Raw genomic sequence first — 122,869 nt, 5'->3', positions numbered from 1 at the left:
CTTTAATCACAGCCATCGTGAAGGGGCACCTGGGTGGCTCCATCGGTTAAGCGTCCGACTTCGGCCCATGATCTCATGGTTCTTGAGTTTTGTGCTGACAGCTCGGAGCCGGGAGCCTGCTTCAGGTCTGTGTCTCCCTCTGTCTGTGCCCCTCCCCGGCTCATGCTCTCTCTCTCTCTCTCTCAAAAATAAATAAGCATTAAAAAAAATTTAAAGTGGACGATAAAATGAAAGTTTTACTTGTATTAGGACCCCACTCACCATTCTCAAATGTCTGAAGAATTTGGAGGTCAATATATATTTTTCCCCAGCAGCCAAGAAGTAATGTGATTAATTTGAGTAATGGAGTTAGGTGGGCAAGGGTCCAGGTTGAATTTTGTCAGGCTACGAAAACTTTCAGGGTTTTGAGTCATTCATTTTAAACACGTCAGCTAAAAGCTCAATGTGGCTTACTTTTGACCTAGTTTTGAAATAAATGGCCAAATGCCTTCGTCTCTCACTTATGACAACACTCACCCGCACCCACGAGTTCCAAGGAGCCGGTCCTGGGTAGGAATGAACAGCTCGCTGACAGGTTAAGGCCCTGAGCGGCTGGGCACCTGGCTGGCGTTCCCGATGGAGACATTCCGCAGGGGCAATTAGAATAGGCCGATATTACGAGCGGAGCACACTTCACACTCATGTTTTAATTGAGCACCTGATGCCATTGTAATGTCGCCTAATTCCCAGCTCTGGGCAGAGCGTAGAGAGAGTACTTGAAGCTGGGATTTCAAGCGGGCCCCCTGAGCCCCCAGCCGCAGGCGCGCTCGCCGTGTGGCGCAGGGCCGCGTGGGCCCGGCAGGTGGCGCTGTTGCCCCTCCATCCCGACGGGGACTCGGCGTCCCGGTGTCGTATCCGGTTCTCCACCTCCTGTCCTATTTCAAGTGTAAGCTTGGGTGGTTGATTTATCAGTTCGTTACTCTCGGTCACACACACAAACACCCCACGGGGACTGTACCCCGAGCTTGTGAACGCTTGGCACAGACAGCGCCTTCTGCATTTTCTCAGCAAGCTGGGGACCTGTCCTGGTTCAAGTCGTGTGCTTAAGGGTTTATTGAGATAGGGACCTGTTCAAATGCGGTTATACATTCCCCTTAAAGGAATATGACAAATCTCCAATTTCGATGGCAAGTGCCCTTAACTTGGAAGTCCGCATTCGTGAGATATCCAGCAAATGTCTTTCTTTTTATTTATTTAAATCCAAGTTATTTAACATACAGTGTAATAATGATTTCAGGAGTAGAATCCAGCTGACTCCTTGCTCACATATAACACCCAGTGCTCGTCCCAACAAGTGCCCTCCTTAGTGTCCATCACCCATTCAGACCTTCCCCCCCCCCCCACCTCCCCTCCAGCAACCCTGTTTGTTCTCTATATTTGAGTCTCTTATGCTTTGCCTTCCTCTCCGTTTTTATCTTATTTTATTTTTCCTTCCCCTGTGTTCATCTGTTTTCCTTAAACTCCACATAGGAGTGAATCCTATGTTACTTCTCTTTCTCTGACTTCTTTCCCTTAGCATATAATACACTCTAGTTCCATCCACGTTGTTGCAAATGGCAGGATTTCATCCTTTTTGATCGTCGAGTAGCATCCCGTCGTATGTATGCACCACATCTTCTTCATCCATTCGTCTGTCGATGGATATTTGGGCTCTTTCCATACTTTGGTTATTGTCGATAGTGCTGCTATAAACACTGGGGTGCATGTGCCCCCTGAATCAGCACACCTGTATCCTTTGGATAAATACCTAGAAGTGCAATTTCCCGCAAGTGCTTTATTCATGGAGCTAAGCATGATGGTCCTTGAGACTGGACTGTATACATAATAGCTAGTTCGCACTTCAGATGACAGGCCCACATGGGCTGCTTTTTATCATGGGGACCTATGGGTCAGGATCCCATCGCAATTGCCATTCAGGGGGAAAAAATTATTTTCTGTGTCTCTTTAGGGACAGTGGATCCTGGATGTGCCAACAGTTCTGTGCTGGGTCTGGCTCCGACACTCAGGACAAATTCCATGGATCTAGGGAGTGCTTTTCATTTCTATGAGATGAAAATTATGCTCTCCTTAGACAACGGACTAATACTCAGCACTGAAGGGAAATGACCTATCAAGCCGTGACCAGACAAGGAGGAACCTTAAGCGCAAATCACTAAGTGAAAGCAGCCAATCTGAAAAGGCTATGTACTGAATGATTCCAACTATATGACCTTCTAGAAAAGGCGAAAGAACGGAGACAGTAAGAGCAGTGGTTGCCAGGGGCTGGGTGGGGAAGCGTTAGAAGGCAGAGCACAGAGAACTGGTAGGGCAGTGGAACTATTCTGAATGATACCGTCTGGTGCATGCATGTCCTTCTACAGTTGTCGAGCCCCACGGAATGCACACCACCAAGAGTGAGCCCTGGCATGAACTATGGACTCTGGGTGATGATGGTGGATCCGTGCAGGTTCATCAGCCATAACCGGTGCAGGGGTGAGGGAGCACTCTGTACTGTCCCCTCAATGTTACTGTGAATCTAAAACTGCTCTAACAAGCAGCCTATTTTTTTTTAAAAGCCTGTTAATTATGCTCTCTTCTCAGTGATGGACCAAAACTTAATTCTTATCAAAAGATTTAATCAAGCACCTCTACGCACCAGGGGCTGGAAACATAAGGTCTGACTCTTGGATATTGGAATCCGGTGGGAGGAAGGGGCAGAGGCTTGCTCTGAAGATCAGATGTGGCCCCTCCATGGGAAGTTCAGCACACTTTGTAACTCGTTCCTGGTGCTTTGCCAGTGGGAGCTTGGAACCTGTGGATTGTTTGAGGAGAATCCTGGATGAGTAGGGTGCAATCTTGAAAGGTCCTCAAGACCTACACCACCCTCCCTGGGGGGAAGGGGGCAAATCCCTCAAAGTCTAGTCTGGTTGTTAGTATATCGGCATTCAGTCGGTCTCCCTGGGTTTGAATCCCTGCTCCCTTCCTCGTGAGGTCCGTGACATCAGCAGCTTCCCCTTTCTGTGCAAAGCATCCCTCTCTCTAAAACAAGGGTGCCAGTAACAGCCTACATATTAGGACTGTGTGTAGAATCAAGTAGGATAAGACCCAGAGAGCTTTCAGCCAAGTATTTGGCCCAGATTAAAAACACAGCATTTAGCGTACATTATTTTTCCGGGTGAAGAGAAGTGAGTAAGCCATGAACTCATTATCTTCGTGACTATGTGTAGTTACACATCTTTTCTCTGACATATTTGAAGTCCCTCAAAACTTGCAATACCCACTTGGCAACTTTTGTGTGCCCCGTGCAGGGACCAGGACCACACCAAGCCTCCATTCTGTGTCTTGTGGGGGCTCACTGTCAACCATCTGGCAGGCGTGTTCAGAGTTTCCTAAGACAAATGTGAAAATCCTACGGGGTCTTTGTGGACCAAAGGTAAAGTCAAGGAGCAGATCTCATAGAACTTTCTCCTGGAAAAAAAAAAAAAAAAAAGGTTACAGTGCTGTGGGTTTTTTTTCTTTTTTTCTGGTTCAGAGAGTTCCTGACATGGTTCTTCTTGTTTTTCTTCATACTTTGGGAGCAGCAGAAATGACACACAGCCCCTCCACAATCACGGGGCGCTATCCACTGGACCGTGATATATTTACTGAGAAATTTTTAATAAATAAACCACAGCCGTGAACCCATGTGCCCTTATAAACTAGCCGTTTCTCATGGGGAGAGTTCAGGAGTTTTTATGGAGCAATACCACATTCTCATGAGAATTTTATTAGAAATCAGAGACTTGAAATCCATCAAGCAGGAAATTTATGAGGTTACATGGGAACCATCCTTGCATTGTGTCATTCTGGGTTAATTTACTTCTTCATATTATGTTGATTTACTTTGTAAATTTCAGCCATGAACGTTGTTCTGAATTCCTCAGCAAATTCAAGCCAGCTAATTGATTTCTTGAACTTTTCACTTTCCATTTTTGTCCTTAAAACAAGATGGATAATTATTGACCGTCTACATAAGAAAACCCCCAAATCTGTGGGAAATGCATACTTCTGGTCAGAAACGTGTCCAAGCAGGTCTTTTCAAATGCCAAGGAATAAACAGAGCTTAGTGGAAAACATTTTTATAGCCACATGCAATTCTTTACGTCTCTAACTTTTCCGCTCAATAGTTTCTTCAAATAACTTTTTTTTAAATTGTGTTTTGCAAAGTACCCAGTTAAAATTGCACTTACCAAAAAAAAATAATAATAATAATAAATAATTAATTAATTAAAGTAAAACAACTTGTTTATCATCATGTAACCCACGTTGGAAAATAGCCCAAACCCAGAATAGATGTTTGTGCCGGTGAAGTGGAGAGGAAGTGTTCTAAACAAGTGTTTCGTCTGGGCCCTGTTCCAGTATTTCATTAATTGTCGTGTTAATGGTGTGAGGAAGGAGGCCAGGCCAGCACTGACCTTGAGCGGAGTCGCGAAAATGACTGAGTGGCATAGAGACCAGTCTTCCGTTAACCAGCTGACCCCTTTGCTGACATTTGAGCCTGACTCCTGGGTGACATCCCAAAACTAGCTAATTCCTCTTAATCTCTAAATTTAATTCTTAAATCGTAACTGTGTTTTCCCAGCAGACACTTGCTTGGGGACTTAAAGTTTACTGAGCTGTCTCCATGGCATGGTTGTTTTGTTTTAACCTTTTCTACCTATCCATTACCCAAAAGCTCCTAGGCACCCATTTTAGAAAAAATATCCATAAGAAAACAATGCAAGAAACCACTCTGCTTGCTTGGCTTCATGTTTCTTCGTGTCAGAGAATACCAGCTGGTCTGTCCCAGCTCAGGCCTTCTTTGGACTAATGGAACGTCGCCGTGCTTCCGAAAAGCAATTAATCATTGTTGACAGCTAATCTTTCCTGAGCGTTGCCCGTGTGAGAGGCTCTGAGCTACATTGTATGTATTAGCACATTTACCGCTGGAAACTCTCTCAAAGTAGGTCCTATTCATCTCCCATTTCCCAGATGAAGAGCTTGAGGCTCAGGTTGGTGAAGCAGTCTCTCCGTGATCCCACAGAGGTATGGCTCTTACTTACCCCACTGGGCCCACTGTAGCAGACAGGACAGACGTGCTCTGCCTGCGGGAAGCGCTCATCCTCATTTCAGAAATAAGGAACTCGGGAACGAGGCCCATACTCCGTTCTGGTGGTGGCTGTCGTGTGTCTGTCATTGCGTGGGGGAAAAGATGCCCTGATGGCCAATGAGCACAGGACAAGACCCTCCACATCGTCTGTCATCAGGGAAATGCCAATCAAAACAAGGACACCCCACTGCACACCTGTGAGAACGGCCAGAATCTGGAAGCACTGAGAACACCAAATGCTGGGGGCGACGTGGAGAAACACGAACTCTCGCTCACTGCCGGTGGGGATGCAAACTGTGCAGCCCCTTTGGAAGACAGTTTGGCAATTTCTTACACATTAAACATGCTCTTACCATGTGACCCGGCAATGGGTATTTACCCAAAGGACTTAAAAACTTAGGGGCGCCTGGGTGGCTCGGTCGGTTAAGCAGCCGACTTCGGCTCAGGTCATGATCTCACGGTCCGTGGGTTCGAGCCCCGCGTCGGGCTCTGTGCTGACAGCTCAGAGCCTGGAACCTGCATTAGATTCTGTGTCTCCCTCTCTCTCTGTCCCTCCCCTGTTCATGCTCTGTCGTTCTCGGTCTCAAAAATAAATAAACGTTAAAAAAATTAAAAAAAAAAAAAACTTATGTCCACGCATACCTCTGCACATGGAGGTGGACAGGAGCCTTATAACTGCCAAAACTTGGATGCAATCAAGATACCCCTTAGTAGGTGATGGATAAATAAATAGGTCCATCCAGACAACGAAAGAGCATTAAGTGCTGAAAAGAAACGAGCTCCCAAAGCATGAGAACACGGAGGAAACTTAAAGACGTGTTACTAAGTGAAAGAAGCCAATGTGAAAAGGCTACACACTGTATCATTCCAACTATCTGACATTCTAGAAAAGGCAAAACTATGGAGACAGTAAGAAGATTTGCAGCTGGGGGAAGGGAGGCATAGACGAGCACAGAGGGCTTTTTAGGGCAGTGAAAAGACTCTGTGTGATATCACAATGGTGTATACGTGTCGTTAGGCACTTGTGCAAACCCACAGAATGCACAACACCAAGAATGAATGCTGATATGGACTACGGATTCTGGGTGATAATGACGCGCCAATCAATGGAAGTTCATAGATCACAACAACTGTACCACTGTGGTTCAGGATGTGGATATTGGGGGGAGGCCGAGTGAGGGGGACAGGGGCTAAGTGGGAAATCTCTCCACCTTCCATTCAATTTTGCTATGATTGAATGGAATCAAGCAATGTCTCATTGCTCTAAAAAAAATGAACTCCATTAAAAAAAATAAAACAAGGAAACAAAAATGTCCTGATGGCTCAGGAGCAGGGCACTTTGAAGCAGGGTTGCACCATACGAAGAAACATAAAAACAAATCAAAATGACAATGATATGGAGGTCATGTCCAACGGGGTAATAAAGAGAGCGGGTAATACAATGGAGAACAGCAGGGAGACTTCCTGGTGGAGGAGGCCCCGAGGGGCAGGAGGGTGTGTCGGACTCAGGGCCAAGCACGGAGGCAAAGGGAGTGCCTGGACCAGAGCCTCTCACTCCGCCTGTGGTCCTTGCCTTAAGGGTTTTGCCTCTAGATTCTTCTCCCTTCCCTCCTCTGGCCTCATTTTATGACAATTGTTAACAAATTGGTTTGCTCCACCTCCGGGAAAGCCGTGTTTGGCGAAGGACCAAGGAAAACACCCACCGAATAGAAACCGGTGTCTCACTGAGGGCGCCCAGGAAAGTGCCACGGGTGACCATTTGTCTTCAGCAAGCGCCCACAGAAGCAGACTCCCCGGGCCCTCCCAGGGGTCGGAGGCCCCGGGGACATTGTGATGCAGGTGGCCCGCAGAGGCGGGCCGCAAGAAGGACTAACAGGTCTCGGCTGGGCCTGCTTCCCTTTCGCCTCGTTTGGGACCCGGGACGTTTTCAGCGTCACACAGGCACACCGAGGGAAGTCTTCCAGCCCCGGGAGAAACGTCAGCCCCGGGAGGAGCTCCAGGGGGCACACCCCCCAGATTAGAGGCAGTCCAGGGCGGGCGCTGCAGGGGGGCCAGGGGGCAGCGTGGTGTATCCCCGGGGCCCTGACTGCTGCCCCAGCCTCCTCCACATCCTCACCCCCAGCCGGGCAGACCGCTGCTCCGGCCGAGACCTGGATGCTCGCGTTACACCTCAGACCCAGACAGGCTCCCCACGGGTACCCTCACTGCAGACGGCCCCCCACGGGCCCCGTTACCACGTGCACTGGGAAGGTGACCCCATTTCCACGGACTCCTGCTTTCAACCAACTGTCCTGTTGGGGACTGCCCTGGTGAGGGCTGCGGGCGCATTCTTTCTGCCTAGAGAGAGTTCTGGAACATTTGAAAAGGCTCTGGCTCAACAAGCGGCAAAAGGTTACAGGGGTTGAGCACCGGTCTTGCAGTGTCTTCAGCAACAGGTGCTGACTCAGCATAGGTTGGCTGGTTTCTCCCACACAGCAATGACCCCACCCGTCTCTGCCCTTTCCATCCAGAAGGCTGAGCTGAAGGCAGGACATGGGTCAAAGCCACTGCACGGACCAATTCGGATCACACAGAAAGCAGCTTCCTCACTGAGCGGGGGCAGAAACACTGGCCAGAGGCCAGCGGTGATGACACGCTCCCGACTGAAAATTAAGCGAACTTCTTAAATGCGTTTCTGCTCCGCGAGGGACCCCTGTTGCGCACTCAGAGGAGCGGGGTTTCGGAAGCATCCACAGGGGAACCCGGGCGGGCGGCTCAGTCGGTTAGGCATCCGACTCTTGATTTTGGCTCAGGTCATGATCTCAAGGTCTGTGAGACGAGCCCGCATGGGGCTCTGCACTGACAGCACCCGCTTCTAATCCCCAGGGCTTAGAACCATGCCTGGAATACCCTAGGTGCTCAATACATGTTTCCTAAACAGATTGACTTTTTTAGTGCCTTCGACTCTGCAGTGAAATGGTGATGAGACCTAGGCTATTCCTCTTTTTCATGATGAACCCAAAATGAGGGAGGCCTCCAGACCCTGGGGAGAAAGCCCCTGACACTGACTGCAGGTCCCCGTGGCTTGAGGGAGTGTGCACCTGCTGCCGAGGGCACCGGGCCCCTCCCTCCTCATCCGGCCATCACAGCCCGCTGACACTGACTGGGAAGTGCCGGACAGGGAATGGCAACTGTGAACCTTATCCTGGAGCCCTGGGAACCATCCTCTAGGCTCCTGGAGAAAAGCAGCAGAGCAGGCAACCAACTTCACTATAAATTCACCCTCTTGATTCCAAGTGAGGATCTTTGTGCTTTCTTGAAAATGCTGGACTCCCCGCCCCTCAGTCCCTGTGACGCTGGCCACGCCATTTACCCCAACACCTTCCTCTGGAGGGAACACAGAACGTCCGTGTGAGGAACCCCCTTGAGTCCCAGGTCTTCCCACTATAAAGGGTTTGAATTGTCCCTCCTCCTTACAAAAACCCATCGCCCCCTCTGGTGCTTCACTCCTTCCTGCTTCCTCCTGCCCTTCCTCCACAAGTGACCCTGCTTCCCTCTCTCTAGATGCCTCCTCCCCTAAGGTCCCAAGCGCATCTGAGTGTTCTCCACTAAGAAGGACTGCCCTACACCCTTCTCTCGCCCCACTCCCTCCTCGACTCCCCCCTTCTCCACCCCCATGCCTCACCCCCTGCGGCTCAACCCCAGCCTCTGCATCCATTGCCAGCGCTCTCCCAGACTGTGGCAGCCGCCACCGGCACGCAGGCTGTGTCTGATCTAGACGAGATCTCAGCTCTCCTTGCTAGGCTGAAGGGTGAGTACAGGTGACACTCTCCTCCCAGAGTCACAGGAGTGAAGGCGGGCTCGGGATCAGAGCCCTGAACTACTTTCCCATTCAGAGCTCCCCTCTCCCACGCCCCTCCCCACCCCAGGACCACCTAACAATGCGCTCTCTCCCTCACCCACAGCTCAGCTGGTCCCCCTCCTTCCGCTCCCACTTGGGCTGATTTTCTGCACCGGCCCCAGGGCTGCCCTGCGAGCTGGGACACTTCTTCACTCCCCACAAGCCGCTCTGGGTCAGTGCCTCCCGCCCCTACACTTCATCCCTGGACGTGACGCCCTGGCCCCTTCTCTTCCACAATGCAATGAAGGGCACAGGCTCCCTGCTTCCACTCTGGGGGCTTGCTTTTGAAATGCAGAGTCCTTCCTGCAGGAATCGTGAAAGCAGTGCACACAGACCTCCCCGGTGTGTCTCCAACAGCGCGGAAAAGGGCTGAGGCAAAAGACATTTTGAAGTAACTTAGTATCCAATCATTGGTTTGTTCATATTCATAGCGTTCTTTAAACAGCATACAGTTTTCCTTCGGGAGGGCCGGTCAGTACGCCTATCAATTCCATCGTTCTGGCTCCCTTCTAAAGTTAAAGAGGCCCTATAGGTTTGTCCCGTAGAAAAGGTAACAGATGCACTAGAATCCAGTTGACAGTTAGGGTCAAGATTCCTCCAGAAGCAGGGCGCCTGGGCGGCTCGGTCGGTTAAGCGTCAGACTCTTGACTTCAGCTCAGGTCACGATCTTGCAATTTGTGAGTTCAAGCCCTGCACTGGGCTCTGCACTAGCAGTGTGGAACCTGCTTGGGATTCTCCCTCCCTCCCTCTCTTTTTCCCCCACCCCTCTAAAATAAATAAATAAACTTTTAAAAAGGTAAAAAAAAAAAAAAAGATTCTTCCAGAAGCAATTACTCTGGTCCTTACCACCTTTTCATTCATTCACTCATTCACTCTTCATTTTTCCTTTAGTTATTTAACCAATTCTCCTTCAGTGAGGTTGATTCCTGTCTGGATGCAGCACAGACACCCACGCAGACACCTTGGATAGCCTCTGTCTGGAGAGCTAGTCAGAGAAGTCGTTTCTTCCTTTCCTTTCCCACCCATCTCTGGGTCAGTCCTTAGGCAGTAAAAGGAAACGCCAGTTCTAGGACATGTTTACAGCATCCTAATAAAAGAAACCACAACACTTTGTGCCACACCGTATAATGAGGCTCTTTGCAATACTGTCTCTGGGACATGTAGCAATTTTCAAGATACTCTCTTTATGCTTTTCCCATCCCACAGAAAGATGCTATTTTTATTTGAAAATTGATGTAATGTCTACTACAAAGGTGGGGAGGAAAATAAAATACATCATTGATCGGGAGGCCTCCATGTGGGGGTGGGGAGGAGCAGACAAATGCAAACCAAAGTTCTTAGCTCTCGACTCAAGCCATCCTGCTGATGGCTGTGGCCAGGTTACCGACCTGGGGCCTCAGTCTCCTCATCCATCGAGTGGGTCTAACCTAACAGCTGCTGTGCAGGGACATCATGCAAGTAAAGTGCCTACCGTGGTGTTTGGCATTTTAGACTCATAATAAATGCCAGTGACAAAAACAAAACAACGCAAAGGACAAAAGAAAGAAACTCGGTTGAACTACTGTGGCAGTGAACCTCGTGCTGGACATCAGCTTCTCCCCTTCCACGGCCCCCTGCCCCCACAGCATGGCGGGCTCCAGTTCCAGCCACCACCAGCCCTCATGGCCCCCCTCATACAGGTCAAGAAAGGGCTCCCCGATCTGGGTTGGGTTGGACTCCCTCTTTCCCAGATGCCTGCTGCGAAATACCACTCACACAGCCGTGCCCGGTGACCCTCCCACCACAGCCCCGCTTTGTCACACACAAGACCGGTGTCCATGCCTCCTCAGTGCCCTTGATGGATCTGGATACTCAGTTCTCCCATCAACCGGTCTCACTCTGGGCAGGTGGAGCCCCATTTTCCTCCACGCCCCAGTTTAAAAGCCCCTGTGGGGCCCGGAACCTCAGCCAGACATCCACACACATGCACCTTGGACTCCTTCTCACAAAATCCAAGGCAGACATGCCCCTGGCAGAGGCGTGGGCTTCCGCTGGAACAGGCTGGCTGGGAGGGAGCACCTCAGGAAGAACGGTATCAGCTGGGAGCCCTGGAGGAGAGGCTGTCGCGGAGCTCGCCCAAAGCAGGTGGCGGGAGCGGCCAGGAAGCAATTACTCTGAGCTCCACGGACGCAGGAGGCATCTCAAGTAAGTGTTACTGCAGGTGTGGACCCTTTCCTCGCGCCTTTCCAACAGCCCCTCAATGTGCATCCTGCCCTGTGGCCACCAAAGCTCTTAGGTGTAGCGCTGTGTGGCCGCTCTTTTCGCAGTGTCTTGGGAGTTCTTGTCAATTCATCTTGGCCCGGAAAATGGAAAGCTGGAGCAGTGGAACCCCATCACATGGCCCCTGGTGGGGCATGGGGCTGGTGTACAAGGAAAAACTTCGCATGGCCAAGATGGGGGTGGTTCTTGGCTTGAACTCAAGGGGAGCGTTCATGAATCTCCCTGGGGGACGGGAAGAGGAGACTAGAGCAATCAGAACTTCTGAGTTATGGGGTCTTTTGGGAGGCGGTGGGGGTGTGGCAGAGGGCTACCTTATACAGGCTATAGGGACTAGAGCCACCTAGAATCAGGTCGTGGCTGTCTGTGACATTAAATCATAATCGTAGCTATAGTTTACTGACCCAAGCACTGTGCTAAGCACATACATGCCTCGTCTCAATTTACTTCAGTTTGTCATAGTGTCCTCATTTTCTAGATAATGAAACTGCTGTTTAGGGAAAACAAGGGTCCTAAGCTGGTAGTTGTCAGAGTCACAAACAGAACCTACCTCCGTCTGACCATTTGCCCCTCTTTCCTCACCAACCCCACGCACCTCCTCATGGCCCCCTGTCACCCCATTTTCCCCAGACACACGCACGGCCCTCTGCAAAGCCTCATCACCCACTGATGATGCATACATTCACTTCCCTGCACAAGGTCCCAGATGGCCTGCACCTCCTCTTGGCTTTACTTATCATGCCGTACTGATTCTTTAAAACACTCTGAGGGATCCTGCCAGCCCCGGCTGAAGCCGCCTGGTGCCCACAAATGGACCAGCTCACCTGCAAGCATTGGCTTCCGATGATGCTGCTTACACTGGGAAAGAGCGTTAGACCCAGCCTGTCACAAGGCTATGCTTCAAACAAAGGCTGTATTAGATGTGTAAATATTTGGGCAATTGGAAAGTTGAGATTTTAGACAAAGATTCGGTTATCTGCATCCCCCAAAAATGCGTATATACAAAATGGTTTTAATGCAATCTATTCTCCTTATGATAGTTATTAGGGCTTTGTACAAATGTTCTGGTTCTCCTCTCCTTTCGGTCACATGGAACTATGTCCCTTTTGACGTAAAGCATGGCCATGTACGTGCTCTGCCCCGTGAAATGCGAAAGCATCTGATGTGTGTCACTTCTAGGTGGGAGTTTCAAGTTGCCGTGTCTCCATCTACTTTCCCTTTCCTGGTGCAGCGATCATGGGAACACGTGTTCCAATGGGGCCCCCATAAGTCTAGACCTCTCAGGAATTTCCAAAAGCAGGGACACCTGCCAGTCCGGCCAGACAGGCAGACTGAGCAAGAAAAAACTTTTAGTCCTAAGTTCTGAGAGTTTTTGTCTTTCGTTGTTTGTCTGTTACCATAATAACCTAGTGCACCTAATACCATCCTATCAGTGCTTTTCATAAAAGAAGGAGCCAGGAAGTGGGATGGCAGAGAGGAGGAGGAAAGAGGGGGGACAGGAGGTAGAGAGGGCACCTTGAGAGGAGGAGGGCACTCCTGACATCACACGTCATGTTCTCTGTTGTAAATGATTCAGTAAAACATAAGAGCTACTTGGGGTATTAAAACAAAGGATCCAGGGGCACCTGGGTGGCTCAGTCGTTTAAGTGTCCAACTCTTGATTTCTGCTCAGTTCATGATCTCAGCGTTCGTGAGTTCAATCCCTACGTTGGGCTCTGTGCTAACAACATGGAGCCTACTTGGGATTCCCTCTCTCCCTCTCTCTGCTCCTCCCCAGCTCCCACACACCCTCTCTCTCAAAATAAATAAATAAACTTTAAAAACATAAAAAGTAAAATAATATTAAAGATCCATTTCATTTGGTCCGTAATGACACCTCAATGTAGCACTGGGCAGCAGAGCTTTTCACAGGTTATTTCTTGATCAAATTTATGTCAGTTAAGAAACTTAAGCTGTACAGATTTTCAATTCTGGATGATGAAAAACTTCCGGAGAGGGCTATCAAGCCATGGGAAGACCTCAGGGAATCTTAAATGCATATCACCAAGGGAAAGAAGTCAATCTGGGAAGACTACATACTGAATGATTCCAACTATATAACATTCTGGAAAAAGCAAAACTATGGACAGAGTGAGAAGGTCAGAGGTTTCCAGGGGTGGAAGGAGGAATGAATAGGTGCAACACAGGGGAGATTTAGACCAGTAAAAACACCCTGTATGATATTATAATGATGGATACATATCATTATGCCCTTGTCCAAACCCATAAAGTGTGCAACGGCCAGAGTGAACTCTAACGTAAACTGTGGACTCGCCGTGATTGGGACATGTCACTGTAGGTCCATCAGTTGTAGCCAGTGCCCCACTCTGGTGGGGGGTGATGGTAATGGGGGAGGCAGTGCACGTGGCAGGGCAGAGGGTACATGGGAATTTAGTGCCCTCCGCTCAATTTTGCTGTGAACCTAAAACTACTCTAAAACATAATGTCTATTTAAAAGGGGAAAACAAGTTCTATTTAAAAGGGGAAAATAGTGATGTTGACACAGAATGTATTTAATGCCGCGGAACTACATGGTTAGACGTGGTCTAAAGGGAACTCATGCAACTCAATAGCAAAGAAAAAATCTGATTTAAACATGGGCAGGGGCACCTGGGCAGCTCAGTCGGTTAAGCGCCTGACTCTTGATTTTGGCTCAGGTCATGATCTCACAGTGTGTAAGACCAAGCCCCATGTCAGGCTCATGCTGTCAGCACAGAGACTGCTTGTGATTCTCTCTCTCCCTCTCTCTCTCTCTGCCCCTCCTGTGTGTGCACTGTCTCTCTTTCAAAATAAATCAACTTTAAAAAGTTAAATAAAAATGGGCAGAGATCTGAATAGACATTTTTTCCAAAGAAGACATATAGATGGCCAACAAGCACGTGAAAAGACGCTCAACAGCCCTCATCATCAGGGAAATGCAAATCCAAACCATATGAACTACCACCCCACAGCAGTCAGAATGGCTAGGATCAAAAAGATAAGAAATCGCAAGTATTGGTGAGGATATGGAGAAAAGAGAACCCGTGTGCCCTGCTGGTGGGAATGCAAACTGGTGTAGCCACCCTGGAACACAGTCTGGAGGTTCCTCAAAACATTAAAAATAGAACTACCCTATGATTCAGTAATCCACTTCTGGGTATTTATCCAAATATTAATCAGCCATACAACAAAAGAGATCCTGCCGTTTGCAACACAAGGATATAATGCTAAATACATAAATACAAATGATCAGCCAAGAGAACTGTATCCTACACTCTACACACATAATACATGGTTAAGATTTAAAGAAAGGCGCACACCTAAGTATTCATTGACATCACCTGTCTCTGCATCAAACCTCCATCTGGTTTCCCAGTGTCGTGTTTATTACGCATCTCAGTGGGGACGGAGGGGAGCCATTTGAATGTACTGACAGCACGTTCAGAGGACACAACACAACAAGAAAACGGATCTGGGCCGCCTTCAGGGCACATTTGAGGAGTATGACCAAGACCTCGAGGAGGATAGTCACCATACAATGCAGTTTCCTGCAGCCAAGCGCAAGTTGCATTGACTCAGGACCTTGACTTTGCCAAGAGGGACAAAGCAGAGTGTGACAGGGGAGCTGGAGATGCCTGGGAGGCAGCCACGCAGTGATCAATGGTGCATCTCTGCTGGGTGGTGGGGAGGAGAGCGAGGAAAGGCACTCCAGGGAAGGACTGCAGGTCCCCAGGTCCCCAGTGTCAAGAGATGGCAGGAATGGGGGCACTGGAGCAAGCAAGCCCCAGAGCAAGAACGTGACGGCTGAAATGTGCAGTAGTGGGCATTGAGATTCTGGAGGGATGGCTCTGAGGGTGTGGCCGGCATGAATGTCTGAGCTGGAAGGCAGACACCATTGAGAAGAAAGAGGTGAGGGGCCGGGAGTTCTCCTTGAGGAGCACTCACTACAGTGGGTAACAGTGTAGTCATTCATCTGTGGACTCCGACTCCTATACTCGTGTATAACTAGACTGTTAGCCCCTCCAGGGCGGAGAAAGGCTGTCTGACTGGTAGTAAACTAGGTCGGCTTCTGAGATGTAGGAGGAGTTGGCTAAGTTGTCGACTGAGCTCAGTTAAACAAAAAGCCAGATGGCGGGCAGGCACTGGCTTCGCATGGTTGTTCCAGAGCGAACTACCCATGCGTGGTGCTTCTCCCATTGCAGAGCCATAAGAATAGTTATTTCATGCTGGGGGTGAGTTAAGACATCGGGAGGAAGGGTGCCTTTAGAAATCTGTCTGCTGGACAAGATGGCTCCCAGCTGGCTGGGCCACACCACTCTTCTCCCTGGCTTTCCGCGGCCTGGTCAGGGGCAGGTGAACAGACAGAAACACAGAGGGGAGTGTGTGTCATGGAGGGAGAGAGCAGGGAAGCGCAGATCCCTGTGGGGTGTAAGTGTGAGCTGGTGTGAGAGAGGGAGCTCGTGTGAGTGCGCATGGATGTGTTCAGGTGTGAGTGCGTGTGTTTGAGCGTTAGTTGTGTGCTGGGGCATGTGTGTTCAAGCGTGAACACGTGTGTTCGGGTGTGAACACGTGTTTGAGTTGTTAGGATTGTGAGCGTGCTCAGTTGTAAGCGCGTGTGTTTGAGTGCGAGTGTGTTCGGGTGCGAGCGCACGCGTTTGCCTGTGTTGGTTGTGTGTTGGGGGTGTGAATGTGTTTGGGTGTGAGCGTGTGTTTGCTGGTTGTGTCGGTATGAGTGTGTTCGGGGGTGCGAGCGCGCGCGTGTGAGTGTGTGTTGTGGTGTGAACGTGCGCCACAGGGACAGGTCAAAGGGCAGCGGTGGTGAGGGAGGAGGGACTGATGGAGGAAGAAAGGCAGGGCCAGCCCAAGTGCGGAATGTCACTAGAGCGGACGGACAAGAGGGAAGGGAATGCCCTCACGGCCCACAAACATCCAAGAGGCATCAACAGCAGGAAAGGAACTGACTTTGCCAGCAGGTGGAGAGGGAGGCGCGAGTAGGGGGTGTGATTAAGGAAGAGGAAACGCAGTGGCCTGTCGGGAAGACTTCCCGGTGGCATCACACTGTGGACTCGGGGTACCGCGGCTGGTCTAGAGCTGCCCTCCTGGGGCCCCGCGAGGTGGGAAGGGCCAGAGCCCCGGGGGGGTGGGGGGACATGGTGGGCACGGCCCAGATGCCAGAGGGGGGGCAACGCCAGGCAGGTGCTCAGGGCGGTGGTCACCTGCCAGTGTGCGGACAGAGGGTGACCCCGGGGTCCCCACCTGCACCCTGAACCTGGAAGGGGAGTCCCCGTGGCCCGCCCTGCTCACCTCCCGCCTGCCAGCAAGCACCGGGTGGGTGGCTCTTGACCTCTTGAAAAAAAACAGGGTCATTTCCTGAAACAAAACCAGGTGAACTGAGCCAAGTCAGCCGGTAATTCCTACCCCTTGCAGCTGGCCTCAGTGCCAGTGTGGAAAACTACTAGGCTGCAGAAAACTTTCCCGTAGTGAAGCTTTCAGATTTGATATATAAAACTGGACAGGGGATGCCGGAGAGGCTGGTCACCCCATGCACCTGCACCCAGCTGCCATCTCCCGGACAGAGAACTCTGCTTACGACGGCCATGGTGATCCTGCCTGTGTTTTTTGTCCTTTTTCGGTCCCATGAGCCAAAGTAAGTTTTAGGGGAAAAGGCATGATTTATAAATGGCAACTCTAGAGTAGTAACCACACATGACGATGAATGACAAGGAGGAAGTGCCCTAGGGCACGCGGGCGTGGGGAAGAGTGAGGTCTTAGGACAGATAAAGACAGCCAAGAGGTAGAAACCACCCAAGGCGGTGCGGGGAATGTGGTGCGGCCATACCCCATACCAGGGAATATCAATGTGTCTCCAAACAAGGAATGGGATCCTGACACCGCCAACAGCACAGATAAGTCCTGGGGACGTTATGCGAGGTGAACCGAGCCAGTCACTTAAGGGTAAAAGCCGCGTGACCTGACTGCACTCACGTGAGGCCCCTAGAGGAGCCAAACTGATAGAGACAGAAAATAGAGCGGAGGCTTCCAGGGCCTGGGGAGTTAGGATTTCACTGGGACAGAGTTTCAGTCTGGGAAGATGAGAAAGTTCTGGAGGCTGGATGGCTGACTAACAATGGGAATGCGTTTAATGCCACTGAACTGTACCCTTACAAATGGTTAGGATGGTAAATTTGTGTATTTTTTACCATAATTTTGACAAGTCAATAAGGAAAAAAAGAGAGGTAGGCTGTTGTTAGCAGTCTTTTGGGGAGGCCAACATTCCCAGAGCATTTACGACGGGGAGCAGGCCAGTGCCAGGCTCAACGCAGGGTCCACCGCCCAGGTTCAACACGCCCCACTCCCTGGATGGCCTCCTCCAGGGGTGTGCAGACCATATGGTCCTCGGCTCGAAACCCCCCAACCCAGGTAACAGAGCAAAGAGGAGGGCACTGGAAGCTTTATTATTATTAACTATATATTATATATTATTTATAATTTATTAGTAGTAGTCTTTTTTATTAGTAGTATTATTAGTATCACCAAGGGGCACCTGGGTGGCTCAGTTAGCTAAGGGTCTGACTTCAGCTCAGGTCATGATCTCACAGTTCATGAATTTGGGCCCCACATCAGGCTCTGTGCCGACAGCTCAGAGCCTGGAGCCTGCTTCGCATTCTGTGTCTCCCTCTCTCTCTGCCCCTCCCCTGCTCACACTCTGTCTCTCTCTCTGTCCAAAATAAATAAACATTAAAAAAAAAAAAAAGAGTATCAGCAAGATGTTGACTGGCAGTTATTATAATAAAAGCCACCGCCACTGAGGGCCTACTCTGTGTCAGGTGCTTTATACACATGTTTAGTATTCAAAGCAAGCCAGTGAAGTAGGTATTCTTAGCTCCCATATTAGGTTATAGGCTGAACCGTTTCCCTGAAATACATATGTCAAAGTCCAACTTCTAGTCCCTCAGAATGTGACCTGATTTGGCGATAGAGCCTTCACAGAGGTGATCAAGTTAAAATGAGGTCATTGGAGCAGGCCCTGATTGATACGACCGGTTAAACTGCTTCCTAGGACTGCTGTACCAAAATACCACGGCAGAGGCTGGGGGCTTAAACAACGAAAATGTATTCCTCGCAGTTCTGGAAGCTGCAAGTGCAAGATCAAGGTTCTGGCTGATTCGGTTTCTAGTAAGGCTGTCTTCCTGGCTTGCAGAGAGCTGCCTTCTTGCTGTGTGCTCACACGGCCTTTCTCTGCGTGGGTGTGTGCGTGCATGTGTGTTTGTGTGTGGAGAGGCAGAGAGAAAGAGAAAGTGTGCTCTCTCATGTCCCTTCTTACAAGGACACCACTCCTACTTGTTTTCTGAGACCAGGGAGCACAGCCAGACACTTGCAGAAGTGGTGCAGAGATTCCCCACAATCTGGAATACAGCCTAAGTCAAGTGCACCTGCTTCTCAGGGTTCACCCTCATGTTATAGGAATCCACAAAGAGGATTCGATGGGGTTGTTTGCTCCCATTCGACATGGCGGACCCGTATCAGGTGGAAACTCACACCAAGCCCAATGGGACTCAATTGGTCTTCTTCTAGGTTTGTGCCATGGTGTGGTTGTCACTGGCCTCGTCCCTTAGTCCCTTACCCCTGGTGTCCCTGGTATCCCTGTGGGTCTTCTATTACTCCCAACACACACAGTACAATCCACAACAGCTCTGTAGGGGGAAACCTATTGCCATCACCATTCTTAAAAAGCAACAGGCATGTAAGGTTTTTTGAGACTTTTCCAGAAGTCTTTAGGAAACAGACTAATTCCTCCTGTACCCACACTGATGTATTTGCCGGATCTCTCCTTCAGATAAGTGGGAGCATTTGACATATATTCACCAACATACTGAAAATTTTTTCTCACAGTTTCCACAAACCTTTTGCAATCCTAACCTTACCAACATACCAGCCCTTCCCCTACTACATACTCATACATACATGAGTGAATATGTAAATACTATTCACTTAGTATTTACACATCCAGCGTTGTATAACAAACCTTCATATTCCGGGGTTTTATTCCTCACACGCTAACCCTGTTAGCTTCTATTGCCTCATTTTACAGATGAATACCCAGAAACTGGAAAGGAAGAATATCTCAAGACCATACAGTTGGTAAATACCCTTGAGGGCAGCATGGTGTCCGTGCAAAGGCTAATTCCTACTCATCCTCTGAGCAGGGGCCCTGGTACGGACGAGGAACACCCACACTACCAGTGCATTCCAACTTGAGTCGAATGGCTGTGGTCGGGGAAAATTCTAGTCATGTCAGACGGACTTCCACGTTTAAAACAGGGTCAGTGCTCCTGGTGGTCAGACTCTAGGGAAATGGACTAGGAAATGCTTCTGACATCATGAGACGCAAACTACTCCGGGACTCTGATCTCTCCCAGTAGATGGAGTTTTTCCATGTGGAAAGAAAGCAGTCACCTCAGATTGGTCAGTGGCCAGTGGGAACCATCCCCAGAGCACGGTAGACGTCACACATGGAAAATCGGCCTGCATCGTTTTGTCCAGTCGCGGGAAGGGCATCCTTGAATAACTCCGCGGGCCAGAGGTATGGAGCAATGGGCTTCTACCCGGTCCCAAGGGGGGGCCTTGCAATTTAATGACAACCCACAATTGTAAATTTCCTTTAGTTCATTTGCTTGTTTACGTTTAGGAAGAATTTTTTTTAATGGAAAACCCAGCCAAAAAGGAAAATACAACTTGGGGTTTTTTTGTTTGGTTTTAGCCTAAAGACGATGGTTTTCCATTCATAGGAAAACATACCAGCTTAACATTTGCACTGATTTCTTTGGACTTCTTTCAACGAGTTATACTGTTTTCAGGTAGCAAATATTTATCAAGCACTTGTTACACGTGTCAGACATAATGCAGTGTTTCACCTGATCCCTCCAACAACCCAGCAGGGAGGGAACTGTTTACCTCTTCCCCATGCTGCTGATGAGGCCAGCAAAACTTGGAGACACTCTTGCCCAGAGCCGGAGGTCCACGCTTACGTCACCACAGGACACGGGAGCGAAACTCCACACCTCATAACTTTCCTGTCTATGCCAGCTTCATTCAACCTGGAAATAAGCACATTTTAATAGCAACCCTAAGAATTATGATCTGTTGCAGATTATATGTGGGCCCCTAACCCTGTTTTAGTTATAGTCCATAATGCTTTTCTTCCCAAGACCTTCTTCAGACCTCACCGTGTGCTTTCTGGGGCATGATTCTCCACTGTTCTGTGAAAACAAAGGCACGACTGCAAGGGGGATGGCTGAGGCTTGTCTCCTCCGAGTCCCCTGCCTCTGAAAACCCCATCCATCACAGGACTCAAAGGCCAGGCTCTCTGTGATTCTCCTCTTTGCAGCTGTCTGAAACTGTCCCTTTGCTTTGTATTTCCAGCGAATATCTTACCCCTGGTGTCCAAACAGAAAGCAGAAATACCTATTTCTAGGTATCTTGCACAGTCCACCACATGTCAGCAGGACCCAAACCGGTTGTCCTTGCAACAACCAGTCTCCTCCTGAGAGATGAAAGCCTGTGCCACCCCAAGGCGGCCACTGTATCCTCAGAGGAAGAGCTGGCCCAGGTCACTGGTGCACGAGATTATGAACGTGGGTGGCTGTGGCAGAAAATGTGGGGTGGCCACACACAGGCCAACTCCTGCTTACCACTGGGAGCCATTGCCCCTTGTCCACACAGCCTGGCTCAGATTCACCTGGCAGGTGTTTAAGGCAGAGAGTTTCTGGGATCCTCTCAGACCTACTGACCCGGCCTCTGGAGGATGGACCTGGGAGATTTAGTGACCAGACCATCAGGGACGCTAACCCCATCGTCTCCCCGCAGTGTGCGGGGCTCTGCGCAGAGCTAGGCCGATGGAAAACTCTGGCTCTGTTCTGACAGCAGCTGGGAGGCAGGAGGGAACCCGGAGGGATGTGGGATGCGGGCAGACACAAATCCCCGCAGGTCAAGCCCGGGCCTTGCATCCACAGCTTCTCTGTAAAGTAGGTCCCAAGGCAGAACCGAAGACCCGGGCCCACTGGGTCTACAGTGCTGTCCCCACCCAAGTGGGGGGCTGAGGCAGGACCAGTTTGCGTTAACACAGACCCCTGCCCGTAACTTCGATTTGCTCTGTGTATCTTTGGATTTGAACTCCTGGCTGAGGGACGTGGATAAACGTCTACTTTATCTAATTCCCAGCTCATATGCAGCCTCAAGCGGCCGATAGCCACAGGGACGCCTCTCTGCGCCGCACCAGCTGGGGCCCGACCCGGGGGAGTGTGTGACCGCCCCCCTCCCCCTTCCCGGGAGGGCCGCGGGAGAGAAGACAGAAGGGCCATCAAATCTAGAAAAGATTTGCAGAAAACGCGCCAAATACAAACGCACCAAATCTGGAGGCCAGTCTGGGAAACAATATGGCGCCGAAATAATGCGTGGGACACCGGAAGTGGAATGTTCTCGGTGAAAATCAGCACAGCCCCACCCCCACCCCGCAAAGTGCACGAGAACTCGGGCGCTCCCAAGAGGGGCCCTTGAGACCCGCAGCTTTCTGTCCCAGGGCGGCATCGGAAGTCGCTACTGGGTCTTGTTTTGCACCCGGGCATTTCGGGCCGCAGCGCCCCCCGCAGGAAGCCCCGGGCTGCTTGTGCCTCTGGGGTCCCTGGAGGGCTCGGGCGCGGTGTTTACGAGGCTAGCTGTAAATCCCTCAGAGCCGGAGCCTGCCCGGGGTCGCCACCTTCCTCGTGCAAACCGTGCAGACCTTGCAGACCGTCCTTCCGGGCGCGCTGCTGTGACTTTCCACGGGGGGCCGCGCTGAGCGGCGGCGGGGCTCCAGCGGGCTGTGCCCCTAACAAGCTCCGCCCACCGGGAAAACCAGCAAGGCCTGGAGACCAGGATCAAGAAAGCACGGTTCAGCTGCTCTGCACTTCACTTTGATGGCCTTTTGATAGCGGTTTTCTTATCACATAAAGGATAGAGGCTTTTCCTCGCCCCCTAAAATACCACCGGTTTGTTCCGGGCTGCCTCCGGAGTAGGACGTTCCGAAACCATCACACCCTAAGGTTAAGCAACAACCTGCGAGGTGCTTGGGGCCTGCGGGGTGGTTGGATCCCTGACGTGGCAGCTCATTCATTCGCCTCCTCATTGGGGGGCATCCTCCTATGCGCAGAGCTGTGCCCAGATGCTTCCAGAGAGCGGCGCCAAAGCCCCGCTCCCCTCCAGGCGTCCCCACCCCACCTGGAAGCCACACAGACCGTGTCTCCGTCCGCCCACTCTGCTGCTGTAACAAAATGCTTCAGACTGGAGGCCTGAACAGCAGACGTGTTTCTCAGCTGTGGAGGCTGCAAGTCTGAGGTCAAGGTGCCAGCAGGTCAGGTGTCTGGGGAAGTCCTGCAGCCTGGTTCACAGGCAGTGTCTTCTTGCTGTGTCCTCACATGATGGAGAAAGCCCGCTCTGGTCTCTTCCTCTGTTTACCAGGTTGCCAATTCCATCCCTTGACCCCATCCTCATGACTTCTTCTAACCTAATCACCTTTCAAGGGGACCACCTCCAAATGCCATCACATTGGGGGTTAGGGTGTTAACATATTAAATTTAGGGGGGACACATTCAGTCCATAGCAAACTGGCCATAGGGTTTAACAAGGAGTGATAGTGTTAAAGAGGGGCTAGTCAGCTCAGCTTAGGGAAGACAAACCCCTGAGTTGGGTTTTGAGAGATGTGTAGGAGTCTGTCAAGGATGAAGTAAGTAGCAGACCAAGGGAAAGGGAATCCCAGCCAAGGATTTAGGCGGTAGGAATTTTTCTTAATTGTTCAAGGAGTAAAACAATGGACAAATCCATCCAATAAATTACTCCTCCACAAAGCATTTAACTCACTCAAAGGGGTGTCCCTCGTGAACAGCATTGAGAAGTGAGTCCGTATAGAATCTCCAGAGCGACCATTCCACTGTAATGGACCTTAAGAGATCTCCAGACGGATGGACAAGTATTGAGTTACTTTCAGAACGTCAACAATAAGAGGTATTTAGATCTCAGTGATTTGGGATGGCAGGGAGATATAAAAGCCTCAGTCAAGGCCATCTCAACTTGCCTCTGTCTGGTGCAGGTTCAGTGTATACGGGATGTGCCTGGAGAGCTACCCTGAACTGGTAATTAAATACAGGTGTGGAGGGGGACACCGGAGAGGCAGGCCAATCAGAGGGAAAGCATGCTGCTTTTCTTTTCTCTTCTTTTTTTTTTTTTAAATGTTTTTATTTACTATTGAGAGAGAAAGAGAGAGAGAATGTGAGCAGGGGAGAGGCAGACAGAGGGGGGAGAGAGCTGACAGCACAGAGGCCGAGGTGGGGCTTGAACTCATGAACTGCGAGATCATGACCTGAGCTGAAGACAGTTGCTTAACCGACTGAGCCACCCAGGTGCCCTAATGTTCCTTTTCTGCTACAACACATACATTGTAGGTGTGAGCGCCACCTGTAGACAGTGAGGCCTCCGAGGTGGAGAGGATCTCTGTATCCTCTGTTGAACTCTGTATCAGTCAGCTCCGGCTGCCGTAACAAAGATCACTGACTGGAGGCTTAACCAACAGGAATTTACTTGCTCACAGTCCTGAAAGCTGGTGTGTAGATGCCATCTTCTTGCTGTGTCCTCACATGGTCCCCCCTCTGTGCACACACACATCCCTGGGCTCTCTTTCAATTCTTTTTTTTTTTTTTAATTTTTAAAATGTTTATTTTTGAGAGAGAAAGCCAGAGCATGAGTGGGGGAGGGGCAGAAAGAGAGGGAGACACAGAATCTGAAGCAGCTCCAGGCTCTGAGCTGTCCTCAGAGAGCCCGACTCGGGGGGTCGAACCCACAAACCGTGAGATCATGACCTGAGCCGAAGTCGGACGCTTAACCGACTGAGCCACCCAGGCGCCCCTCTCTTTCAATTCTTATAAGGACCCCGGTCAGATGGGATTAAGGCCCAATTCTAACGACCTCATTTTACCTCGCTCATCTCTTTCAAGACCGTATCTCCAAACACAGTCACACTCTGAGGTCCTGGGGTCAAGACTTCAACATACGGCTTTGGGAGGACACAGTTCAGTCCGTAACAGCTCCATGATTCCAGACCCACCTGGCACGTTGCAGAGGGGAGTGTTGACACATATTCATTCACTCAACCCAACATCCTTTTGTGTCCACGGGACTCCCGTCGGCCCTAGAAAAATGGGCTAACTTGTCAACGGTGGATTTACATAGACTAAACATCAACAGGTACTTCGAGGGCAGAAAAGGATCCATGAACTGGGCTGGGCTGGGCATTTGAGCGTGTCCGAGTGCTCCGGAAGGAGGTGGTCAGGAGCTCCTCTGCGCACAGCTCCCTCCTGGGGAAATGCCTGTCTGGTGTCCCACCTGCTGCTCATCCCCTGGGTTTCACCCTGACCGTCCGCACAGAATAACACCCCCCTGCAGACAGATGCCCCAGCCAGAGTGGATAGGGACAGACTCACTGTCTCCCCCTGCCATCGCCACCAATCAATCTTGGCCCTGGTGCCACCGGTGGCAAAAACAGACAGAGCCAACTGCTTGCTCACTGACCGCACTTGCTTTCTTCGTCGTCCATGCAACACCCCCACTGCAGGAGCCTGCCTGAAGGGACCGAAGCCATGAAAAGCAGAGAGGCACCGAAAGACAATGTGGACGGCACAGCCCATCCTTTCTGGTTGAGTTGGGACAGCAAGGTCGTGCTTGTCCAAGCCACAACTCCCCCGAAGGAAGATGTTGTGCAAGCAGAAGAACAAGTAGAAAGCAGGAAGAACCGGCACCAGGAAGCATCAGCTGTTCTCCGGGGCCAAGTTCAGTCCTGCCCGGCAGGTGCACTCTGCGGGCAGGAGAAGGTGGGCCCGTGTTTCTCCGCCAGCTGCATACGGGTTATAATGCAGATCACCTCGCCCGCTCCTGCTCTGCGGGCAGAGTACAAACCCACATGTGCAAACAGCTTCTCAGTTAGCTGTCGGTAGTTCCGTAGCTGAGAGCGAGCTTGTGGATTAACTGTACTTTTGCACAGACGCGGGAAATGACCCAGCGCAGCAGATGCCTTGCCCGGCTGCATGAAGATGGGGGCAGGCCTGCCTCTCCTCACTTCCAGGCGGTGGTGTTTCTTGAGGCCCCCTCTGAGGCCCTGGGGAGTGTGGGGAAAGCCCTGGTTGTGGGGTCCGGGCCCAGCTGCTCGCTCTTCCAGCAACTTTGGATGCATTATGTAGCCTGTGGCTTCGTTCACCTCAGTGGTGGAAGCGGGATGAACTTCCGTGTCCTAAGGGTTTTGTGAGGAGCGAGCAGGATGAGACCCCCAAATGCCAGCCCAGGGCTGGCAGGTGTGGGCGTGGTCTGGTGTGGAGTCATCTCCTTATGTTTTCTCTGTCCTGTTCTTCAGGCGGCCCTCCCCTCCCCACGCCCCTGCTGGTGTTATTGTCCCGTGCATGTTCTGTCCATTCACAGATGCCAAGCCTTTCCTCACGTACTCTGCTTGCCTGAACCCCCCCCCCCCCGCCCCCCTGCTTATCTGCCCTCTAAGGCTCGTGGGGTCAAGTGTCAGCAGCTCTTTGTGACAGTTCTGTGGCGAAGGGCATGTCTTCTCCCAACTCCGAGGCCTCCTTGGCTGTTGAGTGGCAACCACAAGGCCCACTTTATAAAACTGTGAGGAGGCAGAAAACGTGTAAAACACCTACCGTGCAGGGGCGCCTGGGTGGCTCAGTTGGTAAAGCGCCTGGCTCTTGGTTTTGGCTCAGGTCACCATCTCAAAGTTTCACGAGTTCGAGCCCCGCGTCGGGCTCTGCGCTGACAGCGGGGAGCCTGCTTGGGATTCTCTCTCTCCCCCATCTCCCTGCCCCTCCTCCACCCATGCTCTCTGTCTCTTTCAAATCATAAAAATAAATAAACTTAAAAATAAAACACCTGTGCAGTGGGCGCCCGAGATACGATAACTGACATTTGGTGGTATTACTACTCAAGTGCAGCTCAGGGTCCATCTGTTCCACGAACCCTGATTTCCCCCTGGAAATTAGAAGCCATTAGACGCACTTGGACCCTTAGCAGGTGTCCGGTCATTTCCTGCGCTGGTCATGCCCCCCCCCCCCCCACCCCACTGGGCTGTGCTCTAGGTGCAGAGATGGTGCCCAGCCGGTACAGGTGGCCGCACTTTGGAAGCGGGAGGACACTGCTCCTCTGGGTCACGGCAGGCAGGATTCACGACAGCGCTCGGAGGCTGGGCTGTCACTTGTCACGGCAGCCAGAGCGGCGCCCGATGAAGCGTCGCTACCCTTTCCAGTGGCTTACAATCTGGTGAGGACACATCAGCGCGGTTCGTCCTGTGACTCGGAAAGATGCCAGACACTCACCTTCAAACTGGCAGGAGTCTGGCTGAGGTTGTCCCTCGGGGAGGGACAGGGACAAGGCCCAAAGCTCCAGATGTCAAGGATTAAGCATAGCATGGTAATGTCCCTGTGCCTTCCTCTCAAGGTTAACACAAATATCCACATAGGCCCTGAGGGAAACCAGCCTGGAGGTGGGGAGGGCAGCTGTGGCCGTGCCCACGAGGCCTGGGGCCTGCACAGACTGGTGCCCTCTGCAGCCCGCCTTCCGGAACATTCCTGCTGGCACTCGGCCGCTGGGAGCCCTCTAGCTCCAAGCTAGAGTCCGAGCTTCGGTCGCCAAGGTCAGGGTCCCCGCTGCTCCGGGGATGGCAGACACCCTGTCATGTGGGACTAACAGAGGACCCTGGTCCCGTCCCCTCAGAGGAGGTGACTCTCCACTCTGGCCTCAGCCTCCTCATCTCAATGTCACTGCCCAGCTCCCAGATGTGGGGCTCCGGCCTCTGGAGCAGGGCCTGCCTGCCGTGTGGGCGCAGCCGGGTGGTGGGCAGGGAAGAACGGGTTTTCCAGGCCCGCAGGAACGCCCAGTGGCCTGTCTGCCCTGCTTGCGTGCAACGGCCTTGGGGTGGCAGCCTCAACCGAGTGGGGGACTGAGAGCCCATCTGATCAAGGCACCGATCCAGAGCCCCTCTTGCCGGTTCACTGACCCGTCGGAGCCACTTAGGACATTGCTGATGCTGTTCCCAAGGGCTCCGAGGGTCCCCGAGGCCTCGTGACCTCGAAGAGAACGCAGCCCGAGAGGGGGAGATGGGCCAGACAAGAGTGGGCGGGCCCGGTGCTGGGTAGACGCTGTGGGTTTGCACTTGGCCTGCAGGACAGCACAGCCTGCCCCGTGGGCTCCTTTTCTGGCACGCGTGGCCGTGGAAGAGGCTGAGATGAGGTCCTTCAGGTTGGGAGCAGGGAGAGAAGATGCCAGCGACACTCCCTGTGGCTTCCCTGTCTTTGGGCCGTGCAGGATGTGAGGCTGTCCACCTAGCGAGCGTGACTTCTCCCCAGAGGTCTTTGTCCCCCTTCCTGAAGCACTTTGCTGCCATTAGGTGGCCACCAGGGGGTGGCAGACAATTGTGGCAAAGACTTGGATACAAAGTGAGAATCAGCTCGGCTCAGTGCCCTGTTCCCACACCTGACTTGAGTCCCAGGTCCGTGAATGCACAGCGACCACACCACTCCCCACGCGGCCGGTCGAGAGAGGCTTTGAAGTGTGAAAACCCACAGTGTGTTTGATCCCGTCTATTAACCAGGCGTCCTCGGCGTTTGTGTGTTCATTGCGTCAAAGGTTTATGGTTTCAGTGGCAGCTTTCTCTTTATAGTTCTACGGGGGAGACCTTGTCCCGTCCCCAGCCTCAGCAGACATGTGTCGTGTTCTAGAGCAAATGTCAGGCATCTCTTAGGACTCAGCTCTGCTTTGGGATGATATTTTTATTTACTTATTTTTTTAAGTTTATTTATTTGTTTGTTTGTTTTTTTTATTAGAGAGAGAGAGAGAGAGAGAGAGAGAGAGAGAGAGAGAATCCCAAGCAGGCTTCACACTGTCAGCACAGAGCCCAATGTGGGGGCCTGAACTCGCAAACCGTGAGCTCATGACCTGAGCCAAAACCGAGAATCAGATGCTTAACCCACTGAGCCACCCAGGTGCCCCGGGATGATAGTTTTAAAACGAAATAGGTAAGTCCCTGCAGGACACTTGGGGACACTTCTCTATGTCACAAGGTTATCAAGGAAAAGAATATGTGAAGCGGTTTGCACCCTGCCCATTAGATGGTAAGTGATCCAGGATGGCTGTTCTGTTACGATGGACCATCCGTCTGAATTTGGGTATGGCTGATGCTTTGAGAATCTGTCAACTGCAAAACTTGACATTATTCGGTGGGGACAGATGAACATGGCATGATTATGCATATAAAGGTAATCCGTTTTAGAAAGTGAAGATTTCCACCAGGTGCTAAGAGACATGGTCATTGGGCGTGTTCCTTAGTGGACACTAAGGAACACACGGATAAGTCACTTATGTCTAAGTCGGCTGTCTGCAAACTGACTGAGGCTTCAAGGCGGAGATGGGCTAAAGCCTTCACTGTGCCCTTGAACAGCAAGCTGCTTGCTCACCTACGAAGCGTGGAGGGACTCTTCCGAGGTCGCCTACACCCTGAATTAACCATCAAAAATGAGAAGACAGGCGACTCAGCAGCCTGGAAAATCCTTATCATCGGTGGGAAATGTGTTCCATACATATGTGTATGTGTGTATGTATATACACACATACACATATGTATTTCGTATATATGAAAGTAGATTTGCATATCATATATGTTCTTTTGTACGTTATTATATTCCTTATAATAAAGTCACATCAATACTTGGTGATTACGGTTCAAACAGGCGAAGGCCAGGAAGACCAGGCTCTCATTCCATCTCTACCACTCGCTCCCTCTGCCTGGGAGATCTTAATCAGGTCCCCGCATTCCCTTGTGTCCGGACGGTCGGTTCTGTATCCGGAAAGTGAGACAGTGGGCTTGATTCCTCCTCTACGTTTGCTCCCACAACTCTCAGGTTTCCCAACGGCATCACTGCACTGAGCTATTTAGAAATCGATCTTATAGGTAACCATCAGCCTTAACCTACAGTGCCCACATTATTTACTAGATAAAAAGAACATTCTTTCAGCAATGCAAGCGGAATCCTCTGGTTTCCTACACACCTCTCAGGGTTATTAGCTGCTGCCTTGTGAAAACTCATTCTTCTGCTGTTGCCATTTTTAATGTGTCTTCTGAGGCCACTGTAGACACTGGTTTTCAACACAATTCATGCCAACTAAGTTCCTGTGGGAAGAGTAAAAGAAATAGAAGTAACAAGATTTTAGTTCTTTATTATAAGCAGATGCACCAGTAAAGAAATACTTCCATTAATTACTTGGCATCGTAGTACCAGGTACCGTTAACTGATTACATTCATTTAGATACATTTAGACTCTTCACTTACTGGCAGATTATGAGAGTTTACTGATGCCCTGCACACTTGGACTAGTGATCAACGAAAAGTGGTGACTTCTTTAGTGATGACGATATGATATGGAATCATCCTCACATAACACGGCTTAAACAAAACAACCTATGTGCCTATATTTAACATTTTTAAAATTTGGTAACATTTAAAGATAGAAAAAAAACCCCACCAAGAATAGGATGATACAGTACCCACTGTAAGCCCAAGAATGACACAGTTCCGTGTTGCCATATTTCTTCAGATTTTGTTTCTTGGTTGTGCTTTATTATCCCAAACGCCGAGAATTCCTTGCTGATCCTTCCAAATCGTAACTTCCGTATCACTTATGAAGTATCTGTTGAGTGTGCCACTTACTTTTAAAAGCAATCTGTTGGCCTCAGACTGTAGAAACATGACTGCTTTAGAAAAGCTTCAACTTGTCGTCATCTGACAATGCAATTGATCGAATCGCAAAATGTCTGGCCTCAGATTTCTATCTACTGAATAGACAAACCGTGCTCAGTGCCTAATAAAAGCTGACAATTGTGGTAGACTCTCAGGATAGAAAAATCTAGCAAGGAATCCAATGTCAGACATACACACAATTCCTAATTTTCCAGTAGCCACATTTAAAAACAACGGGTGAAATTTTAATGGATTTTACTGAACACAATATATCCAATGTTATTACAATATGTAATCAATATAAATACTACTGAACTTCATTTCTTTTTTTTAACTAATTACAAGCAATCTAATTATAAGCAAGTGCATTCTACACTTACAGCACATCTCGCACACTTTGGGGCTCTGTGGCACAGGGGATCAGGGTCACCACACAGGCAAGTGCAGGTGTGGCTCCCGCATTCCGAGAGGGAAGTTGGGAAACCGTACTGGCCAGGGGGTTTGCTGGGTAAGGGGCTGTGGAGGGTTGGGGGGTGAGGGAAGGGGAAGCCGCTGGAAGCAGAAGAAACCATCCAGTGGATTTGCCTGAGGACACAGGTGGGAGGTGCCCCCGCGTGAGGCCCGTGGGCCGGGAGGCCACTCGTGCAGGAGGGAATGACAGATGGGAAGGTCAAAGTCTCCAGCAACGAGACTCTGTCCGTGTCACAGAACACGCGGCCGTCCAGATGGACGTGACCCACCGCAGACGAACATTTCTGTGCACTGCACCACCTTGAAGCCAACCTCAGTTTGGGCCTTTGCTGCTTTATGTTTTACTGGAGCTTGGGGTCAGTAATACAATAGCAACATGTTAGGGCAGGTTAGAAAGCCGGCAGACGACCAGGAATTAGAGCCTGGTGAAGACAACCAGAGCCAGGAACTACCAGAGAGCAAGACACGTGGCGGGATGCTCTGTAGTGGATTTATTTCTCAGCCCAAATGCACCTCCCCTCCTTTTTTTTTAAATCTCAACTTCTAGAAACAGAGAGAGGGGAGGAAATACGGAGACAAAAACAAAGACATTAGCACACGAGAGCAGAGGATACCTTGTTTGGGCTGTTTTTAATATACTTTATTTCACGTCACAAGGTCAAGTCTGTGTTTGTCACACGCCGAAGCGGACCAACGTATCGATAACCTAAAAGGAAAATGTTGCGAGTTCTAGTATACGGCAGAACCCACTTGCAGACAGACGTAAATGTGGACAGAGTATTTGAGGGGGTTTCAGCAGAAGGCACAAGGATAACAGAATTTGCAGTTCACTACCCAGCACTGGGACGTCGGGCAGGGGGGTCGGTGCCATCACTGGGACACAGAGCTGGCCGAGAACCAGTGCTATCCAGAGTATGCGACAAAAACGAATGCAGGTACTTTAAGGAGGTGACGGCATTTAGTCCTCACGCCCGCCTAGGGGGCAGGTCCCAGCATCAGAGTCTCTAGCATACAATGAAGGCATCAGAGACCGGGAAGGAGATCAAGTTCCCACAGCGAGCGAGGGGCAGGTCTGGGATTCAAGCCCCGGTGTCCTGGCCCCGGAACCCGTGCTCCCCCCCGCCACTCCTCCCCCAATCTCCTTCACAAAGAGATGTTAAAAGATAAAATGAATTCTAAAGACCCTTGTTTCCACCACGTGAACAACAGAAAGCCACGATTTTGAGAGACGCACGAATGTGTAACCGTCGGCGGGGTCCAGGTTGAGTCAGGGGTGCCCTCGCCCTCCGGCTCGCCCGGAGCACAGCAGCACCCTCCCTGGGTTCAGGGGAGCCACCTCCTAGGAAGGAGGACCCCCGCGGACAGCCTGCTGATGGTCAGACTGCAGGGAGGGCCGAGTCCAGTGTGCGGAGCGACTGGGCCTTCCTGTCGCCCCGAGTCCGCGGACTCGGCTGGAGAGCAGCGCTCCGGTTGGACCGGGGTCTGCGAACCACGACCCTGGTGTGGTGACAACACTGTGGGGACAGGAGGGGGCACAACATGTAGCCTCATGCTGCTCTGGCTTGGTGGGGGGGGGGGAGGATGGGGGGAGATGAGGGCTGTGATGCTCACAGTTCTGCCTGGCTTTCTACTCAAAGGCCAAACTTCAACTCCCACCATTTGGAATAAAATCAAACCAGCTGAAGCAAGCACACACCCCCTGCAGGTGTTCTCCAGGCGGACAAGCTCTCCTCTCCCGCGGCCCTACGCCCTGACTCCCCATGTCCTCCTCGGTTCCAAGTCTGTTCCATGCACACTTTGTTCTAAGCGCTCTTCCTTCCAAACCACCTTCTCGCTCCATCCTTGTCTCCACTGCACGGACGAGAACTCACCTCCCACGGCGGCCGCGACAAAACACTGGGACGGGGCGTCCACGGGGAGAACAGATCTCTGTCATCTCCCCTCCACACCCTTCCAGGGGCCTTACACAAGGAGGGCACTGGGGAGGGAGAAGACCCAGGGGTCACGTGCAATGAACTGTCCGTACATTGTAAAGAGGGGCGCCTGGGTGGCTCAGTCCGTCAGGCGTCCGACTTCGGCTCAGGTCGTGATCTCACAGTTCGTGGGTTCAAGCCCCATGTCGGACTCTGGGCTGACAGCTCAGAGCCCGGAGCCTGCTTCGGATTCTGTGTCTCCCTGTCCCTCTGCCCCTCCTCTGCTTGTGCTCTCTCTCAAAAATAAACATTAAAAAAATAAAAAGAAATTATAAAGAAACTGACCTGACCCAAATAGACAATAACTCAAGTGTGCATGGACAGACCACTGAATGACTGAAAACATTTCAAAATAACAAGTGCTAACAATCATGTGTTTGAATTCCAAAATGCATCAGAGAAGAATGGACTTATTCACACACTGTAGAAAGTAAAGCCGAAATGACTTAGGAAGAATTACAATAACGTCTCACATTTATGTTGAACTTTATAGAAGAATGCATTTTTACTATTATCTCCTTTGACTCACAGTAAACTCCAGGAGGCAAATAAGCAATCTCCTTATTTTATTGATAGAGCCCGGAGCCTGCTTGGGATTCTGGGCCTCCCTCTCTCTGCCCCTCCCCCATTCACACTTTGTCTCTCTCTCTCAAAAAAAAAAAAACAAAAAACAAAAAAACAAAAAAACAAAAAACAAAACAAAAAAAAAACCAACAAGGGCTCAAACAGGGAAGGTAGTTTGTTTAAGGTTATATACATGTAGTGATGCAACACAGACCATTTTGTAGTTTGGGATTTCCCATAGTGAATGACCTTCAGGGGAACAACTTCAAATATTACTGTTCTCTGTGCCACTATCAGGAAAGATCTTTGAATCTATTTGCCATTTCGTATCATCTTTTGTCATCGTGAGGGCTGTACTACCAATACAGGGGACAGGCAACAACCCCCCACCCCCAGCCCAGCCCTCAAGCCCAACATGGAGTTGGTTTGGAGACCATGAAATTTTCTCATGAAAGATAGAGAATCTTTCCTTTTGTAATCTCTGTATTGTTTGATTTAGACTTTAAGCAAAATATCTTTAAGTGACTAAGATTACAGTTATGACCATCTACTTTTTAAATTTTATTTTTAGAGAGAGAGGGAGAGCACAAGCAGGGGAGAGAGAGACACAGAGAGAGAGAATCTTAAGCAGGCTCCGTGCTCAGCACAGACCCTGACGCGGGGCTTGATCCCATGACTCTGGAACCATGACCTGAGCCAAAATTAAGAGTTGGACACTCAACCGACTGAGCCACCCAGGTGTCCCATGACTATCTACTTCTAAAGGCATTTAGGTGGTATGAAATACATCTTTGTTAAGCAGGAAAGAGTGGGAAGACATTTTTCTACTAGAAATATTAGTGTGACTTTGGGTATTTTATTCAAACTCCAAGTCCCCGTTTTCTCAGCTGTAAAACTGGGAGCAAGAGAAGTTGGAGGACAAGATTTAATTAGCACCTGCCACATTTCATGCCCTACCTACATCCAGAGGTTTGGTAACTTACTGCATCATCAGCAACCCTTTGAGGTAAATATATTAATTATTATCACTATTGACAGAAGAGAAAATTGGGAAACTTTCAACAGAAACATGAAGTGGAAACCGAAACATTAACCTGTCCGAGGTTGAATCCCAAGTGGTCGAAGCAGGACCCAAAACTGGTCTTCGGCCTGTACCTGTTACCCTCAAGGCTGAGCCGGCCTGCGGCCTGGGGTCCACGTGTGTGGAGGGAGAGAGCCTCAGAGGAGGTTAGCGCCCTGCCCGGCAGACGGCGAGCACTCAACACATCTTGGCAAGTATCAAAACAAAGTAAAATCTTAAAATAGTGTATTCTGTAGCTATTGTTTGGCAGTAAAACATATATGTATATAAAACATACATATTATCACATATACATGAAATGACTATCATGAAATAGATGTATTGTGTATCACCATGTAACTTCTGAGATTTAGATTTTCCTTTTTCTTTTCTGGATTAATGAAGCACCAATAAACTCGAGAACAGAAATCACAATTTATTCCGAACACATCATAAGGAGCCAAGACTGTTAGTCAAATATTCCCTCCTGCTGAACACACAGAGAATATCAGTAGCATTTTTTTTTTTTTTAGGACATAATGATTTATAAAAATAAAATTGCAGAACAGGTCTTTCTTACATATTCACATACAAAATCATAAGCCATTCCTAATTTGGATGGAGTAACGGACCATCAAACAACATTCACTGCGAGTTTGTATCATCTACAGGATCCTACTTTCCTTTAACAACAGAAATAACTCAAGCTTTCCATCTGGAGTGGCTTTCTGAAAAATAACTTTGTGTTTTTTTCCTGCTCAGGATAAGGTATTTGTCTCTTTGACCTCATGCACGACTACACCAAGAATGAGTCCCCGGTTGGTAAAAGTAATGGATTTACTTCATTGCCCACAAATTGGAAAATGTGTCAAATGAAATCTTGGGGATAATGTTGTGCCATAACTACTCTCAACTAAGTCAGTAACTGTAGATCTACCACTTAAAGATATCTGAAGGAAATTTTAAGTTTGATTACATGGTTATTTTACCTATATAATATCAAATATCTGAACGTTTCCAAATTAACAATTTGTATAATGCCAAGCATACTAACTGATAAGGCAACATTCTAAGTGAGCCCGTCTTTAATCTGAAGGTATGTGTAACTCACAATAAAAACTGGTCTAACCCCTCCCTCTGCCCCCCAAAACCTACTTATAAAGATATGTAACTTACTACACGGTGGTATCTGGAGGGTCGGCCATCTTGTCTTCCATCTAATACGTCAAGAACAAACACTGCTATGGTTAAAATCTATTTGTACTATACATTTACAATTGTGCACACGAAATAGCACCGTGACAGACATTTCTCAAGCTTCTTAAATTAGTCAGATATGTATCTGGCAGTTCCTTTGTATCTCTTCCTGATGGCACATTTTGGGAGAGGACAAATTTCGTATAGACTGTATTTTTATAATGGCCCATCTATTTAAAAGATCACTTTACTGACAAAGATTCATGCAGTGAATGTAAAAACAAACCACACAGCATTACAAAAGAAAAATAAAGCTTACATAATCTGGATATAAAGGAAAGTTGGTATGACTATAAATGAAAAAAAAATCCCACGGAAATGAAATAAATGGAAGAAGTCATCAGTATGTACGATGTAAGGACCAGTCAGATGGCCCTTTCCCTACCAACCTGGAAGAAGGCAGCAGTATGTGTGATGTAAGGATCAGTCAGATCGTTACTCTCCCTACCAACCCGGCTAAATTTAGGCATTGGACAAGTCTCAGTGAGATACCCTAATGATTACAGAATTCTCAAGCAATTAGTACTTGCTATATTCATTATATAAAATATGAGTTTATATAACAAAACTAATATATTGCTTCACAATTTTGAGTACTGTATTTTTTATACTTGTTCAACATTTAAGAAAAAATATTATAATTTTATAAATTCAGAATGCAAGACCAGCCACGAAGCCTATTCAACGTAACAGAAGACCAATGGGGAATTTCTGGGTCGCAAAATGTTAAATAGCACAGACATTAGAGACAGTGAAAGATTTTATTTTTTCTTTTACTTTCATCCAAACACACCCTTTTCTGGAAAACATAAAAGCATGCACATTGATGGCATTCTTATAAAGAAAAACTAAGTAATAAGTAAGCTGCAAATCAACAATAATAACAGAAACACAGGCTTAAAAGATATGTGAAAAGATTTACAGGGAGATACAGGGCTCCTAATTTTAGAAAGTAAGAATTCAAGTCATATCAACACATGTTAAAAAGAAGCTTCTAATTTCCAAATATTTTAATACAAAATTTTTAAACTAACAAATATATCTTATAGAACTCTTGTGAGAATATAAGTATGGTCATAAGAGACATGATGTTCAAAGTGATCTTATGCAGTTCACTGTAACTTCTTATGATCAGTTATAATCAACATAATTCCAATGATATTTCTTCTTAAAGTTTAAATTTAGAGCATATCCATGATATTCAAAGTAAGTTACGCAACTTACATTTACTTTGAATAAATTGGAAATCGGTTCAATCTTTAGGACTGTTTAAAAAAAGTATTAACAAAGACGGTGAGACTGATTTAAATCTCACTTTACAGGTAAGAGAAAATCACAATTTGGCATGGGAACACTTTTCAAAAGTTTTACCTACACCCCCATGCATAAGAAGACCAACCATATCCTGCAGGCACATGTCCACCCCCACACACACACACACACACAGACACAGACACAGACACACAGAAACACACACACACACACACGTGCGTACACAAACCAGTTCAGACTACCCAGAGCTTCAAAGGTGCTGTCTCACACTGCCTGCTCTCTGGGTCTGGAGAGTCAGTCACACAAAATTTCCCTTACTTATTATTTTCATTTTGCTCATCATGGTTCAGTTGGTGTGTTTCATCTGGGGGCAATGGCACGAGTTTACAACAAAAATCCATTAGGCAGAAAGGTTACCTTAAGGGACTAGTAGGCAACAATCCAGTTTAAGTCAGCCACAGGCCATAGTTACTACTTCCTGACTGAAAACGGCTCTTGTTCTGAGGGGGCACGGATGAACTGTGTGGGGACTCCCACTAAAACTAGTGGGGACTCCACGAGTTCATCCGGGCCTCGTGGGCTGAGCCTGTGGTTCACTGGCTTGAGGAGGGAGACAGACGAGCGTCTTAGCTGCAGCCACTGGGGCGGGCTCAAGAGAGCCTCACCGACCAAGTTCAACCCGCAGCAGGACCGAGGCCGGCTCCATGCTTTTCCCCTGCGCCCGTCCTGTGCCAGGCACCGAGCAGCACGCTGCCAGGAATCCAGAGGAAAAGAATTCAAACACAGTGGAAATCGACCATGATGACAGGAAAAGAAAAGACTTCCGCCGAACCCAAGAGTAATAATAGGCAAAAGGCACATGCTCGGAAATCCAGGCGGACGTTTGAAGGCTCCCATCACCTCAAGCATCTGTGGACTCAGGTCCCACCAAGGTTCACACTGATTGTTTTGATGTAAAAATAACAGGAAGCCTGAAGGCTTTTAAGCAATTCTGGCACAGACACTGGGACGTACTGAGGGCTCCGCTTTGCTCTTCAGAACGCTGGGCAGCGTCAAGTGCCGCGACAGCGGGCCAGGGTCACGCCTCCAACCGAAACTCAACGCTCACATTTGACACATTATCCTTTTGTGTACAATGCAGGGCGTGCAAATTAAGCTGCTTCAATAAATATTAGACATGTTAATTACTCTGCAAAGAGAAAATAAAATCAGCTAATAATACACTACAATCAAAGCATGCGCAAACCACAGCTTCTTCCCCGCAGACATTTCTTGCCCTTTTCCTTGCATCCTTCTTGATACATAAATACAAGTTCCTTCATCCACTTGGAGACATTAAGCAAAAGGCAAAATAGTACACAGCTGCAAGATACTAAATACTTCGGTGATGAGAGTTGGGACTAGTCAAGTTGTAAAAAACTAAAAATAACGAATATGGTGAAATACGCTGCAAATTAACGTTCATGAACGCAGCTGAGTCACGAACCGATACCAAAGCATACAAGCCTAACCATCTTCTGAAGATGACACTAGATCACGGAAACACCAAGGGTGGCACAGAGGTTAGCTTTCCCCTTCCAGCAGCTTGTTCTAAAGTTGCAAAACCACGTATGTTTGCCCAAGACCACCTGCAGGTCGGCTTTAGTCAGAAATTCTATTTTATCCAATGTTCAATCAACAAGGCTTTATTTACACTTCTTATTAAATTCAGGCAACAATCTGATGTCCCGTGTGGCTGCCAACAGTAAACCGTGTAGCACATTCCACTGCCTGGACACAGCTACTTGTTTATGCTTTAATACTAACCCACAAGCAGCCGATTAAGGTTCCATAAACCCACGTTTTCACATAGAGTTTCCTTCCAGCCTCGGTCATAAGCATACCAGCAGTCAAGCCACTTAGGATCAGTAATGATGGTAAAGTCTTCTTGAGACTTAATTTAGAATTAACACTTTCCCCGGGAAACTTGTTTCTTCTTTCTGGATCCAGTGAATCATAAAATTCTATAAGCAACCTAGGGTCAGAATGGAAAAAAAGAAATGTAAAGTTTCAGGTTTAGTCATTTAAGATTTTAATTTAACAGATAGCTACTAGGTGATAATTACATGCTGGAGAAGTTACAGGTCCTTGGGAACTAAAGATGAATAAGGAAAATACCCAGGGACTTAATTGGAGTTTCCAGACCTGAAAAATATATTTAATATGCTCATGATTAGTGTAGATGAATTATATTATATGTACATTTTTTAAAAAGATGGCTTTAAGTAAATTTATGGGGATGATTTTGGTCTTTTAACTTTAAGTTTTTAATAATATTTCACACATGGTAATAACCCATCTCGCTTCCCGAATCCTTCCTCCTTCCTCCTAAACCTCCCATTCTACCAGAAAGTCAAGGAAAAGATCAGCAGTTCTGATAACATATATGGAGTTTCCCCCAAAACACCTTATTTGCATGGAATTAGAAAAACAGCATAGTTAACTCATGTTCCTATCTTACTTAAAAAATATAAACTTACAGAACAGACTCAGCCTAAAACTCTCAAACACAAATAAAAAAACGGAAAGTGCTTCTTTTACCAGAACACATTCCCTAAAGTAACCACCGTTTCAAAATGTCCAGACTCAGTCTAAGTATACATAAGCATCGATACCACAAAATACATTGGATATTAAACATATTGTTCAGGCTTTTTATCTGAGAACTGATTTTCATGTCAAAACACTTGTATTTCACTTTTCGACATTTCTTCCACAACCAAATTGTGGGTGGCATCGACGGTTGGCTGAATCAATTCTGTCACATGCAAGTGACAGTCAACGGAACACAGGCATCCAGCTACTTGTCTATAAGCTTCACGAAGTTTCATTTTCAATGCAGCACACTTTCAGTAATTTTCACTTCTTAGAGTTAACATAGAAGGACTAATGAGGAGATAATTTTACTGTAAAACAACAAGAAAGGGGGCACGAAGCAATCTGCTGAGAAGAGTGTCAGGAGAAGGAAATAAGTAAAATTTCTCAACATAATTTTGGAAGTCTTACTTCTGAGTCTGTAAGAACTCCACACGTCTCAATGTGGTTTTAGTAAATGATGCATCCTGTAACTAGTGGACCCATTTTTTTCAAAAGGAGGATAAAAAATAGAGATGTTTAAAACGACCTTTCAAAAAACAGGGTATGTATCAGAAAGGATAAAAACCTCCACTGACAGCAAACAAACAGTAAATAAATAATATATCCTAAAATTTTCCCCCAAGAAAATTCAATTTTTAAGTATTAAATAAAAACCGAGATGCACTTTTTATCTTCCTAAAAACAGAAGAAAATTCTAAAATTTTTTCCTTTAGAAATCTGTATGAGGGGCGCCTGGGTGGCTCAGTCGGTTAAGAGGCCGACTTTGCTCAGGTTATGATCTCGAGCCCCGCACCGGGCTCTGTGCTGACAGCTCGGAGCCTAGAGCCTGCTTCAGATTTGTGTCTCCCTCTCTCTCTCTCAAAAATAAATAAACATTAAAAAAAAAAAAAAGAAATTTATATTGAATCCAGAGGGCTCTGACATACTCTATTCCCCGGGGCACCTGTTTCTTCCAGGCACGTCACATCCCCTCCCTCAGCCTGACGCTAAGCTGTGCCTCACCCAACAGGTATCTAAACACACCTGTACTTTCCTTACAGGTAACGCTCAGCAAGGGTCAACACTGTTTGCTCCAAGTGATGTTATTAGCATGGACAAACACAAGGTCAAGCCTGAAACCATTTAGGCCCCAAATACTAACAGCAAAAAGACATTTTGGTCAGAAACATGTCACCCGCCCCTTCCTCTTCCAACCAGTACACCCACGTCATTTCCACACGTACATCAGACTAACGCCTCTATCCCACAGCCTCGCTTCCCGGGAACGTGGGCAGTCCAGCTAGCCCTCAACCACAACATCGCTTCGTCTGACCTGGGACTGCAGGGGTGTGTGTGTGTGTGTGTGTGTGTGTGTGTGTGTGTGTGTGTGTGTGTGTGTGTGTGTGAGAGAGAGAGAGAGAGAGAGAGAGAGAGAGAGGGACAGAGAGAGAGAGATCTAATCTCATATCCCCCCACAGAACAGTGTCTAGGAAATACCATGAATGGAAACAGAGGCCTCCTGTAATAAGTTCATGGGACTTTGTAACAGTGAGGCTTAAAACATGGACAGATTGGACTTGAGTTTATAAAAAAGCATTCTTAAGATAAAAAGACTGTATTATAGTGAAATTTAGCCGAACCCAAGGTTTCCAAGCGCAAGAACTGGTGTTACTCACTTATCTTTTATTTCAAAGCGCTCGTGAAGCCACCTTCTCATACGTGCTTGTTCTTCCGGAACATCTTTTCTGTCTATACGGTCAATGTGAATGTGAATTTTCGGACATTCTTTGCAGAGAAATTCTAACAAGAAACAAAAATATTTCATTTTTTATTGTTTTAGAACTCATGGTTATAGAAGACAATTGAAAAATGAGGTAAGAAAATTTAAATGATGAAAAACCAGATTCTTTCCTTAGCAAAAAAAAAGTTAAAAGAATTACAGACTGATGGTTTTAGGTTTCAAGCTAAAGTAGAAGAACCTGTTATAATTTCTGAGTCTACCGCAATTACCTGAAGTCATTAAGTTACATCAATAGTACCAAATGTTACCTTCCAAAAAAATTTTTTTTAATGTTTACTATCAAGAGACAGAGACAGAGCATGAGCATGGGAGAGGCAGAGAGAGGGGGAGACATAGAATCTGAAGCAGGCTCCAGGCTCTGAGCTGTCAGCACAGAGCCCGACGTAGACTCACAAACTGCAAGATCATGGCCTGAGACGAAGTCGGACTCTTAACGGACTGAGCCACCCAAGCGCCCCCCAAATGTTACTTTTCATACAATAACCTCTAGTTCTACAGATGGCCTAGGAATAGGAAGCTGGACTCAGCTGGAAGTTCGTACCCACCCTCTGGAGGGACCCCTAAATGTCAACCACCTCCAGACTCACTAATCTGCAGGAAACCACCAGTCTGCTGTTCCCAAGCTTCTCACGCACCACACATGGTCACTGCTGCTCCCACTAGACTGAGACCCAGAAGGACAGAGATAGGTCTGTCAGGTTCACTCTGCCAAAGCATCGGGGGCACGGAGGCACGGAACCCCCTGAATCCCTAGTGCCTTCCCGGGCATGTGAGCCTGTCCTCACCATCGCACTCCCACTATGGACATGGCAGAGAGATCTCTGTCCCTCTGTGACTTGCTATTGGTTTCTATTCACTGGTACCCACTGCTCTTCTTGCCTTTGCCGTATTTTCACATATTATATTCAGCTTAGGAACCAACATTCGTTTTGTGGAATAGCTATGAGCTCTTAACTGCAATTCCTAAAACATGCTCCTTTGAACAAAGCAGACAGTCTTTTTTCAGGCCTGGTTGCACAAGGGAGGAGGCCAGAATTTATTTAAAGACAAAATAGAACTCTGAGCTGGGAAATTCCCTTTTTTGTAGGTGGCTTTTGGTGAAGAGGTGAGATTATTAACATATTTAAATTCCTTGGAGAACAAGGAAACATTCCTAAGAGATCCAAGAGGAGGCTACATTCCCGCATTCCCTCGGTGGGTATGCAAGAAGGGGGCGGAGACCCTGTTATCTCAAGTTAAATATGTTCAAAGACCATGTTCTAAAAGGTGATTCGTATATTTTACAGTCTGAAGAAGACTTTAAGCTTAAGGAAGTCTCTATTCTTTTGACTCCACACACATCTCTGTTTTGTTAAGTATTCTCTACAGTTGTTTTTTGTTTTTCTTTTTTTTTTACCACTGCTATCCTTAATAACACGCAGCATTTCTGTCATCAAAATGATCTCACGGTCATATACGTTAGGAGTGAACTGGCTTTGATGATAAATGCGCAAAAAGCACTGCTATAGGGAAGATTTTACTGTTCAATATTTTTGTCTTCATTTTCCTCAAGTTCCATTTTCATGTATATCATCCAAGAACTGCTTAAGAGGTATTTTAGAGCAGACCTGTGCAGTGGTTAAGAGCACGGCCAGGGAGGCAGGCAGCCAGGGTTTCGATCCCTGGTCAGCCCTGAACACATGTGTTAGCTCTCTGGGCCTGTTCCCCAGTCTGCAAAACAGAGACCCCGGGACAGCAGCTGCCTGACAGAATCACGGTGAGAAGAGCTGGGGCCCGGGGAGCAGTGCCTAGCGCCTGGGATGCTCGATGTGTTTGTGACAAGGACTTCTCAGCCGGCCTTCGTCTTTGCATTTCTGGTACATAAAAATGCAGACCCTGACACCAATTTTCCTACCTCCATTTAATGATTCCCCCCCCCCCCCCCCCCAATATCTCCATAATTAAATAGCAGTGCAAGGGACCTGGATTTCTCCTTCACACTGCACACACTGGGGCAGAGCCACAGAGCCACAGGCCGTAAAGAAAAAGTGAGCATACCTCCCAAGTCAGAAATGGATGCTTGTAACCACAGTGCCTGGGAAGTGATGTCTTTCATGAGACATCAGCTGAGAAGAGAAAAGGCATCGCCTCCCGCATTCATACGGGTGCTTTTAGGGTCCCCCTCCCCTAAAATTTACATGGTACTTTCATGTGCCTGATTTCATCTGACGTCCACGAGGCTTCGCAGGCAAGAACTATTACCCCTGTAGGGCCAAAGGAGGATAAGGCCCCGAGCGACAGCAGTGGAGCCCGATCAGTCCAGGGTCTGTCGTGAGGACCCAAACGTAGACCACAAGACAATCATCAGATAAACACTAAATGACTTTCAGCAGACAAGGAAGTGGCGTAGATCTTTTCCTCAATGTCTAATAAAGCTCGTGTATCTATACTTGTAATATCTATTTCAGTTGGAGCTTATTTCATATCGCATGAGCAAAAATTGCCCCATAATATTTAGGATATGTAGGGAAAAAGTATTCTAATTAAGGTATAATTTTTTCCTAATTAGAACTTTCCTAGTAGAGCCTAGAGTGTAGTGATCTGCTAGAGTAATACAAAAGTCTTCCTGTATTCACACAGGTCACAGGGTCTGGTCTCGGGAGAAACTGAGTCCCATGCGCATTGGGCCTGGGGAGCCAGGCAAGGCGGAGACAGAAGAGAAAAGCAGACCTCAGGGAGCAGGGCAGAAAATGCCCATGTGGCCCTGGACCCCAACTGGCCCCCACACCGCTGGCTCACGGGCTTATTACCTGCCCCCATTCCCTCTGGGGGAAAAAAATGACCTAAATCCAAGAGTAGCGAACTGGGTAGATAAACTGTGGCATAGTCACATCAATGTCCACATCAATGGACATTATGTAGCATTTTTAAAAAATTACAGAAGTACATATACTGACATGTAAAGATGTTTATGATACCCTATTAAGCAAATAAAAGCAGGATATAAAGAAAACAATATACACAAATGATCTCATTTAAAAAAATATCCAGAGGCACAAACATACTCCAACATATGGACACCATGAAAAGGAAGATTTTGAGGAAAACATCCAAACTGTTAACTGGGGTTCCATCTGCACAGGTGAGCCTGTGGAGTTTTTTTCCTTCTTCTTTTGGGTTACCTGTAAGTTTTATTTTCATATAAGAAAATACTAATAGAAAAAAGTTACCCAGAACCATATTAAATGGTTAAACAGAGCATCAAATGTTATCCTTAACTTCATTAATTCATTACAGTATACCACCCACTTGTAGAAACAGGATTTTAAACAAGCCCATTATACTCAGACGGGCCTGGCTCACCTCTGGCCAATGACGCCAGAGAAAGGGAAGACTGACTCTGACTCTGACAAGACCAGATGAATCACAAATGCAAGCCCACTCACCGTGTAATGAAACACACCACACAATGGGATGGACAAGGGACACCACCTGCTGCCTAGCTCTCGTGACGCCTCCTTCAGGCCCGAATCGTGACACTAGTGATCCCGAGAGTTCATCGACACTGCAGTCTACCCTTGTCTGCGGCCAGCCTGGGTCGGGGCGGGAGGGGGGGGTCTAGGGTGGTGTCTAGGGTCTAGACACGGCCAGCAACCATCCCAGACGGTTCTGATGGAGTTCTAATGCTCCTAAAGTGCCCGAAATGACTGGCATACAGCTTATACGTGAACAATCTAGCAACTACGGAAATGTTTTTTAAGTGGGCTACAAAATACAACTATTAAATGACAGCCCACCATGTGTGGGGATTATGCTTAATATTAAACTCAACCACCCAGACGCAGAATGTACAATATTCCGGAATTTTATATCTAATTAAGGAATTTTTCTATCCAATCCAATTTACATCATAAATTGAAGGTGCATCTTAATCTATACTAGATTATAAGTAGAGCAGAGTATCAATCAATTTACATAATAATGAGAGATGGGTTTTTCAAGCTACAGATCCCAACTCATAATTAAAATCAGCAGGTAACACGGAAAACCATCTTGCGCGGACAGGTATACTGGTAGAATGATTTCTCAGCAGCACATTTATAAATCTGATAGACATTGCCAGGAAACTTTTGGGGGGGCTAAACTGCACTGCACTCCTAACAGCAAAGTAGGAAAGTATTTTCCCCACAGGGCCTGTTAGAAAACCTGATACTGGGATTTTTGCTAATGATAGCAAAACATGGTATCTCACTGTAAATTTCAAACTGCATTTTTAGTATAATGAGACTGAACTTTTTTTTTCCTGTGAACTACTACTGACTTATTGATCACCTTCTTATCAATTTGTAGAAGGACTTTATACATTAAGGAAATCAGGCCTTTTTTCTGTGATCTAAATTGCAAATATTTTTCCCAGTTTGTCTTCAGTCTTTTGATTTTACTCTGGTATACTTTTCCTTGCAGAAATATTCACGCTTAATTGACTGAAATGACAGATTTATTTGCCACATGGCTTCTGGGTGTGATAGAAAAGCCAGCTTTCTCAAGAAGAGATGATCTGTAAGGAAAACACAGAACCTCTGTCAGCTAATGTGTAGGAGACAGAGGAATTGGGACAGAAGCGGGACAGGGCTGGGATCCAGACAAGGCAACTCTGAGCTGGTTGGCTTCCTCAGGGCCTTCTCCTCTGGTCTAGAGGAGGAAAAGAACTGCCACATGCTGAGCACTCCCCGTGGGGCAGGATGGGGCAGGAGGGCAGGAGCGCTAAAGCAGGAGAAAGCTAGTGGGCCCCTGGAAGACCAATGTGGGGGCAGAGTGGGGGTGGCTGCAAGGGGAGGGGCTTCCCTTGGAAAGGAGGCGTGGCCTACACAGGGCAAGGCGGGTGGGGGGAAGAGAGGCTGGACAGTGAGGGTGCATGGTCCAAGACGGCAGGCTAATGAGGGGGTGCCGGGGCACATGAGCCTGGCCCAAGGAGCTCTTATGGTCCGGACGGCGACACAATGGAAGCATGTTGCAGAGGTCATTACGGGAATTATATGTTTCTTAGAAACTTATAATAAAAACATGTTTAATAAATCTCATTATTTAAATGGTGATAAACTGGTGACAATATCGTTGAACAACTAAATTCATGTGTTTCCAAATGTAAAAATAGGTCAATGACTCCTTTGATGGTTAAAAAACAGAGAAAAATATTAATATACTGCCTTTTTCATAAGAAGGACTCATGAAGGAGGGACTGGAGAGTAAGAATGCAGACTTAAATTTGCACATATGACACATAAGAAATTAAGAAAAGTGGTCGCTTCTGAGCAGGGGAAGGTGGACCCTGAGTGGGAAGGGGACATAGCAGAAAGCAAGCTGTTTCACTGTGAACTTTATTAAGTTTTGGTTTTTAAACTGTTTGATGTACAATATATTCCAAAAAACTCCAAATATATTCCAAAAAATTAAAGTGAAGAAAATCTTCAGCTTCCTACATAACAACTGCTCTGTGTCAAAGGCAACTGTGACAGCAATCGCGGTCACTACTTCGCATCTGTATTTCCTCCCACCGCGACCGATGCCCACACCACTCAGCCCCCCGTGCCTCGCCCGTCCGTCCTCCCTCCAGGTCGCTGTCTCCGGGACACACTGGGGACATCGGGCTTCACAAGGACCCACTGACACACTCTTCCAGGCCCGGGACTTCGACCTTCAACAGCCACCAACGTGAAATCAAAAGCCCGGTGTTCTACCTCGGGCTCAGAGCTCAGGCAGCAGCTTCACAGGCTTCCCTGCATGCTTACTTATTCCCATATTTCAGTTTCTCTAACAGGCAAGAGTGTCTCTGTTTATGTTTAACTACAACATTCCACTCACTTAAAATTCTATTTTTTCTTGTCATATCTGATAGGACACATAGACAGTAGCTAAAAGGTCTTTAAAACCTAGCACAGGTTTGAAAAACGGAGCCACATTTAACTGTTTTTCTTCTTGCCAATGATACTGAGTTTCCTAAGTATTCTATAAAAGTACATACAAAGATGAATGCTAACCATCGATGCACACCTCTGGGTGGCTAGGTTAGCACTCTACTCCTCATTCCCCCCTTCGACTTATGCAGCCTTCCATTTTTATGTGTGAAACTTTGGGTAGAAAGAGGCTGAGTTAGTGATAACGGGCCAGTCCAAAGGACTCCTATGGCAACCAGGAGACACCAAACTTAGCAGGACTCGGGAAATTCAAACTGTTACGGATTAATAAAAAGTACTTGAAAAACACATCAAGTATATCCTCGGAAAATATTTCGAGTAAATGTTACAAAGCACATTTACTTACCCGTTAAAAAGAATAATGACACATTCACAAATATAGGACTCCACTGAAAATATAAACTCACCAGCCATGGACGGTGCTTCTTTCCGCTGCCCTTTATCGTCAATAGTCCCTTCGAAAGCCACTGTCACGTCATAAATTGCATCTAAATAATTCTTCAAAGAATCAAAAGCAACATGAGTTGCCTTTATTCTTGGTGTCAGCACATGTTTTAATACTGCAAGGCCTAAAAAAGAAGTCGATTCAGTGTGGCCATAAGTTAGTTACGAAACACCTCAGGAGTAGAATATCCAAATTGTTTTCACATTTCCAGGAATAGACAGACCAGAATATATTAAAGCCATATTCTCATTCATAGGTACAGGGCTTGACGTTTTAGAAAGTACTCTCATGACTTGATTTCTTTAAATCAAACATTCATTTAATATGTATTTATGAAATATCTACATGTATGAGATACTTTGGAAAGCTGTCAGAAAACCAGAAACCCTTCAATCTGGTAAACGCTGACAAGGGTAAGTATTATCATCCTCGTTTCTGGCAACAGAATTAAAGGTGAGAACATCCATGGTCACTTAAGATTCAGGAATACAGTTCATACTTTCTAACTCCTAGTCCATGATTTAATTTTATTTCTATTCAAACAGGGATGTGGGAGTGTGGAATCACCAAATGAGCCCTGCTGCATATGATACCCAAAGTGATATATATTATGTGGAAAACCAGGCTTGATACTTGGAATGCTTTATTATTATTATTATTATTATTATTATTATTAAATTGTGGTATAATTTACATGCCGTAAAATTAATCATTTTAAATTGTACAATTCAGTGGTGTTTAGAATACTCGCAAAGCTGGGCAACCATCATCACTGTCAAATTCCAGACCACTTTCCTCTTTCCAAAAAGACACCCTGTACCTTTTGCAGACACTGCACATTCTGGATTTGCCCGTGACGGACATTTCGCATAAACGGAATCACACATTGTGGACTTCTGTGTGCCTGACTGCTTTCACTTAGCATTCTGTTTCCGAGGCTTCTCCATGTTGAGGTAAGTATCAGGGCTCCGTTACTTTTTATGGCTGAATAATACTCCACTGTATGGATATACCACATTTTATCGACAATCAGTTGATGGACACTTGGGTTGTTTTCAACCTTTGGCTGTTATAAATAATCCTGCCATGAACATTGATATAAACTGAATGCTAAGTAAGTTTCTGTATAGACGCAGGATTTCAATGCTCTCGGGCACATTTGCATTATATATGTACACACACATATATATGAAGTTTCTGTAACGGAGAAAACACTGCAATTCCTATAGAAGAATTCATCATATCTGTGAGTGCTCTACCTGTATTACGAATTTGTTCTTTCCCCTTCCTATATCCCACTGCCTCCTTTTTTCTTAATGAGAATATGTACTGACCATTTAACAGAAAATAGTGGCTCTCTGAAGTGACACGAACCTAGACTAGACAAAATTTGATTTGGATTTTCTCCCGACTCTCCAGGGAAAACAGGCAGCATAAAGACGAACAGCTATAGTATGTTGGGATCTTCCTGCAGAAGAATTTTTAAAATGCAAAGCAGTGTGGGAAAGAAAGAGATTCCCACAACCACATATCTGACTTAAGTCCCTAGGGCAGAAGCAGCTTAATTTATTCACGAACTTATAACAAAAATCTGAATAGTATACCAGGCTGGGAAACATCTATTTGTCAATTAAATTAGTTAATACTTCCTTCTTCACTACTGGAGCTCATCCAATATTAAGTCCAAAGTTCCACAGAATCACCCTGTGGTATTTATTCAGTGAGAACAATTACAAAACTCCAGTAAGTCAGTAAGAAGATAGGAAGACAGAAAAATAGTATTAAAAAAAAAAAAAAAAAGTTATAGGAAGGCCTGAAAATAGCTTTGTGACAGATGAGTAAGAAATGCCCAATTACTACTGTGTGTAAAAAAAAAAAAAAAAAAAAGAAAAAAAAAGACTAAGGAAAATAACCTTCTTACTGAGGAATGCACTAGACACATTTTCTAGTCCAGTCTACATCCTGAATATTCCAGCTTTTATCTTCCAGCTCTTAAGACAGAACAGCCAACGAGGAAGGAGAACAAGGAGACTGGGCTGACACAGGGGCCCTGAGAAGAGAACATCTCCAGAAGGCCACCGAGACATCTGGAATGGAGAAGGGGCTGTGTGGCCAAACAAAGGCTATGTGTTATGGGACTAGCACTTTCTGTGGAGCGGCAGGAACGGAAGCTCCAAGAGTGGGTGAAGTGAGGTAAGGACACAGCAGCTGCCAATTCTCCCGCACGGACTTACTAACTAACACACAGTCGACAGACTTTCTAAGGCTTAGAATTAGACGGACGCCCTTACCACAACAAATAGACAGCGGCCCTTCTCTGAAGATCAGAAGTCACTTCACAATCGTAAGTCCGAGCCCATGACCCTCTCCGGTCCACGCAGGGAATGGTCTACAACCTCTAGATGATATATATCTCACCATCTGACTTGACTCCCGGAAATTAATTTAACTAAGGCTCAGAGAGGTAAAGTGACTTGCTCAAAGTCACATAGCTAGCTAACAAGACCTTACACTGTCCTGTTTAGTACTTTTTCTATTTTGTGTCTATTACCAAGATACTAATCTAATACTCTAAGCATGTAGGCTAAAGATTAATGAGCCAATAAAATAAACATAAGTAGCTATAACGTGGTAGAATGTCCTAGAAGAGGTACAAAATATTCCCAGAATACAAAAATGTTCCTCATACTAAAGATTTTTTTCAATCAGTCATATCTGACTGGTGAAAGTTTCAGGCTAAAGAGGAGCCTGGAGAGAGGCCAAGAGGGAGGCATGGGGCATACGAAGCGGGGAGAGGCAGACCTATGAACAAGGTAAGAAGTCAGGGTCCGGAAGGCCTGGGGAGCACAGGTACCCAGCGTGTGAGCGGCAGGACTGAGGAGGGCACTGGCATCCCATGAGAAGAGCTGCACAGCGACAGGCTGGTACTGTGGGACTCCACAGATCTTAGGCCAAAGGAGAGATGTAATCTAGGTGCCAAGAGAACCATTAGGTTTCCGAGATACTTTAGGGCATAAGTCACAGGCAACAAGGCACTGAGTTAGGACCGAACCTAAACTGGACCGGGAAAATGCAGTCAAGTGATGTTACAAGAACCAAACACACATTGATCCAGCAGCTTATCAAACATGGTAAAAAAGGAAAAGGAATAAAACATAACCAGACTTCTGCCCCTGAAGACACGAGGCTGTACCATAAACACATGGAGCGCGGCCAGGCAGGAGAGCTGGGGGTGTGCGTGTGCACACGCACGCACGCACACGTGTGCGGACGCCCATCGTCTGAGAGCACAGGTGAGGGCGGGAGGCAGCCAAAGAAAGAAAACGTGTGTTCAACTTAGGCACTGTTGGCTGGAACACTCCAGAAGTGGTGAGAACCAGGGTCTGTAAAGTGGCAACCAGCAGCCACAAACACTTGGGATCACCTGCACAGACAGGACGGCTGAGGTACTGGCTGTACTGGCCGCCCTGAGAAAGTCGGACAGTGGGGGATGAGGCAGCCCAGGCACTGCCAGAAGCCCCGACAGACAGGAGGACCGATAAAAGGAAGCTTCTCTGGCGACTGGGGTCACTAACAGGTCACCGGTGAGCTGGCAGTGGGATATGCTTCTGGAGACTGGACGGAGTCAGACGGGAGAAGGCGAGGGGCCCGAACTCCTCCGTTAGCGGGAAGAGAGCAGGAGAAGAAAAGAGCAAAGCCACAGGGGGGCCATATGGGGCCATATGAACACACAGATTCCTTTGTATGAGAACCAGACTGTGCTCGTAAACCGGGGGGAACCCAGCAGACAGGAGCGTGGCGGTGAGGTACGCAAAAGGAAATTATTGGAGCAATCACATAAAAAGTTTGAAGTAAAGAAGGGAAGGCGTGACTGCCTGATGCAGAAGTCAGAGAAAACTTCTCCAATTCAGGCAAAGGCACTCTGAGATGCGAGGAGAAAAAGTCCGAAAACTGGAAGACATGGTCCACAAGGAAAAAGAGAAGCGCCAAACACAACACTAGCGGGCTCTGAGACCAGACGGTACAGACTGGCGATCGGCACACACTTTCACTTCCCCAGCCGGAAAGAAGGGAGCAGACAAAGCAGGTTCCCCATGGCTGAGAACCGCTGAGAATGGGGGAGGCCGCAACACACACACACACACACACACACACACACACACACACACACACACGTTGAGTGACAACCGCAGGGTGGGGCCGCGGGGCAGGGGGCAGACCAGGACCACTCCAGGCCTGGAAAGCCTGGGGGCCAGGGAAAAAGAGGTCAGAATTAAGCCAAAAGCCAGGCTCAGGGGAAGAAAGAGCGAGGAAGAGGTCAAAGCAGAACCGTCGTGGACATCATGTGTACAACCCAGTGCAAGCAATCTTAAGACCGCGAAAGCAGAGCATTCTACGAAGCAGGGATCCTGGGCAAGAGAACGGGTTCTCCCCACCTCCAAAAGTAGCACAGCCCTCCCCACACACGACTTCAGCCCCGTGAGACCCGTGTCAGACCTCCCGCCTCCTGAAGTGTGAAAGAACACATCTGCATTGTCTTAAGACACCACGTCTCTTAACGGGCTGCAGCCACAGGGAGCAAACGTGCCATCTTGGCTCCCGCATGAAGAAGTGCGTCTGTTCCACAAAAGCTGGGCCAACACGGGACAGTAACTTCCTTTTTTAATGTTTGCCAGGTTCATGTGCGTGGGTCAGTCATACCTCTTGAATTTCCCATTCATGTGCTTTTCCCAGTTTTCTAGTTCATGTCTTTTTCTTAACTAGCAAGAGATTTTTATATGAAGTTTATTAATAAGCCATCTATTACAATTATCATTAGCTTGTCATTTGCCACCTAAATTTGTTAATATGGCATCACAGATATAACAATAATTTTTATTAAGTCTACAAAGGAGAAAAAACCTTTTGTTTTTATATTTTAAAAGGACAATTAAGCCTACATAATAGCCAGTGTTATTCACATAGTAAAAGCCAAATTCCATAAATTCTAAAGAGTTTTAAAACTACAAGGATCTTTTTACTTGCTCAATAATATGAAAATTTGAGTTATTTGGTTTGCCATTACAGATGTGTTGCTAAATTCCTCTCTTCTATTACAAGGACAATTAAGTCTAAATATATAAGTTGCTAGCTGCTATAGTAAAAGAAAGCCACCATGGGGCTCATGTTAATAGGTTCAGGAAGAAGATTAAGATACATCAGCTTCCAAATCCCTCAGTAACCAATGAAAAGCAAAATATCTAAAATGACTCTAAGGAAACTTAGTTGAAATGAAAGACTTCACGTAAGTGACAGGGGCGTAAGTTATTCCACCAGTGCCTGGATGTTTACGTGGAGCCTCCCTGCCCGCCTCCAAGGCCCCTACACCGGGTGGGTAACTGCTACCAAACTTCCCTGTCTCTGAATGAAACCTAAGTACAAAATGAAGGCTCACCAATAAATATAAGATCTGCATGTTCTGGAAAACACAAAAGTCTGACCCCACTAACCTGCGGAGCAACATGACTAATCTCATTGAAACGAGCGGTTCTCAAACTTTAGGGGGTGTGAGAATGGCGCGGAAGGCAGAACTCTACCCTGGAACAGCCGATGGAGGGGGTCTGAGTGGTACGGACAAGCTGCGTGACAGGCAACCTTCAGGGCTGCGCTGCGGCCGCTGGTTCAGGCACCGCTTCCCGCACCACTGACTCAGAACTGAGACTGCGGCTTGAGCAGATCAACGGGCAGCTGAAGCAGTGGAAAGGCTGGAGGAATAAGGGGTAATATTTGTTTTGGTAAAAAATTGTAAGTCAGTGGTATGGAAATGGCCTCAAAGAGGGAAAACCGAACTCTCCGAGCCACTGGAACATTCGCCATGTCCCAAGTCACACCTGAGAGCGTTATGGTGGTGACTTGGTCCCCCCTCAGAACACGCGGGGTTACCGGCAACGCTCCCTGCTGCTGTCACCCCTAAGGCTGTGACCTGACCCAGGCGCCAGTTGGAACCATGCTATAGAAACAGGGAAGGAGAGTAGGGCCAAAGGCTAAGAATGAAATACAGTTGCAATTCAGACCCCGAAGGAGAAGCTGTTACACAAAGTGAAATCTGTTGATGGGGAAGTTGATATGCAAAGGGAAACCTGCTGATTCATTTTGAGGATCACTATAAATTTGAAAGCTGTCTCACTCCCTTTACTCATCCCTACTTTTTCAAAAATGCCTAGCATCTAAGAATAAATAATTCTACACTGGGAATGCAAGTCCCAGTGTGGTCTTCTTGAGTGTGGTTTTCCAGTGTGCTTCTTTTCTGTTTTTTATCTCCTGAGCCATCTATGATCCTTCATTCAATAGTAATCGAGGCCCCTGACATTCATTTTGTGGCCCTTCTGGGAGCAGGCAGCATTCTGCACCCACAAATCACCACAAAGATGAACGAATGGAGAGCTGACCACACAACACAACGATAAGAGCTGAAACCTGCCGCAGAAATGAGCTAGCTGGGGAGGTCAGAGGAAGAGGTCACTCCGTGACCAGTTTGTTGGACTTATATTCATCTAATCACTTAGCAAAACATCTTACTAACATATAGGATGATCATTTTTACCTATCATACCATTTCACTTATATTTATAATACAATTACATAATACTGTCTTATTGACATGTTGAAGCTTTTCTTACTAAATGTTTCACCACTGATTTGTTAAATGACAAGTTCCATGTTAGCCATTCTGAAAATAAAATTCTCTTTTCCCTAACTTACTGTTACAAAATTGAGCAGCCCTCAATATATACCTCGCTTACTTGACGTTTAGTAGTTGCCTGGAGACTCTACCTATATTTCAGACCTCTCCAGATCTCAATTTTTGTCTTGGAGAGACTGTAACTAAAAACAAAATCTTGGCTAATTTATTTAAAAATATGAATCAGTCTGCTTTAAAGAAATAACTAACATTCAGTTTTCAGTGAGAAATTTAGAAAGCATTATCATGACAAACTGTGAAGTAAACATGAAGAATTCATGACACTGTAACACAGACATCATCTTCAGTAACACCCCTGATATCGAATGGACAGAGTGTGTGGCAAACACATTTTTGAAGGAAAACACTTATAGGAAATAGCAATAACCAGAACCTTCAAATATTTAGAGTTAAGACAGACAGACAAACCATACCCATCACCCATACTTTTTAGGCCAGTCAATGTAACTGCTGACAGAAAACTGAAGAGGAAAATAAGGTATAATTATTTAAACACGTTTAAAAATCCAAATTAAAAAGGTTGGCTTTGGTTTTTCTATTTATTTTTTGTCATGTTCAAAGGAAGTTACTTTCGGAATAATAATAATGTTTTAAATATTATACACTGACAAGTGCTACTAAGATTCATCTTTCTTGAAGAAAAATTAGCTTAACAGATAAACAAGTTGTTTCATTTTTTAAAAATTAATTAGGGGCGCCTGGGTGGCTCAGTCGGTTGGGCGGCCGACTTCAGCTCAGGTCATGATCTCACAGTCCGTGAGTTCGAGCCCCGCGTCGGGCTCTGTGCTGACAGCTCAGAGCCTGGAGCCTGTTTCAGATTCTGTGTCTCCCTCTCTCTGCCCCTCCCCTGTTCATGCTCTGTCTCTCTCTGTCTCAAAAATAAATAAACGTTAAAAAAAAAATTTAAAAAAAAAATTAATTTATTTATTTACTGAGAGCACGAACAGGGAAGGGCAGAGAGAGAGGGAAAGACAGAATCCCAAGCAGACTCTGTGCTATCAGCACGTAGTGTGGAGTGGGGCTTGAACCCGTGAACTGTGAGATCACGACCTGAGCCAAAATCAAGAGCTAGATGCTCAACCTACCGAGCCACCCAGGCGCCCCTCATTTTTATTTTTAAGTAATCTCAATTAGTTGTGACCTAAGAGGAAAGAAAACAGGAAGTGGTTTCCTCTTCTCTTTCCTTTAGATATACAGTTCACAAATCAATTTCTTTTGTATACGGTGGGAAATAATTACCTTTACAGTCACAAGAAAATATAGTTCTGATAGATACCGAGTTTTCCCAGTTGAAGAATTTAAAGAAAGAACAGTCAGCAATGAAAAATTATTATCTACAGGACAAATTATTCATTTCCCCCCTTTTGGAAACTTTGAGAAAGATCTACAACTCAGGGAAAAATGACAGACCAATAATTGATCGATTATAGGTGAGTGGGGGTGTTATCAGATTAAAGAGTGTATGTCATTATTATGCCATTTTGAGAATTACTTAAAAACACTTGATCTGGCATTACAAAATTAGTGTGGATTTTTAAGAGATAAGTAACTTCTGGGAGCTATATTAAACAGTCATCTCAGTAAGATTGTAAGACATAAGGTAAATATCCATCTTAACTTGTTTTAAAAATACTAAGAAACATTAGTATTAAATATAATTCCACAGAGAAAGATAAGTGAAGACCCTGTGTGTGTCTCAGCCACTCCCCGCCCCCAACGTGACTGTAGTTGGACACGGGGCCTTAAGGAGGTAATTAAGGTGAAATGAGGTCCTAAGTGTGGGGCCCAGATCCGACAGGACCAGTCTCCTCACAGAAAGAGACCTCTGTGTGTGAGCACACGCAAAGCAGGCCGCGTGAAGGCACGGCCAGAAGGAGACCAAGCTACGAGGTAGGAAGGGAAGTCTCAGCAAAACCAACCCTGTGGGCACCTTGATCTTGAACTTTCCGGCTTCAGGGCTGTGAGAAAATCAGTGTCTGTTTAAGCCCCCAGCGTGCTGTCTTGTCACGGCGGCCAAGGGGACTAGCACAGGCCTGAAAACCCGGACTGAGATTACAACTCTGAATAATGATTACACAGCAAATAAATCTATTTCCACATAAACATTTGTTTTGCCCAACTGAAAGCAGTATGGCAATATTCAAATAGGAACACACACACACACACACTCAGGTAAATTTTACAAAAGAAGTCAGAAGTCCTTGAATACTAAAACACACAAGAAGTCTACATTACTTTTCACACAAACACAGTAATCCCAGATTATACTCATTCTGTCATGCAAACTTATCTGCCCAGCGACAAGGTATAATAAAATGTCTGTGCTAACATATTTAAAATGAATGAAGCAGTGCATCACACATTCCAAGAGGCAAAACTGCTGCAAAACGGCACGCTGGGGTTTTCGGAAAGTGGATCACCGCTCCATCAGCTGGACTTCTCCTGCAGAGTCCGGGGCAGGACCTCCCACGTAACCAAGAATACTCCAGCTTCTCGCTCGTCCGCCCTCTCCCCGTACTCACTGCTCTTTCAAGAGGACGGCTCTCACGGTTCCCCTTCTCCGCCTCTCACCCATTCCTTCCCACGGAAAGGCAGCCCTTCCTCACCTCCACCTGCTGACTGTGACTTCTGTCTTGCTCACCCTACTCTATGCTCTCATCGTCCCACTACGTCCTCCACGGTCCCTCCCCACCCCTCTCTGCTCTGGTGATCGAGGGGAGTGAGTGGTCATGTCCTGAAGAGCTCAGTGGAGAGACCCGAGTGGCACGAAACGGCCAGTGAGGACCTGAGGCCTGTCGACAGCCATGTGAGAGGGCGTTTACCAGATCCTCCCTGGGGGGGCCCTGAAATGACTGCAGCCAGTGACAGTCCCGGAGCAAGAAGCCACCAGCTAAACCACACCGGGACTCCTGGCCCACATCAACTGGGAGATAACACATGTTTACTGTTTGAGGCCACGCGAGGGCTTGGGATAATTTGTTACACGTCAACAGATGATGAATACAACTCTGTTTCATTTCTGCTATTTAATTATAACCTCCTAGAAAACATCAGAGTTAGTTCTACCACCTTAGTGGAACGTTTTACATATTCAAAATTTAATAAAGATTTAATATTTAAAGGTAGAATACTGTACTGTTTTAAAAACAAAATCAGCAGACTCTGAGCATCTAATGCACTCCAGGAAACTTCTCTCAAGGCCAACTCTGTTAAACTCATAAAAAACACAAGTGTTTCAAGATGACATCGATCATACAGTAACAACGAAATGTGTCAAATTTTACAATACACGTGAAAAGCAGCAAGAAAAAAAAATCCCCACATGTTTATTACTTCCCTTTCACCTTATCTAATCCAAAACTATAATTCTGGAACAGAATTAACATGGCTACACGAGACGACACATAAGAGTAGTTGAAAATTTATATAGTGTAAGGTCTATATTCAAGTTTATCAAGAATCCCCCCCCCCACCCCACACACAAAAAGAATCCCACAACTGACTCATCTATAAGCTATTTTAACTTTCAGAGTAAAATATACATTTTGTTGAAGTCAGAACTCAGCCATCTAGAATCTAATTTAGAGAAGGAATAATCTTAGAGACAGAATTTTCTGCAACTCTAAACATTTACCCCACAAAAATTCCAAACTTTAGTAATTTTAGATCACTGTTTCCTTTCTAAAATATGAAAATTAGAGGGGTGCCTGGGTGGCTTGGTCGGTTAAGCATCTGACTTCGGCTCAGGTCATGATCTCAACGGCCCGTGAGTTCGAGCCCCGCGTTGGGCTCTGTGCTGACAGCTCAGAGCCTGGAGCCTGTTTCAGATTCTGTGTCTTCCTCTCTCTCTGCCCCTCCCCTGTTCATGCTCTGTCTCTGTCTCAAAAATAAATAAACGTTAAAAAAAATTTTTTTTTAAATATGAAAATTAGAGAGCAGCTCAATAGGGACACCTGGGTGGTTCAGTCGGTTGTTTGTCCGACTTCAGCTCAGGTCACGATCTGGTGTTTCATGGGTTCGAGCCCCGCATCAGGCTCTGTGCTGACCGCTCAGCCTGCTTTGGATTCTGGGTCTTCCTCTCTCTGCCCCTCCACCACTCATGCTCGCTCACGCTCTCTTTCTCAAAAATAAACAAACATTAAAAAAACCCCAGCTCAATACACAAAATCAGACATCTTTACAATAGCACTTTTCTGAGACTAATACATAAATGCGAACTGTACCTCCCCAAGGGAAGGATAGAAAATGCAACATTCTCTAACACTTTTGGACATAAACCCCTTTTTTAAAAAAGCCATGTATCTGTGACTTCTGTTGTAAGATATGCTTTTATTATTTTTTTGATTTTTAACTTTTAGTTCTCCCTTGAGATAGGTTATTTTTAGGTTTTTAATTTCAGTAGGTTAACACGCAGTGTTATATTAATTTCAGGTGTATATTATAGTGATTCTACATTTCCACACCTCACCTGGTGCTCATTATGACAAGCGTACTCCGTTATCTCCATCATCTCTTTAACCCACCCCCCTGCCCACCTCCCTCTGTACCATCAATTTGTTCTCTATAGCTAAGAGTCTGTTTCTTGGTTTGTCTCTCTTTTTCCCCCACCGTGTTCATTTGTTTTGTTTCTTAAATTCCACATATAAGTGAAACCACATGACGCAGGTCTTTCTCTGACTGATTTTGCTTAGCATTATAGTCTCTGGCTCTACCCATATCATTGAAAAAGGCAAGATTTCATTCTTTTTGATGGCTGAGTGTGTATTTATTTATGTATTTATATGCACACATATACCACATCTTTATCCAATCATCAGTCAATGGACATTTGGGCTCTTTCCATACTTTGGCTGTTGTTGATAGTGCTGCTATGAACATTGGGGTGCATGTGTCCCTCTGAGTCAGTATTTTTGTATCCTTTGGGTAAATACCTAGTAGTGCAATTGCTGGACCACAGGGTAGTTCTAGTTCTATTTTTAAATTTTGAGGAATCTCCACACTGTTCTCCAGAGCGGCTGCACCAACCTGCATTCCCACCAGCAGTGCACGAGGGTTCCCCCTTCTCCACATCCTCACCAAAGACATCCTGCTGTTTCCTGTGTTGTTGATTTTAGCCATTCTGACAATTGTGAGGTGATGTTTCCTTGTGGTTTTGGTTTGTGTTTCCCTGACAAGTGATGCTGAGCATCACTGGCCTTTGGGCTGATTGAGGGAGGTTGTCTATTGGGCAACCAAACCTCTAGGTCTAAAGTCAGAGATATGGATGGGAGAAAGGTTTTTGTGAGTCATCAGCAACCAAATCAATGGAGGCCAACGCTATGGATGTGGATGAAGCCCACAGGGAAACACGAAAATGCAATGAATGGGAGACCAGCCAACAACAGACACAACATATGAAACGGGAGAGAGTGAAGCAGAAGAGGCGGCTGGAAAGGAGACTGAGCAGGAATCACCCGACAGGGAGAAGGAAATGGAGACAAGCCCTACAGAAGCCTAGGGAAAGGATTTCAATAAGGAAAAGTATCAAGAATTCTGTTTCAGATCACAATGAATTAATTAAAATTAACGAAGTTAGCTGGAATGAGCACTGGGTGTTGTATGGAAACCAATTTGACAATAAATTTCATATTAAAAAAAATTTAACAAAATTAAAACTTCATTTCCCCTGAAACACCACCTCATGTGGGCAGGAGCTACCACGCTGGGGAGAGCAGACAGAGAAAACACTACCATTGCTGCAGCCAATCCTTCCAGACAGCACTGCACAGACCCTGGCAGAACGCCATCAACAAGACATCTGCTCAGGGAGTGTCTGGTGATCCATGTACGGAGATCGTACACTAACTCAATCTTCAAGGACAACTTTGAAAACACGGCATGGCCACTGTTTTCTGTTGACGTCCCAGTTTGGTTAAAGTGAATAGCTTATAGGTGTATTAGTTGTCCGACATTCTAAAATAAGGACACTGGAAACATTCCTGTCTTGGGGGACATTAATAATTTCCAAGTACTTTGTGTAACATGCTCCAACAGGGACTTCACATATCTTCTAGCTTCATTCTTACACCCAGTTAGGTATACCTATGAGGTACGTGTTTCTTAAGAGACGTGAAAACAAGGTCTGTAACATGAGGCAACTTGCAGCCACATAGCTAGCAGACGTCAGAGTCTGGATTCCAACCCAGGTCTGTGAGCCCACAGAACACAAATCCTTTCCACCACACAGGAGCCACAACGAAGAAAAAGGCTCCATCTGCACAGTCAGGTACCTAGACAGATTTTAAAAAAACCCATGGCACTGAAATATGTATTTAGCAAGCACTTGAATTTAATCTTTCAGACATCTATAATAACACGCATATGAATAATCGAGAAACTTCATTTCCTAAGAGGTAATTAATACATGCACTCACCAAAGAAATGAATCAGTGAATTCATTTCCATTGTTGTAAAACATAAATAAATATCTTCTCCAGGAAGAAAAACTGCAAAGGTTCTTTAAAAAATATTTTTTCAAATAGTGTCAAAGTTTTACTTACCTTCTTTAGCAGCAAATGTTTGACTAGCTGAAATAACTTTTGTTAGTTCTGGATTATACCTCGTTCCTTCTGGAAAAATCACAAGATACATCTGTGAAGCAGAAAGAAATATGGTTTGTTTCGTGTGAGCTTTTTTTGTGGTTCTTGTTAACTTAATGCCAATGCGAAGGGAGTAGATTCTATGGTGGGAAAAATGTATATTCATTTTACACATGATTCATTTCCAGCAGAGTAACCGAAATGCAAAAAAAAAAAATGCAATTAAGTCTTAAAACGGATTATATTTAAAATACAGTCCTACATACACTGGTAGGTCAATCATTAAGAATCTAACAATGTTTCTAATTACACACTAATATTCCTTAATTAAAAATTTGCCCATGAAATGCTGACTCATAAAGAGCTTTTTTGCCCTAAGATTCTGAAAAACGACTTTTTTAAAAGTTGCAAATGTCACACATCAGTGTCCCTAAGTATCGATAAGAAAAGCACATCTCATTTGAGGCAATATCTAAATTTCCACAGTATAAAATATTAAGTATTCATATTGTAAAAGATTCCCACAGTGTTCTTATTTTACGGAGCTCCCTTACTGCATTTTAAATAATTCAATTTATTAGCAGTTTCATAAACTGAAATAATGCATGTATAAGTAAAAAAGGAAGGTGAATGTTTACTAAGTAATCAATTCATCTGAGCTTTTACTTCTATCTGCTTGGAAAAATACAGACAGAAACCATAAAAATATACAATGAGAAACTCCTAACTTGATTTTTTCTTTCTTTTCAAAATTTTTTAAAAAATTCTAATTAGTTAACATATAATACAACATTGGGAGAAACTCCTAACTTTACAACTGAGTTACCAAAACTACACCAACATGGTTAAGTGACAGCCAAAAGACAAAAGTAAGGCATTCATATCAAATCTTTTCCAGTACAAACAGAATACAGGAAACAAAAGGATAGTGGGAGAGAAGGAAAGAAAATTCTGTTCATTTAATCCACCCTCATCAGATCGCAGGTAATGCTGTCTGTCTAGATGTCTAGCACAGAAGCATTCCCTTATCTGAATGATTTCTGATTGTAAAACTCCTACCTAATGAACCTTTGTGACAGTTCAAGTTTTTTCATTAGACAAGCTTATGATTACTCTCTTTCAATCTTCTAGGTGAAAAACTTGAATTAATGGTGGCTCTACAATTCTGCATTTTCAGCTTCCAGATTAACTTTTTATTTATCTATATAAATTGTCTTTGGAGCCCACTATTTTTGCCAAACATAGAAATTAATAGATTTCTATGTACCTTAATATTGGATAATAAGATTAACCAGAGCTACCAAGAAAATGTAGAAAAATGGGTAAAATTAAGAAAAAAAGTTAAGAATTCCTTATTATATTCCAGTAAGTAGAAGGAAAAACAGGAAACAAAAATTAAAATTAGTTCCAAAAACCACAAATTCACTATCAGGAGAATACATTTTAAATAAGTGAAGTTTGTATTCAACGCCATGAAAGCAATTACTGATGGATTTTAGCTTTTAGTTCAAGCATTCAAAAATAAAATGATTCAGGGCACCTGGGTGGCTCAGTTGGTAAAGCATCCGACTTCTGCTCAGGTCATAATCTTGTGGTTTGTGAGTTCGAGCCCCGTGTCGGGGCTCAGAGCCTGGAGCCTGCTTCAGATTCTGTGTCTCCCCCTCTCTCTGCCCCTCCCATGCTCATGCTCTGTCTCTCTCTGTCTCTCAATAATAAATAAAGGTTAAAAAAATTTTTTTTTAATAAAAATGATTCATGATTTGAATGATTAATAATTCAAGTGGTTATTATTTTCTGTCTCTTTACATGTTTAATTAAAAAGAGAACTGATGGTCAGCAAGAAGGCAAGAATGAACAGTTCATTCAGGATTCATTCAAGAAATATTTCTTATACACCTATTATTATGTGCCAGGTACTATAGAGGGTAATGAAATACATATGGTTTTGGAGACAAGTGAGAAAAAAGTACATTAAACAAATAAGTTTTAAAAATATAATTACACAGGAGTGCCTGGGTGGCTCAGTTGGTTAAGTGTCTGACACTTGGTTTCGGCTCAGGTCATGATCTCAGTTCGTGAGTTTGAGCCCCACATCAGGCTCTGTGCTGGGAGCCTGCTTGGGTTTCTCTTTCTCCCTCTCTCTCTGCCCCTCCCCAACTTGCACTGTCTCTGTCTCACAGAAGAGACAAACTTAACGAAACTTAACGCAACTTGTCTCACAGAAGAGACAAACTTAACGAAATAAACAAACTTAAACGAAATACAAATAAAAATGTAATTACACTTATATGACAGTGTAGAAAAAGAGCAAGATGTTATGAAGGAGAGTAACAAGAGGGTGACTGAATGCATGGTGGGTCTAAGACCTAAGGAATGGGGAAAGAATGAGTGCTTTTGCCACAGATGTAGAACAAGGCAAGAACGCCCACTCTCACCAGTTCTGGTCAAAGCTAGACTAGAGGTTCTGGCCAGGGCACTCCAGGCAAGACAAAAAAAAACAAAAGGCATCCAGATTAAAAGAAAGGAATAAAACTGTACTTATACACAAATGACATGACTCTCCATGTAGGAAATCCTAAGAAACGTTACTATTTTTAGATGTTACTAGATAATAAATAAGTTTAGCAAGGTTACAGAAGAAAATATCAATATACAAAAATCAACCGTATGTTTACATGCTATCAGCATGTAATAAAATTTTTAAAAATGCCATCTACAATAGCGTCAAAAAACAGGAAACTAAGAATTTATTTTGGCAAATGTGGTTAACTTTTGCAAAATGTGTGTAAATTTGTATGCTCTGAAACCATGAAACACTGCTGAGAGACATTAAAGAAGACCTAAATACTGCGCTTTTGGACCCAAACATTCACTATCATTGTGATATCACTCTTCCCAGATGGATCTATAGATTCAATGCAATTGAAGTAAAAAACCAGCAAGCTTTTACGCAGAAATTGACAACTGATTTCAGAATTTATATGGAAATGCCAAGGACCGAAAACAGCCAAGCACCTTTGAAAAAGAACAAATTTAGAAGACTTAACTACACCAGATTTCAAAACTTACTGTAATGCAAGGGTAATCAAGACAGTGTAGTGCGGGCATGGGGATACACGTATAGATCAGTGCCAACAGAATAAATGGTTCACAAACGGACCTGTATATATGAAATCAATTTATTTCAAACAATGGGGAAAAGAATAACCTTGTCAATAAGTGGTGATGGATATCCGTATTTAGACACAGGAGCCTTGGCCTTACACCAGATATAAAAGTTAACTCGAAACGGGCCAGAGACCTAAATGCATGCTGAAACTATAAACCTTCTAAAAGCAAACAAAGGAGAAAATCTTAGTATCACTGAGTTTGGCAAAGCCTTCTAAAATAGGACAGAAAAGGCAAAAATTTTAGGAGAGAAAAATCAATAAACTGCACTTAGGCAAAAATCTTAAAACTTTTTTGAAGACTCTGTTAGGATATGAAAGGGCAAGCCACAGATGCAAATTCTTAGCAGTTACATTTTAATGCCCAAACCCGCCCGTTACTCCACAAAGCGGGCGATCTTCCATAGGAAATCATATCTACAAAGACCGTAACCAAAGCACACAGAACACAACAGTCTGGATGCTCAGTTTCACATCCCAGACTCCACTCGCAGGCCCCGATCCCCGGGATGACCTCCTCATCCCCTCTGTGCCTTAAGCTTCCCTGTCTACAAGATGAAATGACAGTTTACATACTGTAATGACAAAAGGTGATAACTTGTGTAATCTACGTTAACACAGTGCTTGGCACAAAATAACAGTGCGATTTGCTGTTATTAAAAGTAAAACACATCTGCTTTAGAAACGTGAGATGGCAGGGAGAGGACGTATGTGGTTCGAAGAAAGGCACATGACAGGAGCAGCTGGGAGCGCGACCCCAGATGCAGCTCAGCGCCTCATTCTCGAGAACAACTGCCCCTAGAGGCTGTGCGACCAAGGCAGGTCTGGCTCTCTCCAGCACCAGTGGACTGTGGCACACAGCAGACGTACAGTCAAGACCGCCAAGTCAAACTTCCTTCCTCCTTCCGCGGTTCGCATCTGATGACCTCCTCAGCACTGCGTTCACACTGCTAACAAAAAAGGCAGCTGTCTTCTTTAGTTCCCATGGAAACGGAGAAGGTGGCAACAGAGGACAGGAAGGACTAAACATGGAGCATCAGGGCAAGAAAAAACTACCACAAAGCAGTGTGACATTTCTGGACCCACTTCTCAGTTAAGGAAAATTCCCGCTCAAGGACAGGGAAGCCCCAGGAATGACAGAGAACTGACAGTTCCAAACAAACCAAATCATGTAGATTACTGCTACTGTGCACAGAAATCTTTTATTCTGCTAAAGTTTCATTTGGAAGAAACCAGAGATTCTGTTTCCTTTAACAGGGACTGACTTTGCACAGAAGATCTATATTCAAGATGCGATGAACCATTCTAAGCACAGATGCTTCAGCGTCTAATGGAAACCAGTGAGCAATTCCATATTAAAATTCCATTCAAAAAGAAAAGAGCTTCTTAAGAGTTTAAAATATACTCATATTCAACCAGTTATGGAACTGATGACTTTCTATTAAAAATAGCCTTTCCTCCATGCATTGGGTAAGTTAATTTACTTTTAATTGAGTTTCAGTTTCATTCCCAAATGAAGACTCAGGATAGCTATGAGATAAAAGGAAACACGTAAGAATTTTTAAAATTTTTTTTTAACGTTTATTTATTTTTGAGAGCGACAGAGACAGAATGCGAGTGGGTTGGGGCAGAGAGGGAGGGAGGGGCAGAATCCGAAGCAGGCTGCAGGCTCTGAGCTGTCAGCACAGAGCCTGACACGGGGCTCGAACTCACGGACCGCGAGATCATGACCTGAGCTGAAGTCAGACACTCAACCGACTGAGCCACCCAGGCGCCCCTACACATGAGAATATTAAGCACCACATGGCAGGCTCTTTATATTGTTTCCTTCCCCTCTGGTTTTTAAAATTCTAGGGGCGCCTGGGTGGCTCAGTCGGTTGAGCGTCCGACTTCGCTCGGGTCACGATCTCACGGTCCGTGAGTTCGAGCCCCGCATCAGGCTCTGTGCTGACGGCTCAGAGCCTGGAGCCTGCTTCCGATTCTGTGTCTCCCTCTCTCTCTGGCCCTCCCCCCGTTCATGCTCTGTCTCTCTCTGTCTCAAAAATAAATAAAAATGTTAAAAAAAAAAAAATAAATAAATAAATAAATAAAATTCTATCTAGTTCACTAAGTATTTTCAAAGCAGACATATTTATATGGGAATAGTATCTCAGAACTTAACAAACTTTGATTAGCTAGACATCTTTTAGTTACTTCTCTCTCTTTAAATGAAAAGCCATTTCGGATTGAGATGTGCAGAATATAAACAAGATGGTTCATCTCTGCTTTCCTCCCCCAAAATTAATACAGTCTGGCAAACCACAACTTTTAAAAAAGGTTTTTCTAAAATAACGACCAGACACATTCAACTCATTACATTTACAGAGAAAAAAATGCAAAAAAGCAGCAGGATACAAAGTAACAATCTCTCAAAGAGCTTATAATTTAAGCATGAAAGTGCTACATGTATGATTAGAAAAAAAACTACAAAGTCATGTAAATGCATACATGCATGTGGCGGGCAGAATAATGTCCCCTCCCCAAAACGCCCACATCCTCACCCTCAGAATCTGCGGACATTATGGAACGTGGCAGGGGTCTCAGAGCTGCTGACTGTGGACTGCACAACAATGAGGTTAGCCTAGAATGTCCCGGTGTGCCCCGTGTTAACAATGAGCATTCTTAAACAGGAAAGAAGGAGACCACAGAGTCAAAACCAGAATGCTGGCAAAAAAAGACCAGCCCGGCCACTGTTGGCTCTGAAGACAGAAGAAGTCACGAGGTAAGGAATGAGGGCAAACTCCAGAATCCAAAAAAGGCAAGAATATGGATTCTCCCTTAGAGTCTCCAGAGGACCTCAGCCTCAAAGACACTGTGATGCTGTCCAGTGAGACCCAGTTTGCGCTGCTCATCTCTGGAATGGTGAAGAGAATGTTGTCACTTTTTCTAGCTTTCCTGGAGTATGACTGACAATAAAAATTGTATACATTTAAGGTGCACAATGTGATGTTTTAATGCACATAGACACTGTGAAATGATTACCACAAAGTAATTAAGATATCCACCACGTGGCATAGTTACCATATTTTGTGTGTGTGCTTAAAATCTGCTCTGTTAACAAATTTCAAGTATACAATACGGCATTACTAACTATGGTCACCATGCTGTACCTTACGTGTCCAGAACTTACTCCTCTTAAAACCGAAAGTTTGTACCCTTTGACTAACATATTCCCCATCCCCCCGAACCCCAACCCCCAAGCCACCGTTCTATGAATTCAACTTTTTAAAATCCCACCTATAGTGAGACCATGCGGTATTTGTCGCTCTGTGTCCAGTTTATTTCACTTAGTGTAATGCCCTCACGGTTCATCTCTGCTGTCGTAAGCGACAGGACTTCCTTCTTTTTTACACTGAAAGATGTTCCGTTGTGTATACATACTATATACTATTTATTCACTCATTTGTTGATACACATTTAGGTTGTTTCCATACCTTGGCTACTGTGAATAATGCTGCAGTGAACAAGAGAGCAGGAAATACTGTTTCCTCTGGATATACACCCAGAAGTTGATTGCTACATATGATATTTCTATTTTTAAACTTCTCAGGAAACCCCATTCCGTTTTTCCTAACGGCTGTACCAATATATAGCCCCACCAGAAACGTCTAATGGTTCTCTTTTTTCTAAATCCCTTCCGACCCTGATCTTCTGACCTTAGCGGACAGTCATGCTAACAGGTGTTAGGTGTTAACATCCGTGTGCTGGGACTGGCATTGCCCTGACAATGAGTGAGGTGGAACACCTTTTCATACACCTGTCGGCCATTTGTAGGCCTTCTTTGGATGAACATCTATTCAAGTTCTTCGCCCATTTTTTTCATTGGGTTATTGGCTTTTTTGCTAGTGAATTACAGGTTAACTTTGGAAATTAACAACAGATACGCAGTTTGCAAGTATTTTCTCCCATTCTGTAGGTTTTTTCCTTTTGTGAATTACTTCCTTTGTTGCACAGAAACTTCTTAGTCTGGTGTGGTGTGGTCCTACTTGTGTACTTTTGCTCCTGCTGCCACAGCCAAAATTTGTGTGACTTAAGCCAGTGAGCTTGTGGTCATTTGTTATAGCTGCAATAGTAAACTAATACGATAAGCATCGTTTTCAAACATGTTACTTAATCCCAGCTACCAAATTAAGTAATTATGAATAGATGGAACATATAAGGAAAACAAGCTTAGAAAAGTTAAGTGACTTGTGCAAAGTACCAAAGTTTAAATGGCAGATCTGAGAGTCAACAAATGTGATTTCGAAGCCAACACTCCTATCCCTGAGGCTGCCTCCGTTTTAAGAAGGAACCTGAGTAAAAGTTGGAAAACCAGGGGCTCAGTCAGTTGAGCATCCGACTCTTGATCTCAGCTCAGGTCATGATCTCACAGTTTGTAGGTTCAACCCCTGTGTCAGGCTCTGTGCTGACAGTGTGGAGCCTGCTTGGGATTCTCTCTCTCCATCTGTCTCTGCCCCTCCCCCATTGCGCGGTCTCTCAAAATAAATAAATTTTAAAAATTTTAAAATTTGAAAAACAACAATAAGGTGTAAGACTCTAATATTCGTGTCATGAATTGTACTAGCTCAAATGTTGACTCTATGACTTCTAGAGATGAAGTAGTGATTTTTACAAATGTTTCATTTGCACCCACAACTGGTAAGTACCATATGAAAATATTGTCCCAGCTGTAATTACTGAGTAGATATATTTCTTAGTAATTTATAATGCAGATATATTTTTTGGAAACAAAATTCTGCAGTCTCTCAAATTATACTAATACTGAATGATAAAAGCTGATTTAATCGGGAAATAGATTCCTATGAGGATATTTAGCCCTATGCAAGTGGACTTATTTCATACGTTATACCATGTCAGTTACTTGATTAACTTCCAGAAACAACAGATTAAATAACAAAGAAAGTCTGTTTCACGGTGCTTAAATATGAAAAGCTGACGCAATTGTACAGATTCTAAGAATCCACACCTTAGACCATAGTGGCCTCAAAGCGACAACCACTCACGGCACTGCCAGTCTATTGTTCAACACTGTTGCATGAACATCAGAAAGCTAGTCTTTTGCCCTTGAAAAACAGACAGGTTCCCAAAGTAAAAAACTAGGTTATGTGAACAGGACTTCCCACTGAAAATTTAAAAAGCTGGATGTAACATCATTTTAAAACTATCAGAGAGCTGACAAAATAAGACCAAAATTAACACAAACACAGTAAAGCAGAAGTAAGCATACCACACAACTTTTGCTTTAACAGACTGAAAAGTGAGGGGAATAAAAATCAAAGCCCACGGACCTTCTATTAAGAGGGAAAAGAAGTGAAGGGAACATCAGAGGCTACACTCTCAGGGCAAAAATAAACCAGACATCAAAATCAGTCTCACGTGGATTTGCAATCTTGGTCCAGTTAACCTCAAGTTCGCAATCTAATTTGGATGGGCTCAGACTAGAGAAGCCTTAAGGGGGCCAGCTGAAACAAATGCAAATATTCTCTGGAGGAAGGCACTTTCTAAGCTTTGAGCTGACTTCCACAAATAATTTTCCAAATACAATCAGCAGCAAATAAAGATAACCAAGCACACAGGGAAAGAAAGTACCATGAGCAGGAACTGGGAGAAAATGACAAGGCTTCACATACTGAGATCACTAAACACATATTTACTCAATACATCTCTTAAATGATGCCTTCAACATTTAAAGAAACAAAGTTTGACGATTAGAACAAAAATGGCAGATTTGATAGTAACTGCATAGTACAGCACGCCATGAAAAGTAGAGTCAACTTAAAGCATAGGTGTTAAACGGATCTGGGGTACAGTGGACTCATCTTGGAACAAAAGAAAGGACTAACCAGTGGAAAGAGCGGAGAAACTGAATAGTCCAATTAACAGGATGACACCAACGTTTCTTAGTTTTGACAAATGTACCATGGTTAGGAAAGATTTTAATATTAAACGTTAACATTAAAACTGGGCCAAGAATAAATGGGAACTCTGTACTATCTATCCAACACTTCTGTAAATCTAAGATTATTCCAAGTTTTAGAACACATTAACGAAAAAGAGGAGGCTTAGGACAAAGACTGTTAAAAGGAGAACGACAAAACACTGGACAATCTGCAAAGTGAACCCTCCGGAGAGTTGAGGTTGCACAGCGACCAACCCGCCTGGAGATCTAAGGGAAGAAGCAATTCGAAAGAGAGACGAGATCGTGCACTCGTTGACTTGGGCAAATGCCAACAGATGCCAATAAAAAGATTCGGTTAACATTCTAACAAATTGCAAAAGGCTGAATGTGAGCTAGTTCTCCAGAAGAACCCCTGGGGGCTGCAGACACAGGAGGATTTACCACAACTCACAAGGTCTACTCCACAGACCACACTGTACACACACACACACACACACACACACACCCCAAAAAGAAAAGAGAAAGAAAACCTGGGTCAGGGCAACATCTGGCAACATCACCCTGAATGAAGATGATGAGGCAGGCTTGAGGGGACCCGAAGCAGCAGCTGGGGCTCAGGAAGCACACAGCCCGGCACCCAGCACGGAGCCCTCGCCTCTCTCTCTCTCTCTCCCGTGGGACGACATTCTTAAATTCTCAAAGTGCTGAAAATCCCCTGCAGCTGGGGAAAATGAACAGAAAGGAAAAACTCTCCACAGAGGATGGGCAGGAACCCATCCTAGGCACAGACTTAGAGCTGGGAGCAAGGCAGGATCGGAGAAGGCTCCACCCCTAAGACCCTCTCTCTGCCCTCTCCCCCTCACCCTCCACCCCTGCCAAACTAGGAAGATTTCTGTTGGGGCAGACGCAGAAAGGACACCAACTCTACGTGTAGTGCAAAAAAGCGAAGGAAAAATCTCCAGCAAAACACCTCCCACCCTAAACACAGAGTAACGAATGCTACAGTAATTGAAGTCTGTGAAAAACATTACTGCAATAGTAAAACCCAAATCCAGGAAAACTGACTAAATGGACTCCAGCCCTCCATGAAGTCCTAGCAAAAAAGAAAAGTGTACCTATTCTCGGGTACCAAAACTACTTCTATCTTGACTGTCCTACTCAAGAGGCCCAACTTTCCACAAAATCGCAGAAGGTATAAAAAAGCAAAGGCAAGGTAAAGCACAGTCTGAAGAAACCAAGCAATCAAAAATTTCAGATTCAGGGAGAGTCGAGATGCTGTAATTACCAGAAGGGGGATTTAAAGTAACTACTAGCAACACGACCAAGGGCCCAGTAGATGGGGTGGGCGAGCCTCATGGTCAGATGGATACTTTAGCAGGGACCCAGACATGGTGACACAGCAGCAAAGGGAAACACTGGGAATGAGGAGCAGGAACAGACGTGAAGAATGCCTTGCACTGGCTCATCAGCAGATGGGGCCAAGCCAAGGGGACAGTCCATGAACATGACAACAGGTCAACAGAGATGACCTAAGCTGAACACAACAGGGAAAAAGAGAGTGAAGAAAAACAGACAAACAAACACACACACAGCATGCAAGGACTGTGGAACAGAGGGCCCAAAGCACGTGTAACTGGAGAAGATAGAACAGGGCAGGAGTAACATTTAATGAACTAAGAGCTCGTAATGTTCCAAAATTAGTGACAGTCCCCCAGCCACAAATGCCAGTTCAGAGAGGACGAACCGGGATACACGGTCGAAACAACCAGACATGTCTACGGGCAAAAACTGTGAATGTCAGGGCCTCCGTCAGCTGACTGTGGAAACTCGTCTTTAAATACGAGCTCTGGCCTGCCACCCACGAGCCCTGCCGAGGAAGGAAGGCGGAGAGAACACGAGACCTGACGGGGGACACGTGCTAGGCTCCCAAGTGCCCGGGACTACAGGTCAAGGTGTCACCGGGCCGCAAGTAGCATTCTTCGAGGAGAATATGGAGATTCCTTTTTTAGGGAGCAAAGGTTTCCCAAATTGCATTTACACTGAATGATTCTTCACTTGCAGCTCTTCACACCCTTTGGACTTTTCAAATAACTCACTACGCACAAGCAATCACTGTTTACGCGCACGCACAGGAAAGCTGCTTCCTCCGCGACCACACGCGATACTGACGACGAGGAGTGAGCAGCCCAAAGGCAAGGTCCCGCGTGCGGCCCGGGCTTCCGCTCACGGCCCAGACACCCGCGCTCCTGCCGCGCCTCGGAGCCGGGACCCACGGCCTCCCGCAAGCACCGACTCGTCTGCCGCCTCTTCGCCTCGGCCCGCCAAGATCTCACCTGTATCCCGAGGCTTCTTACTGCCTAAACAAAGCTCAGTGGTTTATGACCGGCGGACTAAACAATTCTTAACTTGTAATTTAGTTCTTAAATTAAACACTGGACTTGGAAAGGAAAAGAGAAACGAGTATCATCTTACTGGAGTCTCTGCGTTCATGTACCTCCGCAGCTTCTTTCTCATCTCCGTTTCGTTAAACTTGGCGCTGCGCTTTACGTAGATCCCTCCATGCTGCCACGTGGAAAAAAACGGGGGTATTTACTATTAAAATATCCAGCAGCCAGTCATCCAAAACGTAACTTGACTCCCCAAAAGTAAAGAATAAAATTACATCCTAGGAGTTGAACTGTTCCTAATACACTGAAATATTACCATCTAACGAACATTTAGCTGAAATTTCCCCCAGGTTTCAACATAATTGAAATAAAAACTGTGTGCTACACAGTCCCAGAAAATACAGGAACATACAGTTTTGTTGACAGTTAAAACAAAAATACTTTCTTTCTCAAAAATATATTTTTAAAATAAAAAACTCGATCAGTAACATAATTCTTAGCTTTCAATTTTTCCAATGATGCAGAATCACTCAAAGTGTCCATAAAATGTCAATACTCATGATCTTTAGGGATTTTTTAATAAATGTCCATTTATCTTTAAGAGAGAGAGAGAGAGAGAGAGAGAGAGAGAGAGAGATACAGAGAGAGAGAAAGACAGAGCATGAGCAGGGGAGGGGCAGAGAAAGAGGGAGACACAGAATCTGAGCTGTCAGCATAGAGCCTGATGCGGGGCTCAAACTAGCAAACCACGAGATCATGACCTGAGCCAAAGTCGACTGAGCCACCCAGGCACCCGGATCTTTAGGGATTTTTAAAACCGACCCAGCTACAGATGTTTATGTAACACTGTTATGAACGCAAATTGTGTTCCTCCAAAACTTGTATGTTGAAGCCCTAACCCCCAAAGTGACGGTCTATGGAGATGGGGCATTTAAGAAGGTTAAATGAGGTCCTAAGGGTAGGCCCCAATCCAGTAGGGCTGTGGCTTATAGGGAGAGATTAGGACACCAACAGGTACGTGCACAGGTAGGACACAGAGCAGCCAACTGCAAGCAAAGAAGAGACACGGAGGAAAAAGGGATCCTGATGACACATGCACCTGGAACCCCCAGCCTCTAGAACTGTGGGGCGATAAATGTCTGTCATTTGAGACAGTCTGTGGTACTTTGTCAGGGCAGCCCTGGCTGACTAACACAGGCACTTTCATGCACATGAAGGCATCCTTATTTAAACTTCGTGAGTGTACTTCATCAAAACTTTGCATCAGGTCACCATATTACCTGTACCTGCTTGTGCTAATTCGAACTTGTCTGTAAAATAAACCAGCTGGCTGAATTTGACTTTGTCTTAAGCAAAAATAAGAGGAAACACACAGAAAGAAGCAAGGAGGCGGTGATCTCAAGATGGGCAGAGGTGGAGTGGCCTTCCAGCTTGCTTGTGGTTCCCTCCAAAGAGAAACTGGCTTGCCTGGGTGCACAGGAAAAACTCTAGGTGCTCTACACAATGCATGTCATTATCATTATTCACCCAGAGAGGACTGTGAAGAAGAAACTCCTTCTTCACCAACTCGTTAGAATTAAAAGCCACGGGATGCGTAGACCACGAGTAAAATTTCCCCGAGTTGGGAGAGACCTTATGTCTATTCTTTACATACTATTTCTCTCCTGTTGTTTAACTTGCTTATTACAGTCTATTTTATTTCAAAAACATCTGGGTTCTTTCCCAGGTATATGGAAGCTACAAAGGTGAAAAACAGGTATATTTCCTTAAGGAACTTAAAAAATCATTGGTGCAGTAAAATACATATGCAAGAATGATAACGGGAGAATCTGAGGAGTGTAATAATAAAGACAGCCTAAGATAAAAGCAGGGAGGAGGAAACTTCCAGGCACAGGAAGGGTTTCATAATAGCATCTAAACTGGGCCTTGGAGGCAGAGGAGAGCCTATTAGCTTGAACTAAAGGGACAGCCTGAAGAAGGATAGGGAGGGAGAAACCAATCCAGGCTTGAAAAAGGAAAGTGGGTTCCAGGGAGATAGGTCACGGTGGACCGTGAATGCCTGCATAGCAACTAGGACCTAATGCAGCTGAGAAACACACATTTTTGAGCAGACAAGTGGCTTGACCAAATTTATGGCTTGAGAAGTAAATAAAAGGCATTTTGGAAAATTTCATTTATTAAATATTAATCATGTGTCTGACACTCATGCTAAGCACTTCACATATACAGCTCCCTGTTTTTTAGTGTGTTACTGATCATGATTAGTTTTTACTATTAGCTTCTTAAGGTAGTCGTCCTTCAAATTCTATGCCTTTAATTTTTCCTAGTTGTTTGATTTTTGTACATTTGTATTTATGCTATGTACCCACCTAGGTGATCAGATATGTATATAGATACCCACCATTTAAAATGCCAAATGAAATGACTTCCATTTGGAGTAAGTTATTGAACCTAAAAAATAAACAAAACAACCTATACATTTTTTTTAAGTGCATGTTAGCTTTCTAAATCTAAAATTTTTATAAGGTACAGATATATGAAAAAGTATGGAAAAAGTTACCTGAGAAAAATAACACCCATACAGCGGAAGCCACTTTAACCCATCTTTCAGCACGTAACGTACATGTCCAAGAGCATTCTGCCTGATGGCCAAAATATCCGCAATAATCCAGTCAACTGCAAAGACATAAATTAATGCATGAACGATCCATATGTAAACTCCAGCATTCCCTTCACAGAGACAGAAAAAGCCTCTTCCCAAGATTATACTAGGAATGTACTTGGAAAGTATGATTAGAATTTTAAAATTACTTTGTAACAAATGCAGACTTTTAAAAATTACAAATTCCATTTTTTAATTTTTTTTTGTTGGTGTTTTTTTTCCCCGCATTACTTGAGAGGCTTTTTATTTCAGAGATAAAATACAAAAAAGTCACAAACCACTACAAGTGACACAAAAGTGGTGTGAACAAGGAATAAAGCTCCTCTAATTCTTAGTCTAAAAAACAGGACGAAATTATCAGCAAAAAGTGGTTCAGTGAAACGGTGAGGTACAACTAAATATTGTGTATGTACTAACACGCACAACAGAAGGCAAGGACACTGTGTCCTGACTGAAGAATTTCGCGACACGATCCTAGGCTATAATGTCAGAATGAACACCCGCTTGAAGTTCACAGCTGTGCTGGGCAGGTGAGTGGTCCTTACAGAACCACAGGACACGGACCCAGGCTGCTAGTAAGTGTCATTACACAGGTACCTTACTACTAAGGGGTCACAAAAATAAAAATAAGAAGACATGAGTGTGTTAATAATAACACAACTTCTAGGAAGAGAGAAGAAATTCCCAGTAGAAGGACCAGCCCTGGCCGAAGCAAAGAATCAGAACCGGGCAAGCGTGTGCACAAGGTGGTAAACTGAGGACACGGTGCAAAGAGTCAGAGGAAATGACACAAAGGGGGCAAACAGTAGGAAGTCTTGAAGCCCAGAGATTCTGCTTGGAAAGCCAAGGGCTACGAACTACCCCATCTCTTCAAGAAGAATGAAAACTGAAGCAGAGAATGGGCTATGTGGAAAAACAAATCAGTAAGAATCTCTCAAAAATATACAGTCCTACTACCACAGGTGTATCCAGGGCCTGAGAAGCCGGAACAAAAGGACTGAATTAGAGAAAAAATGTTAAAATCTGGGGCAAATAAAAGCCTGGGAATTAAAGGAGCTAGTGTTAGTTTAAACCAAAAAGGACAGCCCTTCGCAGAGTCACGGCTGTGCGAATCCTTTGGGCAACACATCATACCAGGGAGAATACCCTGAAGACTTAGCCACTGGAACTCCAAAAATTATTCTTGGGGAAAAACATTCCATCGTTGTAAATCTCTTTTTAATCTTTTTTCTCATTCACAAGTTCTTTCTCAAGGATCTAAGTTAAAATTACACGCATGAATTCTATTAAGGCTCTCCTTGGACAGAGAGAGTGATGCAGACGCTCCCCTCCGAGCAGGGACCCTAGGAGCCACGTGGGCTGGACGTCCCTATGCTAAAGACCATCAACTACCACCTTACTCTCCAGCACGTAACTTCCTATGGAGGCCAACGGCCAACCCCCTTCCTTCCAATTAAAATCACCTAAACAATACTGATAAACACCTCTCTTTCTGATTATGTCCCGGAAACCAAATGAACCAGCTTGTTATAATGGTACCTAATGTAAATAAATTCTGAGAACTAAATGCATGGTTCCAAGGCTGTAATACATCCAGGGACATATTTGGGATTCTAAATCAAAGGCTAAAAACAAGACAGGGTATCTTTTCCTGGAACAATTTCTTTTTAAAGTTTGGAGAGGTTTTCGTGACACATTTTTACATTGAAATAAGCATGGTATACAGGGCCAAGAAAGCATCTCCCGAGGACTCCGAAGACGAAGTGTGAAATCCGTCGCGTCGGTATTAACTCTCCTAGGCTAGGACTTTAAACTTTTGCAAATTTTAGTGGAAAAGCTTTAGTAGTCAAAACACACACACTTTGTGCCATCAATTTTTGCTACTCGATGACCTTTACTTCTCCTGCCTGTTCTCAACTAGGTTTCTGATAGGGTTTCTAGACTACAGTGGAGTTACTGAAAGCAGCGATGGTAATAGGTACCTTTACAGTAACTATTCACCATTTATTTTCCGGTAAGAATACGCTAACGAAGAGATCAACAAATGTGGCTACCTAAGAATTCCTCAACAGCGATCCAGCCAAGGCAGTGTCATCATTCCCATCAACTTGTTAAAAGAGAGGGCAGTGAGGAGGGATAGCAAGAAAAGCCAGGCTTTTCTCAGCTACGTTATTATGTAACAAGAGGCCCAAAGTCAGACACACCAGGCAGGACGCACTTGCATAGGGTGTATTCAGCACTGCACTGCTCCTCAGCCGCCACCACCACCATCACCATCATCATCATCACCACCACCTCCTCCCACCCACGAAATGTCCCCAGTAAGCCAGGCAGGCTGAGGAACCAGGAGCTAGCCTATGGAAATTGCCCCAAAACCCTGAGCAGTAGACATCACTCACTGCCTACGGGGAAGGCTGAGAAGCTAGGTAATCTGCCCACTGTCACACAGCCTGTTGCGGAACAGCTTATGAACGAGGGTCTGACTGCAAAGCCCGTGTCTTTTTATGATCATCTACTCACCACATATGCAGTCAGTCAAGACAAATGTCACTTAAACCAAGAAAAGGGTGCATTTCATGAGATTGAGTTCTTGACTCATGAGTGTCAAAAGCAGATCTTTAAACAGGCTGAGCGGAAGGAAGAATGGCCCCCATATCCTCACTGCAGAGAAGTTACAAGAGACTAAGAAGGACACATCAAGTGAAAACAACAGAGAAGAGAAACTAATTAAAATGTCAGTTGTCTGGAAGGTCAGACCAAGAAGAGATTCGGATTCTGGCAGGCCTTGTAGATGGTGCGCTAGGAAGTCTAAGGTGAACACAGAAATATTCTTTCTGCTAATTACGTTTTTGGATACTCATTTGCGGTTAATAATCTCAGAGGGGTTTTCAAAAGGGCACCCAGACACCACCGGCCAATGACCCGTGGACATGCATAAGCCTTGGGGGCCTCTGGAACCGGGAACTACACACAAATTTGTATGTGCTCATTTTTCTGGGCATATTCCTTCATATTCTGACTAAAACCGGCAATTCTAACGTAATTTAAAATCACTATCTAGTTACGTTCCCAGGCTATGGGTTTTTAAACAGGCATTCAGAAAAGCGCCTTTCTCCAATCCTGAAGACTGACTGGTATAGGACCCACTACCAGGAAGTCTGAGGCCCTCGGGGGTCAGCTTAAGGGCACAAGGGCATGGCTCTCCAACCTGGGAAGTGAGACCTTTCTTCAGGCCAGTTGTGGGCTGACTGTGGAGCTCATACTTCCCATATTGCTTTCTAGCTCCAAACACAAGCAGGAAACAAAACAAAACCGCTCTCTTCCAAAAGTCCTCCCTCTGAAGTAACGTATATAAAGGCCAGCGCGTAGGAAGCACCCACATTGGCATGACAGTAGCGGTTCTTATCTTATTGTCACTATTTGTCCCACCGCCTCTAGGAATGTGTTCACGCTAGCTCCACGGTGCCATTAATTAACTATTTCCACACCGAAACCTAGAAAACGGGGGGCGGGCAGGGAACCTGAACAAGGAATCTGAAGACAGAATCCTCTTAGGCCCAAAAAAAACTTTAATGAAATTAACCAGTGGGTCAATGCAAAGGAAATCTGGGCTAGCATGAGCCGCTCCCTACCCTGGACCCGAGTCCTTCACATTCGGAGATTGGAAGCCCGGGAGAAATGTGTCATCGGCAGCAGACAGCAGGAGCAGGACGCTGGTGGTAGGGAAGCCCGGCACGTCCGGAGAAACACTGAAATCCCTGGCCTGCCCTACAGGCCAGCGTTAGAAGCACACACTGACTGTCATCTGGTGGCTCGGCTGCCTCAAAACTCCTATCAACCCTTGTCCCATAAAATCAACTCTTGTCCCATAAAGCAGAGCATAATCACCAATGAGCGAAACTGAGAAAAATGCATTTCAGCCTCTGCCTCCTTCCTCTACCTTACCTAGGGCACAGGCAGTGATAAAAGCAACCAAATCATAAGCGTGAAGGTACACCGTTGACAGGAGGAAGATAAACAGCCAAGGCTGAAGTGATCTTCCATTACGGTACAATCGTCCATCAGGCTGGTGTGGCTTTGAACTCCTGGGTACTACACTTTTTAAAGTAATAAAAATGGACTTTGGCGAGTGCACATCAGAAGCAGTTACGGGTTTGATAAAAAGAAGTGGGATTTTCTCTGGACTGAATTATTTGTTGAACTAAAAAGTACCTGAACCAGGGCCAGTTTCTTGGGTTTTGATAGCGTACAACAGCTACATAACACGCCATCCCTGGGGAAATTGATTAAGAGGTCATGGCCTCCATATACTATTTTCGCAAGTTCTTGAGAATCTATAATTATTTCAAAATAAGAAGTTTTTTTAAAAGTGCCTTAAAGTATACACTGTGCTATAATCGAAGACCAGAGTCTTCTGTGTTTCTTCAGACAGAATAGCAAGCTATAATTAAAGCAAAACATTTGATGAGGCAAAAGGAACTGCAGATATTAGAAATTAATACAGTACTGTCTTTAGGGAAGGAGTAGTCACTTACTAGCACAAACTTTCTGCAACTTAACAGTCAAATATGTAAGATGTGTATACCCTTTGACCCAATTTTACTTCCAGAAACATAACTTACAAAAAGAAGGCATAAATTATTTAAAGAACTATTCAAAGAAACAGAATAAATGAAAGAAAATGGCTTATTTACACCCATTCAAGGGAGAAGGGTAAGTTTAGGAAAATCCAGTTTTCATATTCCTGACTTTCCAAAAAAGTAAAATCATAAAAATATAAGATCATGATATAATGTCTGCATTGAAAATTCATGTTTTAACAGCAACAAAAATTCATTTAAAGGAATAAAAACATCACTCTGAAAGCCCATCTACTTTCTGTAGAAAACCTATATTTCATGCAAATGAAATACAAACCTGTGCTTTGATGATTTGCTAAATATATTATGTTTTCTTTATTTTTTGGCAAATCTCCATATAGCAATATCTGAAAGATATAACAGAAAGAAACGTTACTTTAACATCTCAAAACATGCACCACTGTAACAAAACAGGTCAAAGAATCGGCAACGTCATGAATATCTCCATCCAGGATGAACAAAGATTAGATTTCTCTCAGAAGCATCAGAGACCATAAGTGGCACAGGTTTATCGTAGTTGAGTGCAGAGCAGGTCATAGAGTGGAACAGAATGATCAACATCCTCATGAGAAAAGCAGAAGCATTTACTGACCGCTTACAATCTCGGGAACCCTTTTTGTAAGCTACGCCCCCCTTCAAAAAGCCTACCGTGTACCGGAAGAGACAGCCATGGATACATACAACTGTAATGAGACGTAATGCAAACTTGACGAAAATATGGCACATTTTATGTTGAAGAACTGTCAACTGTGGAGCAGAAGCAGCATCCATCAGCTGTGATTTCAGCAAATGAGACGAAGGATGTTCATGAAAAGGTGGACGAAAAAATGGAATCGGTAGTGTCTGAGACCTGTTGAGGCATCTTAGCGGCATCGCAGTCAGACCAAGCTACCTGCAGGGCTGGTGAGCTGGAGCAGGGAGACCCCACAGAGACCCGAATCAGAATGGGAAAGTCTTCTGAATACCGCACTGAAGACTAAAACATGATTTTGTGAGTAACAGGGAAACACGGTTCATGATTAGGACTCTCGGTAGCTCTGTGAAGAACAGAGAAAAGCTCGCTGGGGTGCCTGGCTGGCTCAGGCGGTGGAACGTGTGACTCTTGATCTCAGAGTCACGAATTCAAGCCCCATGATGGACATGGAACTAAGTTAAGAAAATTAAAAAATAAGAAATAAAACAAAAGAACATGAAAGTTCAGGATACATGTGACTTCCAGGAAAGGGGGGAGGCTTCAACATGGGAGGGTACACAGTGGCTTCAACTCTTAGAAGTCATGTTTTATTTCTTAAACCGGATGGTGGGAACATAGGTGTTTGTTATAGTTTTTCTGTAGTTTTGCATGTCTTAAATGTAAATGTTTCATAATAAATTATTTAAAGAAGTTAAAAGTATATTTTTAAAGACTTTAAAGGAAAGGACTGCTAACAGTGGTATTTTTTTTTACTTAGGGCATTTTTGTTTCTGTACCTTGTGATCATGGATTATGCAAGATTATGAATCAACCAAGGCTTTTTAGATATCCACACAGATATATTGGTGGCAACACTCTTCATTACTATCTTAACAACAGAAGAAAGAAAATGACATTAACCCAGCATCTCTATAGAAAAATGGAAATAGAGGGCATAGAGGTCTGGACGTCAGGAACTCAGACTAAGATTTCTATTATCTTCCTCAGAAAACTATTCAGTGCTATACATGTAATTTATCATACATATAATTGTTTAGATATTTGCTTAAGTTTTTATTAATAAAGGAAATCAGTGCCAACAAAACAAAACCCTAAACCAATAGTTTGATCTACGCAGGGTTATAATAGGGAGTTCTTGTTTGTGAGCAATCCCCGTTCTCTCACCAAAAAGCCAGAACTGCTTCGAGTCCATTGGCTACAATGCACTGGCTTTATGGTACTGCAGCGATGCGACTGTTTTTTGGCTTAAGTTCCTTGGATGACACACTCACATTTAAAGGTTACTACTCTTTGGAGACCTGCCTGCCCTCAAGCTGAAGTCAGCACTTGAACCATACAAGAAGAGACCCTCCTTTTCCTATCCTGCTCTGGGCTTGGGTAACAGACTGCTAGGCTGTAGCCTCTGAAGGGCAGATAACAGACAAGTTATGAAAAGGTGTTATTTTAGATTGATTGTGGTAATTCTGGTGTGTGCTGATTAGATGGGGGCCGGTGGCGCAGGCAGTGAAAGGATTCACCCCAGGCAGAGCAAGGGAGATGGAAGTTTACTGAATACACTGCAGAAAGCAGCAGGCGGGACAGCAGAGGAGACACTCTTCCAGGAGGTGATGGTGAGGGGCTTTGGTTACAGGGTGGAGTGAGGAAGGATGGGTACGTATGCAATTTTCCCGTTTTTGGTAGCCGTGCCTGGCTGTCAGTAGCCCGTTGGTTGGTTAGTGCCTACGGCCATTCCTGGTGGGTCACTTAATGAGCCTCTTTGCGTTCAGCTTGTGGTCGCTCTGGGCCCTTTTGCCTTGAGTTTCCATTGCTCAAGCCTGCTGCCTAAAAGTGGCCTCTACAGTAGCTAGAGACAGTAAGATAAGCAATGAATTTTTTAAAACTTTTTTTAATGTTTATTTATTTTTGAGAGAGACAGGGAGACCCAGAACATGAAGCAGGCTCCAAGCTTTCAGCTGTCAGCACAGAGCCCAACGCGGGGCTCGAACTCACGGGCCGTGAGATCGTGACCTGAGCCAAAGTCGGACGTTCAACCAACTGAGCCACCCAAGCGCCCCAGATAAGCAATGAATTGGGCAAAACAGATAGAGAAAATGTAGTTCTACTGCTACACCACTCAGAGGGGGGGAAAAAAACCACAACAACGAATTCATAGCCACTTAAGGGAAAATACATAATACATCATTCATAGTTTTAAAGATTACTCTTTGATATGAATAGTATCTCACTGAAATAAAAGCTATTTCCAAATGAAATGCAGGATGGTACAAAAGTGGGTAAGCCTTTCACAAAACATAATTTAATATCTTAAAGTAGGTATTTGGATGATTGCCTATTTAAGTTTTTTCATTTGCCACTGTAACTTCAACAGAAATAAGTTAGAAAAGAGTAGTCTTCCTAATTAAAACTTGAAAATATCTAAAAGCAAAGTAAATGAAATTATGAACTGCAAATCTTATTGTAATAGTTGCATATCATTCTTAAGTACTTTGAAAAAATGTTGATTAACCAAAGAAAGGAACGCAGAATTACAATGTTAGGTATCATATATATGAAGTTTTAAGGTCCTTCACTTGATTTACCAGATTTCAAAGAAAAAACTTTTCGTTCTAATTTGAAATTGTCAGATTTCTTTCATTAGGTGGAAAGTTCGTTTTTCAATTTACTAACATGGAGAGGAAGAAAAAATTTTCATTTTTTAAGAATGCAGAATCTCAAAATACTTAACAGCGATTACTACCTTACTAAGTATACAATGAGACAGACAGGTGTAGTGTTCGCTAAATGTAAAAGAAAAAGTTTCTAAGAATTTACAACATACCCATACACATAAATATAAACACAAAAGGGCAGGCTGCCCCAAGATAGTCCACTTTGGCAAAAAGATTATTTCAAGTTCAAAGTAATCAAAACCCAGCAGATGCAGGAAAAGATACCTGTTTGCCTCTCTCCCCTCCTCTCAACTGCCTAAATTTGCATTGAAAAGGGGAGCCTGTACGAGGAAGAGAGCAATTAACAGAGACTCCTCATTACCTAAGAAACTTATTTGCATAATAGAGCAGCCTTTGTTTTTCAAAACATCTCCTTTAGCTTCCAGCTAAAGGCCTTCTCCACTTTGGATCTGCAGACCCTTCCCTTGTCCTCAGCTCCTGTAAGCATCACAGGGCCTCACTATCTTCGCAATCTGCCTGTGTGGAGTCCCATAAATATGCCTATTAAGTTTGATTTTCTCCTGTTCATCTGTCTCATGGCAACTTGAGTCTAAGTCCAGCTGGAAGGACCACAGGGCAGAGGAAGTTCTTCCTCCCCGACAATTCTATTGACGACCTATAAGCCCACCTGCGCCCTCTCATTCTAACCCAGAGCCCAGGATTAATCACATTCCCTTTTGCACCAGGACGAACCCTGTTCACACTCCTATGGGAGCATCCACACGCTGTGTGCGTGTGTGCGTATCCTATCCCTTAGAGCTCATAAGCTCTTCCGTGGCAGGGTCTTCTTCAGTTTTCTACCCCAGGGCTTAGCACTCAGGTGGTTTTGAGCACAAATTTACTGAATCATTAAGTTGCACTTTTATTTTTCACAAGTAGATAAAGCTGCATCTCATTTTCAGCAGTAAGAGGTTTTGGAATAAACAAAGTAAAATGCTGTAAGGGCACCAGTGACTTTTTAAGGCATCCATTCTGGGAATCTTCTAGTACATGTATTTCGAATCACATTAATCAGGTTTTTTTGCAGGTAATTTGTTCCTTCAAAATCAGGCAGATGAAAAACATACGGCTTTTTTGTTATTCCTAACTCTTTAATTTTAGATTCATCATAATTGTTCGATTTTAGGCTCACCCATTTCTTAAAAGCTCATCTAGAGTCCTTTTTCCTTGTCATTTTATTAGAAGGGGACAATAAAAATGCTCCATGAATAATTATCTTCATGGCAACACTCTGGTGACTTCTGCTTTAGTCAAACAAACCTGCCCAAAGGGCTATCAGAAGAAGGCATGAACTGAGCTGGACTTCTTTCCCTCTCCATGATCTTTACATTGTTTACTCTTCTCCATGATATGTAAACAACCTGAAGACTCTCTGTATCCTGAAAAGAGGTAGTGAAATGGAATCGAAAGCAATCACGTTTAACACAGTAGACAGTAGAATACCCAACTGATGACACCACCAGGACACGAGGTACAGCATTCTTTCTTTGTGGGGGAAAAAAAAAAAACCAAGATTCTTCATTTATCCCAATAATATCCATTTTCTTTCAGCAAGCAAAGTGAACTTTTTAACTTTCTCACTGCCCTTAAGTATAGAGTCTGTTGAGGGGGGTCAGAGCATGCTACCCCCAAATATGCCCCTTTGGCACAGGATTACTTTGAGCTGAAGGCAAGTAAGGAACAGCAGACACCCCTTCTGCCTGCCTGAGGCATGAACTTTCGTTTTTCCAGGTGACATTAATACCCCTTCCTAAAGGTGTTCCCTTCTAAAGTGCCAGGAAGATCAGAGGCAGCCGATGAGTCTGCAGAGCAAAGCTTAATAAACCACCCTTTTCTAGCACACATTCCCCAGGGACCTTCCCACAATTTACCAGCCCGAAAAAGGTCCGAAGCCCTTGTTCTATCTAGCCATGTTTCCACAAGTTACTGCCCTTTGTTAACATGACATACAAACCCCTAAGCCGAGTCTATTCAGTTCTTTTGGTCTCCACTTCTTTTCTGTGAGGCACCAATGCATGTAAAAACATTAACATCAGAAAATGTCTTTTCGCCTGTTAATCTGGCTTTTATCAGTTTGATGCGCAGACCTCAGCTATAAACCTAAGAAAGTGGAGGAAAAGCTTTTCCTCCTCTGCAGTGCAACATAACAGTCACTAAGAGCCCAGGCTAAAGTATTTGATTTGAATTAAGACTCGGATGTGAAGGACACCCGGGGGGCTCAGTCGGCTGGGCATCGGACTCCACTCCGGCTCAGGCCACGATCTCATGGTTCCGGAGTATGAACCCCACAGCGTGTAGCCCACTGGCGATCCTCTGTCCCCTCCTCTCTCTGCACTCCTCCCTCCCCCACTAGGCACTCTCAAAAATAAACATTAAGGAAAAAAAAAAAAAGACTTCGATTTGAATCCTAGTCTATCACCTTACTATGTGAACTTGAGTAAAAGTACCTTACCTCTCTCATCTATTTCTTTACAAGTAAAATGATTGTAATAACAGCAACCACTCCTCATGCGGTTGTGGTGAAATTTATGACACTAGTCGTGCCATGCTTTAAATATAGTAACTATCCCTCCAAAAGCGAATGTTGTTCTTACTACTGTCCAATAGTGAAGTTTTTTATTCAAAACTGTGTTAAGTGATGAATAAGAGAAAAAAAGTCTCTGATTACACAGAAATGTGTATAAAGAATGTGTTCTAATAAGATTACATGCATAATCTACACTGTTTATAATCATTTAAAATGAATTTTCAACAGTATTTTTTTTATGCCAATGGAATATACTACCGGTTAACCAGTACAAGATTTTTACTGCAACGCAAACAAAAACACTGGTTTTTTTCTGCTCAATCTGAAACAACACTTCACTGAACAGGAAGTCTGATGCCCCTCAGAACCAAGATCAAATTATACACATAGCCATTTGTCTAATCACCAGTATGTGAAAATAATGATCGAGCAACATTTAAAATGGAACCTTACGAATCACAAAGCTTTCTTGTACATTCCTCATGTAAATCTCTTGGTATTGTCCTTACTCTCTAGGGTGTGTTTTTCTGAGCATCTACAATGCACCACTCATTGAAGGCAGTTTCACATATTATCTCATTTACTCTTGAAAATAAAATGACAGTAAGTAGTCCACTTAAGGATGAGAATATGGAGTTGAGACACTGACTTACTCAAGTCGACACACATGGTGGCAGAGAACGAGGAATCACGCTCTGGTTTCTCACACCAAGATCCAAAACTGTTTTGACGGGCACAAAACTATTCTCTGCAAAAATTCCAAATACTAGGAGCTTATGTGATTTTTTTCAATCTGAATTCTAAGGAGATAAGATACTCATGAGAAAAAAAAGACATAAAAAATTTTCCTCAGCACCTGGGTGGCTCAGTGGGTTAAGTTAAGTGTGGGACTCCTGGTTTCCACTCTGGTCATGATACCACCGTGGTGGGACAGAGCCCTGCATCGGGCTCTGGGCTGACAGCTCAGCACCTGCTTGGGATTCTCTCTCTCCCTCTCTGCCCCTCCTGTGTGTGTGCTCGCTTGCTCACTCTCTCTCTCTCTCTCAAATAATACATTAAAAAAATGTTTTTCCTCCAGAAATACAAGTTAAGGATGGGAGCACAGCAATCTGTGAGCTGCTGAGCGCTGGCATCCATTTTGCAGGATCCAACTTCCGGAACCACCTGCTTATGCACGATGCTCCCTACAGCGAGGCAAGTGCTGGGATTCACACGCATGACTCCTCAATTTCCTCAGCTCTTTATTCACTTCTTTCCTTTATAAATAACTTATCTCATATACACTTTTTTTAAGTGACTTCCTCCTACACTGCCGAATTGTGTGTCACTGGAGAGTAGAGACGACTTTCTTAATCTAAAACCTGAGAGCCTAGCATGTGGTTAGCAGTTAAGGTGATGCTCCTTTCTAGGTGTCGACCCCCTCATTTCTTTGTGCTCTTGAAATTCCCACCTGGAGACCAGGCAGAGTAAGGCTGTCTTAAGATACCACTTACGGGGGCGCCTGGATGGCTCAGTCGGTTAAGCCTCCGACTTCAGCTCAGGTCACGATCTCACGGTCCGTGAGTTCGAGCCCCGTGTCGGGCTCTGGGCTGATGGCTCAGAGCCTGGAGCCTGCTTCCGATTCTGTGTCTCCCTCTCTCTCTGTCCCTCCCCCGTTCATGTTCTGTCTCTCTCTGTCTCAAAAACAAACGTTAAAAAAAAAATTTAAAAAAAAGATACCACTTACAACACCCTCTAAGACACCCAAGCGCATTGCTGGTTCCCACAGAGAAAGAGGAACAAACCTTAGAGAACCGCATAGGTTCAAAAGCAGCAAAGAGTACAGGTGTTTACTGACAAGTCAATAAAGGTTTCTCTATGTTGCTGACTGTTCCAGAAGGCCCGCTTTTATTTATTTTTTACGTTTCTTTCTTTCTTTTGTGAGAGAGACAGAGGGAGGGAGGGTGGGGCAGAGAGAGAGGGAGAGAATCCCAAGCAGGCTCCGTGCTGTCAGCGACAAGGCAGACTTCCTCGATCCCGGGAACCATGAGATCATGACCTGAACCAAAACCAAGAGTCCGACACTCAACCGACTGAGCCACCTGGGCACCCTTAGAACTCCCTCTTTTACAAAGTGTCTGACGTTATTCTTTCTCAGTGGTACCTCTGAGGGTACAGTTCATGTCTCTTTCCCCTTTACCTACTTAAGAATACAATCAGACTCACTAGACCTGCTGTCCCTGTTAAATCAAAACCTGTCAACCAGTAAGGTCCTTCAAGAATCCATCCCCATTAACAGTGGATCCACACTTCCACAGAAACCCAACCAGACCAGCATCCCAAGTACTTCCGCCCTTTGGTTAAAGGCAAAAATCGAGTCAAACTATTCTCCCCTTGATTGCTATCTCCAAAAGGTTACATACAATCTTGTGGAGAGGGCAATACAGACGTAAAATATGCTAATGTTATGTTAATATCACGTATGCGATCCTGACACCAAGAGGGGGTGAGGAAGAGCTGGGGCCTGAGTTGGAAGAAAGTAGCTACAGAAGAGTGGTCCAAAGGCACGTGGCTGAAAACACACCGGGGCCTCTGGGGCCTGGGGAGGAAGCAGTGGTTGGCCTACAGTGAAACCAGTGAAAGGAAAAACTGGCCAGGGCAGAATTTAGACGGCTTTGAAGGCCACCCGCAGGAATCTTCATTTTCGTTCAGTTATCAATCGAGGGCCTCTTTCTCCTAAGCATGCCGTGATACTTAACTCCTGTTTGAAATAGGATTCAAAGCAGTTCAGGATAAGTGACACAGCCTTCCTGAATAATCCAGGCAGCTGTCTCACCTTCGTGTCACCAAGCTGACAAACACGAACACTCCCATCTCAGGATCAACCTCTACTGGGATTGTTCGTGCATGCTTTTCCTGGCACGAATAAATCGAGAGTGGGATCTCGTTCCAAGCAACATAACCACACCACCTGGCAAAGCATCTTCAGAAAATGGATCCTGAAGCCGGAGCGCCATATACGGAATCCTGCCTCAGCTACCACACATGTGAACTCTTTGTGCTCTGTTCCCCAGGGTAAAGGGGAAGAAGGCGCCTACCTTGTAAGGGTGGCAGGCCGATGGTAGCACAACACCAGGCACACAGTCAGCACTCACGAAATGCCAAGTTGTTAGGAACCCCTTCCTCTCCTTTCTCCTTCACCTCCAGTCACAAGGCCCCAGCTACCTTGAAGATGGATCCAGGGTTCTTTCCATTCTTTCCATGTCCACTCTGCCCATTACTCTGACCACCATCTCTCGCCGGGGTTACTACAAACCCTCCCACACCAGCCCTTTGTCAGAGCTCTGTGCAAATGTCACTTGCTTGGGCAAACTTCCCCAGCCCCCTGCCCTCCACCCACTAGTCTCAATCTCATAGAGCACAGTGCATTGTAATTCTGTTGCTACTGCTTGTGTCCCACCAGAGGGTGAGCTCCATGAGGGGAGGGATCTTGTCTCCAGTTTCCCCACCTACCCCTTAGCACCCAGCACAGGACTGGAACAGGGTGCACACTCCAGTACTGTATGTATGAGGGAAGGAAGGAAGGAAGGAAGGAGAAGGGAAGGAAGGAAGGAAGGATAGTTTCTGGGGACTCCTTAGAAGTTACTAGTTAGTTTGGGGTTGTATTAAACCTGTGTTTAAGAAACCATAATAAAATGAGAAAATATCGGGGCGCCTGGGTGGCTCAGTTGATTAAGTGTCCGACTTTAGCTTAGGTCATGGTCTTGCGGGTCATGGGTTCGAGCCCCGCGTGGGGCTCTATGCTGATGGCTCAGAGCCTGGAGCCTGTTTTCGGATTCTGTGTCTCCCTATCTCTCTGCTCCTCCCCTCCTCACGCTCTCTCTCAAAAATGAACATTAAAAAAATTTTAAATAAAAAAAAAAGAGAAAATATCAAAGTAAAAATAAACTTGTGATTTCATTTAGGAAGAGTCAGCTCTCAGTTCATTCAGCTCCACAAATTCAGACAAATTCACAAAAGAGGGAAAGTAAACTGGACCTTTAGATTCATACTTTTTCTTTTCCTCATCGTAACAGCACAGAGGTGTCCCCAGGGGTCACAGGCATATACAGCGCTACTACAAAACCCATCCAAGGGTGCCTGGGTGGCTCAGTCATTAAGCACCGAACTTTGGGTCAGATCATGATCTCATGGTTTGTCAGTTCGAGCTCAGTGTGGGGCTCTGTGCTGACAGTGCGGAGTCTGCTTCAGATGCTGGGTCTCCCTCTCTCTCTGCCCCTCCCCTGCCCTCTCTTTCTGTCTCTAAAATAAGTAAACACTACAAAACAAAACAAACAAAAACATCCAAAAGGTTAATTCATTGGGGGAGTCTTCCCACAATTTACATTTATTTAATGAGAAGAAATCTAAAGTTACACACCAAATTGTTGCATACTTGGGAAAGGTGTGTGTGGGTGGAGGGAACTTTAACTTTCTCAAACTACTGTATCAGTGTTTCAGTATTTTATTGTATCTGTGATTTAAAATAGAAAAAAGACATTAAAAGAAATCTTACACCAATGCAACCTAAAATAACTTGTTTGCTCAATGGGGGGGCTTTATTTATAGAAAGTATAAAAGCACGGCTCTAATTACATTTCTCTAAGATTTTCTTAGAAGTCTATTCCCTAGCCAGACTTCAAATGTGTTAGACTAACATCATATTTGATTTGGGCAATGTTTAATTTCCTCTCTGAAAGGCCGGTGTCATTCTTGAACAAGCAAATGCCTAAGCACAAGCCCATCTGGCCAGCTCCCTTACACCCGCTACACTGAAGGAAGTAATCTAAGGTCTTTTAAGGTCTTCACGTGGATGATGAATAGAGAAAAAGGAAATCAAGGATACAAAATATTTATATCCTCTTTAGGACGACTGATATTCAAGACGTCTCTGGGCAATGTTTTAGCAGAAATGCAGACAGCATCCAGATGCAATAAAAAGGAGGCCGACTCATAAAGGCCCTTCTCTTGTTCTAAATAAACATGTTTCATTCTAATAGATTAGCTACAGACAGAACCAGTTATAAATGGTCTTAGAGACCATACCTAGCATAGGAAAGCTTTGGTTGTTCCTGAGGAACTCAAAATAATGTTTTCATTAAAGGTATGCATTATCAGAGATTTATTTAAGAGTATTCTAACTGAGCACATTTAAAAAAAAAATCAAAATCTTAGGCATAAATGTTCTATCTTCTTTCCAGTGTTTTTTGGACTATTTTGTACTTGAAGTAGGTCAGTTGAAAAACTAAATTTTTTGTATCTCAAAGTCCACATTTTGTTGTTACAATAGATCACGTTAGCATTTGCGGAAAAGCAAATTAGAAGATAGGGCTATTAATGTAAAACATTTTAAAGTAAATTCTGAGTGGTACAAAATGATTTAAGCAGGAAAAAAATTTGACTCAACTGTTTATTAGATGTTGATTAGGAGACGTGTATTGTATCTCTAGATATTTTTGTCCTGCCGATATCAATGATCAGTGTTTAGTGCATTCCACTGGAAGGAGGGGAAACAGTAGAATTGTTTTTGAAAATAATGACAAGAGAATTCTGACATTTAGAAAAAAAGTACATGAACTTTTAACAGCTTCCAAAACAACATGTTTGCATTTTTCATCATCTGCCATAACTATCACAATTACTGTTTATTCAGGAATCTCAACATTCAGGACAGCCCCCTAGGATAGAAACTCCAGACTACAGTAATCACATCACCTTCCAACCCCCGAGTCCTCACCACTGCCTCTGCCAGTATTCCCCACTTTCTTTTTAGCTTCCCACGTTTCTCTTGAACTCCAGCTCTAAGAATAAGCAGAAGTGAGCTACGTAGCGGGCTGAATGCTGACCCCACAAAAGACTGTCCGTGTCTTATGCCTGTAACCTGCGAGCGTGACCTTACTCAGGAAAACAGTCTTTGCATTTGCGATTAAGTCAATGGATCTGAGCTGAGGAGCTCATCCTGGATTATCTGCGTGGGCCCTAAACCCATGACAAGTGTCCTTAGAAGAGAAGGCAGAGGGACATTTGAGACAGAAGAGGAGGCGGACTGTGGACTTACATGGCCACAAGTCAAGGAATGCCAACAGCCACCGAATGTGGAACAGCCAAAGAAATGACGCTGCCACAGAGCTTCAGGAGGGAGTGTAAACCAGCAAACACTCCGATTTCAGACATTTGGCCTCTAGAACTGTGAGATTAAATTTCTCTTGTTTTAAGCCACTAAATTTGAGGTGATTTGTTATGGCAGCAACAGAAAAGAAATATAATTATTTGAATCGGTGCCCCTCAAAATGCTAAAGAAGTGTGTATTGATTTTCAGTGAGTCTCAAACTGAGAGATATACGAAACTTTTAGAATCCTTTCTTTAAATTTTTTTTAATGTTTATTTTTTAGAGAGAGAGAAAGAGAGAGAGAGAGAGAGAGCAGGGCAGGGACACAGACAGACAATCTGAAGCAGGCTCCAGGCTCTGAGTTGTCAGCACAGACCCTGACACAGAGCTCAAACCCACGGATTGTGAGATCATGACCTGAGCTGAAGTCAAGATGTTTAACCAACTGAGTCACCCAGGTGCCCTGAAACTTTAAAAACCCTACTGCTTATTGCAAAGTAAATGGTGAAGGTACCCAGTTGAATCTCAGTACTAAAAAGATTCTAGGAGAACCTAAAAGGATAAATAGTTATAAACAGTAACTTTAGCAACAGTGATTGAAATGTTCTCCTGTGTCAAAACCACACGGGAGGGGTGTCTGGGTGGCTCAGTCAGTTAAGCGTCCAACTCCTGATTTTGGCTCAGATATGATCCCAGGGTCATGGGATCAAGCCCCGGTGTCAGGCTCTGCACTGAGCGTAGAGCCTCCGTAAGATTCTCCTTCTCCTCCTCTGCCCCCTCCCCTGCTCATGCACTCCCTCTGTCAAAAAAGAAATTAAAAAAAAATGCATATGAAAAGAAAGTAGTAGAAATAGGAAGAACAGACATTTACCTAGAATCCAATGGAACGTTCAAGTATACCTGCTGAAATAGGTTTACCTGCCAAGCACAAATCATGAATTTCATGGACTTCCGTTCCTTCAGCCTAAAACTCCTATGCATAAAAAAATATTGTTACGCTACCATGAACCATTTCTTTTTTAAATCCAGAATAAAAAGCATTAAAGTGCCATTTAAAAACATTCTAATTTATGCTCAACACCGCTAATTAACATGCAAATGCAAATCAAAACCATAATGAGATATCACATTATACCTGTCAGAATGGCTAGTATCAAAAAAAGACAATAAAAAGTTTTGGCGAGGATGTGGAGAAAAGGGAACCCTCACACACTGTTGGTGGGAATGCAAAGTGGTGCAGCCACCGTGGAAAACAGTATGGGGATTCCTCCAAAAGTTAAAAACACAAATACGATCTGATCCAGTCATTCCGCTACTGGGTATGTACCCAAAGAAAACGAAACGCTAATCACAAAGACACGATATGCACCCTGATGTTTATTCTAGCTTTGTTTATAACAGCCAAGATATGGAAGCATTCATAGACAAATGTGTAAAGATGTGCCACACACACATACACACACTGGATTATTACTCAGCCATAAAAAGGAATGATCTTGGCATTTGGGGCAACATGGATAGATGCAAAGGGTTTTACACAAAATGAAATAAATCACATAAAGAAAAACAAATGCCAAATGGCTTCACTTTACATGTGTCATCTAAAAAACAAAACACAAAAGAAACAGACCCATAAATACAGAGATCAAACTGCTGATTGCCAGGGGTGCCTGGGTGGCTCAGTCGGTTAAATATTTGAATCTTGGTTTCAGCTCAGGTCATGATCTCATGGTGCTTGGTGAGTTTGAGCCCGAGTCGGGCTCTGTGCTGACAGCGTGGAGCCGCTCGGGATTCTCTCCCCGCTCCCCAACTCGTCATCTCTCTTTCTGTCTCTCTCTAAATAAATAAACATTTAAAAAAAAAAAAAAAAAAACCCTTAAACTGGAAGCCCACACTGAACAAGGTATGAGGTGAGCCACACAATTTAGGAACTCTGAAATTTTGCAGCCATTTTTAAAATGGGAAACTTGCTAAGCACGCAGTATCTCACTGGTATATTACACATTGCACTGCATGCTCTATTCTCTGAACAAAAACACAATGATCCACCACAGGAAGTACCATTTTTCTAAAAGGTAAGGCACTTTGTCCTAGGTTCTGTCTTCGTCCTAGCCCAGGCCGGCTGTCAAGTGATGTGAAGTTAAAGATTTAATCATGATGAAGCCACCCGTTTAAACCAATGTGGCGAAGTAAGAGCACAGGGGGTTAATGATTGACCCGAACTCCTGAAAATGTTAAATGAAGCCCACTTTAAAAGTCAACGAGGAGGAAGCCATGATCTGGAAGAGCAATCTTTCTCTCCTAGGAAGCACTTACAGACACTGGTTTAAATGTAGGCCCTGGCTTCTCCTACTTCCCTTCCCCCAAACAACCTCCAACTGGGGCAAACTCCCAGTCATCAGGGATCCACAGCAGTGCAACTGCAAACTGAAAATAGGAGCTGGTCGACAACAGGGTGAAAACAGCTGCTCTGGGGGGGAGGGTGGGGAAACGGCATAAAAGACAAAACCATACCAGGATACCAGGGCACTCCCTCCACCCGAAGCCTGACCACGGGAGGGAGGGGTGGAGAGGAAGAACGGGATGGACTTAAGGCATAACCAAGAATCAAGCTCTTTTGTCCCAACTGGGAAATAAAAGGAAAACTCGCAGATGTTATTTTTGTAAAAGAGGCTTGAAATAAAACCAAAGAGGGTCTTATCCATCCCCCCCCCCAATAATTTTAATCTAAAGATCCAATCTCCACCAAGTAACAGAAGCGAAGTCATCAGAGAAAAAAATGAGCCGCACATTTAAACCTAGTGTAAGTTGGCCAGAATTTTAAGTACCGTAGGGCTTCTACAGTAACAAATTATTAATTTCCTCGTCCAGCTTTCATTCACACTGGGAAAGAACGCAAAAAAATAAAAAAAATAAAAAGTTGTACTTGCTGTCCAGATAGTAACACCAACCCGTTTCAACACAAGGTCTCCGGCTTTTCACAGCGCACTTTTGACCTCAAACATTACCAACCTTCTTAGACCAAACGCCAAAAACTGTCAACTGCTTGCCCTACTTAAACGTCCATCTGCATCGACTCCGCGAAGCCCCGAGACAGACAGTTACAAAACCTGGGGGTGCCACTTGTAGCCTGCGAACAACAGAACTACAATCACTCCAAGATCCTAGCGATCTTAGGGTATCTGCAAAGAAGCATGGGGCCAAAGCCTACATAAGACCGTGAGACTCCCCTCGCGGTGGGAGGACGAGGTGACGGCACGTGTTTCTGGCGCCGGATCTGCCGGGCAGACTCGAACGATCCTAAAGTCCCCCGGGTGGGGGGCGGGGCGCCGGTTGGAAGGTTCCGAGCCGAGAACCCAGGTGGAGAGGCGGGAGGAGGCAGGTGCGGCCGACCGGCGCCGAGCGCGGGCAGAGCCTCACCTGCACGCCGGTGTAGTTCTCGAAGAAGAAGAGCACCATGCTCTGATAGACGCAGTAGAGCCGATCGTCCACCGCCTGGTAGAAGTGGGAGGGCAGGAAGGCGGAGAGCAGCCGCCAGGCCCCCCAAGCCAGCACGTAGGTGGGGGCCGTGCCCAGGAGCACCGCGGCCGGCAGCACGCAGCGCATCGAGTACATGTGGAGCACCAGGGACAGCAGCATCTTCCCGGCTCCGCGCGCCGAAGGCTTTGCCGGCTGCTCCCCGCCCGGGGCGCCTCCAGGCCGCCCAGCTACCCTCGGCCAGCGGCCAATCACCGGGCCGGGGCGGGCCCCGCCGCCGCCCCCTCACCTCTCCGGGCCGCCGGCAGCACCTGAGACGCCCAGCCCGCGCCCGCGCCGGCCTCCGCCCCCAGCCGCATGGGCCGCGCCGCCGCGGGACGGTGGGTGAGCGGCCGAGTGCGGGGGCCGCGCGCGCTGATGACCGCCGCGGGGCAAGGGGATGCGGCGGCCCTCCGAGGTTCAGCAGCTCAGAAGCGTTTACACCCCATGACCCTCGCCCGTCACCCAGTACCCCTATTGGGGGCGGGGCTCCGCGGCAACAACACGCCGCCTGATTGGCCTCCCGTTGCCATAGTCCCCCCCAGGGGGCGGGATTCCGTGAAATTAACACATGCTCTGATTGGTCGAGCGCGCTGACGGTTGAAGCGCTTCTGCCGACCCGACGCGCGGACCGTCAGGCTGTGCCGCCGCGCATGCCTCAAAGCTCGGCCTCGCTGCAGAAGCGGGAAGGAAGGTGGCGGTTGCCAGGCCCGTGGGGTGAAGGTGGGTGCGGCCAGGAGAGGGGACCCGGGCGGTCGTGTGCGCCCTCCGTTGGAGTCTGGGCCCGGGTTGCTTTGAGGGCATGCCCCACCTGCAGCTCGCATGCTCTGAGGGCCCCTAGGTCCCCGGGATGCGCCCGTTAAGCCGAGACGTCCGTCCCCTTACTCGGGGTGCACAGATGACGCGCTGTGTATCTCATGCGTTGCAGACTCTGCGGTCTCCAGTCAAGAGGACTCATGCCTTCAGCAAATATTTGTCAAGCTTGGTTTGGGAAGGCCAGAAAGACGGAACTGGAGCGGTTAGCGCCATCAAAGCTCCGCCCCGGGTTATCTGTCCCCGGCTAGGCTTAGCGAGATGGCTTCAATCTCAGGGCGGCTCCCACACCCTCCGCCTTCTCCGATGCTTCCCCTTCTCCCCAGCAAGTGCACAGGACTCCCTTCCTTCCGCTGGGGTGGTGCGGAGTCAGGCCTCCTCCTTCCATCACAATAATGATGATAATTACACGTTAACGCACCGCTGGCCGGCCTCTTCGGGAGGTTCTTACACGCTTGGATCAGACCTTTCCAATTCACGCTTGCTTCACCCCACCCCAGGGCCAGGGCCAGGGCCAGGGTATAGAGAGAGAGAGAGAGAGAGAGAGAGAGCGAGCGCCTCATTTTGTGTAGTACTTAAAAAGTACCAGGACTGTGCACAAAGAATATGTAAAGTACTGACCTACTTGGGTGACCTTCACAAAAGCCTGCGGAGGCAGGGCATTTTTATTCATGTAAAAACAGATCCAGAGAACTTCTGGATCCTTCTACGGCCTTTGGCTTCACTACAAAAGGTTTAAAATGTAACTCTTTCCAGGGAGAGTTGCACTTCAAAAGAATGCCAAGGGCTTTAAATGATAAAATTTTGCTTTGTTTTTCTCTTCTTGGAAGCCAGTGAGGTACCTTTATGCAGGGAGGGATTTTAATGGAAAATTGGAATCCGGGCCAGGACAGTGGCTCCTTTCTCTATCTGTACATGATTGACAATCATCTGTACGATGATTGGTAGATGGTTATCTTAGGAGAGGAAGCCAGGTGGGCAGAGAGTTCTCAAGGCACCAAGTATTTGGACAAGTATACCGCCAACAGGAAGCGTTACACAAAAGGAAGACTTTGCAGGGTTTCCCCTCTCTTTCTATGGAAAGTAATGGCTTGTACTGTGAGAGGAACTAGATTTCTTTTTGGAGGGAAAGAGTCATGGGCATGGATAATGTGCAAACCCAGTGCCGCTCCTGCTTCCTTTGATGGAGACCAGACATCCCTACAATTAGAAAAATGTATGAAGAGGTAAAACAGGCTCGGCGTTCACATTTCGATCTGTGTATATGGAGTCAGTAATTAGTGGACGTATGTAAATGCGTTATTTCTGTGAATTACGCCCCAGTTACTGTTGGTCACCGGTCGTAAAGCTCTGTGTGGTGTTTTGGCATGGAGACTCTTGAGAGCTGAGCCTCTCTTTCCCGTTCGTGTCAAAACCCAGCCCCTCCCTACCTGGTGACGGCTGGTGTGCTCTTCTCTCTTCTAACAGTGGCAGATTCACTTTCCCTTTTGGCTACTAGCAAACCCCTCTCCCCCAAGCTGTAATCAACCCACATCCTCTGCTTCTGCTTCTCACTTTGTACATTTTTTTTTATTTGGGGAGGGGCAGAGAGAGAAGGCGACACAGAATCCGAAGCAGGTTCCAGGCTCCGAGCTGTCAGCACAGAACCCGTCACAGGCCCGGAACTCACAAACCGGGGAGATCATGACCTGAGCCGAAGTCGGACGCTCAACTCACGCAGCCACCCAGGCGCCCCTGTACATTTTTTTTTAATTCCTTGCAATCTGACTTCCTTTTGTACCACTCTAGAAAAATGGTTTTTTTCGAGAAGCACAGCTACCCTAGCCTGCAGACACTGCCCCTGGGATACAAACAACAGTGAAAAGACCGGTTCTGTGTAGGCCTTCCTGGTGCCAAGGTTCAGTGAGGGCTTACATGTGGGACCAGGTGTTTGCAAACAGGATATTCGGATAGGGCAAGATATTAAGGAGATTTTATTTAGTCTGGGGACAAAGAAGCCTTCGCGAACAGTGACGCTTATGATGAAGCTGAACAGTGGAGTTAGCTAGGCTGCAGCTGGAGAGGAGGAGCCTCCTGAGTGAGAACGCTGTACCTGAAGGACTGAAATAAGAGCGTGCAGTGTCTGGGGCCCTTGGGTGGCTCACTTGGCTAAGCGTCCGACTTCAGCTCAGCTCACGATCCCATGGTTGGTGGGTTCAAGGCTCCCATGAGGCTCTCTGCAGTCAGCACGGAGCCCGCTTGGGATCCTCTGTCCCCCCACTCTGTGCACATGTGTGCTCTCTCTCAAAAATAAATAAACTTAAAAAAAAAAAAAAGATTCTCTCCTTCTGCCCCTCCCTGCCCCCCCAAAAAGAGTGTGCAGTGCCCTCAAGCTCTGAAAAGCCCCGTGTGCTTTTGTTCAAAAGCTTCAAAGCCCATTGCTCTGAAAAGCAATGGAATGGGCCACACTTTTAAAAAATTGGATGCCCCCTAAAAGAAATGTATTTCCCTCACACATTTTACAGTTAATAGCTAAAGTTGTTTTTATCATAGGTTTAGTTACAAAATAAGTTCTGATGAGTTACACTTTATTTCTTTTAACCTTTATTTTGAGGGAGTGCATGTGCATGTGGGGGAGGGGCACAGGGAGAGGAAGGATGAGAATCCCAAGCAGGCTCCATGCAGCCACCACACAGCCTGACTTGGGACTTGTCCTCACGGACCGCGAGATCATGACCTGAACCCAAACCAAGAGGCCAACCTTTAACCGACAGGGCCACCCAGGAGCCCCCAACATTTTAAAGTGATTACAGAAATCTTTTAAATGGTCTGAGTGGATTATGAATACCATGTGGATTTATTATCCATCATCATTTATTTAAATACTTAAGATTTTTACTCATTAGGATTTTATAGTGATCCTTTCTTTTTCTCCTTGAAAACATATTTCATTCCACTTCTATCACAGAATTTGACTTTATGGAGTATCTTCTTAAGACTCAACGTCTTTTGCCAGTCTCATCTCAGGTATCTAAGAGTAAAAATTCCTTCTGGATTGAGCTCTTACTTTTGTTAGCATCATACAGTGTAATCAGCGTGTGTCACAAAATCTGGTAATTATTGCAAATAAAAGTAAAGTTTTATTGGCAATGCGTGCCTTAGTGATGCCTTCATTAAAAGAAAGTTTAAATTGTCTTTTGCCATCCTCAAGTTACACCTTTCCACCTCCCTGTAGTACCATATAGTAAGATTGGAGGTGGGCCAGGTGGGTCTGGCCTTCCAGGAGTCTTCATAGACCAGCTTTAGGAAAGTTAAGCATCCGAAAGTCACGTTCCTTTAAAACTACTCATGAACACATCTTTACAGACTCTCAGGGTCATCCCGTGGAATAGTTTGAGAACTGTTGGTGGAGAAAGTGGGCGAGGGAAGGAGACATGATAGCGGTTGAGTCTGGAAAGGACGGATAGGCAAGAACCACATGACAGCAGAACTTAGGAGATGCAAAGGATTCTAGACGTTATCTTAAAGGATATGGAAAGCTATTAAAAGGTTTTAAAGAGGGAAGTGACATTAGACTTGATTTAAAAAAAAAGTTGTTCTAGGCAGTGTGGAAAGTAGATTGGAAGCAGTTGGGAGATGTGCTAGACTCCTAGCTACAAATAGTGTGGGCTTAGACTTTGTTAGTGACCATGTATGGAGAACAAGAAGCTAATTCCTCAGGTACAGCATTGTTGGAGGGAAATTTGACAGTATCTAGTAAACCTGGACAGATACCCTTTGAGTCAACACATCTAATTAAATGAATGTCCATAGTAGAATGATTACATGAATTCACAGAGATGACCAAGTAGAATACTATGCTGTAGATAAAAAGGAACAAAGAGATCCAAATGAACTGTCCTAGATCTCCAAGACATTAGGTGGGAAAAGTAAGTTGCTGAATAACACGTGCAGTTATTATCCCATTTCAGTAAAAACTAAAACCATATATTTCTACGTGCAAATGTCTAGAAACCACTGATGGCCGTGATTATCTCTGGGGCAGGGAAGCAAGCACAGATGAAGTTCAACTGGACTTGATTGTTGCAAGTTTTTACAAAGAAATACTGATTCCACAAATACGTAGCCACTGCTAATTGTATATTCCACCCACTCTGCTTGGATTCAAAGGTAAAGATGGAGAACAGGTAAAGGCCCTGAGGTTGTGACCCTTGTGAGGTGTCTGTTCGGGGAGGGGAGGAGCTGGGATTTCCTTATTACGTGGGCAAGTAAAAAGCCAAGAGGTGACCTTTTGTAAGAGGTAGCTAAGAGGTGTGATCCACAGGAGTTAATTGACTGGTGGTGATAAACGAGAAAGGGAGGAGTGAACGATGCCTTCCAAGTTTCAGGCTTGTGTAACCAGGTGGAATTTCATTTCGCCTACAGATGGAAACAGTCCCGTGGGGCGTGGAACTTAGCTGGTGGTGTGGGAGCCTTTTAAGAAAACACAGGTTACAAAAACAAAATTAGATTTGAACATGGATATTTGTTTAGAGTGAAAAAAAAAAACCCGCAAAAATAGCCGGTGGATCACAAAAATAAAATATCCAGAAAAGTAACATTATGTAACTGTATCATGTATCTGCAAATAGAGTATACCTTTCGATTATGAAAACCGTATTTTTTACATACAGCAAGAGAAGTAATAGTCGCTCCTCTGACATAAATGGAAGTGGGGTTTTTATCATCGTTACGATGAATAAAATGCTCAACCTCACACCTTGACTTTAATATATGTTCACTAAAACTCGAGATTTTTTGTTGTTTTGAGAGGAGGTGTGAAGGAACAAGATAGAGTATAGTGGGATCTTGGCAAATCCATTCGAAAACTCATGAAAGAAAACAACTCGAGAAATTTTTTTAAAGGAGGAATACTGAATGGCGGACAGAATGATGGCTATCCAAAGATCCCAACTTGAACTTGTGAGTAAGTTAATTCACATGGCAAAAGAGAATTTGGGACTCCGTTGGAGTTAGGATTACCAATCAGCTAACCTTGAGAGAGTCCTGGGCTACCTATCCAGGTGGGTTCCACGTAATCACCAGGGCCCTTACAAAGGGAAAGAGGGAGGCAGACAAGGAGCTCAGGCTGATTCAGCCTGTTTGCTGGCTTTGAAGATGGAGGAAGGCTGCAGAACAGATCCCTGCCCAGAAACCAGAAGGAAACAGGCCTGCTGACACCTTGACTTTAATCCAGTGAGGCCCAATTTTGGACTTCTGATCTCCAAGATAAGACATTACTTCAGCTACTATGGTAATTTGCTCTAGCAGCAATAGAAACATGCTAGGGTGGATTTCTCCAGTAGGTACCACAACGTGCTCTAAAATACAGTCATAGTATTTTACTAGTGAAGAAATAGAAGGTTCAGGTGAGCAAAATGAAGAATTGAGAAACCCATGTACTGTGTATTTTGAATTTTTTGAAAGTGGGTTTTGAAACAAAGAATTAGTCAAAAAATGTTGATACTAGTGTTCATGTTTTGGAAAAATGTAAACAAACATGACAGCTAACAGCAAAATAAAAACCAGACGGTATTTAAACATAAAAACGTTAACAAAAATTAAAAACAGGAGCATACTAGAAAAAATAGAAGACAATACATTTATAATATTCAGATAGAGGAGATTTTATCTGGGATGATCCTAAGACAATCCTCCTTAAGTATAGATTCTCAAGAGATCTTAGAATCTCCACAAAGTAATCTGACAGCAGAGTTAAGTAAGCAATTATATTTATGCTACAAACTACAGAATATTCACCCTGAATGCTGTGAGATGTTAGAGTGTCACTGAGGGCCTTGAGGAACACCCAAATTGAATCCACATGAGCTCAGGTGTGAAGTGTCATGAAAGCTGTAACCGAATCGGTTATACTGTAAATAGACCCTCCTGGGTGGTAACAGAGGGTGCTGATCTGGGTGTAGTGTCCTTAGAAAGGGATAGAAGATCTCCAACGAGAATACCTTCTATTCACGAACAACCTAAACTTGTTAGCCCAACACTTGGTCTCTATTAGTCAGCTACCATGCAATCCTGTGTTTTTACTTGTAAAACTAAAACAAGGCAACCTTGTTCCAAAAGACTTACACAGTACTTTTTCTTTTTTTAATGTTAGATGAAATCTGGAAATCTCTTTCGCCGCTGTCCCAAGTCCTGACTTCTCACCTAGAAGTTAGAGCTATAAAAACTTTCTAGTTGTTTACCTCTGTCTCTTAGTGGATGTTTGTCCATCCATGGCCCTGTTCCCCTCTTCACATGAAGATTTTTGAGCGGATCCAATCCCCAACGAAGGTGCCATTTGGGGGGAAGTTGACCCCACCTGTGCTCTGGGGATGGGCCAAAATTAGCAGGTGTCAAGAAGTGGTGTCTGAAGTGGGGACCTTGAACCCCTGAAGCTCCCCCAGGACACATCCAGGTGTCCCCAGGTGAAATGTTTCATGATGGTACTGTATCCTGATTTGCCTTTCTCACTGTGTTGACTTTTCAGGGACAACTTCAGGTGAACCTGGTAGCACCTTAGCACGCGAGTGCCCAGGTGCCCATCACCACGGACTCGCAGCAGAAACACACTCATTTCACTTAATGTCCTTGATGAAGCAAAAAAAAAAAATCCCAAGCTTATTGGGGTGCCTGGGTGGCTCAGTCAGTTGAGCGTCTGACTTTGGCTCAGGTCGTGATCTCGCGGTTCGTGGGTTCGAGCCCTGCGTTGGGCTCTGTGCTGACAGCTCAGAGCCCTGGAACCTGCTTCAGATTCCGTGTCCCCTCTTTCTCTATGCCCCTCCCCCACTCATGCTCTGTCTCTCAAAAGTGAATAAAGATTAAAAAAAAAATTAAAAAAAAATTAAGCTTATTAAATCCTTACACTTTAACACTGTGAGTAAATGGAGAGTTATTTATGAAGCACGTGTGATTTCACCAAAGTACAATAGTTCTCTGGATGGGAAAAAAACACCTTTTTTTTCGAACTGAGCTAGCCACTTTTTTTTTTTTAATGGAACATCTTTTTTTTTTTTTTTTACTCGGAAGAATAACATAAGCTATGATTATGCTGGAAGATACTTTCTCAAAAATGAACCAAGTGTCACTTCAAGGAAAACTGATGATATGGCTGATAATAAAACTTGAGCTTTCAAATGAAATTAGAATTTTGGGAAGCTCAAGTTTGCTCCCATGAGTTTGTCGTGTTCCCAATACTTCAGACTTTTAAAAATTCTGCGATAATCACCACAGTGACTTTTTCAGTATTTTATGTCCCTATCTGGAAGATAGGCAAACATCGGTGAACCAATAATTTGTAAGCCAGTGTTTGGCGTCCAAGCCATTGCATGGGTAAAGGGTTCTTTCAGAGCGCAAGACAGAGCAAAGGATTTTAATATTATAGGGTACAAAAACGTCCTATAGTAAGCTCCACGTGGCTAGTAACTTCTAAGAAACTACCAGTTGCTGGGTTTTCCTGTAATAATGTGACTATTTTTTCTTATCTGGAAAGGCCAATACAAACCGTCCTTTTTCCAATCGCATATCTGGTGGAGGCTGGATATTTTTCATTTGCCTCCACCAAAAAAACCATGGCAACAGAGTGAATGGAGACAAGCCAGGTGTATGCAACTAAGCCAGACATCAAAGAGACTTGAAAGACCATGTAAAACTGTGGCCACTGTTCTTACTAAATCTCCTTTTCAAAGTCTATCTTTTTTCATGAAAATATCGTTAAAATGTAACAGGTTTAAAAGTGTTGTTAAAGGAACTAGATATTTTTAAGTTTCTTGTTTTAAATTTTCGATACGGTAAATATCAATAGGTATAACTGATCTATTTATTTTTATTTTTTAATGGTTTATTTTTTGAGAGAAAGAGAATGTGCAAGCAGGAGATGGGGGGGTGGGGGGTGGGCAGAGGATCCAAAGCCAAGTCTGCGCTGATAGCAGTGAGCTGCATGTGGGGCTCCAACTCACGAACCCCGAGTCATGACCTGAGCTGAAGTCAAGACGCTCAACCGACTGAGCCACCCACGTGCCCCAAACTGATTTTTTTAAAGAGTTGTCTACAGGTTTCATGAACCATTGGTCCATTACAAAGTAGCCCCACTTGTGTGGCCACAAAAATTGGTTTAGGAATGAACCCGTGGGGGCTTCTGAGACCCAAAGACAACTGGGGGAATGTGGAAAACAATCCTGTCCACTCTAAGGGAGCTGCCAGAAGAGATGCCCCTCTCTCTCTTCCAGTTAGTGATTTGACTGGGGGGACACCTGCATGTACATAGTCCCTTTGCCACGTTAAGGAAGGTCAGTTTGGGGATGTTGCTGATGCCCAGCAGAGAAATAGACAAGTCTTTGATGAAAACCTCCAGCTACTGAATCAAACGAAACCCACTCTCAACCCCATGGTTACAGGAGCAAGCAAATCTCTGTGAAAGCCAGGTTGATGTGGGTTCTCCTCTTTTCTGCTGTCTGCCCAGTCCTCCACTCTAGAAACGTACGGGTTACTCTACATTTACCTGTTGCTCACCTGTTGGCACTAGGTCCTTATCCATTTGCTGATTCAATCTGTTAGCGAAGGCTTGTTTGCAAGGCTCTGATGTAGGAACTGCTCACACAGCCTTGACCAAAGCAGGTAAGATCCCTGTCTAGGTGTTACTTCCAGGTCCGTGGTGAGAGATGAAGAATAGTGTATCAATGAATTCTAAGGGCAAGCAGTGAGCTAAGACAACGTGATGTGATCATTGTACATGATAAGGTCCAGAAATGCCTCTCCAAGGAGGAGACATTTAAGTTAAAATTGGAATGATGAGAAGATCTAAGATGAGAGTATTTCAGGCTGAGGGAACAGTAAGTGCAAAGATCCTGGGGCAGCAAGAAGCTGAGTATGTCGCAGTTTTAATTTATCACTGGCTAACTCTTCATAGTCCTTCTTGATTCTTCTTCCCCATCCTGCATGCAATCCATCAGTAAACTCTTGGCTTCAGCATCAAAATACACCCAGAACCCATTCCCTTTCTACCTCTCAGTGACCACCTTCCTCCCAGGTGCCACCTTCTTAGCTATGCAACTGTAATAGCCTCCATTTTATCTCTCTACCAATACTCTCATCCCTCACAATCCTATTTATTATATTTGAATTGTGTCCTTGAAATTCATATGATGAAGTCCTAACCCCCAGAATCTCAGAATATGACATTTGGAGAGGTACAGAGGTAATCAAGTTTAAATGAGGTGCTTTGGGGGCCTTAATTCATTAGGACTGGTGTCCATATGAGAAGGGGAAAATGAGGGGCACCTGGGTGGCTCAGTCAGTTAAGCATCCGACTTCGGCTCACGTCATGATCTCATGGCTCGTGGATTCAAGCCCCGTGTCGGGCTCTGTGCTGACAGCTCAGAGTTTGGAGTCTGCTTCAAATTCTGTGTTTCCAACTCTCTCTGTCCCTCCCCCTCTTGCACTCTGTGTCTCTCTCTTTCTCAAAAATAAACATTAACAAAAACTTTAAAAAGACGGGGGTGGTTGGGATTGAGATCCATGTACAGAGGGAATGTGACGCGAAGAGACACATAGGATAAAGACGCCCTCTGTGCAAAGGAGAGCGGCCTGGGTCGGATCCCCCCTTACAGCCCCGTGTCGGAATCAGTGCCACTACCGTGTTGCCCACACGCCTCAGCCTCCAGAAGTGTGACCTCACAAATTTCTGTAGAAGCTACCTAGCCTGTGATGCTTTGTTAGGACGGCCCTAATAATGAATACAGCAGGCAGGTGATCCTTTTTTCCTTCTCTGCTCGAGACACTCCCATCTTGGAGTAAAATCCAAATTAAGTCCTGCCTGGGGCCCACCAGCCCACACGAGCCGCCTCCTGAGGGCACACAGAAAACTCGGAGCTCTGCGGCAACCTAACTAGCCCTCCCTCAACACGAGCTTAGTCTTTGCTCCAGGAAATTCTCGCCGGGAAGATAAGGCCAGAAACCAGTAAGTACCGAGGTGGTTGTTTTCTTCGTGAATCTCTGCACTCCTTCGATGCAGACCATGGGCTGCTTACCACACTGTTCTCAGGACGGCCGGTGGCTCGGGGTAGCTCATCCGGGCAAACTGCCTTCTCTGGACACACCGCTCCCTGGGGTGCTCAGCAAAGAACTGTTTGCATGTCAGACGGGTTCCGAAGCCCTCACCTAGCTGTGTCTACCAGTCGTGAGCTGTCACATCACACACTTTGTCCAAACCCAGTTAGGGCCCCACATTGAAAGAGCCTCGTAGGGGCGCCTGGGTGGCTCAGTCGGTTAAGCATCCGACTTCAGCTCAGGTCACCATCTCGCGGTCTGTGAGTTCGAGCCCCGCGTCGGGCTCTGGGCTGATGGCTCAGAGCCTGGAGCCTGCTTCTGATTCTGTGTCTCCCTCTCTCTCTGCCCCTCCCCCATTCATGCTCTGTCTCTCTGTGTCTCAAAAATAAATAAACGTTAAAAAAAAAAAAAAAGAGCCTCATAAATCTCAGGCCCAGACCCTAAAACCCCATAAATGCACTCTCTTCTCCCTTCTGGGACCCTAAGACTCTAGGTGATGATCCTGCTTACTGCGGGAAGTGAGCAACCCGTGTCACGTGATCGGTAAGTTACTCTGGTCTTTTTGCCGAGTCCGCCATCCTGACCTTTTGCTGTCCTTCCCGTGCATGGAGCACGAGGGCCTTCCCCACATTTGTCCTATTCTCCCTTCATCTGTGAGCGTGTTTGGCTGTTTGTTCCCCAGGCTCTGACAGACCCTCCCGTAACCATCCTGCGTGACCCCTGCGCCCCCTTTGTGCTTTTCCTGACCTGTAACAGATGCTAGTTTCCTCCAATATTCACGCTCCCCTTCTTCCATAATAGTTACATCCCTAATGTTTACCTAGGCGCATGTAAAAGCTTCCCAGCTTTTCCTGCAGCTCGATTTAGCCGGTGAGGTGTAAAAGGAAGTGGCGTATGGGTGGGATGGGATGAGTTTAGGTAGCCTTCTCCTTTTAGGTGAAGTGATAGGTCATGGCTGGCGCTCCAGCAGCCAAACCGATGGGCACACAAGGCAGAGCAATCCTGAAAGGAACGTGAATTCCTGACCCTTCATATCAGCCTGGGACTTAACTTCCTCCAGGTGTTATGAAAGCAGACGTTTAAGCTAGTTTTAGTGTTTTTTTTTTTGTTATTTAATTTTAATTTTTTTAAAATTGATTTATTTTGAGAGCGACAGAGACAGCAGGCGTGGGGCACGGGCGGAGAGAGAGGGAAAGAGAGCATCCCAAAAAGGCTCAGCACTGTCAGCGCACAGCCCGATGCGGGGCTTGAACTTCTGAAGCGTGAGATCACGACCTGGGCCAAGACTAAGAGTCGGACACTTAACCGACTGAGCCCCCCAGGTGTCCGTTTTCTTGTCATTTGAAGCCAAACCTAATCCTAACAGAATCCCCCACATGCTGCTCTATTTATTTCTCATTTATTTCTATGTGACCTGTATTTTCTGTCTTGCCCTAACTAGAATGTAGGCTCCTTGAGAGGTGAGACTTTGTTTGGTCTTTGCTGTATTTTGACAGCCTGCACCAATGCCTAGCAAACAAGAAATCGGTAAAAGCTTCCTGAATTAGATTTGCACTCCAGCGAGATGTACCATGTTTTCTTCCTACGGCATATTGAATACCGCTGTCGTGCTGTCACCGTGTTGATATGTAAAGGGTGCTCTCCTAATCCATGGGCCCTTCTTTGGCTGCGCTCCCCAGAGTGCCTGCTAAGTGAGAGCTGTAGAATGAGGTGTGTAAAAGGGAATCTCGCTCTTCAGCCCCTGGTGTGGGACCCGTGGTACCTAAGTCCCAGACCATCAGAGACCGAGATTGTGAGCCAAACAGAACTGAGCAGCAGAGCATGGAAGTCATGGCGAATCGCAGACATAATTGGTGGCTCAGAAAACCCAAATGGCACACATGTTGATGCTTTGGGAGAACTAGATAAAAAAAAAAAAAAAAACCCTGCAGGGATGATAATGCTGCAGGCCCACAGCCCACGTGCACCCCAAGAAAGGGAGTGAAAAGGGAAGAATCCTTGATGCTTAGTAATAGACTCCCTTTTACCTAATGTGCTTTAAGTACGTTTGTCTTCCGTGTATCGGAACAATCCTGGCTAAGACACCCTTAGATCTCTTTGGGGTACATGCGCTTTGGGACAAGGCTGAAGCTCTTTCCAGTCTGGTCCCGGCCTGCGTTTCGGACACCTCCTAACCTAAGCTCCGTTCAGCTCTCTCTCCGTTCAGCACAACACAGCTGTGCTGTGTGCTCCTTTAGTATTTTAGAAGTGTTCTCACGTCTGCTAGAATGTTCTCCCCCCTAACTCATCCATTGGGAACTTGCTCCAGTTTTCTCCCTGCCTAAAGTATCCCCCAGCCCTTGTCCTCTCCTCCTCCTTCCCCAGACAGCTTATCCATCAACAGTCCCTTGAGCACACATCGCTTACAGGATTTATTGCAAGTCGTTGCAGTTGGTTGAAATGCTTGTTGGTGTTTGTCTTAGCAGAGAATGTGCTCTGAAGCCATCTCTCCTCTGAGGATGTTCCGTCCTTCACGGAACATTTTTGAAAGCTGGCTGTGATCAGCCTTTGCCTCTCCTACATGCCTTGGCCAGTCTAGATGTCCTTGAGTGACTCCATTTCCTCTCTGTGTTTGGCTAATGGCCCTCAAATCTACAGATGACTTCTGAGCTGCAGACTTTTTTTTTTTTTTATCTGCCTTGTTGACATCTGAGCTTGGGAATGCTACAAGAATTTTAAGTGTTCTCAGCAGAACATGCCTGCACCATTACCACCCTGCTCTTCCCTGACTCAGTTTGATGCTAAAGGACTCGAAATAGCCCTCCACTTCCCCCACCCCGCCCCCTGCAACTTCATCCAGGCACACCCCACCCTGTATCTTCTACAACTGGCCAGTTTCTTCATTGGGCTTCCATTATTCGAATTCCTTCTTTTACCAGATCCCTTTTGACTTACCCTGTCTTTGCCACTGGCCCCTGGATGTTATTTCTGCTAGAATACAGTGCTGGCACTCTAGCTCACCAGCACCACCTTTCTGAAACAAACCTGACCTTACCCTTCTCCCTCTGAAAACTCTTCAATGACCTCTCTTTTCTAAGGACGAAGTCACACCTCTTTATGACTTCCAGGGGCTTTTATGACCTGGCCCAGCCTGCTCTGCAGCTGTGGCTGACCCCACTCAAGCAGAGTAGGCTCAGTACCGAACTGCTGTCCTGACCTACATCCACTTTTCATCCTGTCTTACAAGTGGCAACTTGTAACATCCAGCCACCTGTTTCTCCTGGCCTCCTGCGTTAGATATGACTCATCGTTGGCTTGATGCTTCAGATGAGACTCTTCCTTTCTAATTTTGTCTCTCTCCAAAATACTCAAGCTTGACACGTGGTACTGTGTGTGGATTTCACTTTGCTACCAATAAACCCTACGGCAACTTTCAATGATGCATGCAGAATAAAACAAATAATAAAATGAGTAAAGAAAATTGAGGATAGGTGGTTACTCAAATGGAGCATGAGTTCAGTGCCATGCAAACCTCTCTGGTAAGGCCATAGTTTTTTTTTTTTTCTTTAAAAATTTTTTTAAATTTATTTTTTAATTTACATCCAAGTTAGTTAGCATATAGTACAAAAATGATTTCAGGAGTAGAATCCAGTGATTCATCCCTTATGTATAACACCCAGTGCTCATCCCAACAAGTGCCTTCCTTAATGTCCCTTAGTCATTTGGCCCATCCCCCGACCTACCACCTCTCCAGCAACCCTCAGTTCTCTATATTTAAGAGTCTCATGTTTTGTCCCCCTCCCTGTTTTTATATTATTTTTGCTCCCCTTCCCTTAGGTTCATCTGTTTTGTATCTTAAATTCCACATATGAGTGAAGTCATAGTTGTCGTTCTCTGACCAATTTCACTTAGCATAATACCCTCTAGTTCCATCCGCGTTGTTGCAAATGGCAAGATTTCATTCTAATTACTGAGTAATACTCTCTATATATACCACATCTTCTTTATCCATTCATCCGTCGATGGGCATTTGGGCTCTTTCCATACTTTGACTATTGTCGATAGTGCTGCTATAAACATTGGGGTGCACGTGCCCCTTCGAAACAGCATACCTGTATCCCTTGGATAAATACCTAGTAGTGCAATTGCTGGGTTGTAGGATAGTTCTATTTTTAACTTTTAGAGGAAACTCCACACTGTTTTGCCAGAGTGACCGACCGGTTTGCATTCCCACCAGCAGTGCAAAAAGATCCTCTTTCTCTGCATCCTTGTCAACGTCTGTTGTTGCCTGAGTTGTTAATATTAGCCATTCTGACTGGTGTGAGGTGGTATCTCATTGTGATTTTGATTTATGTTTCCCTGATAAGTGATGTTGAGCATTTTTTTCATGTGTCTGTTAGCCATCTGGATGTCTCCTTTGGAAAAGTGTCCATTCATGTCTTTTGCCCATTTCTTCACTGGATTATTTGTTTTTTGGGTGTTGAGTTTGATAAGTTCTTTATAGATTTGGATACTAACCCTTCATTTGATGTGGGAGATGCAGGAGAGAAGCATCAAAGAAAAAGACTTCAAAAGGGAAGGGCTGGAGAAGGTGCAAAGCCTTAGGACATGTTTACACAGCTGAAATGTGGCTCACTTGTAAGGAATGCCTAGAGCCATTAACATTGTCCAGGGTCAGTTCCTCCTTCACACCTGACCCTTCCTCGTGTTATAGAAGCCAATTAACTCAAAATTCAACTTTGAAAAGGTAAACCATTAGATTGATTAGATTGACACTTGCTTAGCTGATTTTGTGCACGTGGTCTTTAACAACTATCCTAAGAAAAAGAGGCTTCATTCTGGAGTCAGGGCCTCATTCCGACTGGAGTATGAGGACCTTCACTTAACTGCACTTTGTTTTTGGACTCATCTTTTGCGACTCCGGCCATACTCCCTGCAACAATCTGATATGTTGTTTGCAAATACCTTCTCCCATTCTGTTGGTTGCCTTTTAGTTTTGCTGAAAATTTCCTTCACTGTGCAGAAGATTTTTATCTTGATGAGCTCCCTGGTGAGGCCATAGCTTTATCCTGAAAGAGGCTTTCCACTTTTTGTTTTTGTTTTTGTTTTTTTTAGAGAGCAAGAGAACATAAGTTGCAGAGGAGGAGAAAGAGGAGAAGGAGAGAGAGACAGAGAGAGAGAGAGAGAAGAGAAGAGAGAATCTTAAGCAGGCTCCGCAGAGCCCAATGTGGGGCTCAATCCCACTAACCTGGGATCATGACCTGAGCTAAAATTAAGAGTCATACCCTCAACCAACTAAGCCACCTGGCGTTCTGGAGACCTTCCACTTTTAGAGCCAAGTGCCCAAAAATATTGCTGAAGAGAAGTACAAGAAATATTTGTATTCAATATCAGAGAATAATAAAATCATCAACAATTGCCTTGAATATTCACGGCTCAAGGTTACCATGGCACAGCATGGCTACTCAGCTGGCTGAGTAGAGGCTCTGTATTGGTCTTGCCAGATCCAGGTCTAACTGGGCATCTGAGCCAGCTGAACTGTGACTTACACTCTGATAAAGTAGACAACTGTTTTTCTTCTTGCACACCCTGGAAGAGGAAAACACAGAGCTGCAAAAACAATTGCTGGCATCTACTGATGAGCGTGGAAGCTTATTTTTTGGAATGGAGGTGGTAGCAGAAATTCCTAGTATCCATTCTACTGTTCTTTGTGGTAAGAACCCAGAATTGAAGTTGGGAAGACTGCCTTGTAAGTAAAGGCTTTCCCTAACTTCCTCTATAGCAAAGTGTGGCCATGTGACCACATTGACTACAGTTAATGGGATGTGAGCAGGGGTTTTGTCTGAGACCTCTGGGAAACCTCTTAAAAGGAAGGGGTACTTCCTTTGTTCCTACTTAAATCTTCTGGGTGGTGAGATACAAAAGTGACAGCTAAAGCTTGATGAGCTGTTTTGAGCCATGTGTCAGGGGAGGAAGCCAGAAGAAGCTGGTACTTTGGAGTATCTAGGGCCGTTGCCAGGGGGATGTGATTGTGTATGAAAATTTTAGGTAAAGTTAATCCTGAGAGAAAAGGACAGTGTTTGGAAGTAAGCGTCCATGGTCGTTCAGTGGGTAAGTGTGAGAAGATCAAGGATGATGGAGGAAGTGTTTAACATCTATGTGCCATCTGGCATTTTGGAGTAAGTTGAGTCCTTGGCATCTTTCAGAAGCTAAAAGAACCATCTTAATAAGCAAATGTATGGAAGTTTAGGCAAAATCAGAGGTTGTTTGTTTCTTGAGAGATGGTGCTAAAGATTTAGGAGAGAACCCTCCTTTGCACACCTTCTCCAAACGATTGGATTGGGAGTGGCCAGAGCAAGTAGCCCTTATATGGATACGATTGCTTTCCTGTTCGAAACATTCTCATTCTACAAATCGGTAATTCTTCTTTATTGTGTAGCATGGTTTTTCTTATATAGTAATATTGTGTAGAATGGACTACAATTTACCTATTCAGTTGATGGACATTTGGACTCAGTCCAGATTTGGGCTATGATGAATATAGTTGAATTTTCTTCTGCTTCTTCTATGGTGGGCATATATACCGACTTCATCAACTCTGATAAATTGACTTAAAGCCATATATTTCTTTCTAAGTACTCCATTAACTAAATCCCACAAAATTTGATATATTTTTACCATTCAGTTAAAAGTTTCTCCTACATCCATTGTGATCTGTTCTTTCAACAAGGTTAATTTATTTTTGATAAATAAAAGTTGTATATATTAAGGACTTTGTTCAAATTCTCATTTACTGCATGGATTTTTCTCCTGACCTCAATGACCATCTTTATGACAATAATTTTGACCTTTTTATCAGGTAAATCACTTACCTCTGTTTCATTAAGGTTTTAGGTCTGGAGATTTATCTTATTTTGTTTGGAACATATGCCTATGTTTGTTTCATTTTCCTTGCCTATGTGCTTTGGGTTCTCTGCGTTAGATGAGATGGCCACCTCCTCCCATCTTGAAAGTGGGGTCTCATGTAAAAGTTGAAACTTCCCTTTCAGCCTGACCCTAGCTCTTGGTTGTCTTTCAAACCTTTTGATTGACCAAGTGTCCTCCTTTGTTTTTATTGGCCCCCAGTTGTTGAGGGTGTATGAAAATCTGTAAGTGTCCCAATGGGGAGGATGTCAGCGCCTAGGTATAGGGTAATTAAAATCAGACCTGAAGACAGTACCTTTTTAAAGTAGGCAAATAGAACTTTTTTAGGGAAAGACCAGGAGGTGGGCATTTCTGTCTGCTCCCCTTGTACTGAACCCCGGGGGAATAGCCAGTTAAGAATTCTTTTATTTGCTACAGTCCTATGGGACTGGTAAATGTAAGCTCTGTTGGTCACCACAACCAGGCGATTAAGGGGTGTGTGCCCTCCGTGGCAGCTGCAGAAGCCCAGTTGTCAGACCTGTACAAGTTCCTTTCAGGGAGATACTGGTGACCTAGCATATCGCAGAAAAAGAGCACGATGGCACCCACCACCTTGCTGATCTCCAGGGAGGATTCTAGTCAGCGCCTAGATGTATGTTAAATTAGAAGTCTGACCATTATGGGGCGCCTGGGTGGCTTAGTCGGTTAAATGTCCGACTTTGGCTCAGGCCATGATCTCGCGGTCCGTGAGTTCCAGTCCCACATCGGGCTCTGTGCTGAGAGCTCGCAGCCTGGAGCCTGTTTCCGATTCTGTGTCTCCCTCTCTCTCTGACCCTCCCCCGTTCATGCTCTGTCTCTCTCTGTCTCAAAAATAAACATTAAAAAAAAAAAGAAGCCTGACCATTAGGCTGCAGCTTTTAAGGTATAGAAATAAGCCTGTTTCATCAAAGGCTGCAAGATGACCATCTCAGTCTGCTATGCTGAGCCCTGGCGTGGGGGGCACTACCGAGATTCCCATGAGCTCAGTTTCCTAGAGCCTCATGGGTCTCATGGATGCAAGCCCTATTGACTTTCAAAGCTAGTAGCTTTGGGGGCCTCTCAGGTGGAAGTCTTAAAAGTGGGGGTGCTAGTAGGTGTGGAGTTCACACCTTCTACTCCTTAGGGAGAAGGTGAGAGTTCTGAGTTACCTCCTAAATGTGTGTGGCTGTGCCAAGGGTGAGATTTATGTCCAGAATGTTCTCAGACTCTTCTACCCATTTTGATGTGTTTTTCTCATTTCCCCACGTATAGGAGATCCTCAGCTCGTCTCTGGGTTTCTTTCAGAAGGAATTTTTTTCCATTTGTAGCTGTAGATTCTGCATGCAAATGGGAGAAGGCGAGTCCAGGAACCTCCTATGTGGTACCTTGAGGCAGAACCCACCTAGTTTTAATTTCTTAAGTATCCTGTAGTGGCTGTGCCAACTTAAATTCCCATGAATGGTGCACAAGCTTGCATGTCTCCGCATCCTCATCAGTGTTCATCTGTTGTACTTTGAAGATCATCCTTCAACAGGTCTGAGGTGATCTCTTATTCTGGTTTTCATTTCAATTTCAATAATTAGTGGTATCGAGTAACTTTCATGTACCTCCTGGCCACTTAAATATTTTCTTTGGAAAAATGTTCAGGTTCTTTGCCAAGTTTTTAATTGGATTTTATTTTCTATTGAGTTGTCAGAGTCCTTATGTATTTTCAATACTAAAATCAGTTGGGTGGTTTGCAAATATTTCATCCCATTCTATAGGAAACCTTTTTTTTCTTTTTTCTTCTTGTGCAGAAGCTTTTTCGGTTGATGTATTTTCACTTGTTTTTTATCTTGTTGCTGTGCTTTAGTTGTCCTATCCAAAAAATCATTGCCAAGACCCACCTTAAGACGTTTTCCTCTATGTATTCCTCTATGACTTTTATGGTTTCAGGTCATATATTTATGTTTTTAATCCAATTGGACTTAATTTTTTGAGTAGTATAAGAGTTTCAGTTTCACTGTGTTGCATTTGAGCATCTAGTTTTCCCAGCACCAGGTTTTGAAGAGACCATTGGGTATTCTTGGCCCCCTTGTGAAATATTTAACCATACATACAAGGGTTTACTTTAGGCTCTCAATTCAGTTCCATTGGTGTATCTGTTTTTATGCCATTTCCATACTGTTTTGATAACTTAACGTTTAATATTGTTTGAAGTCAGGAAGTGTGATGCCCCTAGCTGTGTTGTGCTTTCCTAACATTGCTTTGGTGATTTGGGGTCTTTGGTGGTTCTATATGAATTTTAGGATTGTTCTATTTCTGTAAAAAAAAAAAAAAAGCCATTGGAATCCTGATAGAGATGGCATTAAATCTATACATGTGTTAAGTAGTATGGACATTTCAATAATATGTCTAATCCACGAGCACAGACGCCTTTCCATTTATTTGTGTCATCTCTGATTTCTTTCATCAGCATCTTCTACTTTTCAGCACAGAGCCCTTTCATCAACTTGGTTAAATTTATTCCTAAGTATTTTGTTTTTTTATGCTATTATAAATAGGATTGTTTGATTTCTTTTTAAGATAGTTTATTGCTTGTGTATAGAAGTACTACTGATTTTTCTATCCTGCAAATTCCTGAATTTGTTGAGTAGATAAACTTGGTTTTTTTGTGGGCTCTGTAAGGTTTTCTATATAAAGTCATATCATCATCAAATAGAGAAAATTTTATTTCTTTTCAATTCTGATGCCTTTTATTCCTTACCTCATCACTCTGGTTAGGATTTCTAGTACTATAGTGAATAGGAGGTATGAAAGTGGGCATCCTTGTCTTGTTCCAGATCTTAGAGGAAAACCATGCAATCTTTTACCATCAAGAATGGTGTTAGCTATGTGTGTATCATATATAGCCTTTGTTATATTGGAATACGTTCCTTCTATATATAATTTGTTGGGTTTTTATCATGAGTGGATGTCAAACTTTGTCAAATCGCTTTTTTGAATAAGGTGTTCATGTAATTTATTAAGGTGATATATCACGCTTACTTTTTTTGTGTATATGGAGCTATTCTTGTACCGCAGGGACACAAACTCCCTGTTCATGGTATATGATCCTTTTAATATGCTGCTGAGTTTGGTTTGCTAGTATTTTACTGAGATATTTTGTATCTGTATTCAGCAAGGATATTGGATTGTAGTTGGCTTTTCTTGTGGTGCCCTTATCTGGCTTTGGTATCAGAGTAATGTTGACTTAGGTAAATTTGAAAGTGTTACCTCTTTTTTATTTTTTTTGAAAAGATTGGTACTAATTCTTCTTTGAATGTTTTGCAGAATTCATGAGTAAAGCCATCTGGTCTAGCACATTTTGTGTTGAGTGATTTTTGATTACTATGTCAATGACCTTGTCATTCATTCAGATTGTCAATTTTTTTTTCCTGATTCATGCTTGGCAGTTTGTATATTTCTAGGAATTTTTCTATGTCTTCTAGGTTGTCCATTTTGTTGGTGTAAAGTTGTTCATAGTAGTCTCTCATACTCCTTTGTATTTCTGTGTTATCAGTTGAAATGACTTTCATTTACAATTGTATTTGATTTCTCCTGTAATTTTTTACTAAAATATATTTGAGCTAGAAAATATGTAAATTAAAGGTATATAACATGGTAATTAGATATTATATATTGCAATATGATGACCATTGTAATGATAGTACTTACATATTTCATAGTTCCTTATTTTGATTCCAATGTTCTGGTTGGAATAATTAAGTTCTAGACTTTGAGCAAGTTTGATTATAATACAGTATTTTCTTTCTTTTTTTTTTAATGTTTATTTATTTCTGAGACAGAGAGAGACAGAGCATGAGTGGGGGAGGGGCAGAGAGAGAGAGGGAGACACAGAATCTGAAGCAGGCTCCGGGCTCTGAGCCGTCAGCACAGAGCCTGATGCGGGGCTCCAACTCACAAACCGTGAGATCATGACCTGAGCCGAAGTCAGTCACTCAACCGACTGAGCCACCCAGGCGCCCCCGTAATACAGTATTTTCTATGTTTATTACTATGCTTTATATCTCTAGAGCATTTTTACTACTTATTATAAATTTGGTCCCAGGGTGCCTGGGTAGCTCAGTAGGATAAGCATCCAACTCTTGGCTCAGGTCATATCTCAAGGTTCGTGATTTCCAGCCCTGTGTCGGGTTCCACACTGACAGTGCAGAGCATGCTTGGAATTCTCTTTCCCCTCTCTCTCTGTCCCTCCCCCACTCACTCTCTTTCAAAAATAAATAAATAAACTTAAAAATAAATTGTTCCCTTAAGCAACATCTGTCCTGTTCCCTAAGCCCCGATTTCTTGGTAACCACCATTTTTCTATTTTTATAAGTTTGTCTTAGTTTCTACATATAAATGACATCATAGAGTACTCGTCTTTCTGTCCTCCTTTATCATAATGTGCTTGAGGTCCATCCATGCTGTCACAAATGGCAGGATGTCATCCTCTCTCATGTCTGAATAATTGTGTTATACACACACACACACACACACACACACACACACACTCACACACACTTCCTCTTGTTTAGCCTTTAATCCCTTGATGGGAACTTAAGTTGTTTCCCCTCTTGGCTATTGTAAATAATACTGCAATAAACATGGGAGTGTACATATCTCATTGAAGTCCTGTATTCATTTCCCTTGGCATATACCCAGAAGTGGAATTGCCGGATCACACGATATTTCTCTTTAGTATTTTGGGGAACTTCCATATTGTTATCCACAGTAGTTGAAACAATTTACATTTCCACAACAGACCACAAACTTTTATTGTCCCTTGTCTTCTTGATTACAGCCATTCTAAAAGGGGTGAGGTGATATCTCAATGTGGTTTTGATTTACATTTTTCTGATTAGTAATATTGAGCATTGTTTCACATAACTGTTGGCCAACCATATATATTCTTTGGAAAAAATGTGTATTTAGGTTAAAAATGTTATTTAAATCCAAGTACGTTAACATACAGTGTAGTATTGCTTTCAGGAATAGAACCCAGTGATTCATCACATATATATAACACCCAGGGCTTATCCCAACCAGTGTCCTCCCTAATTCCCATCACCCATTTAGCCTATCCACCCAACACCCCTCCAACAACTCTCGGTTTTTTTCTCTGTACTTGAGAGTCTCTTATGCTTTGCCTCACTCTCTGTTTTTATCTTATTTTATCTTCCCTTCCCGTATATTCATCTGGTGTTTCTTAAATTACACATATGAGTGAAATCATATGATAATTGTCTTTCTCTGCCTGACTTATTTTGCGTAGCATAATACACTCGAGTTCCATCTACATTGTTGCAAATGACAAGATTTCATTCTTTTTGATTGCCAAGTAATATTCCAGTGTGTGTGTGTGTGTGTGTGTGTGTGTGTGTGTGTGTATGTGTGTGTATAGTTGTTTATATACATATACATGTATATAATATATAATATATAATTATATATATTATAATTATGGGCATAATAAATATATATAAATATGGGCATAATTATAATTATAAATATATATATAGTTGTATATATATTTATATACACACCACATCTTCTTTATCCATTCGTCAAGTCAATGGACATTTGGGATCCTTCCATATTTTGGCTATTGTTGATTTTGCTGCTGCAAACATTGGGGTGCATGTGCCCCTTTGAATCAGCATTTTTGTATCCTTTGGATAAATACCTAGTAATGCAATTTCTAGGTCATAGGGTAGTTCTATTTTTAATTTTTTGAGGAATCTCCATACTGGTTTCCAGAGTGGCTGCACCAGTTTGCATTTCCACCAGCAGTGCAAAAGTACTCCCCTTTCTCTGCATCCTCGCTGACATTTTTTGTTCCCTGAGTTGTTAATTTTAACCATTTTGACAGGTGTGAGGTGGTATCTCATTGTAGTTTTGATTTGTATTTCCCTGATGATGAATGATGTTGAGCATTTTTTCATGTGCCTATTAGACACCTGGATGTCTTTGGAAAGTGTCTGTTCATGTCATTTGCCCATTTTTTCACTGGATTATTTGTTTTTTGAGTGTTGAGTTTGATCCGTTCTTTATAGATTTTGGATACTAACACTTTATCTGGTATGTCATTTGCAAATATCTTCTCCCATTCCATCAGTGGCCTTTTAGTTTGTTGATTGTTTCCTTTGCTGTGCAGAAGCTTTTTATCTTGATGAGGTCCCAATAGTTTGTTTTTGCTTTTTTTCCTTTGCCTCTAGAGACATGTCTAGTAAGAAGTTGCTGCAGCTGAGGTTAAAGAGGCTGTTGGTTGTTTTGTCCTCTGGGATTTTGATGGTTTCCTATCTTATGTTTAGGTCTTTCATCCATTTTGAGTTTATTTTTGTGTATGGAGTAATAAAGTGGTCCAGGTTCATTCTTCTGCATGTTACTGTCCAGTTTTCCCAACACCGTTTGCTGAAGAAATTGCCATTTTTCCATTGGATATTCTTTCATGCTTTGTTGAAGATTAGTTGGCCATACATTTGTGGGTCCATTTCTTGGCTCTTTATTCTGTTTCATTGATCTGAGTGTCTGTTTTTGTGCCAGTACCATACTGTCTTGACGATTACAGCTTTGTAATACAGCTTGAAGTCCAGAATTGTGATGCCTCCAGTTTTGGTTTTTCTTTTTCAGGATTGCTTTGGCTATTTTGGTGTCTTTTATGGTTCCATAAAATTTTAGAATTGTTTGTTCCAGCTCTGTGAAGAGTGCATGTTATTTTGATAGGGACTGAATTGAATATGTGGATTGCTTTGGGTGGTATCGACATTTAAACAATATTTGTTCTTCTAATCCATGACCATGGAATGCTTTTCCATTTCTTTATGTCTTCTTCAATTTCTTTCATAAGCTTTCTATAGTTTCCAGCATACAGATCTTTTACCTCTTTGGTTAGGTTTATTCCTAGGTATTTTATGGTTTTTGGTGCAATTGTAAATGGGATCAATTCCTTCATGTGTCTTACTGCTGCTTCATTATTGGTGTATAGAAATGCAACCAAATTCTGTATGTTGATTTTATATCCTGTGATTTTGCTGAATTCACGTATCAACTCTAGCAGTTTTTTAGTGGTCTTTCAGGTCTTCCATGTAGAGTATTATGTCATCTGCAAAGAGTGAAAGTTTGACTTCCTCCTTGCTGATTTGGATGCCTTTTATTTCTTTTGTTGTCTCATTGCCGAGGCTAGGACTTCCAATGCTGTGTTCAACAACAGTGGTAAGAGTGGACATCCTTGTTGTGTTCCTGACATTAAGGGGGAAGGCTCTCAGTTTTTCCCCCATCGAGGATGATATTAGCAATGGGTCTTTCATATATGGCCTTAATGATATTGAGGCATGTTCCTTCTATCCCTACTTTCTTGAGGGTTTTTATCAATATTTGTTCTTCCAATCCATGATAAAAAGGATGGTTTATTTTGTCAAATGGTTTTTTCTGCATCTATTGAGAGGATCATGTGGTTCTTGTCCTTTTATTCACGTTGATAGATTTGTGGATATGGAACCAGTCTTGCATCCCAGGAATAAATCCGACTTCATTGTGGTGAATAATTCTTTTAATGTATTGTTGGATTTGGTTTGCTAGTATCTTTTTGAGAATTTTTGCATCCATGTTTACCAGGAAGATTGGTCTGTAATTCTCCTCTTTAGTGGGGTCTTTATCTGGTTTTGGAATCAGTGTAATGCTGGCCTCATTGAATGCATTTGAAGTTTTCCTTCCATTTCTATTTTATGGAACCGCTTCAGAAGACTAGGTATTAACTCTTCTTTAAATGTCTGGTAGAATTCCCCCTGGAAAACCATCTGGCCCTGGACTCTTGCTTGTTGGGAGATTTTTGATTACTGATTCAATTTCTTTACTGGATATGGGTCTGTTAAAATTTTCTACTTCTTCCTGTTTCAGTTTTGGTAGTTTATATGTTTCTAGGAATTTGTCTATTTCTTCCAGATTGCTCAAATTGTTGGTATATAATTGCTACTACTATTCTCTTATTGTTGAATTTCTGTGGTGTTGTTTTCTTTTTGTGTGTTTCTTTGCTCTCTTCTCTTTCATTGGTGATTTTATTTCTGTCATTTCCTTTTTCTTTTTGATAAATTTGGCTGGGGGTTTATCAGTTTTGCTTATTCTTTCAAAGAACAAGCTCATGGTTTTGTTGATCTGTTTTGTTTTTAAATTTTGATATCATTGATTTCTGCTCTAACCTTTATTATTTCCCTTCTTCTGCTTGTTTTGGACTTTATCTGCTATTCTTTTTTCCAGTTCCTTTAGGTGTAAGGTTATGTTGTGTATTTGAGACATTTCTTTCTTCTTTAGGAAGGCCTGGATTGCTATTTATTTCTCTCTTATGACCACCTTTACTGCATCCCAGACTGTTGTGGACTGTTGTGTTTTCATTTTCACTGGCTTCCATGTACTTTTTAATTTCCCCTTTAGTTTCTTGATTAACCCATTTATTCTTTAGTAGGATGTTCTTTAATCTCCAAGTATTTGTAGTCTTTCCAGTTTTTTTTCTTGTTGTTGATTTCAAGTTTCATAATGTTGTGGTCTAAAAATAGGCATGGTATGATCTTGATCTTTTTGTACTTGTTGAGGGCTGATTTGTGGCCTTTATGTGACTTATTCTGGAGAATGTCCCATGTGCACATGAGAAGAATGTGTATTCTGGTGCTTTAGGATGAAATGTTCTGAATATATCTGTTAAGCCCATTTGGTCCAGTGTGTCATTCCAAGCCATTGTTTCCTTGTTGATTTTCTGTTTAGGTGATCTATCCGTTGCTAAGTGGGGTGTTAAAGACTCCTACTATTATGGCATTATTATCAATGCATTTCTTTATGTTTGTGATTGATATATTTGGGTTCCTTCAAGTTGGGGACATAAATATTTACATTTGTTAGACCTGCTTGGTGGATAGACCCCTTAATTATGATATAACACCCTTCTTTATCTCTTATTACAGTCTTTGTTTTAAAATCTAGTTTGATATGAATGTGGCTATTCTGGCTTTCTTTTGATGTCCATCAGCATGAGAGATGGTTCTCTTTCTCCTCACTTTCAATCTGCAGGTGTCTTTAGCTCTAAAATGAGTGTCTTAGAGGCATCATATGAATGGGTTTTTTAAAAAATACATTCTGATACTCTATATCTTTTGATTGGAGTGTTTAGTCCATTTACATTTAGAGTGGTTATTGAGGGGCGCCTGGGTGGCTCAGTCGGTTAGGCGGCCGACTTCGGCTCAGGTCATGATCTCGCGGTCCGTGAGTTCGAGCCCCGCATCGGGCTCTGTGCTGACAGCTCAGAGCCTGGAGCCTGTTTCAGATTCTGTGTCTCCCTCTCTCTGACCCTCCCCCGTTCATGCTCTGTCTCTCTCTGTCTCAAAAATAAATAAACGTTAAAAAAAAATTAAAAAAAAAAATAGAGTGGTTATTGAAAGGTATGAATTTAGTGCCATTGTGTTACATGTAGAGTTGGTGTTTCTGGTGATGTTCTCTGGTCATTTCTAATCTTTGTTGGTTTTGGTCTTTTTAATTTTGTTTTGTTTTTTCTCCACTCAAAGGAATCCTCCTTAAAATTTCTTGCAGACCTCATTTAGCAGTCTCAAACTCCTTTAGTTTTTGTTTGTATGGGAAACTGTTTATCTCTCCTTCTATTTGGAATGACAGCATTGCTGGATAAAGAATTGTCGGCTGCATATTTTTTCTAATTCAGCCTGTTGAATATACTGTGCCATTCCTTTCTAGCCTATCAAATTTCTGTGGACAAGTCTGCTATGAACCTGATCTGTCTTCTTTTTAGGTAAGGACTTTATCTCCTTTGCTGCTTTTATAATTCTTTCCTTGTCTGTGTATTTTGTGAATTTGACT

The 122,869-nt window shown here is 44.5% G+C and overlaps 1 protein-coding gene and 1 long non-coding RNA gene across 3 annotated transcripts; both read right to left on the bottom strand.

Moving 5' to 3' along the window:
• Positions 1-2,637: 2,637 nt before the first annotated feature.
• Positions 2,638-20,393, bottom strand: LOC109260753 (uncharacterized). Of its 2 annotated transcripts, none has more exons than XR_008421524.1 (3): positions 20,256-20,393; positions 5,342-5,451; positions 2,638-2,830 (listed from the first exon to the last, which is right to left on the bottom strand). It is a non-coding gene; the product is annotated as an uncharacterized LOC109260753 (long non-coding RNA). The 2 variants fall into 2 exon arrangements; XR_002077144.2 differs by lacking the exon at positions 20,256-20,393 and adding an exon at positions 7,381-7,608.
• A 15,794-nt stretch (positions 20,394-36,187) lies between these two features.
• On the bottom strand, positions 36,188-95,701 carry AGPAT5 (1-acylglycerol-3-phosphate O-acyltransferase 5). Its single transcript, XM_019439168.2, has 8 exons — positions 95,120-95,701; positions 79,920-79,989; positions 74,901-75,016; positions 72,426-72,515; positions 60,810-60,900; positions 47,491-47,652; positions 41,005-41,128; positions 36,188-38,726 (listed from the first exon to the last, which is right to left on the bottom strand). The coding sequence occupies exons 1-8, from the start codon at positions 95,336-95,338 to the stop codon at positions 38,501-38,503; spliced, it is 1,098 nt and encodes a 365-aa protein (XP_019294713.1). The 5' UTR covers positions 95,339-95,701; the 3' UTR covers positions 36,188-38,500.
• Positions 95,702-122,869: the final 27,168 nt, after the last annotated feature.

This window comes from Panthera pardus, unplaced genomic scaffold (genome assembly GCF_024362965.1).
Source record: "Panthera pardus isolate Hobbes unplaced genomic scaffold, ASM2436296v1 HiC_scaffold_13, whole genome shotgun sequence".
In the NCBI taxonomy this organism is placed as follows: Eukaryota; Metazoa; Chordata; class Mammalia; order Carnivora; family Felidae; genus Panthera; species Panthera pardus.
Note: the sequence above shows the minus strand (reverse complement) of the source record. Positions and strands in the feature narration are given on the sequence as shown.

Bases quoted from the DNA above. Each gene is read 5' to 3' on its own strand.
- AGPAT5 (XM_019439168.2), bottom strand. From the start codon at position 95,338: ATGCTGCTGTCCCTGGTGCTCCACATGTACTCGATGCGCTGCGTGCTG. The intron at 79,990-95,119 runs GTGAGGCTCTGC...TATATCTTTCAG, and splicing joins AGAACTACACCGGCGTGCAG to ATATTGCTATATGGAGATTT. The intron at 72,516-74,900 runs GTAACTTTTTCC...TCCACGTGGCAG, and splicing joins ATGGGTGTTATTTTTCTCAG to CATGGAGGGATCTACGTAAA.